Source organism: Panthera tigris, chromosome F3 (genome assembly GCF_018350195.1).
Source record: "Panthera tigris isolate Pti1 chromosome F3, P.tigris_Pti1_mat1.1, whole genome shotgun sequence".
Lineage (NCBI taxonomy): Eukaryota > Metazoa > Chordata > Mammalia > Carnivora > Felidae > Panthera > Panthera tigris.
Genome location: NC_056678.1, coordinates 39,054,600 through 39,196,072, shown reverse-complemented (window position 1 = coordinate 39,196,072; position 141,473 = coordinate 39,054,600). Strand labels below are relative to the sequence as shown.

The following is a 141,473-nucleotide window of genomic DNA, read 5'->3' as shown; positions in this document are numbered from 1 at the left end:
GGGAGGCAGACTTCCACCTGTTCCCCCTCCTTGAAGTTTGCCTTGATTGGTCATAGCTCCTTAAGAATATTTACAAATCAAAGGCTGCTCCCAGGGCAAAGTTCTAATGTTGCATTCTACAGGATTTGGAATTTCTAGAGAATTGCCATCCCATAAACCAGAAAACAGCTTTGTTTTACATTCCATCTCTTAGATTCCCATTTTACTGCTTTTCAGAGGAACTTTAGAAAGTCAGAAGCAGGTTTTCCAATTTTATTAAAATGTAGGTTTTATTTGCTTTCTCCAGAGAACATTCAAGGCTATGCCAGTCTTATGCAAACCACTGTCTTGATTTAAGTATGGTATGTGACCAATAGTGATGTACACATGGTGGCTTTTGATGGCGAGGTAGACATGAGTAAGTTGGAAGTACTAATTCAACACTAAAGTTAGTTCTCTGTATATTGCCAGTGATCATTCTAAGGTGACCTAAGCTTTAAATTTGATGCTACCCTCTAAATTAATAGGCTTCTATCAGAATGAACAAGTCAACCGAATTTTGATGAAACTGAAGTCAATATATATGTGGAATATCATTAATTTAATCTGGGACACTGGTTCAAGCAGTTGCTGCTGTGTCTTTGAAATGGGAACTGAGGTTGTTCTAATATGTGTTTGTTTGATGTTGAAGATGACTTTTCTGGTTCCAGAGATAAGAAGCTCAAGTATGAAAAGATAACAAATAACCTAACAATGGATAAGGATTCTCTAAACTTGTACTGTCCAATACAGTAGACACTAGCTATTTCAATTTAAATTATTTAAACTAGATTTATTTCTTGAGTTCCAATAGTCACATTTCAGGTGCTTAATAACCTATCATGGCTAGTGGCTACAGTAATGGACAATGTAGATATAGTACATTTCCATTATTGCAGAAAGTTCAATTGGACAGTGCTGCTTTCATTCTTGGGTGAGAACCAAGCTAAAACAGTCAGACAATGTAGTACATCTGCTTTCACACTTAACATTATTGCCAAAATATCATATTAAAGGATGACATAAATTCTGATGAATCAGGATACCAGAATAAGAGATTCCAAAATCAAGATACTATACCAGAATGTGAGCAAGGGAGCATTACAAATCGATATATTAGATAGACACATTTGTACTATGCTCAAGTTATATATCTAAAACTGAAATCAAATCTGATGAGAATTGTTCTTCCACTATAAAGAGATCTAACATTATGATGGCTTTTATTGGATTATTGAGTACTGTTGTTCTAGAAATTCATAATTTTGGAGGCTGTTTGAATATATTGTGCCCCCCAAAATATTGTGCTGTACTGTTGCTGCCATTTTCCTTTCATGGATTCTAGAGGTCAATTATCTATCAAGTGATAAAAAAAAGGATCTATCAAGTGAGGTTAGACACTGTATGTCATTTCTTACATTAAATTAAAAGCCAACATTTGCTCACAAAGGGCAGAAGAATAATATGCTAGTTCTTTGCAAATATCTTGTGCTTGGAAGAGTGGACTGGAATGTTCTCCAGCAACTTGCACTTCAAACTAGCATTGCGTTAGCTGTTCATAGAGGTTTTGCTTAAATTTAAGGCATTTTGTGGGAACTTCAAACTCTATTTCAGTTAGTTTTTAAATGCATTGGCTCAAATGAGACAATTATGATTAGGATATATGAGATCATATATATTTGTGTTTCTATGGAAAGTTTAAAAATATTTTTAATGTAGATTTTTTTTTAGTTTTGCAAAATTTGGATAAAGATTATAAATTCAGCTTGAACACATTCCTGCTTTGAGATATTTGTGAAACATTCAAATCTAGATGTTTGCATTTTTTCTGTATTCCCTTTCAATCTTCATTTACATTTTAGATCATTACAATCATAATGATTAAAGATAAACAAGATTAACACTTACTTAGCTTTAAGTGTTATCTTATATATTAACATTTTTCTCTCTTGTTCTATGCTGCTATTTTGTATTTAATAAAGATGTTTTAAAATTTGCTTAATAGTCCGGCATGTTTTTATGCCAACATTTATTTGATAATTTCTACCTTTCTGAGTGATGGTAGTTTTCAGATTATTTGCTATTTTGAATTAATATGCAATAGACATTTTTATGACATCTTTTTTATTCTTTTGAGTTATTTTCTTAGGATGCATTCCTAAGAAACTAGATTATCAATACAAATGCTATGAGCATCATTTTGACTCAATACGTGTTGCCATTTCTTTAAAAGAGTTGTATCAGTTTGTACCCAATCAACGTATAAGCTGAATGGTTTCACCACCATCTGTCCACATTACAAATAATCAGTTGTAAACAGGTATCCTGAATATATGAAGATCTGGAATCAAACTGCTTGAGTTCACATTTCTGTATAACCAAATACTAGTTACATGACCTTGGATAGATTGCTAATATCTCTAAGGCTTCATTATCTGTAAAATGGGAATGAAATGTACACTTTCATGTGTATTGTTAAGATTAAATAAGATGACATCTACAGTTTAGCCCAGTGCCTACCACATAATAAATGTTCATTATTATTATGTTGTTATTAGTATTTACTTTTATTTCCTTAACTGTTAACAAGTTGAGTATTTTTTTGTGTGCTATAATTTTCATTTTCTTTTGTATGACTTAGGTGTTTCCTTCTTTTGTCTTTTTGTTTTTTGAGGTTTTGTTATTTTTTTTTTTAAGTTTATTTAATTATTTGGAGAGAGAGAGAGCACAAGTGAGGGAGGGGCAGAAAGAGAGGGAGAGAGAGAATCTCAAGCATGCTCTGTGCTGTCAGCAAAGAGCCCAATGCAGGCCTCAAACTCACAATCTGTGAAATCATGATCTGAACCGATCCAAAAGTCTGACGTTTAACCAACTGAATCATCCAGGCACCCTGAAGTTTTGTTACTCTTAAACCTTAAGATGAGATATTTATAACACAAATTATTTGACATTTATATTGATTTTCCTCTCTGATCTTTTTATTGTATAGAAATTTAAATATTTTATTTTATTTTATCTAGTTATCTTTTTGTTTATATTTTCTTCTATTGTGTCAAAGCTGAGGAACATATTATCACCACTCTTCCAAAGACATATTTGCTAATTTTGAATGATTTAAAAACTAATGCACTCTATTTTGGTGTTTGATTTTATGAATTAATATAAATCACTGTCTGGCCTCCTTTTTCCTGTATGTAGAGTTATCTAGTTATCCCAATACCAGTTAATAATAATCTTCCTTTTTCCATTGTCTTATGATAACTTATTTCCCACACATTACCTTCTGTTATTTGACTGTTTCAATCAGTTATGAGCTGTGATCTGACAATTTCTTTGAGGTCAGTGGGGCAAGTGGTATCCAGGAATTTTCACTGTCTTGGGAGAGTCCAACATTTACAAAGAAACTTGGTCACCATATTCTGTGTCACGAGGTAATTGTGGGTAGTGCACAAGAGTTTAGTCTTACTTGAAAGCTATAAATCTTATCTTAGTAAATAAAATAAAACTGGCTAATGATCACCAGCCATATTTTCTTCTCTCCTAAGGGATGGGCTTGAAAAAGAAAAGGGTGTGTTGGGGGGTTCTTACAATAGCACTAAAACAGCTTTTAAGCAGAAAATAACCGTATGTCGACCAAGACAGGTTATTCTCATTATACAAACATACCTTTCTCAATTTAGTCTTTTTAAAATTGTTTCCACATCTATAGAACTCCATGAGAGATTACGCTGCAGATATATTTTTTGTTTGTACAAAAATATTTTAAACTATTTTACTTTAGGGGCGCCCGGGTGGCTCAGTCGGTTAAGTATCTGACTTCAGCTCAGGTTATGATCTCGTGGTTCGTGAGTTCAGCCCTGCGTCAGGCTCTGTGCTGACAGCTCAGAGTCTGGAGCCTGCTTCAGATTCTGTGTCTCCCTCTCTCTCTGCCCCTTGCCTGCTCACACTCTGTCTCTCAAAAATAAATAAACATTAAAATAATTTAGAAAGTACTTTATTTTACAGAAGGACCAGCAACTGGCTTTCATTAAGGCACATCAGGGCAGGTTGGTTTCAGAAGAAACATATGCTAGTGCTAATAATTTGTTACATAAAATTCCAATTATCTGTGGAGAAACATGGTGAACCAATTGGGTGTGGAGTTTGAGGGAAGGCTTGCCTGGTTAGCTGTAAGCCATTTAATCATCTAGTGAAGGTGGAATCAGTGTACTTGTTTCTTGATTGGAAAACTTTGCTTGGAGATAAATCTGGATAAGCCATAGTGAATTGAACTGAAACAGGTTTATGGTTTTGTTATAGTTCAACTGAGGCATAAAGAGATGGTCTTTATGGTCTTCTAACCATACCTACTTTTCTAATGATGGAAACTCCATGGATTTGGTTTGATTCCATTTAGTTAAAAGTGCAAAGAATTTAGTGAACTGCATTTCCATTCATGGAACTATGCTTTCTTTTAAGAGGAAAACAGAGCTCTTGTGTTTTAGCTGTTTACAGTTCAGTTTTGGGGACAAGACCTACACATACGAAAATTTAACCAGCAGTAAAAACCAGTTATATAAACCAAAGTCAAATGATGGAACAGTGACCGAGTAAGCATTCAGAGGGGGGAATTCATTGTTGGTAGGAGGAATCAGTAGCAGCTTCCTAGGCAAGGTAGGATACAACTGGGTCTTCAAGGAGTGGATGGGTGATGAGATGAAAAATGGAGAGCATTCAGGTGAGAAGTGTTTAAAAAAAGATATAAGGACTTAAATGAACAAAATGTGCTGAGGAAGCAGTGATTAAATAAGACAAGTTGGTATAGAAGAGAGTAGAGGGAGGAACTTTGAGTCTGATTATGAACATCCTTGGATGACTAAATAACTAAAAGAAAAGTGGGTTTATTTACTTATTAACTCTTACTCTCTCTCTCTCTCTCTCACACACACACACACACACACACACACACACGAGAGGCAAAGCACAGAGGATTTTGGGGGAGGTGAAACTATTCTGTATGATATTATCATGGTGGATACATGAATATATTTGTCCAAACTCATATAATGTACAACTCCAAGAGTGAACTCTAATGTAGACTACAAATTCTGGATTATAATGATATGTTGATGAAGGTTCATCAGTTGTAACAAATAAATCACTCTGGTGGGGAACGTGGATAATAGCGGAGGCTAGCATGTGCGAAGGTAGGGACTATATGGGGAGCTCTGTACCTGCCACTCAATTTTGCTATGAACCTAAAGCTGCTTTTAAAAAGTCTATTAAAAAAAGATTGGGAGAACCTGAGTGGCTCAGTTGGTTAGGCATCTGACTCTTGATTTAAGCTCAGGTCATGATCTCAGGGGTTTTGAGATCAAGGACTAACTCTGGCTCCATGCTTACAGCGAGGAGCCTGCTTGGGACTCTCTCCCTCTCACTCTGCCCTCCCCCCCCTCAAAATAAATAAACATTAAAAAGAGTAAAAACTTAAATCGAGATAACCAAGCTAAAAGTTTAAAAATGCGCACTTCGTAGGAGAAAGGTGTAAAGGATTTGATTTTTCATCCGTGATTTAAAATCTCCTCTCTGCTTTTTTTTCTTGCTTCTTTAATCCTCCACTCTTAGAAATAATATGACAATTTATATCCTAAAAATTATATTTCTATCATTAGGCAACTGGGCTGTCATCTTTCACATGTGCCTTAAAATTTATCACCTCAACCTCCAAGTCCTATTTGTCAACCAGTCATACATGTTGATGTTGTTGAACTCTACAAAACAAGTTATAGTTTCTAGTTCCGCTACCTGGGCAGTTACAGCAGTATGCTTGGCAAGACTGTGCAGAAGGAAGCACCTGGGCACATAGCAGTTGGATGTGCAGGACTAAAGTAGGTCCTACATCATGTCAGGACAAGGTTTTCATTACATTTTTTGTGTATGCTTTTGGATAATCTCAACTCTCCCACTGGTTGAGGAAATTGAAGCACACAGTTCAGGGAGTTAAAAGATTTGTAACGAGGCCTAAGAGGTGGCAAAGGACTAAAATGTGTTTATTTTGTCTATCTGTCCTGTATCACGGAATTCTCTCATCTCATATTTCTTATAAACATTTTGACATTCTGTTGAATTTTCTCAAATTTCTTCCATCTGGAGAAGCAGAGCATTCATCAGACAACTGCAGCCATCTTGTCTATCTTTAAACCCTGAACCTTCAATTGCTGACCATAGTAAAAAATTGAACACATACGTGTTGAGTTGGGTCATGCAGATTTTCCATTTTGAAAGAACATTAAAAAAAAAAAAGGAGTGGGAATTTATACTAATGAACTACAAGAAGGAATGATTATTTCTATCTGTGAAAATGATTTTTGTTGTTCATAAAGCCCTGATCTTCCAGAGAGTGTTCTATGATCTTGCAATGTGCTCAGTGGCAAAGCCAATGGGGCTCACATCTGTGCTGCTAGCCCGCGGTCTCTCTGGGCCTCAGATCTGTGAAGGCTGTTCGGCTAATTTACATCACCTGTGCCTCAACTTGACTCTATTCTCTTGCATGGGCTTGACATGCTGTTTTCAGATGGTAGCCCCTAAGTCATTTGAGCTTAGAGTCTGAAATGCTTTTTGCTCGGTCAAATGTCAGTACTTACAAAATGCTAGAACTTGATAAAGAGAAGAGTCTTCAGCATTTGTGGGCTATGAGTGCTATCTCTCATGGTATTATCATGTTTATTGTACACATCTCCTTAGGATAGTAGCACTTCCAGGGAAACTCAACTAAATGGGTTCGAATAAGATTAATTTTTTCATTTGTGATTCTCTGTCCTTCTTGCTCTTTTTTCCCCCCTATCTTTAATGTACAGATTATATTCTGGCTTCATTGTAACATTACTATATGTACTGTTAAACATGTAGCAAATGTTTTTTTGAAAGTGTAAAAATAATTTCAAGAAAATTATCAAAGAAAATCTGTGTATAATTTGAAAATGTTTTTCTTTCAACTTTATTGGGCCCATAAATATATTTTTGCAAAGCATAAAATCTTTTGGTTTCTTTTTGTTTTTACTTGATATTTTACCAGGAATATCTTCTCGTGTCATGAAACATTCTTTGTAAATATGGTTTTTGACAGTCCCTTAATATTCCATCTTAGCAATTTGACACTACTATTTTAAAAACACATTTCTGTTGCCAGAATATAATGTGATTTTTTTTTTGGCTATTATAAATAAGGCTAAGATGACTTGTATATAAGCTTTTTGAGGTGTTGCTTAAAAGCATTAAGTGATTTTTTTTTAAAGTATTAAATGTTTTTAAATTAAAAACTTTTTCTTGAAAGTATTTTTATGTGAAAAAATTCAAACACAGAGGTTGAGCCTATTACAATGAACCCCCACATTTTTTTTGAAATGTGTTTTTTGTAAAGTATTTTTATGTGAAAGTATTTTTATGTGAAAAAATTCAAACACAGAGGTTGAGTCTATTACAATGAACCCCCACATTCCTGTCACCAAGTTTCAAAAGACATCAAGATTTTCACAATTATCAATATTTTCCCACATTCATAAATGATTACTTTTATTTTTCCAGGTACTCAATGTAAAAAAAAAAAAAAACTTTCAAGAAAGGTTGTGCCAAATTGTTTTACCATGAGCTTGTCTCAGTAAAAATATTAGTGTGAAAAAACAAATTTTTATAGGCAAAAATTATTTTGTTGTTTTGATTTGCACTTATTTGATAGCCGAGTTTGAAGATACTCTTCAAACTTGTTTACAGTCAGTATTTATTCTTATTGGATTGTACATTCATATCCTTTGTCCATTTTTCTTTTCTGGTATTTATCTTTGTCTTATTTAAAGAGCTCTATATAAAAGGGATAATAATAGCTTGTCTGTCATAAATGTTGAGAGTACTGGTATTTTCCCCAGATATTTATTATTTATTTGTCTTTTAAATTTTATGTACGTTGTTTTCTGACAGAACGATTTTCTCTTTCTTTTCTTCCTTCCTTCCTTCCTTTCTTTAAGTCTATGCCCAATGTGGAACTTGAACTCATGACCCGGAGATCAAGAGTCACAAGCTCTACTGAATTAGCCAGCCAGGTGCCCCAAGCCATTTTCATTTTTAAGTAGATTAATCAACATATCAAAACACTTGATAACTTTCTTTTTGGTAAGGGTTGCATTACCTTTCTGCATTCTGGATTTAGAAAAATCCTATACCCAGAGGTAGTATAACTTGGTGATTGTGTGAATTCTGGAGCTCTGCACACAGTTCAAATCTTCACTTGGTATCTACAAGTTGTGTGACTTGAAGCAAGATCATTAACCTCTTTATGCCTCAGTTTCTTCATCTGTACAATGATTATATTATTACCAACTTCATAAAGCTGATGTAGAGATTAAGATACTTTGAAACACATAGTAAATGCTATGCAAATAAATATTTGCTATTGTTCTTGTATATTTAACTCTTTAACCCAGTTGAAGCATTTTGGTGTGTAAATAATAATTAGAAAATCCTTTCAGGTAAGTCATGGCTTACACAAATCTTCAATACTTTGTGGTGAACAAAGTTCAGCAGATGAGTAAAAGTATGTAAGAAAGGATTCAAAGAGAACTCTTCTTTTCCTTGTTCCCCATGAGATAGAATCTTGCTCATAAATCATTTTAGCATTGTAGAAAAATATCTAATTTTTAGAATTACATATTCTAAAGAAGAAACTTTACCTGTTATTAGCTAAACCTTGTCATTCAAAAAGTTGGAAACTGAGGTACAGCAAAGTCAGGATCTGACAGAGAATCAGCTGTATTGAGTCTAGAACCAAAGCTTCTCTGGCCTAATTCTTTATTTTTTTAAAATTTTTTTTAATGTTTATTTTTACAGAGAGAGAGAGAGAGAGACAGAGACAGAGCATGAGTGGGGGAGGGGCAGAGAGAGAGGGAGACACAGAATCCGAAGCAGACTCCAGGCTCTGAGCTGTCAGCACAGAGCCCGACTCCAGGCTGGAACTCACAGACGCTCAACCAACTGAGCCACCCACGTGCCCCTGGCCTAATTCTTTTCTAAGTGAAGAATGAAAAAACAAACAAACAAAACCCCAAACTATCTGCAAATATATCCATAATTCATTAGAGCTTCACTACTTTGAAACTTCCTAATTGTTGAGGAAGGAGAAAAGCCTATTCTCTACTATCAGTGGAAAAGCTGTTTATAGCTAGATTTACACATACAAAGTCAAGTCAAGAACCGAAGGAACTGGAAAGATTCACTTTCTCTTGAAATGGATATCTGAGGTCAAAGTAGGTTTTTGCACCTGAATTCTCTGGATATTTGCCACAATTCTTACTTTTGACTTGCTTATGAGGGATTTAACCCATTGAAATGGAGCGATTGAAAAATGATCTTCAGGCTTCAGGCACTGTAGACCACCACCCAGGTAATCCAGGTCAAGCATTTGCTCATTGGATAATAAATATTTGTTGGGCACTATTCTCAACTCTGGCCCTGCAAAGGAGAATCAGACAGTCTTGGGTGCCTGCCCTCATGAAGCCTATATTCAAGTGAGATTGAAACAATATCAAGAAGTTGCTTATCAAGAAGTTAAATATCAAGATTCTTTCAGAGTGACAAATACAGTTCTATCGGAAGCGCAGTTATATCACTGTGGACACTTGGGAGTCTGGGGGGTGTTGGATCCCCCTTTAAGAAGATGCGATCAGGGAAGTCCTTCTGAGGTGAGGAGCTTCAGAAGTTTTGGTGAGAAGCAGCCAGCTAAGTAAATATCTAGGGGAATGGGGCATCAGGCAGAGGGAACACAAAGTACTTAGGACTTGAGATCCAGAAAGGGTGTCTGTGTAATCCACTGGGTTTCCTCTCATTACTCAATCTTGTGTTTGTTAATCTAGGCAGACGTGATATACAATTGTCTGGGGAGCATACTCTATAGATAATTTTAGCCATGGTCCTTGTAGATGAAAAAGGGGTTTGGCTTCTCTCCATTACCCTGCAGATATGTCAATCTCATCTAAGAGGTGATGGGAGGGGGAAGGCTTTTAAGAGGGCCTGGCAACCAAAAACAGCACATTTTGATTTTCCTTGAATGTGCTAATGTTAGCACAAATACTGGCTGTGCTGCCAGGATATTTCCACACATGTGGCCACAGAGATGATAGAGGTAGTCATTTATTGATTTGAGTAGTTGCAACATTTTTTCCTTTTAACTAGAAAACTCACGTTCTGGCAATTTCTTCCAGGGCGCTGCCCAGAAAAGGCAGTTTTGTGACAATGATGTTCCATCTTGATCTCTCACATGTTGATGCTCTAGAACGCAGTCAAACTGACTACCTGGTTCACATTCTCCATTGAACAGTTAAAAAAAAAAAAAAGACCTAACAGAATATCAGAAAAACCTTTTCAACAGCTCACTTATTTTTAATTCCAGGACTAACCCTTGGGAAGGCTCAGATTTTTAGCTGTTCCTTTGGATGGGTCATTCTGCAGAATCACAGAGTTAAAGATGGAATGTGTCCTATGAGGAAAGAGTTGGGTTTTGTTTTCTTGTTTGCATTTGTATCAGCACCTTCAGGAATTCCCGATACATTCAAGACCTCCAATAAAATAAAAACCAGCTGAATAAATGACAGGTGGAAGAATCTAAAAGACATTTTTTTCCCAACTCCTCCATAAGATTTTCTCCTTCAGAGAAGACAGTCCTGAGAGAGTTCAGATTGACCCACCTAGAGGAAGGCCCAAAAGCCTGTACTCCAAAATGCCTATTCAGCTCTCTACTTGAAAGTCCGACTTCATGTATCCAAAACTGAATTCTGGATCTTCCTTATCCCCAGTTCTGCCCACTCACTGCCCCCTTTTTGGTTGATAACAACCTCATCCTTTCAGTTGCTCAAACCAAAAGCTTCAGAGACTTCATTGACTCTTTTTCTCCAAATACATCAATCTTTCAGGACATCCTGATGACACTGTCTGCAAAATGCATCCAGAAGCTTATCGCTTACTACATCTATGATCGAAGCCACCATCATGTCTCATTTGGTTTATTATACCAGCTGCCTACCTGGTCTCCTTCCTTCATCTGATGTATTCCGAGGAAACAACTAGATTGATTCTTAATTATATATGTGTATATCTATATCTATACGTATGTCTGACAGATCATGTCATTCTGTTCAATGCTGGCTCTGATGTCACACAGTATAAGCTCAGGTTCTCACAATGGTCTACAGAGCCCTATATGGTCTGTGCCCTCTCCCATCCTGCCATTAACTCTCTGACCCCATCTGCTACGCTTCTCCCCTCTACTGACTCTACTCCAGCCCCACCGGTCCCTTTGCTGCTCCTTCGCCAGGCATGCTCTTGCCTCAGGCACTTGGCACTGGCTATGCCCTACCTTGATGATTGCAGTGCCTATTCTTTCAACCCCTTTAAGTCTTTGTTCAAATGGTAACTTTTCAAGGAGGATTATCCTGACTACCTTATTTAAACATTCAACCTATTCCTCTGCACTCCCAGTCTCCCTTCTGTGCTATTTTGTCCTCTAGCACTAGGCACCTTTAAAGATAGCATTTCTACATGCATTATGTTTTTGGCATGTCTTTCTTCCATTATATTATGTGCTTCATAAGAACAGGGATTTTTTACTGTTCTATTGATTGCTGTATCAACACTGCCTGGCACATAGTAGGCGGTCAAATTTTTGTTGAATGAATTAAAGAATTCAACAGTGCATTTAGTATCTGCTCTGTGTACTCTTAATGGGACCAAAATGAACTAAATTGTTTTATTGAGCACTGGTGGGTATCAGGCACAAGGAATAAACTGTATAGCAAAGGAGAAATGACTCCTATCCTAGAAATATTTAACATTTATCAAGCATTTCTGTGTGGCAGGTACTATACTAAGGGCTTTATAGACTTTATTTTTTTAGTATTCACAACAACTCTACAAGGTAGGTATTTTTCAGATGATGAAACTCAGGTGTGAGAGAGGTTGAGTCATTTTCCAAGGTCACACAGCAAGTAAGTGGCACAGTAAGGATTTGAACCCAGGCAGCGTGACTTCATAGTCCCGTATATTAGCCAATATGTTATATTGCCTCAGGGAAGTTACAGTGTAATGCAGAAGCCAGACTTCAAATAAGTAATCATACAAACACATTAAAAAAAAAGTTTATTTATTTTTTTGAGGGTGGGGGGAGGGCAGAGAGAGGGAGAGAGAGAATCCCGAGCAGGCTCTGTGCTGTCAGTGCAGAGCCTGATCCCATGAATTGTGAGATCATGACCTGAGCCAAAATCAAGAGTTGGACCCTTAACTAACTGAGCCACCGAGGCACTCCCATACAAACACATTTAATTGCAGGCTGGACTTTGTGGTGTAGAGAAAAAGGTGAACTCCTTGAGAGCTTATATGATTTTTTTTTTCTTGAAAGGCTGACATCTAGTCGTCTCTCAGTAAGTGCTGACTGAATGCATACCAGTCTCCTGAGGGCACAAACCACTGCTTTAAGAGGAAGTTAACCATTATGTGGAGAACTATTTGAAGTGTGTTATCATAGAGTAAGAGTTTAGGGATCTGAAAGAGGTGATATGACTCCTGAGGCAGCATGACTTCTAAAGGTGTGAACAACCCAGGGAATCTCACATGATAATCGTGGACTGACAGCAACATAGTGATCATTCTTTGATGATGATGATGATGATAAGATCCATTTTTCAACCACAACTTCAAAAGGCAGCTATTTTATATGCTTTGTATTTCAAAGCCAGTACAATACTGTGTCTGCAGTAACAACACTATATTGCACACACAAAAGTCTGTTAACAGGGTAGCTTTCATGGTAAGTGTTCTTCTCATACACATACACAAAATAGACCCATTTTGTTAAAATCTCCTCTTCTTATTTCTGATAGTTCATGCTCACATCACATTCATTCTTCACTGTTATATGCTTCTTCATCAGTAAAGTTTCTTTCTATGTTGTCTTCTTCTCCTTCTTCCTTCTCCCCCCCGCTCCTCCTCTCCCACTTGTTCCTTCTCCTTCTCCTTCTCCTTTTTCTTCTCCTTCTCTAAAATGCAAACTACCAGAGGCAAGATTCTAGTTTGTACATCCTGGTATCCCAAACACCTTGCAGAGTTCTGTATGAAGTCATTGTTCAGTACGTGCCTGTAGGATAGAATCAGTTTGACTATCCCCCCCACCCCAATAATTATTTTTTCTCACCAATAATTTTTGTCTTCCAAATATTATAGGTAACCCATAGAACCCTTCTCTTGTGAGGCAGTATATGAACTCTATTCTTTTCTTTTATACATTGTTCAAATTTTAACTAGGCTCCATTCCCAACATGGGGCTTGAACTCATGACCCTGAGATTAAGAGTTTCATGCTCTATTGACTGAGCCATCCAGGTGCTCCTGGACTCTATTCTTTTAGAAGCAAAGTTTGAGTATGTATACAGGATATAGAAAAGCCAAGAATTTAAGATATCAGAAAAAATGACTGAATAAATTATAAAGATGATTTAGGATGGGGAACACAACATATTTAATATTAGAAAAAGGTTCTGGGGATATTTGAACTATGTTGCTCATATACTATGAAGTCTGGTGAAATTGCATATGTGTGGTCACTGTGTTCCTGCACAAGATATTTAAAGTGGAATTTTCTAATCTAGGCCTCATGAAACAACTTGCCTCACATAGAATATTTTCCTGAAAATTTGTGGTTGTTTCTACTACTTTGGTTTCTGAAAATATAGGAAAACTTGTCTTTAGATTCTATCAAATCTCAATTTAAAATGTATAGTTATCAAGTTGAATATAGAGATGAAGTGCTAAAAGCAAAAATTCTCGCATTTTATTCTCAGTATATTTAGTGGAATTTGTTCATTTTGCTCAGTTTATCAAAGTGTCATTAAGTGATTGACATTTTGCAGACTCTGGGTTGCAGGAGTGCAAATTAGATTATGTGAGCATATTAGAACAATAATTTACTTTTTACTATTCCTTTACAATTTGTTAAAAGACAAATATTGGGTCAAAAATAGCCCGTTTAGAAATTCTAACAATATATGTTAATAAAATGAAACAAGACTTCATCATCCTGTATATGTAAGAGTAATGATTCTAAAGTCATATGATTAAGTATTGTTTTAAGTTTATTTATTTATTTTAAGTGAGAGAAAGAGAGAGTGTGTGTGCAAGTGGGGAGGGGCAGAGAGAGAGAGAGAGAGAGAGAGACAGACAGACAGATAGACAATCCTAAACACAATCCTGTCAGTGCAGAACCTGACTCAGGGCTTGAATTCACAAACCATGAGATCATAACCTGAGCTGAAATAAAGAATCAGGCCTTTAACTGACTTGAGTCACCCAGGTGCTCTCATATGATTAAGATTTTGAAAACCAAATATGCCAGAACTGATGTGTTCAAAGAATGAATACCCTCTCCTCAAAAATAGCAAAAATTGTTACCTTGGGAGAAATATACTTAAAACATGATGTTATTTATAAATATTGTTAACGTATATTGTTGATATTATGTTAATACAGTATTATCTTGATACATACTGTTTTTTTTTTAAGTTTACTTATTTAGAGAGAAAGAGAGGGAGAGAGAGAGAGAGAGAGAGAGAGAGAGAGAGAGAGAGAGAAACAGAACACATGAATGGGGGAGGGAGACAGAGACTCCCAAGCAGGCTCCACACTGTCAGTGCAGAGCCCAATGCAGGGCTCAAACTCATGAACTGTGAGATCATGACCTGAGCTGAAGTCAAGAGCCTGAGGCTTAACCAACAGACCCACCCAGGTGCCCCTTCATACATACTGTCATTGACGTTACTAAAGTTAAACTATTTTTAGAACCCATTTTTTGATATTGTTTTCAAAGCCCAAGGAACACGCTTTTGGACACCTTTGCTGGTATGGTAGCCCCGGAGATGTGCTACTCAGATCCCCCTTCAAGAAAAGACTCGTTTGGGGGTGCCTGGGTGGCTCAGTGGGTTAAGTGCCTGGCCCTTGATTTTAGCTCAGGACATGATCTCATGGTTTGGTTTGTGAGTTTGAGCCCTGTGTGGTGCTCTGGGCTGACAGTACTTGCTTGGGATTCTCTCTCTCTCTCTCTCTCTCTCTGTCTTTGCGTCTCTCTCAAAATAAATAAATAAACATTAAAAAACAAACAAACCTGTTTAAAAAAAAAAAGACTTGTTTGTTACTTGGCTCCCAAAAGTTGTGTTCAGCTGACAACTCCACTTGTTGGCTTGTTCAGAGTTGGCCTCTGCTTTCAGGCCGAGGTCATACTCTTCTCAGAGGGGTCTCCACCAATGTCTAAGCAAGGCTTATGCAGTCCAGCCATGTGCCCAACGTGAAGCCCCTGTCATGGGAAACCTTTGTCGCACACTCTCTGCTGAGCTGGCAGAGACATTGTCAGGTGTGCATTTCAGCCTGACATTTAGCTCTGCCCATCTGGCTCTTCCTTTTTTTCTTCCTAATTAGTATTACTCACCGATACATCTCTTGTACTCTTAACCTCCTACTATTTACTTTCCAGGGGAAACAATCTGTGACTTTTGGTAATAAATTCATGCATTAACTTTTTAAAAAATGTAGTGCTTCACATTTACTAATCACCTTCTAACTACTAGAGACACAAGAGAGAAGACATGGTTCCTACCTTGAGGGTCTCATTACAGTCTGATGGAAGTACCATGAGACGGGCATTGATGACAGAACATAATGAACAGTTTGGTGGAGTAAGTACAACATAATGGGACTTAGGGAAGCCTTTGGCAAGTCTGGGAAGATTTCTTTTTTCTGTTAAAAAAATTTTTTTTAACATTTATCTATTTTTTTTAAATTTTTTTTAACGTTTATTTATTTTTGAGACAGAGAGAGAGCATGAACGGGGGAGGGTCAGAGAGAGAGGGAGACACAGAATCTGAAACAGGCTCCAGGCTCTGAGCAGTCAGCACAGAGCCCGACGCGGGGCTCGAACTCACGGACTGCGAGATCGTGACTGGAGCCAAAGTCGGACGCTCAACCGACTGAGCCACCCAGGCGGCCCTGGGAAGATTTCTTAAGGACATGATTTCTAAAGTGACATCTAAGAAAGCCTAGAGGGAGGACATAATATTCTAGGAAAATGAAACTGCCTGCCTACAGGTTTGGTGGTGGGCGGGAGAGGAGAAGGCATGTTGGGTGAATAAAAAGTAGTTCTGAAAGGCTGGAGCAGAGAGACAGGGAGAAAATGGTAGAATAATTTAGAAGAAGCCCTAAGAGGGGGATTCTGGATTTTCTTCTATTCTGTGTTGAGGATTGGGTAGGGAGAGGAGCGAGAGATGAAATCAGAGAGATAAATAGGGACTAGATTAGGAATGTCACTTGTAGACTATGGTAAGGAATTTGATCTTTATCCTGAAGATGACAGGGAATTAGGAAGGCAATTTAAAAAAACAGACCAGATCTAAGATTTAGAAGAACCTTTTTGGATGCAATGAGGAAACTCCATTACCAGGAGGTGGGGCAGCAAGGAGGCTAGTTAAGGAGCTGTTACAAAATATCAGGTAGCAGACAATGGCAGCTTGGACTAGAATTCAAAACAGTTGGGATGAGGCTAAGTGGATAAATTTTATACATATGGAGGTAGAATTGAATACACAGACAGAGTCAAGAAAGATCACCAAATTTTTGGCTTAGGCAACATGGCTGATTGCCACTTACCAACCATAGGAGATCTGAGAAAGATTTGATGCACTCTTGCTGGTTTGAAAATGGACAGGGCTACACAGTAAGGCATATGGGCAGCCTCTACAGCTGAGTGTGAGTGATGGCCAGCAAGGAAATGGGGTCCTCAGTCCCACTACTGCAAGGCATTGAATTCTGCCAACCAAATGGACAAGCCTAGAAATGGGGGTGGCATTGGAGGTGATAAATTGATAACAAGACAAGAAAGTGTTACATCCAAAGAGTAAACAGGTAAGTGGAACTAGCTACATGAGAGCCAATTTAGTGCAATTGCCAAGCAAAAAGTACTTAGGTTTTGGGATATAGGAATAAAGGAGTCTTGTGAAATAAATTGTGTGTGTGTGTGTGTGTGTGTGTGTGTGTGTGTGTGTGTTAAGGAACTTAGGGGTTGAGGAGAGGAAGTGGGTAGCAGGATAGTGAATGGTTTCTGAGCAAGGGAAGAAGAGGGAAAAAGATCCTGTATGTCAGTATTGAAAAGACAGTTCTGGGCTTTGGGAGGCAAAACAAGATGGTGATTTTGCAGGTGAGTCACAGAGCAGATCTTACTACAATGCTGTAGAGCTGCCTGGTGCCTGGGGTAGACTAAGCATGAGGCACACGGAACTGAGAACTGAGAGGCGGACAGGTGGGCAAGACATCGGAATGGCCTTTCCTACTCTGGTGGGCATCTTACTGACTAACCACCCCCCGTTCACACTGCATCAGCCCCTAGAATTCGGGAATAATTTAGGAGAAGCCCAAAGAGAGATTCTGGAGTTTCTTCTTCTGGAATGTGGGTGAGAACCAGAATTATATTTTATCATAGAGCTATTCATTATAATTTGCGCTTATAAAGCAAAAGCAAGACAAGTCTGGCTGCCACTCCAGCAAAAAAGCCTTTAGGATACCTTTGCTTACTCTGTGTGTCACCCAAACCCAGACTGAAGACACTTGAGAATAATGTGTTTCTCTGATTCTCTTGTCATCCTGAAGTTAAATCCCTTGATTTATGTCAGACTTGAGACTGTGTCATAATTGCCAATGTGGAATGTTCATTTATGTAGTTATTTTTGGTAGGGTGTACCTACCAAAGGTGTACCTTTCTTGTAATCTGGAGCTGGAAAACATCCTGAATGCAGGCCTACATTTATTCCGGTTATATACCAGATATACACCACTCTTTTAAAAGTGGCAATTGTTTTATCATAATGGTAAATAATATTTACTTATGCATTCAACAAATAAACGTTGAGTGCTTCCTATGTACTAGGTACTGTTCTAGATGTTACAAATTTAGCAGTGAGTAAAATAGACAAAATTCTCTGCTTTCATGGAGAAAGAATAAGTCAAGTAAATAAAATATATCTTATGTTAGATGATGATAAGTACTCAAGAAAAAAGTAAAGGGTGAAGAGAAAGCCTCTGGGGGTACGTTTTAGGACAGGGTGGCTGGGGAGGGCCCCTCCTGGAAAAGAAAGCTGAGAATAAATGGGAAGGAGAGGCACAGGTTGTCTTGCAGTAGGCATCTTTATCTGGCACCTTATCAACACAGTTTACTTTTAAGTATTTGAATGACAATAATACAGTAACAGGTTCTTTTTTTAAAGATTAAAAAAAAATTTAAGTAATGTCCATACCGTCATGGGTCTTGAACTTACAACTCCGACATCAAGAGTCGCATGCTCTACCAACTGAGCCAGCTAGGCGCCCCAATACAGAAACAGGATTGGCCAAAAAGCTTTATATGTAACTTTAAAAATTTTTAGGCATTTGATTTCAGTTTATCACAGAGAGTCAGTTTGTCTCTGTCAAATTGAGAGGTGGTGCTTGCTTTATCTTAGTTCACAGAGAGAGACTCTAATCTTTAAAAAAAAATGTTTATTTATTTTGATAGTGAGAGAGAGAGAGAGAGAGAGAGAGCGAGCTCACGAGCAGGGGAGGGGCAGAAAGACAGGGAGAGAGAGAATCCTGGGCAGGTTCCACTCTGTCAGCACAGAACCCCACATGGGGCTAGATCTCACAAACAGTGGGATCATGACCTGAGCTGAAATCAAGAGTTGGACACTTAACTGACTGAGCCACCCAAGCGCCTCAAGACTCTAACCTTGAGAAACAATTTTGACCTGAAATCTAACTTCTGCCACTTTTAAGAATTTCTTCCTTTGTATATTGGATACTTAATGGATAGTCTAGGAAAACCAGCTTGCCTAGAATGGAGAGCAATCTAGTGAGACAATGTTAAAACTCTGGGGAATCTTAGAGAATATTTAGTTACTCCCCACCCTGTTACAGCAGGAGAAACTGAAGGATCCTGGGCAAGGACTAATGTTTACTTTTTGGCAGATTAGATCTCCATCTTTCTGCCTTAAATTCACTGATCTCTCCATTAAACTCCATGGTTTCCTGAAGTAATGATGAGGAAAGGGGTGCCTGGGTGGCTGAGTTGGTTAAGCAGTTAAGTGTCTGTTACAGGCTCAGGTTTGTGAGTTTGTGAGTTTGAGCTCTGCTTCGGGCTCTCTGCTGTCAGCATGTAGACCACTTCAGATCCTCTGCCCCCTCCTCTCTATGCTCCTCCCTTGCTTGTGTGCGTTCTCCCTCAAAAATAAATGAATATTAAAAAGAGAATATTTTTATTACATTCCACTCAGTGCCCACCATTAAGGCTCAGCTGTGGTTTTATTTTCCTCTGAGTCGATCATTCCTGGAAGAGAATTGTGAACAGAGTTAGTGAATTCAAACACATTGCTCATGCATTCACTCCCCATTTTCTGAAATTTCTTGCTCGAGGTCAGCTTCTTGAAACCAGCCAAGGAGTAGCAAAGTCCATTCCAATTAGCTCTCTGTGCATGATATTTTCTGAGTTATCTCACTGGTAGCTTCTGATGGCCACGAAAAGAAAACAAACACAGTGACTGACAGAGGGAAAGGAATTCTGTTATTCGGATTATGAATGTGTACAGAGTGGTTTGGATGGGACCTTGGAAAATTCTGCTGATTCCTGTGGAAGTATTTATGTTTCGATGGCATGTCATTATAGATCATCTTACAAAATGTAAATTGAAAAAATACCGGTGGGTTGAAGTCAGGGATGTCATTATGTGCCCAATCTATTTCCCCCAGATGCCTTGCAGGTTTGTAACTCCTGCTTAATACAATCCAGTGTTTTTTGCTATCCATATTCTTTACTACATAGTGATATAGTTAATCACCTTTAAATCTCCACACATTTCCTTATCTGAGATGATACTTTGAAAAGCTTAAGGAGCTATATGGACATGGTGATCTGTTGAGTCCTAACAGATCTTCCCAGGGGGTATGTGACAGGCTGAGGTGAGAATGGGCCGTGGCCACAAACCAATTCATGAGCAGGTGACACCACCACCAAGCAGGACTGAAACACAAAACCAGAGTCAAAAAGAGCACACGCACAGGGCGATGGGGATTGGAGCTCCTGTGCAGGGGTGGGGATGGAGTTGTGTGGGCAGCGTCCTGCTGCAGCAGTGCCTCTGCTAAGGCCCGCGGCCCAGCCCCTGTGGCTTGTGTGGGGCGGGCAGAGCGGGGGAGGCTTCCTCGGTTTTCAAGCCATAATGTGCTAACATCGGCTCGGAAACCTTTCCAGATTCCTTTAGAGATAGGCTCTCTCCAGTCTTTGAGCTACCAAGGCAGGCATTTGGAGTATAGACTCCAAAACGCCTAGGACAGTGCTTTGCACATACCACGATCACAAGAAGCATATATTGAGTTGAGTAGATAAGCCCTAGTTCTGATAGAGCTTTGCTCAGGGCCTGGCACACAGACGTTCATTTTCTATGAACTATTCTTACCATTACTACAAACATTTATTGAATTGAAACAATACATCAGAATTTAAATACTTGCTCTGCCAACTGGTCTTTTGGCTTGTAACAGTCATAAGAATTCAGGAATAAAGTTTTACAATTAAAATGTAATATTTTTGGGGTGCCTGGGTGGCTCAGTCGGTTATCAATTCTAATCTTGATTTCAGCTCAGGTCATGATCTCAGGGTAGTGAGATCAAGTCCCGTGTTTGGCTCTGCGCTAAGCATGGAGCCTGCCTGAGTTTCTCCCTCTCCCTCTGCCCCTCCCTTCTCTTTTTCTCAAAAAAAAAAAAAAAAAAAAAAAAACCTTAAAAAATGGGGTGCCTGGTGGCTTACTTGGTTAAGCATCCAACTCTTCAGTTCAGGTCATGATCTCACAGTTCATGAGTTCAAGCCCTGCCTCGGGCTTTGTCAAGACAGCGTGGATCCTGCCTGGCATTCTTCCTCTTTCTCTGTCCAGAGAAAACTGTGTTTTAACATATTCTTGTTCTCTGATAACCAATACTGAACTAAGGACCGAAGCTGGACTGATTTGAAACAAACACCTGAGACTTTAAATGTTTTGAGTCCAGGGGTGCCTGGGTGGCTCAGTCGGTTGAGCGTCCGACTTCGGCTCAGGTCATGATCTCGCGGTCTGTGAGTTTGAGCCCCGTGAACTCTGTGCTGACAGCTCAGAGCCTGGAGCCTGCTTTGGATTCTGTGTCTCCCTCTCTCTCTGCCCCTCCCCCTGCTCATGCACTGTCTCTCTCTGTCTCTCAAAAATAAATAAATGTCAAAAACAATTTAAAAAAAATTAAAAAAAAAGAAATTTAAGGGGCTCCTGGGTGGCTCGATCAGTTAAGAATCTGACATCAGCTCAGGCCATGATCTTGCAGTTCGTGAGCTTGGGCCCCATGTTGGGCTCTGTGCTGACAGCTCAGAGCCTGGAGCCTGCTTTGGATTCTGTGTCTCCCTCTCTCTCTGCCCCTCCCCTGCTCATGCTCTGTCTCTCTCTCTCTCTCTGTCTGTGAAAAATAAATAAACATTAAAAAAAAATATTTTGAGTCCACAGAGGTCATATTTGGATCACAAAATGCTTAAGAATAAAAATAATTGAAACCAACATGCATTTATCACTCAAGACCTATATAGAAAGAGCCTTGAAAAACTTAAGAATGTTTACATAAATAAGATAACGAGACTTTTTAAAGGTTAGGAGTTTCCCCATATGCATGATGTGTTAGAAACCATACTACACAAATGAGAGATGGTAAAGATAAGAGACAGAGAACAAGGACTTAGCTGCAGCCCGATCATCCTCTTGGACACTGAATCTATGACAATATTCCTATCCATGGACTAATTCCAATAACAAAAATCTGTTCTTTCATGGTTTGGACACTAGAAACTGTGACTTTTCAAGGATTCCCGTCAACAGGGAAGGAAATGAGTTTTCACCATTTTGTTGTCTTTGTTGGTGTGACTTATGAAATGAGTTTCTTAAATATAGGAATGAATTATAACGAGACGTACAGTGGTGTGTACTACCTAAAATTTATACTTCCTTATAATTTTAAATATTTTTAATGTGCTTATTCTTTCATCATAGCTAGATGTTAAATCTGATAAAGGCAGGAATTGTGTTTATTATTCTGTGCATCCCCGAATGTGTTATTATTGATGATTATTTTATAAATTTACTCTGATTTAACAATTTGATGTAACATTTAAGCCAGTTTGATTTGGTAAAAAGCAATGTCTAATGAAGGCTGGCAGTCAGCCTGTTTGGAATATTTTATTCCAATTATTAGGGCATTGCCTTTCAATGCCTTTTTTGAAAATTCTTATTTTCCTGATTAAAATCTATACTGTGCATATCATAATGAGAGTGAACGCCCCACCTAGAAGTCATCCTTGGCTCCCTCTGGAATCTCTGGTTCAGCCTACTTGCCTCCTCTCCAGCTTCTACCGTGTCCATCAGGGTGACCCAGAGGTCCTATAAGGTGTCTACCTCTGGCCCCTGGGCCTTCAGCAGCAGCTCATGCTCTGGCACACCTGGCTCCCATATCAGCTCCCCAGCCCCCCAGGTGGGCAGCAGCAGCAGCTTCAGAGGTGGCTTGAGCACCAGCATGAATGTGGTCAGGGGCTACGCAGGCGAGAGGGTCCAGGGGGCACCGTAGCTGTCTCAGGGCACCAAAGCCTGTTGAGCCCTCTTAAGCTGGAGGTGGACCCCAACATCCAAGGGTGTGCATCCAGGAGAAGGAGCAGCTCAAGACCCTCAGCAGCAAGTCGCCTCCTTTATCAACAAGCTACGCAACCTGGAGCAGCAGAATGAGATTCTGGAGACCAACTGGAGCCTCCTGCAGCAGTGGAAGACGGCTCGGAGCAACATGGATAACATATTGGAGAGCTACATCAATAGCTTCGGGTGCCAGCTGGACACATTGGCCCAGGAGAAGCTGGAACCTGCAGTGGAGCCCATCAACAGGAGGGGCTGGCGGAGGACTTCAAGAATAAGTAGGAGGAAGAGATACAGAGCACGCAGAGATGGGAAGATGCATCTTCCAAGTCAAGAAGGCTGTGGGTGAAGCTTCCATGGATGAGGCAGAGCTGGAGTCCCTCCTGGAGCTGCTGGCCGGCCTGTGCAGAGGAGAGCCGAGAGCAGCCACAGATCTCGGACACCTCTGCATTCCACTCCGTGGACAGCAGCAGCCTCCTGGACCGATGGCATCATCACCAAGGTCAAGGTCCAGTACAAGGAGATTGCTAACTGTATCCGGCCGAGGCTGAGACCTTGTACTAGAAGTATGAGAGGTGCTGGCACTGGCTGAGAAGCACAGGGATGACCTCAGTTGCATAAAGACAATTTGTGAGATGAACCAGAACAATGGCCGACTCCAGGCTGAGATCGACAGCCTCAAAGGCCAGGGGGCTTCCCTGGAGGCTGCCCTTGCTGATACCGGGCAGTGTGGGGAGCTGGTCACGAAGGACGCTGACGCCAAGTGGAGGCTGCACTGCAGCGAGCCCAGTGGACCATGGCAGGACAGATGTGTGAGGGCCTGGAGCTTGGGAACATTAAGCTGGCCCTGGACATGGAGATCGCCACCACCTGCAAGCTGCTGGAGGGCGGGGAGATACAGCTGGAGTCTGGAATGCACAACATGAGTAACCATACCAAGGTGGCTGCTCCTGTGGGCTGAGCTCCGCCCATTGGGGGGGCCTCAGGAACCTTGGCCACAACTACAGCCTGAGCTCCTTCCAGTCCTGCTTCTGCTGCGGCGGGGCTCCAGTACCTTCAGCCGAGTCAGCTCCTCCAGGGTTGTGGTTGTGAAGAAGGCTGAGACACGTGATGGGAAGCTGGTTTCCGAGTCATCTGATGTCCTGTCCAACTGAGCAGCCACTGTGGTTGCTCCCAGCCTCCTCGCTCCTGTGGCTGCCATAGAGCCTTTGGGGGAAGGGGCTGTGCAGGGTGGCTACAGGAACAGGAGACCCACCTGAGGCTCAGTCCCAATCCTCAGTCTACCCTTCTGGGGAGTCTACTGCCCTGGGTATTCCCTCTCGCCCTTGCCCCCAGCTAAAAGCCAATTCAAGTGTCTTTTCCCAAATAAACCCTCAGCTGGTCTGCCAACCATTCCTCCACATCCTTAAAAGTGAATGAATAAGAATAGCCATACTTGCAACACACAAATAGCAAATGTTTAGCCCAGAATAGAGAATTTCAATGAATGAATAAGAGAAAGATTAACAACCAGAGTAGAAAAAAATGGCAAAAGATGTGAGCAGTCATTTTAGGAAATGGAAACCACAAAGAAGATACCACTTTATTTTCACCAGACTAAATTTATAAACATTATCTAATTCCTGCATAGGAAGGCATTGTTTTACATGCTTTATAAGCAGTAGCTTATTTAATTCCCTCAACAGCCCTATAAAGTATGTTCTATAATTTTCTCTATCTAACAGATGAGGAAACGGAGGCACAGAGCTGTTTAATAACGTTTGCAAGGTCACACAGCATTTACAAATGTGCAATGTGGGTTTGATGCAGGGCTGGAGATTTGCAGCATATCCAGATGGCAGGTTGGGGAAGGAACCATGGAAGACTTGAGTGTGGGTTTCTTTCTTTCTTTCTTTCTTTCTTTCTTTCTTTCTTTCTTTCTTTCTTTCTTTCTTTCTTTCTTTCTTTCTCTTTCTTTCTTTCTTTCTTTCTTTCTTTCTTTCTTTCTTTCTTTCTTTCTTTCTTTCCCCTTCCCTTTCCTCCCTTCCCCTCCCCTCCCCTCCCCTCCCCTCCCCTTTCCTTTCCTTTTCTTTTTTATGAACAGTCCTGGAAATGTGGTTCATCACTTTAATCCACATTCCACCATGAGAGGTCTTCGACATGACCTTACCTAATATCACAGCTTCCTTCTCCGGTTTGAGGGACATTTTATGGGTGACTTGGGCTTTTATGATGGAAGGGGTAAATGTGCCATCAGTGAAAAGGCTTACTTTGGAGGTCAGAAGTAGCTGTTTGCTCTGCTTTTTGGACTTCCTCAAAAGAAGAAGAGAACCTCCAAGACTACGCCAACAAACACTTGCTTACGCTGGCAGCGTGGCTTGAACCTAACTACCAATCTCCAGCCCAGATCTGGAGAAATGTGGAAATTCTCTTTCTCTCTCTACCAAATCCAAACAGGAATATAAATGCCAGGTCTTATTCCCATTGGGAAATAGCCAAAGTTATTGTGACAGTACTGTATTTTGAGCAATGTTGGCTATTTGTTTTTTGGAGCACAAAGCAAGCAATAAATCTGTCACCCTGAAAAATCAGGTTGTGACCTAGAGGAAGGAGCAAATTGTGACTTTAGGTAAAAAAGAGTGACCTACCAGGGAGGATAATTTATCATGAGAACAAAATTGCTGGTGTTCTCCTGACCGACCAGGAAGAAGGGCTGCAGTAAGCAAATTCAGGAGATGCAAGCGTCCGAATATTTTTAACTGATCAATATTTCCAGGGTTCACAAGCAGCCAAAAAACTGTCATTGTTCAGAGTAAGTACATTGCTCACCTGATTTGTAAAAGGAAAAACTGAGAGCTTTAATTATTCTCTTTTTTTAAAAAAAGCCACGACTCAACAACAGGCATTCTTTGTAAAATGAAAATAAATATTCTCCTGGGGATTCAGGTGAGCCTTCTTGATTTTTATGGGGAAGCAGAAGATAATGTTACCTGAAAATGCTTAAGGAAATTGACTATGGGGGATTAATGTCCTTCACCCACTCTTAGGTTAAAACTCTTCCTGCTGGAGAGGAAACCAAGCAAATAATATCATCTAGGGAACTACCGATAAAATAAGGCTTAGGCAAAGCTAGAGTTTACTTAAGACAATAACACTGTCTTTCCACTTACGTTGGGTACCTTCCATTTGCCCCTTCAGGTTACCCTACCTGCTACTCCACCTTGCACCATGCCGGAGAGACTGCTTCAGAGGGCTCTCTGCCCTGGGCTGTTGGTTGGGTTCAGTCAATGGGCGGCACCTGCTGGAGAGTAGAGGGAAGAGAAGGCTGGGGTATTACTTGCCTATCCTCCTCCCTGCAGGATGGCTTCAGACTGGCTGTGTCCCTCTTCTGAAAGTCACAGCTTCTGTAAGGTGACGTTTTCTGCATAGCCCTTTCTGTCTCTAGATTCCAGTAACCTCTTCCTTCTCTTGACACTTCTGTTCCAGGAGTGGTAAATGCTCCCCACTAATACTACCTCAGGGTATGTACTGTACTATTTTTGTGGTTTTCGTGTACCCTGCCTACACCTTTGTATATTAAGCTTTCCTAAATTACAGTGTGCTGTTTCCTGGTTGGTCTTTGACCAATACACCACTTGACTAGCACTTTCCATAGACCTGAATATCATCATGGCTCCAGGGAGCTCTGGACAACTAAGGCACTTCACCAGGCCTTAAACAGGGATGGCAAATGATATCAGTCATTGGACGAAGAATGTTAAGTTTACATTGTGTGGCTCGATACTGGTAGCAACTATGATACACCCAAGCTTTGTATACTATGAAACTGCGATTTCATCTCTGGACTTTGCTGACAAGTACACAGATATGACAAATCCAGCTTTGTGTCATGATCACTTCTCAATAAATTTGAAGGCTAGAGAAAGCATTCAGTTTCTGAGGATTAACACCCATTATCTCTCAGCCCCTGTTGCCACGTGGCACAACTTATATTCACTTCACCAGCTTACAAATTCAGCTGTCCTCCCAACAAACTTGGCAGGCTCATCCCATTTCTCAGAAGAGATTTAATAGCAGTGAGTTCATGTATTACAAAGACTTCATTACTTTTATTAGCTTTCCATGCTCTCTGCTTACTGGTGCACTGAGGGGTATTACTGAATAATCCATAGTTGTCAGAAATATAAATGTGCCCTGGTATAGTACAGCTTTAATTCTACTTATTTTATTTTCTTATTTAGGACATTTTGTAAGAGATTAGACAGAGTTCCTTCTGTAAGGGAACTTGCTGCAGAGTGGTGTTGGTCTATGTCCAACATATGAGTAAAGCAGGAATCCAATTTTTATGTGCCTATGGCACCTGATAAAATGCATTCATAATGCCAGGCGCTGATTCCTATTCCTTTTCAGGCTCAGGCAAAATTTTTGCAAGAAAAAAATTTATTCACTGCTTCATTTAATCAAATATTCTTTTTTTTAAAAGAGTTTTTACTTATTTTGAGATAGATAGAGCATGAGCAGGGGAGGGGCAGAAAGAGGGAGAGAGAGAGAGAGAGAGAGAGAGAGAGGGAGAGAGAGAGAGAGAGAGAGAGAGAGAGAGAGAGAGAGAGAATCTCAAGCAGGAGCCACACTGTCAGTGCAGAGCCTGCCCCTTGTGGGGCTGGAAGTCACCAACCGCGAGATTAAGACCTGAGCTGAAATTCAGAGTCTGACACTCAACCCACTGAGCCACCCCGGCGCCCCTAATCAAATAATTTTGATCTTAAACAAGTTAAACATGTTTGTGTACCCATTTCTTTACTTATAATATGTGTATATGCATAAATTGTGCCCTATCTTTTTTAAAAAACACCACAACCAAAAATACTGGATGGTATTTTTGTGAAATATTTGTTTGCTTATTAAACCTATATCAATTTAATTATAATGGAAGTATATATGTACTAACAGAATAAGAAAGAGATGAAATAAGTAGAATTTGTCCAATGAAGATTAACATTGATAAAGCAGAATGCTCAGTTTCAATTGCACAAAATCTTTCAATTGTCTTAGACTGTAGTATTATTCATATAAAGAGAAAAGGGAAGAAAATGTCTATTTGTGTCAGCCAGGGAAGTAAGAACTTTCCATACATTACTTACTTTTGATTTTTAAATTACATTTACTTTTTACTTCTATTTCTTACAAACCTTAATGATGAGGACTAATATATACCACTTAGTATGTAAATCGCCCATATATTTTAAACTATTATCCATTTTATACTTACTGACAAAATTTTGGAGTACTGAATTTGACGATATTAATAACCTTTAACATTTTGTAGGGGGCGCCGGAGGCTCAGGTGAAAGAGCATGTGACTCCTGATCTCCAGATTGTGAGTTTGAGGCCCACGTTGGGTGTAAATGAAAAATAAATAAACTTAAAATTCTGTTAATAACAAAATATATGGCAAATTCAAAAAGGAAGAAAGCAGGGAAAGATTATTCACATCCCTCGATAATCCTTCTGTTCTGCAACCTATTTTCTGACAAGAGTTGCCTATATAGTAGTTCCCCTCTTATCCGCAGTTTCGCTATCTGTGATTTCATTTTCCCCACGGCAAACCGCGGGGAGGAAGCAGATGATCCTGACGAATCATCAGAAGGTGAATAGTAGACTAGCTACGTCACAGCGCCTGCGTCACTCACCTCTCTTCATCCCATTACGTAGGCAGTTTCACATCTCACAACGTCACAAGAAGGGTGAGTACTGGGTAATATCTTTTTTAAGATACTTTGTAAAGATGACAGTATTTAAATTAAAAAAAATGTTTATTTATTTTTGAGAGAGAGAGGGAGAGAGAGCGAGCGCGCGAGCGAGCGGGGGAGGGGCAGAGAGAGAGGGAGACAGAATCCAAAGCATGTTCCAGGCTCTGAGCCGTCAGCACAGAGACTCAGGGCTGGAACCCATGAACCGTGAGATCACGACCTGAGCGAAGTGGGGCGCTTAACCGACTGAGCCACCCAGGTGCCCCTACAGTGTAATATTTTGAGAGAAAGAGAGGGATCACATTCACAGAACTTTTATTACAGTATATTGGTATAATTGTTCCGTTTTATCATTATCGTTGTTAATCTTTTACTGTGCCGAATTTATAATTAAACTTCATTATAGGTATGTATAGAAAAAGCCATAGGATATATAAATTTTGGTACTCTCCTTGGTTTTAAGCATCCACGAGGAGTCTTGGAAGGTATCCCCCGTGGGTTTGCGGGAAGGACTGTCCTTGATGTCTTCATTTTCCCACCTCTGAATGCATTTGGCAGCTCTTGCTCAGGATACTACCTTGTCAGGTCCTTGTCTGACTTGGCCTTTCCACCGAGTTGGACATTGGTGACCACTGCTTCGTGAAGTTTTCTCTTCTGCTGGCCTTGGTGATTTTACTCCTCCCCGCTCGCCTCATGCTTTCGCAAGTCTTTGTTCTTCTCCAGCTGGCCGTCAATCTTGGGAACTTCTAAAGGCTAAGTCTTAGGGATACTTATCTTCGATCTCTGCTTTGAGAAGCTTTCCCACAGCTTCAAATATCCATGTTTGTAGCTTCAGCTATCCGCTAAATGCTGATGAGATCCAAATTTCTTTCTCTAGCTCCTACCTCTACTCTATACTGAACCTCTTACTTCACTTCTACATGAATGTGTCAGAGACAATTCAGCCTTAATATGTTTAATATTTAAGATAAAGCTCATGATCCGTCTCTTCCCCACCTGGTTTTCTACTGATTTTAACTTGCCTGGTGAATGCCATTATCACATTTTGGCATAATAGAATATTATCTTTCCGTCACTCCCTTAATCCTTCCCATCACCAAGCTTGTGTGTGTGTGTGTGTTTAATCATTAAAGTATCTTTGAATCCATTCACTTGTCAGTATCTTCATTACCATCCCTCTGGGCCAAATTCCTAGAGCTTCTTGCCTGTGTTAATACAGTAACTCACTAACTTCACATGTTTGAATAAATTATCTTGTCTATAGTCAGAAAGTCAAAGCACAAATATGATCATGTCACCCACCCAATTAAAACCATTCACTTTAAGTAACTTTCTTAGGGTAAACATCAAATGTCTTCCTGAGGCCTTATAAGGCTTTGCAACTTCTGGCCCCTGTTTTCCTCTTTAGTTCTTTTTGAGCCAGTCTCTCATTTGTTTGCTGTGTTCTTGCTGCTTTGGCCTTATTTCAGTTTCTGAAATGCACTAAAGTCCCTCCCACCACAGGGCCTTTGCCATGCAGTTTCCTCTTACTGGAATGCTCTCCTGTACTTATTTACTGGCTTCTATTCTGGCTTCTTCACTAAACTTTAAGTGCTGTGTGAATAGGGGTTGTGCTTCTTTCTGCTTTCTTTCCTTCTTTTTTTCCCCCCTGCTTTCTATTTAAGCTCCAAATACACAGTTCTGGCATATAGAAGAAGCTCAATAAGTTTTTGCTATGAAAACACATATATAAGTAATAGCAATTACCAATTTAATTGTTGTTTTCCTTTTAACTATTTGTTGAAATATGAAAATTTTGTGTCAGAGTTAATATTTTTGATTTTTAAACATACAGTGATGTTTAAAAGTTTCACATAGATCTATCAATCATTCTATTATTGTTTCCTTTACTGGTAATCATGCTTAAAAAGGCCTTTATCAATAGAAGATGATGTGAACTGTTACCTTTTTTTTTTTATAATACAGCTTTTTCTTCAAACAAATACTCTTTTTAACAATATGGAGTGTATTTGAAGGCAAGATGTCAAGGAGTTAGGTTTTTGTTCTGCATATAGTAGCCACTTGTCACAATGAATGCTCCATTTCTTTCTTAAAATGTCACTTTTATTTTGTATTTTTTATAGATTTCAGACTTTTTGATATTTAATTTTGGTCCATTACTCTGTCATTTTGGTGACACATTATTTTAAGAATGATGGCTTTATAAAGCATGTATGGTTGTATTAGTTACCTGTTGTTACAATTATGCTATATGACAACCATCCAAAGTGCAATGGCATAAAACATCCCTTCTTAGCAGGGTTCCAGAAGATAATTAAGTCTTAATACCCTAAGACATTTATTATATGTAATGAATTAACTATGTACCATTTGGGAGAATTGAGAAAATAGTCACTCAAATATTTTTTTCTATAGGGCTTAATTTTCTTATAAAAACCCCACTGAGAAAATACAGCTTAAAGCAATAAATGTTTATTTAGCTCTTGCATTTGCAGCTTGTAATTTAGGCTGGGCTAAGCTGGGAAGTTTTTCTGGCTTTAGTTAGGCTCGTTCTTAAGTCTGGTGGTCTGCTGGCTCATGGTCTAAGGAAATGCATGCAATTGGGCTACATATCTTTTAACCACCAGCCAGCTAGCCCAGACATGTTCCATGGTGAGGTGCAGAGGGCAGACAGGAAGCAAATGCAAAAGCACTTTTATAAATCTCTGCTTGCAGCAAGTTTGCTAACATCTCATTGGCCAAAACAATTCACAGGACTGAACTTAGACTTGAGGTGCAGGGAAACACATTCCATTTTTCCTAGAAGGAACTGCTGAGTCACACTGCAAAAAAGGTGGATGCAGAGAGGGATTGAGGAATTGAGTCCATTAATGTAATTCATGTACCACCATGGTAGTCTTCCATTATTCTTCTTTAATACTTTTTATTGGCTCTTCCTGGAGACTTGTTATATTTTGGAACCATTTTGTCACGATAAGAAAAAATACCCAGTGGAGGGCTCCTGGGTGGCTCGGTTGGTTAAGCATTGGACTCTTGGTATCAGCTCAGGTCATGATCTAAAAGTTCCTGAGTTTGAGCCTCAGGTTGGGCTCTGTGCTGGCAGCATGGAGCCTGCTTGGGATTCTCCCTCCTCCTCTCTCTCTGCACTCCCCCCCCCCCCACCCGGCTCGTGTTCTCTCTCTCTAAATAAATAAAAAAGAATACCCATTGGGATTTGCATGGAAAGAAGTTAGAAGTTGGAAACGGAGCTAGATATTTTTATGTATTCATTTCACTTATCTGTTCAGCAAGTGAAAGTAGCTATCACCACACACATTTCACAGGTAATGGCATTGATAAATAACTATCAGACCTCTAGTTAAGTCAAGAACCTGGACTCAAACTCAAGCTTCCTGCTTCAGAGCACACTTCTTTCACTGCTGCATGACTGCTTCCTTTGGAAATTGCTGTGAGGAACATGCATGATAATGTCCGTGAATGGATTTGGAAAACTGTAAAATGAGCTAAGACCCAATGATTTTGGAGTTCCCCAAATGCCCATGTGTCTGTAAATACGACTCTTGAAGTTTTAGCTTATAGAAGACTCTATTATACCTTCTTCCTGTTTCATCTGTTAGTTTAGGTAACATCATTTACACAGTTGGCTAAACGAGATGAAATAATCACAAGAAGTGTAGCTGGCATTTATTATGGAGGCCCTAACTTTTATAGCTCGTTTGTGATATGATCCATTCAATTTTCTGCAATTTAGAAAAATAATTTTGTTTCTTATTTCTTTTTAAGTTTTATTTTTACTTAAGTAATCTGTACACCCAATAGGGGGCCCAAAATCATGACTCCAAGATCAAGAGTCACATGCTCTTTCCACTGAGCCAGCCAGGCACCCCCTTAAGAATAACTATTTTTTTAATTATTATTTTTTTAAATATTCATTTTTATTTTTGAGAGAGCATGAGTGGGGGAGGGGCAGAGAGAGAGAGAGACTGAGAGAGAGAGAGAGAGAGAAGGGGACAGAGGATCTGAAGCAGGCTCCATGCTGACAGTAGTGAGCTCAACGTGGGGCTTGAACCCATGAACCGTGAGATCACGGCCTGAGCTGAAGTTGGATGTTCTACTAACTGAGCCAGCCAGGAGCCCCCCAAAATAACTATTTCAAAGGGGATTAGATATGTTTTCAGGCTTCCAAAACTTTCCCTTGGGAGGCTTTGATTAGAGTTCAGAAATGATGTAAGCAAACTGAGGGCCTGTGGCACAAAATGGTGGTAGTGTTGCCAGGGATATTGTCAGATGCTGTCTTATTTCATTTCACCCTTTTGGCTGACGATGCTTAACAGGTAAATTCTCTACCAGGATGCCAGACAATCATTTGAAAAGTAAAGCATTTATGTGGATTTTTTTTTTATGTGGATTTTGATTAAAGTCAAAGTGTTTGTTGCTAGAAATTCTGGAAGCGAGTAATAGTAGAAACATCAGTAACAAAATTTCTCTTTATTTCTTTTTATTTTTTTAATGTTTATTTATTTTTGAGAGAGAGAGAGAGAGAGAGAGAGAGAGCGAGCGAGCATGTAAGCAGGGGAGGGACAGAATCTGAAGCAGGCTCCAGGCTCTGAGCTGTAAGCACAGACCCCAATGCTGGGCTCAAATTCATGAACCATGAGATCATGACCTGAGCCAAGGTCGGATGCTTAACCAACTGAGCCACCCAGGCACACTGGCAACAAAATTTCTTGAAGTTAGACTTGTTTCATTGTGGGTATTTTTAATAAAAGTGAAGCCATTTTGTGTATGAAAACTTCGTCATGTAGCCAAGCATCTTAATGTTCTGAGTAGGCCCATCAATCTAAATCATATGTTGGCCCAACATGGAAATGGTTGGAAGTGGGAAGAAGAGGTTGAAATCTTGGAGCCCTGGTCCTGGAAGTGCCTGGTGATCAAGCACCATGGCTTTTCACTGGGTAATTTATACTCATGTGAATCATGAACATATTAATTTGCTAAGAGTTCATTAATCTCCCTGATCATTATGGGGTTTGACATGCCACAAGCCTGAGAAAAGTATAATGTATGCCTTAAAGGTCCTAGGAAACATCCTTGAGAACCTGCTGTTGATGAGAAATGCCATTCAATCACTTTATCTTCTTTGCTTAAGATGGCAGGACTTTCTGAAGCACCACATGGACACCTAACAATGCCCATCAAAAGCATATGAAAAGATAAACTGCATGAGAATAGTGCAGAACATCTAGAGAGAGGAGATTGTAGAAAGTTGTTTACTCACAGTATGGATTTAAGAGTAGTTACAAAGATTGGAGGGGAGGTTTGTTAAAGTGGTTCACAGCAGGCGCTTTACACATATTAACTATGATTATTACAACTGAAGAGTTGTCTGCACTTACATTATTCTGAATGGAAAAAGGGGGATGGAGTAGATCAGTAGTGTCCAAAGCTGACTGATCATCACAATTTCCTGAGGTGCTTCCTAAGGTCCTAGATTTCCAGGTTGCCGCACTGGACATTCTTATTTAAAAGATCTTTTCTATAAACCTCTGTGACTGATTCTGGTGGCTAGCTAAATTTAGAAACCACTAGATTAGGAGATTTCTAAATTTCCTCTCCGCTGCACATTCCAGAATTTAAATTTGGAATATTGAGAAGGTTTTGGTTTTGATACTTAATTGCTCAACTCATGCAAATTGGCAGTAACCAAGGTCAAGTGATCTTATCAAGGAATCTGTGATATTGTTAGAGCTAGTTACTCTCAGGGCAAATTGGCTTTAGTGTAGGCCTCAGCTATTGCAATGCTTTAATAGGTCTCATAGCCATTGTAATACTTCAGGGAATCCAAGACCTGTGATGCCTATGGCTATACCTCAACCCTTAGTCTGATGTCCACATTCTCATGTCTTCATTACCAAGTTTATCCCGTGGTATGAACAGAAATAAGGGAATGCCATCCAAAGAACCCGCTGTCAAATTTTTCTGCTGCCACATACAGTTTATGCCCAAATGCAGGTACATATCATTCCCAGATATGTACCCCCTGTAGCCCCATGTATTTTCCTCCTGGACAAAGAACACGTATCAGAATGCATGTGACTAAGAATAATTCATTAAGGCATAAACATATAGTCATTATATATATGAATGCACACATCCATGTATTAATATGTCCATTTGAAACAAATTCAACAACTATTTGTAAATGATTACCTGACAGATGCCTCCTAACTAGAAGAGATACACATTTATGTCCAGATATCATGGTTGAGAGTTGCCAACATAAAGATTCCTAATGCCCAAGAAAGGCACATGTTTTAGTACAGTGATTATCTTCTGCTGTAAGTTGAACTGTTGGGGTCCTCTTTGCTCTCAGACTAGGTGTTGCCTGCCTTCTGCTCTACTTTGGGTTGGATTCTGGGCAGCCTCTTGCTAGGACATTTGTTGTCTTACCAGAGTAGGAGAGTTTGCGGTTTGTGGGAGACTTGTGGTTTTTGAGGAAGTTGGGATATTTAGCACATGGTAATTTAGGAATCATTCAGTTTTCTGAGTATACATTTTCTAGGAACTTGAACTGAATTGAACCGGGAACCCAAACCTGGGGCTGGCTAACCAACTTCAATTTCTGAAGCAATAAATTAATTGGTTAACCACAAACCAATGGAGAAATGTTTTAGTTTTAACCCAGTCAACCTATTCAAACCAGAACCAACCATGAGTATTTTTCTAAAACCACGCAACCATAACACTAGAATGTTTCCAAATCAAATCTAAATTAAATTTGGTTTGAGCTCCTGACTTCAACTTGTATAGTTGCAATGCTTTTTGTAACATTCTACATGCTTAGCATTGGTGGTAATTTGATATATGATGGAATCTTGTATTTGAAGATCACAGACATGTTGTCAGTTTAGGAATATCCCTTTAAATATATTATAATTACAGTATATGGTAGAAAATACTGTCATAGACTAGATTAACTGAAGGTTTGTTGAAGGTGAAGTGATAAGTCAGAGGAAGAGGTGGATAGAATCTAGGCAACGTATTTAGATGTTTGTTGCATTGATCATTGAGCCAAGTTGCCAACAATTATATAAAGTTTCTTCTGTAGTATTCAATAAAGAAGGACATAATAGATCCACCCTCTTGTTCTTATACTACCTGCTGTCTTGTACTACTGAGGCTAAGACAATTTAAATTTATTGATGAATATAATTTTTTGAAGCTTGGTTAAAAGCTTCATTCTTCTCTTATAGGCAGAGACCCTAAGGCTCTGAGAGGGTCATATGGCTGTAAATGGATGAGCTAAGTTAAATATTTTTTAAGCTTATTTATTTTGACAGAGAGAGAGAGATTGAGAATCCCAAGCAGGCTCTGCACTGTCAGCACAGAGCCTGATGCAGGGCTAGAACTCATGACCCATGAGATCATGACCTGAGCTGAAACCAAGAGTCAGACACTTAACCAACTGAGCCACCCAGGTGCTCCCAAAGAGCTAAGCTTTAAACACAGCTCCCTTTTGATTCATAGTCCAAAGTATTAACTGCCATGCTATATGCCCTCTGTCTTGAGACATTGTCCTATTGTTGCCTGTTTATTTTCATGTTTCCTTCTATTTTGATGGAATTAGCTAAAGACCAAGCTGATTGCTTTTATGCTTTGGCAACACCATGCCGAATTAAGTTTTTTAGTTCCATTTGCTTTTCAGGAAGCAAGAGCCATGTGTTTATAACTGAGTGAGAGAGAACCAGTGGCCTGGTGCATCCCTTCCTTCTCAGTGGGTTGCTGCACAGAAAGGGAGCCTGAGCATCACAAGGCCCTGTACAACTTTTTGCTGTGAGTGCTGTCTCAGGCTGCTTTTCTAAACTCAAGTAAAACTGATGCAGCAGAAAGCCAACTAGTGAACAAAACCTACAAAACAGACCCAGCTCCGGTTTGACATCTGCTCTGAAATGAACCTCTTAAGTCCCTTATTCCCATTAGAAGATTGTTTTAAAACATATTCCCAAGGAGATGAATTTGATTCTTTATCTCTTCAGGTTTCTTTGGCCTTCTATTACTTTAACTGCAGCCTTACAATTTCTGAAGTATGTCTGCAGTGAAGCCAGGCAGAGCACATTAACAGACCCAGCATGCCACGGCTAAGTAATCCAGTAAAAGTATTCTTGTTGTGCAGTGCATGCATTCATAGGACCATTTTAGTTATTGCTATAATTAGTTCCGATTCAAGTATTCCACAGAGAATGAGGTTTCTAGATTGAAAGTGGTTGGATGCAGGTTAGCAGTGGGGATGTAGGATGCAGATGGCAGACAGAGCCTGAAGGAGAGATGGGAAATATTTCTATATGCCTCAATTTGTAGCATTTCTGATTTTTATATGGACATTAAACTTGGTCAAGCTGAAGTGCCATTTGCTTTAAGAGAGGATAATGTACACTAATCCCTATGAATTCTAAAAAATAGACTGAAGCTGGAAGTGGCAGCCTTATCATGACCTGTACATTACAGAATGCCTATACTATAAGGCTTACAGACAGGAAAAGAATAAGCATATTTTGCCTGTAGAGTTTTAGGTACAATTATTTTCAACCTTCACTGATCATATATCTGGATGAGACCCAATAGATCATGTAGTCTTCCCTAAATTGCAAGTATGACAATTTTTATTAATGAGTCAGCAGAATATTTACTATGGGCCAGGGACTATGCTAGGAATTAGGAGTGGTAACATAAATAGTACAACAGTATTCCCCTCCCTCAGGGAATTCGTAGTATAGTGGAGGAGACAGAAGTCTAAATAGTTTTTCAAAACAATGTGGTAAATGGCATTTGGCATTTATCTGAACTCCCCTGGGAGCTCAGAGGGGGCACTCGTGATGGCTAGGGCAGGGTTCTGAAAGGTTGGGGAAGGTGTCAGAGAGAACATGTTTCTTGGGCTGACGTGAATGACAAGGATGCCAGAGAATCTCTAGGCCAAGAGGGTGTGTGGTGTGGGTGGTAGTCTAGGCAGCTTGGTTCTCATGTGCAAAGATTTGGTAGTGTCAAAAGGTACATTGCATTTAGGGAAGTCAGATGTTCCCTAAGGCTTGAGCTTCAGAGGGAGCTAGCAGGAGTTGACATTGAATAAGAAGCGAGGTCATGAAAGGATGTGACATGAAATTTCGTGATGTGCGCTTCCTTATGTATATAGTGGCAGAACATATATGCAGTTTTGGATTTTAAAGAGAAGAGTGGCATTTGGGTTTGTCATTTTCTGGAAAAAGTACAAAAGATGGACTGTTAACTGTAGAGAATATTTTTGGGGAGACTATAAAGAGAGGTATGAATTAAGGCAGTGAGAATGGAGAAGAGGGAACTTATCTGGGGGACATAAAGGAGTAGAATTGCAGTATTGACAGGGGATAAAGGAGCAGAAAAGTAGAGGAAAAATGCCAGATGTATGGCATGGAAAACTGATGGGATGGTGATGCCATTAGTTGGGGGAAAAGATATAGTTTTGAGGGAGTTTAGATATGAACATATTATGGAGTTTAAGATTTTTATGGGATGTTCAGGTGGGAATATCTACTTGTGAATTGCAAGTGTATTTCTGGATTTGAAATGAGATGTCTATGCTAGAGATGTGGATTTGGGAGTTAATCAGCCTATTAACTTGAAGCCGTGGGAATACATGCCACCCAGTGACAGTTCATTGAATAAGAGGAAAGGAGGGCACTTCTGGTCCTGAAAATATGGCAGACCAGAAAACATAAGAACCCCCTGCAAACTCATACAAATCTAATATACATGCAGCGACTCTCACTAAAGCAGAGCCACACTCAGAAAGTAGTGGGTATTTCCAGGGGTCAGAAATGAAAAAGGAGCAGAAAGCTTCCTTCACTATCTCTCAATTATGATTCCCTCAAAATTACCATAATGGTAAAAGAGTAAGCTGAGGTGGTGCCCACCTGATGGAATGCGGTGGAGGTTTTGTGCTTTCAATAACCTAGAGGATTGGGTTGTAACACATGTGGTCAAGAGATGAAGCTTTTGTCCCTAGTGGAGTAGGACTTTAAAACTCAAACCCATTTGGGATCCCTGAATGGATGTATGCACTTCAAGTGGTGGATTAGGGAAAAAATGCCCACTGGCACAGAAGGAAGGCCTGTAAACTGTTTTACCTGGGTTTTGAGGTAGAAAGAAAAAGTCTCATGTAGGGATTTTTAAATAAAAATTTGTATCAATATGGGTTTGGGGTTCAAAAAAATTTTAAATCACATTGAGGTATAATTTACAGATTGTAAATTTCAGTCTTTTAAAGTTAAAGGTTTGATGAATTTTTACAAATGTGTATAGTTATGTAATCTCCAAAATAATCAAGATACAGTATATTTGATGTACCTCAAAACTTCATAGGAATTTCAAAAAAAAAGAACCGTCGAAAGGAAAAGTCATTGGACACAAAAAAACTAGGATTATACTCCACAGACCTTTGAATAATGAAACAATCTGGGAGAAACAATAAATAAGACTTTTTGGAAAGACTAAATTCATAAGATTATTGAAAATATAGAGAAAAATATGATACTTTGAGAAAAGAGCAGATAGATTGGAAGAGAAAAAAATAACTTCTAGAGATGAAAAATAGAAAAGAATAGAAAACTCAGTAGATGGGTTAAATAACAGATTATCCATAGCTGAAGACAAAATTAGTGAATTGGAAGATATTTTTTGAGAAAATAATCCAGAAAACAGTTTAGAGAAATTATATACATTATATATGTATATACATATGTAATATATATAACATATAAAATATATACATGTATGATGTTTAATAAATAATACTACAAAATTATGTAACATATATAATAATAAAATATATAATGCATATTATATATTTCATTTCCCTAATCAGAGAAACTCTATGTAATTTATATATGTATACATATATATGTACATATACACATATAACTATGACTGATTTAGGAAATATAAAAATAAGTTAATAAAAAATACTCAATAAACAGTGCTAAAATAGGAGGGATATTACAATTAAAGTGTTCTTAGGTTCTTATATTGTTCAGGAGGAGAATAGAACTGTTGCTTAATTTTACATTTTATTAAGCCAAATATGAATATTAAATAATATGAATATTAAAAAGAAAATGTAATCTGATTTCTGCTTGTGGTAATGATAGACATTCTTGTGCTAGAAAGCAATCTTCTGCTCAGCTCATTAGAAAAACTTGTTTAATAGGGGCACCTGGGTGGCTCAGTCATTTAAGAAAAATGATTAAATATTTAAAAAGCTGTTTGAAGGCCTTTGAGATCTATCAAGGTAGCAAGGAATTGTGATATATATATTATATATATATAATATAATAAAAATTATATGTAATTATATGTAATATATATATATATAATCATATATATTACATACACACATATATAAATAACATCCTTGAAAATTGCACTCACCAGTTAGGAAAAAATAAAAAGCAGAACTGCCAGATGCTGGGAGTGTATCTAGTATAACCACTTTGGAGAGAAATTTGGCAGTGTTATATTAATGCAGAGATCTTCAACCTTGTATATACCTAAGAGTAGCGGCTCTCACAATGTGATCTGGGACCTTTGGTCGCCCCTGAGATCCTTTAGGGGTTTTGGAAGGTCAAAGCTTTTTAATAAAGTATGTATGTATGTATGTATGTATGTATGTATGTATGTATTTATTTATTTATTGTACATGTGTGCAAGTGGGGGAGGAGCAGAGGGAGAGGGAGAGAGAAAATCTTAAGCAGGTTCCACACCTTGCAAGCATGGAGCGTAGGGCTCAAACTCACAACCCAAGAGCTGTAGTCTCTTCAGACTGAGACAGCCAGGTGCCCTGCATTGTTAATATTTAAGTTTCAACTTCTGATATGACAAATATTTATAGATATAATCCACATGAACAAAAGTTCCTTGGGTCCTCAGTGACTTTTAAGAGTGTAAAGCTGTCCTGATTACAAAAAGTTTGAAAATCTTTATGAAAGTCTCATGTGCACCAAGAAAGAGGAATGCTTACTGCAGTGTTATTTACAGTTGTAAAAAGCTGGGAACAGCCTAAATGTCTACTAGTAGGAGAAAAGATAAATTGTTTTAGGTGTCTAAAAATAATGTTGAAAATTTGAATGAAAAGAACAAGTTGTAGAAGGATAAAATTGTAGAAATACGTACAGCTTATACTATAAAGTTTTTTTTTTTTTTAGACTTTAATACCTGCTGCCATCACACGTGCACAGCCTTCCACATTATCAACATAGCCCACAGAATGGTACATTTGGTACAGTTGAACTTACATTGATACATCGTAATCACTCAAAGTCCATAGTTTACATTAAGGCTCACTCTTGGTGTTGTACATTTTATGGATTTGGACAAATGTATAATGACATTTATCCCCCATTATAGTATCATACAGAGTATTTTTTTAAAGTTTATTTTTGAGAGAAGTGGGGGGAGGGGCAGAGAGAGATGGGGAGAGAGAGAATCCCAAGCAGGCTCTGTGCTGCCAGCGCAAAGCCCTACTCAGGGCTCGATGTCACAAACTGTGAGATCACGACCTGAGCCGAAATCAAGAGTCAGATGCTCAACCGATTGAGCCACCCAGATGCCCCCAAATTATTTTAAAATTATAAAAGAGTCCGTGAGAAAACCCTTGGAATCCAACATTGAAAGTTTGGTCAGAAAAACCAAATAGAGATTCTTAGAAAGAGAGGTCAGGAAATAATAAAAACCAGGAAAACCCAGCCCCAAGTACTATAAGGTGAGGGACAGCATCATAATCAGATGCTGCTGAATGGTGAGGTAATGTCAGGGCTAGATATAGGAGAGGAAAGGCATGTGATTAAAATGGATCATGATTAGAAATTTGGGGAGCAGTAAGGCTGGAGAACAGGGCATTAGCTTGTTGAGGGTGCAGGTTAGATGGTTATTAATGGTCTAGAGAGTGTGGGTAAGGGAGATTAGTAGGGGGTGAGTAGAAGGACTGAAATCTCCATGGGGTAGAGGAACATGTGGGAGGGCAGTAAGCAATCAGGTGAGGTGGAGGGAGAAGGCGTAATGCAATTTGGAATATTTCATATAGGAGCAGTTCCCAGTGCCCACAGACTCCTGGTTTGGCACTGGGAGTTTGTTGTTACGAAGGGAGAGGCCACCATGTTTGGGAAATCAAGGAACTGTGGTTTTTCTGTTAATCTAGGGACAGCATGGGCTAGTGGTTTAAAGTGAGCCCAGTGGTCATGCTGCCTGAGTTTCCCTCTCAGTTCTGCTACTTAGTTGCTTGCTGTGTGATCTTGGCCAAGAGTCAGTAAGAGTGTCTAAGCTTCCATTTTCTCACCTGTAAAATGGGGTTAATTGTAGCACATGTCTCATGGGATCAGTGGGAGGATTAAACAAGATAATTCATGAAAGCACTTGCACAGTATTTAGCACATAGAAGGTGCTAAAAAATACCAGGTAGTTCTTTTCCAATTTTTAAGCTTCCACATAATTGTTGAAGTTGCCCATAATAACATAAGAGATGGGAGAAAAAATGTGAATTGGGTGCCACAGTCATCAATGACTTTTGGGTCATGGTTTTGAAACAGATGTTTGAAATTGACAAGGAAATGGAGAAGCTGGTAATAAATAAGGAGGCATGAACTTCAGGGGAAGAGGGTTTTGTAGATAAAAGCACTAGAAGAACAGTCTGAAAATAGCAATAAGGGGCTAAGAAAATACAGACTTCTCATTGTCTCCTACCATAGAGATATAAATTCTGGTGAGGGAGAAAGAGAGTGAGGGATTGACAGTGAGAGAGATTGGGACATGGGTGCAAATATGAGAGTACATACAAAGTTGTAAATACAGAATTGATGAGGATGAGTCCAAAACAGCCTGGGTGAGTGGAAAGGCTAGCGTTTGGAGTCTTGTCTGCAGAGAACATAATGTGTAACCTGGATGGCATTAGGGAAGTACTTGAGAGGTCATGACAGTTGTTTTCGTGCTTACCGATAAATACTAGTGACTTTCAAACTCATGCATTTATTGAGATTACAATGTCAGAAATGGTGCTCAGGGGCAGAGAGAGGTGTATAACTATATAATGCCATGTGAGGAGGACGGGGAACTAATTTATTAATTGAAGTTGGGAAAGCTTCACTGAGGAGGTGGCATGTTTTTTTTTTTTTAGCAGAGTCAGTTCTTTTTTTAACATTAATTTATTTTTGAGAGACAGAGAGAGACAGAACACAAGCAGGGGAGGGGTAGAGAGAGGGAGACAACCGAATCTGAAGCAGGCTCCAGGTTCTGAACTGTCAGCACAGAGCCAGACGCGGGGCTCAAACTCACTAACTGCGAGATCATGACTTGAGCCGAAGTCAGAAGCTTAACTGACTGAGCCACCCTGGCACCCCTGAGGAGATGGCATTTAAAAAAATTTTTTTTTAACGTTTATTTATTTTTGAGACAGAGAGAGACAGAGCATGAATGGGGGAGGGTCAGAGAGAGGGAGACACAGAATCTGAAACAGGCTCCGGGCTCTGAGCTGTCAGCACAGGGGCCCGATGCGGGGCTCGAACGCACGGACCGCGAGATCGTGACCTGAGCCGAAGTCGGCGCTCAACCGACTGAGCCACCCAGGCGCCCTGGAGATGGCATTTTAAACTGGGTTTTGACAGATGATAAAGAGATACGCACAAGAAAATATGTCATGAAGGACAAGGTAAACTAAAGAATCTGACCAAGAGAGAATAGTGAAAGTCAGAACATTTACTCATTTATTTTTTTAAAGTTTTATTTATTTATTTTGAGGGGTGCCTGGGTGGCTCAGTCGGTTAAACGTCCGACTTTGGCTCATGCCATGATCTCGTGGTTTGTCAGTTCAAGCCCTGCGTTGGGCTCTGTGCTGACAGCTCAAGAGCCTGGAGCCTGTTTCAGATTCTGTGTCTCCCTCTCTCTCTGCTCCTCCCCCACTTGTGCTCTGTCTCTCTCTTCTATCAAAAATAAATAAATCTAAAAAAAAGAAATTAAAGTTTTATTTATTTTGAGAGAGAGAATCTGTGAATGGGGGAGGGGCAGAGAGAGAGGGAGAGAGAGAATCTTAAGGAGGCTCTGCACTGTCAGCATAGAGCCTGATGCAGGACTTGAACCCACATGAACCCATGTGAGATCATGACTTGAGCTGAAATCCGACTCTTAACTGACAGCCATGCAGACACCCCAAAATCAGAATATTTAAAATTAGGGGCACCTGGGTGGCTCAGTCAGTTAAGCATCTGACTTCAGCTCAAGCCATGATTTTGCAGTTTGTGAATTTGAGCCCTGTGTGGGCCTTTGTGCTGACAGCTCAGAGCCTGGAGCCTACTTGGGATTCTGTGCCTCCCTCTCTCTCTCTGTCCCTCCCCTGCTTGTGCTCTGTCTCTCTCTCTCTCTCCAAAATAAACATTAGAAAAAAAATTTGAAAAAAAAAAAGAATATTTAAAAGTAGAACATAATCATTGACAAATTTTTAAAAAATTTTATCTAAGCTTTTAAAAACTAGTGATAAAATGATTACTTTGATAAAAAATTGATATGCGACAAGACAAATATGAGCTTGGAATTCTCTATAGATCCTTTTTTGGCCTTTACTGAACGCCAGTTTAACAAAGCTGCCTTTAAAATCGTATACCAGGAACTTCCTTTTCAAGAGACATGTGGGCATCTTGCCCGTCTCCCATGTGACTTAGACTACTCTGTTACTACTACTTAGCAATTACTTTTGTTCCAGATTGTGCATATGTTTAAGATGAGTAACTAAAAATTCTAGACCACTAATGCATTGGCTTTGAAAATAATTTCCCCCTATTTTCAGAACCAAGCCTGCTTTCAGTGTACAATCTGGATTGGAACTTAGATGAGTTTGGGATAAGCAGATAATCAATCACAGCCAGATAATAGACATCAGTGATATTGCTTTGCAAGGTATATGCTCTGATTTATGTCGGTGGATTGTTGTTTATGATACCTTTAAAATATTTGTGATGGAATAAGGCTTTTATAACCAAGCAGCAAAGACAAAGGCATTGCTTTATTTATTTATTTATTTATTTATTTATTTATTTATACAACCCATTTATCCGTATACTGATTAAATTTGAATGTTTGGTGTGGCCATCAGTAACTATACTTTATATAATTTATATAAATGAATGGTTCTTACACGATGAGCATACTAACCACTTGGCAATACAGACTTTAGTTGTTGGTTCCAAAACTCATTTTCAGTTTGTCATTTAAAATTTGCTTTTAGGGGGCACTTGGGTGGCTCAATCGGTTAAGAGTCCAGCTCTTGGTTTCAGCTCAGGTCACGATCTCACAGTTCGTGGATGCTAGCCCTATGCAGTGTGCTGACAGTGCAGAGCCTGCTTGGGATTCTCTCTCTCTCTCTCTCTCTCTCTCTCTCTCTCTGCCCCTCCCCAACTTGGTGTCTCTCTCTCAAAATAAATTAAAAAACATTAAAAACATGAAAAAAACAAAAAAAAACCCCACTTGCTTTAAAAAATAAATAAAACTTGCATTATCCAGTCTAAACCTGGAGGGTTAAAAGTATTATTTTACTTGCAGTCTACTAATTTTCAAGAATGAGAGAGACATTTTCAAGTATCTCCAAACATGTTTCTTCCATTTAGCTGCTTTGATGGGCATGCCAAGTCAATGTGGAAATAAATATTTCTACTAAAAAACTTAACCAGTAGTGGTGCTTGCAGCAACTTATTCCTGTCCTCCAACTTTATTTTCCCTTTTTAGCTCTCGTCCATGTTGGTGCCTGATTTCACATCACTCGTACTTCCATTGTCTGCGAATGCCCTCTTTTCCCGATACCGAACTTGCTGTTGTCTCTTCTTCTGCACCTCTTTGTCATCCCTATCCTGTGGCAGGGCCTACCAGTCTGTACTCTGGATCACATCGCCTCCACCTTCCAGGAACCTCACACTGTTAATCATTTCTGTTTTCTTTTTATTTGTTTACTTTTAAAGTGTTCTGCTGTTTGACTGAATCAGTTGAATTTGAGAACATTTGAAAACCTACCAGATCAGTCAGTGATACTTTTGCCATCTATGATGGATAACATATAGGATCTAAATAAAGTATTGCTTCTTTTTTCTCAGGCATCGCCATCTTTCTCTCAGATTCTCCCCATCAATTTTTAATCATGCTTAAGTACATCCAATTAAAAACAAACAAACAAACCCTCACTCGATCCCTCATTTCCCTCTGTGCCCCTGCCTTATCAGTCATCTTTCTTTTACAACACATTCACCTTAAAGACTTGAAAAAGTTGTCTATTCCGGCAGTGTCCATTTCCTGACCTTCTTCTTGCCAGCCTGCTCCTACTTCTTGTCATCTCTTCTCTGTTCCTTTATGGGTTGCCTTCCTCCATGCAGTTATTAAGTGCTGGGATATATTGAGGCGCTCTTCTAGACTTCTTTTCTTCCTACTCTACACGGTCTTTAGCCCTACTGGAACAGCAACTGACTGTTCTGTAGAGAAAAAAATCCAGGACTGTTGCCAGAATAAGGAAAGTGGATACCAGAAGCAGATATTGGGAAAGCAAAAAATAATCAAGAGAACAAAACAAAAACCAAATTAGAAGTCTATCATAATGGGTACGCTATTATTTATACTCTATTGTCAAACTTATCATTCCTGTTCTTTCTCAGCCATCCTATACCCAACCGTTTTGTGACCATGTCCCACCATTTATTACTTCTGTGCTTTTGAACTAATGCACATTTGGAATTTTTGTTTTTCCCCCCAAATCTGCTAAATGAAATCCTACCCACTACCTTAGACTCAGAAGCTATCTTTCTAGAAACCCTAAATTAAACTTTTCCTTGTATGTTTTCTCATTACTGTTTACTTCTTTGCTAGGGCACTTACATATTCTAATTTGTAGTATAGTTATTATAGTCCAGTTCTCTGCTAGTGTGTAAACTTAAGGTCTGTGAGGACAAGGCTATACCTTGTTTGTCTTTTTATCCCTCATAGGATCTAATATGTGGCCAAGTTCATGATAAGTGCTAAGTAATTTTTTGTTGGTTTGATGATCATTGTCTATTCCTAGTAAGTCATAAGCAGGCATATTGAAACTTCAAAGCATTAAAAAATGACAATTAAAGAAGGAAAAGATGAAGTTTTATTTTTTATGCTCAGGTATTTAAATAATTAAGTCAATCAGAAATAGCCATAGATTTTAGACTCCCAAGAGCTATGATGTTATAACAAGAGCCCCTTATGTTTCCTATTGTTACATAGAGAAGATATCCTAATACTAAATATTGTGAGTTTTTCCCCAGTCTGGTTTTATCTCTAATAAGTGACCTGCCCTTTGGTTGTTTGTGTTGGTCAGACATGATCCTCATGTCCTAAACAGATGCAAACAATTTTGGAATAACCTCTTGAAACAACCAAGTTCTTGGAAAATAGAATCGCCACTGTGATAATTTGGAAAGAATACTGATGACCTTCAGCTTCAAAACAATGCAATTGCAGCATCTTTCATGTATTATTTATGAGAACACGCATTCTATAAGTCACATGGGGAGGGGAATGGCCCATGTTTATACACTAGAGGCAGTTGCACTTTCCCAAGGATGGGTTGGGAGAACATCATTGCTCATATCTTTTTCTAAACACTGTGTAGGTCTGAGGTGAATGTGACCTTAGTTTTTCCTTCTCCAAGACAGTTCTGCTTATAGGATTCTAGAATAATAATTTCAGCGAAAGTGACTTTTAATCTGAATGTAAGACCCTGACAAACATTGGTGCTTCACATTGGGCTTACTCAGCATTGCATCACACAGAAAACTGTTTCTCTGACAATAGCAATGGGGAAGGAATTGATAGAGATAGATGTCAGGGATACTTTGAAGGGTAAGTAAAATGGCCTCTGTTAGTAGTCCCTCAACTCTTTGTGTTGAGTATTTCAATTTCCACACAGCCGTGGATTTTTTCTTTAGACCTCTCCTGTCTAGGTCGTCTGTCTAGAAATACAGGATTGTAATTTTTGAATCACCTAGCTCCTACAATCTTTAAGCTTATTTCCTATAAACATTATACCTTCTGCCAAGAGCAGAGTAAGGCCATAATATATCATATTTAAAGAACAGAATACCATAAGATCAATTATATTCTGGTTAGTTAAAATGATGTCTAGGAAAGGCAGCTTTTCATCCTCAATTTATTGTAATGTTTTTTGTCTTAAGGATAACTGAAGCTTATCACTGTCTTTGCTGCCTACATCTTTTTTTTTTTTTTTTTTTTAATTTATTTATTTTTGAGACAGAGAGAGCATGAACAGGGGAGGGTCAGAGAAAGAGGGAGACACAGAATCTGAAACAGGCTCCAGGCTCTGACCTGTCAGCACAGACCCCGACGCGGGGCTTGAACACACTGACCGTGAGATCATGACCTGAGCCGAAGTCGGATGCTTAACCGACTGAGCCACCCAGGGGCCCCTTTTTTTTCTTTATCAACATGCGTTTCTGTGATGATTGAGCCTGAAACAGACTTAAACAGAAATGATTCTTCCTATTTCAAAATTATGCTTTTAAAGGTGTAGAGTACTTTGAGAAATGTATTGCACAAAAATACAGATGTGCAAAAATAACACTTTAGGACACAATTGTTTTTCAGAGAGAATCTTTGCTTTACTAAATTACCCTGACTTCATTTAAAAAGAGGCCTCCTAGTGTTCTCTGCTCAAATAATTACTTGCTAGAAAGCCTGGCTAGAAGAGGATTTTTAGGTTATTCTTTACCAATAGGGTTACCAGGTAAAATACACAATGCCCAGTTAAATTTACATTTAGGATAAGCAACAAATAATTTTTTAGTATAATATGTCCCAAATATTACATGGACATATTTATACTAAACAAAGTATTATTTGTTTTTCTGAAATTCAAATTTAAGTGGGTGTCTTGTATTTTTACTTGCTAAGTTTTGCAAACTTACCAGGGTAGAAGAAAATCTTGAAGTATTGATTAAACATTTTTTCACAAAATTTCAACTCGTAAACAATTGTTCTTTGGGTAACATTTCTCTTTTTTGCATTTAAGTTGATCTGCGTTAGATAATACCTGCAAAAGTTCTTTGTGAACTGAAAATATAGTCTGTATGTTTTAAGAACACAGCAGCATTCAAGAGTCTAACAGGGCGTGACAACAAACTAACAACAATCCGCACCTCCCAGCAAAAACAGAAATCCCAGGGTGTTGCTTCACCTTCGAATTCTTTCCTCCAAGTCTTGCTGTGATTAATGCAACACGGTTGAAACTGGTTAAACAATTATTCAAATTTGTCTAATACAAGGAAATACTCAAAACGACTACAGGGAGGCTGTCCAGCTCCCACATTTCCAGATGAGAAGTGAAAAATCAGTATTTTGAAATCTCTAGCTAAGTAACATTCCTTCGGCCAGTTTTTGAAATCATTGATAGATTTTTTTTTTCACTTTTTAATTTTTCAACACAGATACAGTCTACTGTCTTTTGGACCACTCGCTTTGTAAACCGTGCAATTGATATTAAAGAAAACAGTAGTACACTGTAATAATGTTGTGTGATGACACATGGCAACTACACTCACCAATCCCTGTTGCACACCTGCAACAGTATGACATTGTATGTCAACTTCAATTAAAAAAAATTGGGGGACGCCTTCATGGCTCAGTCGGTTAAATATCTGACTCTTGATCTCAGCTCAGGGTTGTGAGTTTAAGCCCTGCATTGGGCTCCATGCTGGGTGTGGAGGCTGCTTAAAAAAATTGGAAGAAAAAAAAAGCGTTAGCAGAAAGCAAGCTCCATTCCTGCGAAGTGATTGATTAATAAACATACAACTTGAGACCCTAAGATTTGAGAAAATTATAAGGATCCTGTTTAAAGACTATTAAAAAATATAGTCATTTTTTCTGTAGAGAGCAGAGGTACTTTTTTCTAATAATAGGAAAACTAGACTTGAATCAAGGTGGCCTAGATGCATATATTTTGGAAGAGCCTTATAAATCAGTTGAGAACCAGTCGTGATTAAATGGTATTTCACCCAAATAAATGTCAGTATTTGGCAACATGTAGATTCACAAACTCTGGCATGTAAAGGTTTCTGAGAGCTATGAATATAAGACCCAGCGTAGCTTGTCTACAGTTAGGAATTTGCCCCAAGTTATGAACCATTCCCCAACTTTTCTAACACACTTTAGGATTTAGGAAATCCCGGGGCTCAGGTGGAGAGAATCCTCCCTCAGCCCCTCAGGTCGTCAGCTTATAGCCTGAGGCATCGGTTTCATTAGAGCACATCATTATCATAGCTTGCATAGCTACAGATGCAAATGACAGTAATTAATCCATTGTATTTTCAAAGAAATGGTTTAGGAGGAGCCTTGAGCCTTTCACTAAGGCTCAGGACTGAGTGACCACCTTGCGGGCGGTTATGACCTCTGACAGACTTCTCTGAGGTCTCCTTCACGTGCACGTTGGAAACCAAGAAAGATGAAGCACACGGCTAATGAATTTAACAGCCTCATTAGGTAACTCTGCCTACCCTTAATAGTTCACAGAAATGCTCTCGGCATTTTAAAACAGGCATTAATGGAGAAAGCTTTGGGGATTTCAGGCAACTGCTTCAACGCATTTGCCTTTCTGTTTCCCAGATGCCTTCCTACCAACAGCTTAGCTCTTGGGCCAGCTCGTAGCTGCCTGCTTGTCAGGTCCTATCTGTGTTTGGGGCGCTCTACAGGACTGCTGAAGGAGGCAGTCATTTTAAATGGCTCCAAATGAAGTCAGTTATTGCCTATTATTTATTTACTTGATCTTGGAGTCACAAGAAATTATATAAGCCAAGATCTGAGGCTTCTCTGTTCACTTTGGCCTGGGCTTTCATTCTCTGAGTTTAGGTGGAGATGTTTCATTTATTGTGAGCTGAATTTTAAGGTCCTTTCTTGAAGGAGGTCTGTTTATTCTGGATCCACATGGTCCTTGTTCGTTGTGCAAAGCTGCTTCCAGTACAGTCAAATCTCTGTCTGTGGAACATTTTCCATATTGGACCATTCTGAACCCCTCTTTGGGATATCTCAACCCTTGTGGTTGGTACAATGTATATGTGTCTGCAGTATGGTTTTTCTTTCTCATTCTTCTGGGATGCATATTAGATACTGTGTATTAGATAAGCAGGTGCTACATTAATTTAGGCAATACCTAAAAGACCAAAAAGAATTAGATGAGAATGCGTTGTTTAGGAATTAGAAGAAAGAAGAATTTACTCCGTAAATCTCAGGACTTCTCTTTCATTTCCAAATAGCTTCGAGAGAAGGGTGTGTCTTTCTCTGGAATGTTCTGATGAAGGCATCCATATTCTATCAAATGTGCCTTATTTGTGTATTTTCTGCTATTCTTATATTCAGTTAGTATCTGTAAATCAGTACTTCCTAACCTTTTTCATTGTAATGACACACGCAGAAAAATGATATTGGTATTGTACAGTAGAATGAACTGAAGGGGATTTGAGTTGTCTGTATGAAGCCTGGGGAGAAATTCATTGTTTTTTTTAAAAAAAAAATTTCAAATGTTTATTTATTTTTGAGAGAGAGCGAGTACATAGGGGAGGGGCAGAGAGAGAGGGAGACAGAATCCGAAGCAGGCTCCAGACTCTGAGCTGTCAGCACAGAGCCTGATGCAGGGCTTGAACTCAAAAGCCATGAGATCATGACCTGAGCTGAAGTCGGATACTTAACCCACTGAGCCACCCAGGCACCCCCCCCCCCTTTTTGTTATTAAATGGTTATGAGAAGAGAAGAACTTACAAAGAACTTACTTATAAATAAAATATTAAAAAAATTAATAACCTTAAACTTGCTTTCATGTCCATAAAGTTTTATTATCAGGTGTTACAGTTGAAATATAATTTCTGATTAAGACTTTTTAAATAATAGTCTCTTCATATTTAAGGTCAAGTTTGACAATAGAACTTCCTGCAATTATATGATGAAAATTTTAAACGGTTAAAAATATTTATAACACTTGAATTATATTGGAAATAACATTTTTCCTTCTGCTTCGAAGTGTAATTAATGTTTATTTCTTTTTTTTTTCTTTTTTAATATATGAAATTTACTGTCAAATTGGTTTCCATACAACACCCAGTGCTCATCCCAAAAGGTGCCCTCCTCAATACCCATCACCCACCCTGCCCTCCCTCCCACCCCCCATCAACCCTCAGTTTGTTCTCAGTTTTTAACAGTCTCTTATGCTTTGGCTCTCTCCCACTCTATTAATGTTTATTTCTTAGGATAATGTGATTTCTGTAAAGCCTTTCCTATCAGATATTTTAACATAATAATAAAGTTACATATTGCAGAATGCACTTGCATTGTTAGGGCAGTCAGTAGCAATGAATGTATCTGATACATATAATGACAAGAAATTTAAGCTGTAAAAAACAGTGTCTGCCAAGAGCCACCATTTAACCTTCTGATACGGGGCTCATGGAGCTGCTGGAGAAGTTTATATAAAAGATTCCTAAAGTGCATTCCTGCCCATGGTATGAAGGCGGTAGGTGGTGGTGAGGCTGACAGGGCTCCTGGCAGGCCCTGGGAAGGAAGCAGCTTGAGTCTTTGTCACCATGCATGCTGGACACATCTGTCCATTGGTACTAATGTGTTCTAAGTGACCACTCTAAAAAGTCAAACACATTCTGCAAAATAGCTTTATTATTATTTTGAAATAATCTAGAGAGCTGGCTCCTAAAAATCAATATCCAGGCAGTGGAATACCCTTTTGGCCAGGCTTAGAGAGTGGCGAAGCAGCAAGTGCCAGGTAACAGTCATTTTGCTTGTCCCCTGCAGGCACTTCTGAGATGTGTCAAACTCTGCTCACACTCCTTCAGTCCTCTGAGGGTCCTCAGGGGAGGCTGTTTATGGATGGAGGTGACTGGCTTGGGGACAAGTTAGTCTAGGACAAGTTGCCCTGCATTTTGAGGGGATTTGTGTCACTCAGCGTATCCATAATCCATTCACTATGTACCAGTATATTTTGGCACCTTGATTAGCAAGCTGTACTGTGGATAATGTTTTAAAAGGATATCTCTGTATCCCGTTCCCTATGCCATGTATATGCCTAACTAGGATGTTCCAAAAACTGGTTGAGCCTAACTATGACCAGGAGGCTGTGATTCTGAACTTACAGCAAAGTTCTGCAGAAAGAGACCTTCCCCAGCTGCCTCACACAAAGCCATAGGTGGTTATGGCTGGGAAATGTCCAACACGGTACCTAACCGTCACCAGCTGAATTGTGAAAGATGGCATTTCTTCAGACAGACAGGCTTCTTTAGGGTGTATCAGCCTGTAGACGCTGTTCCTGTTGGTGGAAGGAGAAGGCAGAGATGGAGAAATATGCTTTGAGGACATGTGTATATACTTCCTGACACTTGAGGTACAAAATTAACTGTTGAAAGGTTGAAACATTTCTGTGCTTCCTTAGACAGCACATATACTAAAAAAAGAAGTTGAAACATTTCTTCTCTTATTCAGGGATAAACTTTCCATCCATGCTTTTTACTCCTTTCCTTTTAACGACTTATAAGACCTCATTTATCTCTTCTCCACCCTATGTTTTGAGCTGTATCTCCTTTTCTGATTTCTTCTTTTCAACCTGTTGGTGTTTTGCTTTGTTTTTATTTTGTTTTTCTTTCATAACAACTCTCTTGTCCTTCCTCTGGCTGCAGTTCAGTTTTCCCGTTCTCTTCTATGAATGTCTCTGAAGTACAATACATTTCAGTTCATTTCCCAAACACTTGAATTTGACTTCTGCTTTAACTGTTGCACTGAACTGATCTCAGTATGGTTCCTGTTGACCTTCATATTGTTAAATGCAATATGCATTTCCCAGCTCTTAGGGATCTCTTTGCCACATATGCTGCTGTTAATCATTCCTTTGAGAGATTAAAGAGGTTCAAGAATTCTTTGGCACTCCTCCCATCAAGAGATGTTTAACTGCCATGAAAGCTAGTGGTTCTTATGCAAAACAGACAAAGTAGATGGCAGTTTACGTTTATTTTCTACAGAATTAATCTGTGACTAGAACTTTTCATCTGTAACTCAGAAAAAAAATAATTGATGCCTAGAAATACTAATGATAATGTATTGATAGGAAATATTAGATCTACAGTAATTTTGTATCTAAAATAGCATTCACAAATGTTAGTAGTTTATTATTTGTATTAAGTTCTTTGCAGTCCACCTCTCAGGTGGTTTCAGTACAGTCAGTGATGACACCATGGTTGAGAACAGTTGCTCTAACCTAACGCTGTAATGAACTGTAACCCGTAGAGCTACTGCAAAGAGATTTTAACTCTCTGACAGTGAAGTCAATGATTATGGACCTTGAAATAGTTCTTGAATGTCCAATACATTTTGCTACCTAGCTTCCAATATAAATCACTTTTATTTCTCTTGGGAACCCTCTGGCTGAAGTTCAAGGCCTTTTTCCAATGCCAAAATCCAAAATCTTCATTTTATCAGCTTTGAATGTATTTTTAAAATGTCAGAATGCATTATGACAACTTTGTTATGGGGTAAAGCCAGAAACATCCTTCCACTGTCTTCGAATACTCAGAAGATATGACGTGTGAAAGAATATCAGAGATGCTTCTCTGGAAACCTTAGTGTCATGCTAGGACCTGCCAAAAATTTGCACTGTAGTCTTTATAGCGTAGGATCTTATATTTGCTTCCATAAAGGGAGAGAGTTTCCAGCAGGGCGTTCATTCTTTCCTCCTTGTGCGAGTTTATTCCAAGGCATCAGACCACAGATCAGAGGCAAAGGATCAGAGGCATCATTAAAACTAGTGACCACCTTCTGTGAACAGCGTGTATTATTTTTTTAATTAGAACTCAGGTTATTTATTTATTTATTTATTTTTAATGTTTATTTATTTTTGAGAGAGAGAGAGAGAGAGACAGAGTGCGAGTGGGGAAGGGGCAGAGAAAGGGGAAGACACAGAATCTTTTGCAGGCTCCAGGCTCTGATCTGTCAGCACAGAGCCTGAACCCACAAACTGTAAGATCAAGAGCTGAGCCGAAGTTGGATGCTTGACCACCTGAGCCTCCCAGGTGCCCTGTCAGGTTCTGAACTTAAAAAAATGAATGATATAGTCCCAGTCTTGAAGTCTAGATGGGGAAAAATATGAATAGGTGATAATACAGTGTAAAAAAATTCTATAATTGAAGCACCATGTAACAGGTCACCAACTCTGCTTAAAGAAGTCTTCCTAGAAAGGGGAAACTTTTAGGTGGGCCTTGAAGAACGAGCTGGAGTTTATGAAGTGAAGAAGAAGCCTAATGATCTTTCAGTCAGACAGAACAACATGTGACAAAGCTTTTGGGAGTAAGAAGTTTGGGAGAAATGCGAATTGTTCTGTACAACTAAATTAAAAGGAGTATGTGACTGTTTTGTCTGGAGTCCCACTGACATTTTATTTCTGAGATACTATGGTATCTCCTTCTATTTACTTCTTTCTGAAGAGTTAAATAAACAGGGATCCAAGACAGGCTCTGCACCTAGTAGCTTTTCGTACTATTGTAGAGTGGGTTAGGATGGATGTCTAGGATATTTATAGATGATGCCTTTAAAGCACTCACAGTATATTGATTAAGACAAATGAGAAGCATTCTGTATCTGTTTACTTGTGGTGGGGGTAGGGAGGGACCTGAAGCTTTGATAGCAGTGAATGATTTCTTTAGGAGGGTTTAGATTATAACTCAGGACTCCTGACTTCCAGGGAAGTCCTTGGTTCATACCTGCACACCACCCAAGATCTCCAGACATTGGTTTCCACAGTTTCCAGGTTCATTACCACCTTCTGGGAAAGTACATAAAGAGGGCGACTATCTCTGCCAAACTGAGATCTTTTTAATTCTGGAAAGAGTGACCACTTGGAATCGTTGTTTACCACCCACTGAGAAATGAAATACTTCATAATTCAGCAATGGGTATCTACTGAGCTTTGTCCCATACTCAGTACAATCTAAAGGGAATTAGAGATTAAAGGTTCTGCATCCAATGCCAATGTGTGGGGTCCCCTCCTCCCAACACCATGGAATTCTCTGATACTAGCTGAGTGTCCTACAGTTCATCTCAATTCTTACACTACCCGAAGATAGTGACAGATTCCACAGATTAAGGGTTCAGTTCTATAAGACTGCAACGCCTCCCCAGTCCACACTCCACTTGCCACCTGGGCTTCTGACCTACTTACCAGCTATAGCTTGGAGGTTTCAATGACCCTTTCCTTGGGTTTGATTAATTTGCTAGAGAGGCTCACGAAACTCAGAGAAACATTTTACTTACTTACCAGTTTTTACTGACTTTACTTACCAGTTTGTGATAAAAGGATAGAACTCAGGAACAGCCAAATGGAAGAGACACATGGGGCAATGTAGGAGGAAAGAGGACAGATCTTTCATGCCTTTTCCCAGACCTCCTTGTGTTTACCAACCTGGAAGCTCTCTGAACCCAGCCCTTTTGGGTTTTTACTACATAGAGATGATAGATTAAATCATTGGCCATTGGTGATTGAACTCGGTCTCCAGCCCCTCTCCCTTTCCAGGAGGTCCTGTGGTGGGACCAAAAGTTTCAACTGTCTAATCACATGGTTGGCTCCAAGAGCAATCAGCCTCCATCCTTAGTTTACTTAGTGGCTTTCTAAAGTCACCTCATTAACCTAATAAAAGACACCTTTGTGCTCTTATCACTTAGGGAAATAAGTGTTTTATTTATTTACTTACTTATTTAAATTTTTTAATGTTTATTTATTTTTGAGACAGAGAGAGACAGAGCATGAACAAGGGAGGGTCAGAGAGAGAGGGAGACACAGAATCCGAAACAGGCTCCAGGCTCTGAGCTGTCAGCACAGAGCCCGACGCGGGGCTTGAACTCACGGAGTGCGAGATCATGACCTGAGCCGAAGTCGGCCGCTTAACCGACTGAGCCACCCAGGCGCCCCGGGAAATAAGTGTTTTAGAAGCTCTGTGCCAGAAACCAGGACAAATAACAAATACATACTTTTTATTATAAATTACAGCATCACAGATACCTAGAAGGCATGTTCTTTACTCTTTTGGAGTTCACAATCAAGGTGACAGTACAACCCAATTGGAGCTTGATTACGTAGAGTTGGCTCTAAGAGCACAGGAATTCTACTTTGTTTTCCTGAATGATCTCATCCATTTCCATTAGCATTAGCTTAAATTTGCTGTGCACCTTGAAGACTTCCAAAACTTCTTTCCTTTTCTTTTTATTATTATTTTTTAATGTTTATTTATTTTTGAGAGAGAGAGAAAGAGCACAGTCAAGGGAGGGGTAGAGAGAGGGAGACACAGAATCTGAAGTGGGCTCCAGGCTCCGAGCTGTCAGCACAGAGCCTGACTTGGGGCTCAAACTCACAAACCCGTGAAATCATAACCTGAGCTGAAGTCGGACGCTTAACCGACTGAGCCACCGAGGCACCCCCAAAACTTTTTTCTGGATCAGAATTTCCAACTGGTTCCAGGACATCTTTACTAAGGTGTATCAGAGGCCCTTCAAATTCAACAGATTAAAAATCAGATTAATCTGTTTTCCTATAAGCCCATTTTAGGTGTTCTTCTCATATTTATACATTAGTTAATGATATTGTTTCCACCTGGCAATCAAGGCAGATACCTGGGGGTCATATTTAATTTCTCCCTTTCCCTCACACCTCAATATCCAACCTGTCACTAAGTCATGTTCATTTAATCCTCAAAATAATCCATTTTTTCTTGTAGTTAGTGAAAATGTAACATTCTACAATTCATACTGTGCCAAAAATTTATAGTTGGTATGCTTAGGTAGTAATGGGTGGTGGTGTTGGAGCATCCATTTAACAATATATTTTGCCTCAGTTTCATCCAGGTTCTATTTTAGGTTAACTTAGCCTTTTAAGATTTCTTTCTTCCCCCGATTTCTTCTTAAGAGGGCATCTGGGTGGAGGAAAGCTGACTTATGACAATGTGAGAAGTGTGTGTGTGCGTGTCTGGGGAGCAGTGGGGTATGTGTGTGCAGGAGGTGAGATCCACTTGCTGTCATCTGATTTCCAGCTGAGATATCGTGCCTCTCCCTGGGTATTAACCTCTGTCTTCACTAACAAGTCTTACCTGGTCTTTGATGGTGTTAGCATCCACTGTTGCTAACTGTAAGCTCCACCATTACCTTCCAGTCTTGAGGTACCTGCTCTTTGTGGCTTCTACATTCTGACCCCAGGTTCCTGCCATTTCAGGGGTCCTCTCAGCATGCCCTTGCCACCATGGCAGGTTGGAATTTATGGATCTTTTGTATACTAGCCTATGTGCTAAGTCTATCTTGCAGATCACCTTTCCCTGCCATAGCCATTTCTGTATCTCTACCGTTAGATCTGATGTTCTCAGATCCAGTCATATTTATCTGAATTTTCTAAACATCTCTTTGAGTTTTCACAGCATCGTTCCACCTCTGGAAGATGAAGGGCCTTCTCTTTTTACCAGTGTCTGTATGATCAGGTTGTGTCTTTCTCCATATGAAGGTAGCATTTGACATCCTTTCCCTGGGGCCATAGGATGAGAGGACTATGAGCAAATATGATTTATAGAGGAAATAAAGACTATATTTACTATTTTCTAAATAGTATTCTTACTATGCAAAGAGTCATTCATACATATCCCTATACATTTTATTAAAACAAAATTATACCATACATATTTTTCTGAAATTTCTCTTTTAACCTAATAATATATTTTGGATCATTTTCCATGTTTACATATTCAGATAAACCTTATTCTTTTTAGTAGGCACATAGTATTCTATTTTATGACTATCATAATTTGTTTATTGGTGGACATTTAGTTTGTGTTCTATTTTTGATTTTTATGAACGTTTCTGCAATAGATATCGTTGCACTTTGTGCCACAAAAATTTTAGCTTCTGTATTGCCTTTGTAAGTGTGGTGTTTTTTGTCCTGCCTAAAAAATGTTTTTCTATTCCAAGACCAAAAATGTATTTCTTTTCTGTCTTTAAATATTTAATGCATTTGGATTTTATTTTTTACATGTCCTGTGATGTAGGCAGCCTTGCTATTTTCCATATATTTTAGAACTATGTATTTTTAAAAGAAAACCAATTTTTTTTCACAGAAAAAATTTTGGGTAGAATTGTTTCCATGGGGAAAAATTTAGATTGAGGGATGTTCTAATTGACCTCAATTTCACACTCAACATTTCAGTTCCAATTCTTTTGTCTCAGTCTACAATTGCCAAATGTCCTAAACCTGTCTTTGGAATAAGATGGATATAAATTTTCAGCTCCTCTGCTTGCAGTTAGGTTGTTAATTATTCAAATACTCAATCTCAGTTCACAGATCTTCACCATGAACATAAAGATGCACAAGCAATGTTAGGTCTACTTAAAATCCTTGTAGAGCCCTGAAGTGAACTCCAAGAGTTAGAATTTGTGCATCTCTGTCATCATATTAAAATATTTTCAATGATACGTTTGTAATAAACTATAAAAACAGAATGATCAAAGTCTGCATTTTAATGATATTTGTATGTCCTGCTATTTTGCTAAAAAGAGCATTTGTTTCTTTTTTTATCTAACTACCAATATATATTTTTTGAAGAAACTGGGAAACACGAGACATGTACAAAGAAGAATATAATTCACTGGCACCTAGAGAAAGTCATGCCTAATGTGTTGGCCTTTTTTTTTCTCATGTTGTACCTGTATAATGCACCCATGGTTTCTGTACATCGAGAGTGAAGGAACACTAAATTCATCTTGGCCAAATGCTGAGAGATTGACTATGAAGATCAATATTCAGTGGAACTGAGACCAAAGGCAAATGTAACCATCAAAAATGAATTTACCAAAGTAAATTCAAAATGAGGTCAATAAACTTAATTATTACTACAGTTCCATATTAAGATTTTCATAATATAATTTGAAAGTTTGACATTATGGGACAGGAACATTACCGTCTACCTAGATATCTTAGCTGCTGGTCTGCTCATGGGCCTCAGACTCCACTTTGGGCTACTAAAGAGATGCTCATTTTCAGCTCAGTTCTGTGACAAACATGATGTTTGTTGCTAATGGCCATGTTGCCCTAAGTGATTGAGTGTTTGCTTCTTTGGAATTGTAACCAACTAAGGTAAAAATTTATCTGTTATTTATATTCTGTCTTTGAAGATTTGATTAGTGGTAATTATGTAGCTTTTTTGAAGCAATTCCACAAATTTAAGCTTTTTGTTCAATGGGAGAAAGATACTTAATGAATAGCATATATATATATATGTATATACACGTATATATATATATACACATATATATATACATACATATATATATACATATATATATACACACACATATATATATACATATATATATATATATACACATACATATATATATATTTTAAACTTACTTATTCATTTTGAGAGAGAGCACGAGCAGGGGAGTGACAGAGAGAGACTGAGATAGACAAACCCAAGCAGGCTCAGCACAAAGCCCAATGAAGGGCTTGATCTCACAAACCATGAGATCATGACCTGAGCCGAAGTCAAGAGTTGGATGCTCAACTGACTGAGCCACCCAGGCACCCCTGAATAACATATATTTTTAATTAAAAAAATTCTTTTGTCTACACATGATGTTTTATATAATCACTGGGGCAATTTTGTTCTTCAGTCTTAGATCTAGACATGTAGCAGTGGAATAACGTAATTGGCTTTCAGTTTAGCAAAATTTTCTTTGCCTTTCCATCTGTGTCTCAGCTTTCACTGCATCTTTGGTGGAACAGTGTGACCTGAAGCTCTTCACAGCAGATATCATCATGTAATACTTACTCTTTCGTGGTAAGCTTCACTCAACCAACCACTTTCTCTGTGAGGAACTATGAGTTGCTAGTGTATTCTGTGCTGTAGATATTCATCTCTACAACGTACAATGTTAAGGCTTTCTTTTGGAAAGCAGTTAAAATTATTTTTCTTTGTTTTTTTTTTGAAGACATTTATTATCTTTTATTGTTTGATCATCTTATATGATGATCAGGCAGTTCCGAAACCTCTTGTATATCAAGTTGTCTTTGGCTGCAGAAGAATTATGAATGTGACCACAGTTTTGCTGCCTGTAGCCAGCTTTTTTATGTTATACTCTGCTAGAATTACCTCCTAAGCACACATAACTGAAGGATTGAACAGAACATACAACTGGATTTTTAAACCATTCAGAGGATTGTTTGTTCTGTCGTCAACTATAACAATGTGATTTCCCATTCTATAAAGATTCCTTTAATAACACTGGTATGTAAGATTGGTGTTCAAGATAGAGAAATTTCTTTTTCTTTTTTTAAAAATTCATTTATTTATTTATTTATTTATTTTTAATGTTTATTCATTTTTGAGAGACAGAGAGAGAGTGCGAGTAGGGAGGGGCAGAGAGAGAGAGGGAGACACAGAATCTGAAGCAGGCTCCAGGCTCTGAGCTGTCAGCACAGAGCCTGACATGGGACTTGAAGTCACAGATGGTGAGATCATGATCTGAAATGAAGTTGAATGCTTAACCGACTGAGCCACCCAGGTGCCCCTATTTATTAATTTTGAGAGAGAGAGAGAGAGAGAGAGAGAGGAGCGAGCAGGGCAGGCTGAAAGAGTCAAGTGAATGAAATTGTAAATTAATTAAATTCACTCTCCATTCCTGTCCCACCCATGGACTAAGGTACTGCATATCTGTATAATCTGACCCACTGGGACCTGAAATGCTCTGCATATTTTGGTGATGCAGGACCATCTGAATTTATTTCTCATCCTTCACTCCTCCCTTCCCTTATTCCCTCACCCTCCCTGTCCTGAAGTTGTATCTCCCCCATAAAGCATTCATGCTTAAGTCTCTCTGCAGGCTCTGTTCTCTAGAGAACATTGCTTAATACATTGGCTGTTCACTTTTTTCCTCTCTTTTTTTGAGACTTGCCAATGAGTAGCCTTTGTCCATTTTCCTTTTGGGAAATGTTTATATTTTGTTGAATGATTTGCAAAACTCTTTGTCAGATAAAGAGCTAATAGTTTTGTCACTTATTTTAAATTTTGTTTTATTATATTTTTAAATTAAAAGTATTTTTAATTTTGACTTTTCTGCATTTTGGGGTACATTTTTGTTTTTATTATTTTTATGTTATAATTGTGAACTATGTCACACATGTAGAAAAGTGTCTAAAATGTATCTCTTTTAGATAATATAACAAATAATACTATAATAAAATAAACTGTGTAGTTACTTCTGTTAAGAAATAGGTCATTCATTGCTTGTAATGTAGAAACCCCCAACTGTGACCTACTTCAATCACATAGTTTTTCTTCTCTTAATAATTTTGTAATTTGTTTTTTTGTACTTTGTGTATGCATGTGTGTGCTTATGTGTGTGTGTATGTATATGTCCGTGTGTGTGTATCACTATTTTCAACTCCCTACCTTCCATCTTTTCAGTCGTCACTCTCTCTCCTTTCTCATCCACAAGAGAATTCCATCTAAGTTAAAATGTGGAAACATAAGGCAGACACAGGGAGGTCACATGACAGATGGATACTCAGTTAAACAGAATTCCAGCCAAAGGGGAAAGGAATAAGACTGACTGAAGTCATACAATTTGAAGACAGCAACCACTCTTATTTCTAAAATACTGTAAGACCAGTTGTGGCTATGGATCCTGAGGGAAGTAGGGAAAGAAAAAAAATTGAATGAATCTCCTAAGCACAGCACAGTATTTTGTGGACTTAGAAATACAGAGGTATGACAATTCAGGAAACAACAGATGTTGGTGAGGATGTGGAGAAAGGGGAACCCTTGTGCACTGTTGGTGGGAATGCAATCTGGTGCAGCCACTCTGGAAAACAGTGTGGAGGTTCCTCAAAAAATGGAAACTAGAAGACCCTTGACCCAGCAATTACACTACTAGGACTTTATCCAAAGGGTACAAAAATGCTGATTAGAAGGGGCACATGTACTCCAGTGTCTATAGCAGTGCTACCAATAACCAGTTACTGAAAGAGCCCAAATGCCCATCAACTGATGAATGGATTAAGACGATACGGTGTATATATATATATATGCAATGGAATACCACTTCGTGATGAAAAAAAATGAAATCTTGCCATTTGCAACAATGTGGATGCAACTGGAGAATATTATGCTGAGCGAAATAAGTCAGTCAGAAGACATCATATGATTTCAACCATATGTGGAATTTGAGAAACTTAACAGATGATCATAGGGGAAGGGAAGGAAAATAATATAAAAACAGAGAGGGAGGCAAATCATAAGAGACTCTTAAATACCGAGAACAAACTGAGGGTTGATGGAGGTGGGGAAAATGGGTGATGGGCATTAAGGAGGGCACTTGTTAAGATGAGCACTGGGTGTTATATGTAAGTGATGAATCATTGGATTCTACTCCTGAAGTGAAGACTACACTGTATGTTAACTAGAGAATAAAGGGGAAAAAAAGCAATACAGAGGTAAAATAATGGAAGAAAAATTACCCAAAGACATTCAAATATGCAGTAAAACCTTGAATTGTGAGTAACTTCAAGGGTACTGCAAGATGAGCGAATATTTCTAATAAATTTTAATTTGATAAATGAGCAATATTTTGCAATATGAGTAGAAAGTGATGCTGAATCTCACATGATCACAACTGAGCCAATGGTTCTTCTCTCTCTCTCTCTCTCTCTTGCTGCGGGATTGTGGGTGATCATTTCCCATGCTTGGATGCTCAGTCTCAGGCCATTGTGTTTGGCAGAAATCAGTGATTTTTAAGAACATTGGAAGGTGCCCACAACTGGCACTAGTGTATTTTTTTGTCACTTCAAAGCACCAATGGACAGTCCTTTGCTTCTTCATATAAGAGTAAGCTTAGGACTGCTTTGCTTCATTCTAGGTCAGGCTGCCTACAGATATAGAACCTTGCCTCTGCTGCCTTATTGCCAGTTACATTAAATACTGTATATGATAAAGTTTATTAATACTGTACTGTAGTCAACATCTGTGAGAGCATATACAATGGCCCCGATGCAGAAAAAGGTTGAAAAGAAAGGCAGTAAGAAGAAGGAGATGACTATGGCAGAAGTTAAGGAAATCATCGAGAAGAATGAACAAGGTATGTCCATGGATTGGCAGGTCATTTTGAACTTTAGAATGCTTTATACCAAAGCACTATTTTCAGCAATGCTTTGAGGTGACTGAAGGATCAAACCTTACCTTCCAAGAGTTTGGGAAAAATCATTTCCACATCATGAACTACCTCAAGATCATCAATAAAGCCTAGGATGGGGTCATCAAGAGAACCCTCAATTCTGCGTGGAGAGCTATGGCCTGATTGTGTTCTTGAACATGACTTAGAGGGGCTTGATCATCACCAGTTGTGGATGAAATTGTGTCCTTGGGGAAGATTGTGGGACTGGAGGTGAATGAGGGTGACATTCAAGAGCTGGTGGGGAAACATGGCCAGGAGCTGACCACTGATGAACTGATGGATCTGTGTCAAGAGCAAGAGTAAGAGGTTATATAACGTGGCACAAAAACAGATACTCAGATCAATGGAACAGAATAGAGAACCCAGAAATGGACTCACAAACGTATGGTCAACTAATCTTTGACAAAGCAGGAAAGAATATCCAATGGAATAGACAGTCTCTTCAGCAAGTGGTCCTGGGATAACTGGACAGTGATGTGCAGAAGAATGAACTTGGACCACTTACAGCATGCACAAAAATAAACTCGAAATGGATGAAAGACCTAAATGTAAGACAGGAAGCCATCAAAATCCTCAAGGTGAAAGCAGGCAAAAGCCTCTTTGATCTTGCCTGCAGCAACTTCTTACTCAACATGTCTCTAGAGACAAGAGAAAGAAAAGCAAAAATGAACTACTGGGATGTCATCAAAATAAAAAGCTTCTGCACAGCAAAGGAAAAAATCAGCAAAACTAAAAGGCAACCGACACAATGGGAGAAGATATTTGCAAATGACATATCAGATAAAGGGTTAGTATCCAAAATCTATAAAGAACTTATCAAACTCAACACCCAAAAAGCAAATAACCCAGTGAAGAAATGGGCAAAAGACATGAATAGACACTTCTCCAAAGAAGACATCCAGATGGCCAACTGACACATGAAAAAATGCTCAACATTACTCATCATCAGGTAAATACAGATCAAAACCACAATGAAATACCTCGTCACACCTGTCAGAATGGCTAACACTAACAACTCAGGCAACAGCAGATGTTGGCGAGGATGTGGAGAGAGAGGATCTCTTTTGCACTGGTGGGAATGCAAGCTGGTGCAGCCACTCTGGAAAGCAGTATGGAGGTTCCTCAAAAAATTGAAAATAGAACTGCCCTATGACCCAGCAATTGCTCTACTAGGTATTTATCCAAGGGATACAGGTATGCTGTTTCAGAGGGACACAGGCACCCCCATGTTTTTTTTTTTTTTCTTCAATTTTTTTTTAACGTTTATTTGTGAGACAGAGAGAGACAGAGCATGAACAGGGGAGGGTCAGAGAGAGAGGGAGACACAGAATTGGAAATAGGCTCCAGGCTCCGAGCTGTCAGCACAGAGCCCGACGCGGGGCTCGAACTCATGGACCGTGAGATCATGACCTGAGCTGAAGTCGGAAGCTTAACCGACTGAGCCACCCAGGTGCCCCTGGCACCCCCATGTTTATAGCAGCACTATCAACAATAGCCAAAGTATGGAAAGAGCCCAGATGTCCATTGATGGATGAATAGATGAAGAAAATGTGGGGTGTATATATATATATATATACATGTACATATATGTATATATATGTACATGTATATATATATGTATATATATGTACATGTATATACATATATGTACATGTATATATATATAATGGAGTATTACTTGGCAATCAAAGAGAATGAAATCTTGCCATTTGCAACTATGTGGATGGAACTGGAGGGTATTATGATAAACGAAATTAGTCAGAGAAAGACAAATATCATATGACTTCACTCATATGAGGACTTGAAGACACAGAACAGATGAACATAAGGGAAGGGAAGCAAAAATAATATAAAAACAGGGAGGGGGACAAAACATAAGAGACTCTAAATATGGAGAACAAACAGTGTTACTGGAGGGGTTGTGGAGGGGGGATGGGCTAAAGGGGTAAGGGGGATTAAGGAATCTCCTCCTGAAATCATTGTTGCACTATATGCTAACCAATTTGGATGTAAATTAAAAAATATAAAATTAAAAGAAACCATAAAAGATTAAATTAAATCAGACTAAATTGATAGATATTTAAGAATAGTTAATTCAATTATTATGTAATTGCAGAGGTCAAGGCTCTCTAATATACCAATGTAAATGAAACTTTGAAAGCAGTTCTCTTTGAAAATAATTTTTTTTATTGCAAGAAAAGAATTGTCTTCAAAACAAAAAAGTCATAAGAATACAAGTGTTTGGTAAATCTGTGAAAGTATAAGCACTATCATATTAAGTGATCATCTGTCAACTATCAAAGTAATAAAAAGTGGCCATGAAAATATAAATAAAAAGTAAAACCTACTGAAAAAAAAAAACAGTGAGAGGTTATGGAGGAGATCTTGTCTGCAGAGGAGGAGAAAAAGGCAGAGGAATCTATCACTTCAAATGAGATTAGGGAGGTGTGTAAAATGTGGGAAACGTTGCCAAATTCTGTGGAAAAGCACCACCCGAGTAAGGCTGTAACAGTATGAGCCATGAATCTGTTTAACAACAATGCAATGTCACATTTCCGTGAAATCCTCAAAAGGAGGCCAAAGCAAGTGTCATTGGATAGGCTCCTTGTTAAAGTTTCATGAAAAGAAAAAGATGCCATTGAGCCACTAGACAGCAGTGATTCTGTTAGTGATAGTGAAAGTCGTCCTACACAGTATCCTTTCTCTCTTTTGTCTCTCTCACACCAACCACAAAGGTTTTCAAAGGTAATTGCAGGTTAATTTTTTCATTTTAAAAAATATTTTGTATTTTATTTATTATTTTGTATTACATTACAGTATGGTAATCATTTTTATGTGAATATTTTTGGGTTGTGGAATGAAACTTTTGAGTTTCCATTATTTCTTATAGGTAAATTTGCTTTGATATACAAGTGCTTTGGATTTCAAGCACGTTTCCAGAACAAATCATGCTTGCAAACCAAGGTTTTATTGTACATTTGTATATATGTTATATAATATCTTTAGACATATATTCCTCTGTTGCATGCCAATGCTTCCTTAGTATAGGTGAGTCTAACCCCTTCCTTAGTAGAGGTGAACACAGATGTGTGAGACTGTAAGTTAAACATGGGATCATAAAACCAACCTTATGTGTTGGGAAGTGACTTTATTTCACTGATAGGTTACAAACTTTGGGGCAGTATCAATTCTTTTGTCAAGGACTATCATCAATCTTGGATTTTAGGGTAACTTTTTAGTTCTTAACTTCCCTATAAGTGGTTTTCTTGTCACTTAGAATATAAAGCTCTCAGACAGCTTGTATGTCAGTTTTAGAGTAGGAACTTAAATGAGTTTTGGTTAGTCTAGCTGAAAGTTTGTCAATTTTATTGATACTTTCAAAGAACCAATTTTGTTTTCATTGCCTTTTCTCTATTGTTTTTCTATTTCCTATTTCATTGATTTCTATCCTAATGTCTCTTATTTCCTTCCTTCTATTGCTTTCAGTTTGGTTTGCTCTTCTGTTTCCAGTTTCTTAAGGTGGAGGTTTACATGTTGATTTGAGGTTTTTACAATTTTGGTGTTACAGCTAAAAATTTCCCTCTAAGCACTGCTTTACCTCCATCTAATAAATTTGGTATGTTTAAAAATAGTGCTTGATTGAACATCTCAGTATAGAATGCCATTGTCATCTAGCTTCCAGGATTGTTGAGAAGTTCAAAATCATTCATATGGATCCCCTTTCTCCCCTCTTTTTCTTTTTCTTTTTCTTTCTCTTTCTGGTGAATCTTTTAATTGTTCCAGGGTTCTTAAGTTGCATATTCATGTGCCATAATATGGTCTGTTTTCATCCATTGTTCTGGGCAGTTAATGGCTCATTTTTTTTTTAAGTTTTTATTTTAATTCCAGTTAGTTAACGTACAGTTGTATATTAGTTTCAGGTGTACAATATAATTATTCAGTACTTCCATACACCGCCCTGCACTCATCTCTTTAATCCCCATCACCTATTTAGCCCATCCCTCCACCCACCTCCCTTGTGGTAATGCCAGATTGTTCTCTACAGTTAAGAGTATTTCTTGCTTTGTCTCTCTCTGTCTTATTTTTTCCCCTTTGCTCATTTGTTTTTGTTTCTTAAATTATTTATTTATTTAAACAAAATTTTTTTTAAATGTTTATTCATTTTTGAGAGACAGAGACAGAGCATGGGTTGAGAGGGGCAGTGAGAGAGGGAGATATAGAATTCAAAGCAAGCTGCAGGCTCTGAGCTGTAGCACAGACAGCTCAGCCACTGATTGAGACACCCAGGCACCCCTTAAATTCTACATATGAGTGAAATCATACGGTGTTTGTCTTTCTCTGACATACTTTACTTAGCATTGTAACTCTCTAGGTCAATTCATGTTGTTGCAAATGGCAAGATTTCAGTATTTTTTAATGACTGAATAATAATCCATTATATGTATATATAATGTATATAAATATATATACAACATCTTCTTTATACTTTCATCAACTGATGGACACTTGGGCTGGTTCAGTAATGTTGCAATAAACACAAGCAGTGTGTATCCCTTTGAATTAGTGTTCTTTATTTTTGAAAAAAAATTTTTTTTAAAGTTTATTTCTGAGAGACAGAGTGCGAGTGGGGGGTGGGTGTGGGCAGAGAGAGAGAGGGAGAGACAGAATCTGAAGCAGGATCCAGGCTATGAGCTGCTAGCATAAAGCCTGACAGGGGGCTTGAACCCCCAAACTGTGAAATCATGACCTGAGCTGAAGTTGGATGCTTAACCGACTGAGCCACCCAGGCACCCCAAGCATCTGACTCTTTTTTTAAAAAAAAAAAAAATTTTTTTAATGTTTATTTATTTTTGAGACAGAGAGATACAGAGCATGAACAGGGGAGGGGCAGAGAGAGAGGGAGACACAGAATCCGAAGCAGGCTCCAGGCTCTGAGCTGTCAGCACAGAGCCCGACGTGGGGCTCGAACCCACGGACCGTGAGATCATGACCTGAGCCGAAGTCGGTCGCTTAACTGACCAAGCCACCCAGGCGCCCCTCAAGCATCTGACTCTTGATCTCAGCTTAGGTCTTGATCTCAGGGTCATTAGTTCAAGCCGAACACTGGGCTTTGTGCTGGGTGTACAGCCTACTTAAAAAAAGAAAAAGAAAGAAAATACTGAATCTTAGAGGGGCTAAGTACGTTGTTCAAAGTTACACAAGAAATAAGTAGTAGAGCTGGAATTTGGCTTCTAGGATCTTCTGCCTCCAATACCACATTTTTTTTTTTTTTTAACCACACCATTCTGTTTCTTATCCTGTGTGTCAGGGAACAATACCTTTTCAGGTTAAAAATGACAAGGACTACAATAAATATGCTCTTTAGTTTGGCTATAATGTCCTAATTTAAATATTCATGACTCTTAGAGTGTAGTTGAGGGGCACGAATGCATCCTTCTTGTTGTGAAAGAGCAACCTTAACTACTTAATGAATCATAAAGCAAACTGTTTCCAAGAGAGACTAAATAGCAATATATTGTGCAGATTGAATAAGGTATTATCAGTGTAAATAGAAAGTATTGATATTACGCAAAAAGTAGGCTCCATTTGCATGGCATACGTTTCATCATTCTGACTACAGCTTGAACATGTGTCATTCTATAGAGGACCAGAGCCAGAATTTGCCATTACACCACAGGGAATTTTAAGAGGTCCATAACTCAGCTAACACTGTTTTTGGGTTAATGGATGTTGGGTGCATCATTAGAAAGATCAAGTTCTTCCAAAGCTTAGGAGGGAGAGTCACCAGCAGGAAAGAAAGAGAGGTCGGATGGTTATGGTGTTGGACATGACCTTAAAAGTCTCTAACTCTGCTGTCTTGTTCTTAGGAAAAAGAATACTTTGGAAAAATAAATCATTTTGAGATTTGATTTGGGAAATCAATGAATCCATGATCTGGATGTTTGCCAAGATTATTCCTATATCCGTATTTTTAGAGACTTTCAAAGTAAATGGTTCTATAATTTTTCTCAGAAGCACATTGTTGTGCAGGGGAGTTCTTATATCTTACTCTTATCTCTCTCTCTTAGGTCCTCCATGGAGTAAGAGAAGTATCTCTTCCCAGTGATTCCTCAGTTTTCCTTTTCTTCTGATATCTAGATTCTGACAAGATATTTGAGTTGGGTAAATTCCCTTTTAGTATTATTAAAAATGTATAGCTTAGTGGCTTAATAGTATTTTAGACTGTTATTTTTTTTTTTGTTTTTACATCAGTGTGCTTATGCTAAAATACTAAAATACACTTGTGTCTACTGGAAAATTAATTAAAAGTTAGTGTATGTGCTTAAGAGCTATATTTGTGACATTTTCCTTGCTTATATGCATTTGATTTTCAACAAGCACTAATCTTTATATTTCCAATTCCTATAACCCCCCAAAGTATTAGCTGAGTTATGAGTCATTTATTGATGTCCTAGTATTCACTTGTTTAGCTCCTTCTTTATTAAAGGCATAGGTAGGGGGAAGCTGGGTGGCTTAGTCGGGTAAGTGTCTGACTTTGGTTCAGGTCATGATCTTGTGGTTGGTGTTTGAGCCCGCATCTGACTCTGTGCTGACAGCTCAGAACCTGGAGTCTGCTTCAGATTCTGTGTCTCCCTCTCTCTCTGCCCCTCCCCCAGTCACACTCTGTGTCTCTTCTTAAAAATAAGTGAATGTTAAAAAAAAAAAAAGGCATAAGTAGGGGATATAAAGAAATGCTGAGATTAGGATCATTGTTGGAGTTCACAGGTAAGGTTTAAATTTTTTTAATGTTTATTTATTTATTTTTGAGAAAGAGAGAGAGAGTGAGCAGGGGAAGGGGCAGAGAGAGAGAGAGGAGAGAGAGAATACCAAGCAGGCTCCGCATTGTCAGTGCAGAGCCTGACCTGGGGCTCCATCTCACGAACCATGAAACAATGACCTGATTGGAAATCAAGAGTTGGACACTTAACTGACTGAGCCATCCAGGTGCTCCTAAGGTTTAGATCCTTGTAAATTAAAAAGCAATCAAATGCAGTCTATAATTATGTATCAAGTTAATGGTACACATAGTGAAGTTTGAGATTTCAGAGAAGAGGGCCCTGAGGGTGAGCTTTTGCTGGTTGAGAATGTTTTTATGGAGAAGGTATGACTTAGAGTGGGTCTTGAATCATAGGCAGGATTTAAATGGTTGGAGAGGTGGAGGCCACATCAGGTTTGGGGAGAGGAATGGATTAGAATGAGCTGGTATGTATGGGAGTGTGTAGAGTTCATTCGGAAGAAGAGGGAGTTTGTATTGGCAATAGTAAAGTTAGTAAAAGAGGCTGTGGTTAGGTGATAAGGGCCTTGAAAATTGCTAAAGATTTGATCTTCTGGGAAATGTGTTTTGGAAAAGAGAGTGACAGAATACTTTAAGAAAATGAATCTGGGGGGTGCCTGGGTGGCTTAGTTGGTTAAGTGTCTGACGCAGGTCGTTATCTCATGGTTGGTGAGTTTAAGCCCCTCATTGGACTCTCCACTCTCAGAGCAGAGCCTGATTGGAATCCTTTGTCTCTCTCTCTCTCTGCCCCTCCGTGTTCTCACTCTCTCTCTCTCAAAAATAAAATAAGCACTAGAAAAAAAGAAAGCGAATCTGGTGATAATATACAGTATATAGCACAGAGGTAAAGAGCATGGGTATAGAATCAGAACCATAGCCTTGACTATTTATTTGCTGTATAAACTTTGGCAAATACTTTATCCATTCTGAGCCTTAGTTCCCTCATTAAAGAACTTAATTTATTAATTAAGTTTTATTTTTCATTGTGGTGAAAAATACTGTTGCTCTATTTTTAAAATGGAGGTGTTGAATAATAATACCACCTATCTCTAGGGTTATTGTGAGGAGTAAATGAGAGGAAGTATGTAAAATGCTTGGTCCTTTCATACATGCCTGGCACATAATCCTTCAGGATAGATTAGCTAAAAATATTATCTAAAAGGGAAGAGGCTTATGGGGCCCCAGCCCCTGGTGGTGTCACCCAGAGACCCTGTGGTCATGTGCCCTCATGATGGCAACTGGCTATGGAGCAGCACAGTGGCAAGACAATTTTTGCCAACTTTACTCGCTCTGAGGATGCTGGAGGGAATGGCTGATGTCCAACTGTGCACAGGCTGAACCAGTCTTAGGAGAGGGGCTTAAGTTTGCTAGTGAAGGATGTGTGTTCATCTGCTGCCAAGTAGGAGAAAAACCTTTTTGCAAAGATCCAAATAATGACTTCAGAAAAAGCTTGGAAGTGGGGCACCTGGGCGGTCCAGTGGGTCAAGTGTCCAACTTTGGCTCAGGTCATGATCTGACAGTCTGTGAGTTCGAGCCCCGCTTCGGGTTCTGTGCTGACAGCTCAGAGCCTGGAGCCTGCTTCGGATTCTGTGTCTCCCTCTCTCTCTGCCCCTTCCCTGCTTGTGCTCTGTCTCTCTCTGTCTCAAAAATAAAATAAAAACATTAAAAAAAATTAAAAAAAAAAAAAGAAAAAGCTTAAAATAACTGCAGTGTCTATACTACCTAAATATGGAACATCTCAAAAACTGGTAGAATCTGAGTGTCTTCAGGCCAACTTTGTGGAGATGTTGTTCTCTGGATGTTAGCATTTTAAATTATAGCTTATTTATTTATTTTAAGAGAGAGCGAGAACAGGTGCACAAGTGGGGGAGGGACAGAGAGAGCGGGAGAGAGAGAATCCCAAGCAGGCTCTGCCCTATGAGTGCAGAGGCTGATATTGCAAGGCTGGATCACACAAACCATGAAATCATGACCTGAGCTGAAATCAAGAGTGGGACGCTTAACCATCTGAGCCACCCAGGTGCCCCTCTGGAGATTAACATTCAATGATGGCAATTTTGTCTTCATTTCCTGATTTGCTTTAGTATAAAAGAAACTGCATACTTGCCTTGAATTCATGTTTAGTAATAAATAAATAAGTAAATAATGATGTAAAAGAAATGGTATGTCTAAACAGGAAGTGCTATTAAATGCTCATGAACTCTCAAAAAAAAAAAAAAAAGGGAAGAGGCTAGGGATAGTGAGATTAGGGGAGACTTATAATTAAATTATGAGTTTCTCAGGCATTTTTCTCACACTGTATTATAGCTGACCCTTTAACAAGGTTGGGGGCAGGGAGTGAGGGACACCGAAACTACCCCCTCACATAAAAAATCTGGGCATAAATTTTGACCTCTCCAAAACTTAACTACTAATAGCCTACTGTTGACTGAAAGCCTTGTTGATAATATAAACAGTCTAACATATTTTGTGTGTTATATGTATTATATATTGTATTCTTATCACAAAGTAAGTTAGAGAAAAGAATGTTATTAAGAAAATTATAAGGAAGATAATATACACTTACACTAGTGTACTATAAAAAAATCTATGTGTAGGCAGATCCACAGGATCTGTCTCTTGCTTCAACAGTGTTGGGAGGGAACACATCCAGGGAATAGCTTCTTCCAGCCCCCCACCACCCTTCCAACTTCTTTTCCAGTTGAAACCTCTGAAGGCATCTTCTTACCATCTTCTATCTCCAGGGCAAGCCAACACTGTTTCTTGAGCTTAGCACCTCATTGCTGATCAACCGTGAACGATCACATTCATCAAAATTACTCCACGGAGGTGAAGGCTCCATGGACCACCTGATCAGTGTGCACCCAAGGACCTGGGCACCTACCTTTCTCTACGCTACTGTTTCCACCTGGAGGATGTGGATGTTGAGAGCATGGGCCATTTTTTTCCGCCAGAGGGTGCCACGTGTCCCTTGACCTTAACAAACCAGCTCCGTGGCTGTGCTCTCTTTCAGGACAGTCAGAAACCGTGGACATCATGGAAGCCGCCATGGCCCTGGACGGAGAAGGACCTGAAGCTGCATGTACTGAACTGTGCGTGTCCTGCCTGTCCCCGGGCAGACCCCCATCTCTGTGACTTCCTGGAGAACCACTTCCTGGATGAGGAGAGGAAACTGTTCAAGAAGATGGGCAACAACTTGACTGTGCAGGCTGGCTGGCCTCCAGGCGGGGCTGGGTGAGTGTCTCTTGGAAAGGCTCACCCTCAGTCGCCACTGGGAACCTCTGGAGCCCCACGGTGTCAGGGCTTTTGCCTGAGCCTATCCCTGCAGTCACTAGGAGGCTTTTCAACCACCCTGGAACCTTCTTCAAAGCTGCGGACCAAATGGAGACAATAAAATTTTGTGCAGAAAAAAAGAAAAATTCTGGCTTATTGGTGGATTGTTGCAGTTGAAACCCGCATTATTCAAGGGCCAATTTATATTTGTTTATATGTCTCATTTGAACTCGTTGAAGGCAAGAACGATCTTCGATTACTAGTGTGGGTGCAGGGTAATTTGAGTCCATAATTGAGATATGCGTTGAGTTGGTCAGAGTGGTGGACAGAAAAGGTGGGTAAAGGAGACCTGATGAAGAAACGATTAATTATGCTCCAATGATTGAAGCTGGCACTGGAGAAGCAAAGTGAATAGTAGAGATGATTCTAGGATTTTAAGAGCTTGGGGAGCTGAGAAAACAATGACTATTAAAAAATGTTTTTTTAATTAATTTATTTTGAGAGAGAGAGAGTGTGCACACATGCGTGAGAGCGAGGTGGGAGGGACAAAGAGAGAAGGAGAGAGAATCCCAAGCAGACTTTTTGCTGTCCGGGCAGAGCCTGACACGGGGCTCGATCCTACCAATAGTGAGACCATGACTCCAGTGGAAATCCAGAGCCAGGAGCTTAACCGGCTGAGCCACCCAGGTGCCCCTAAAAGGATGACACTATTAACAGAAGAAAGGACATCAGCAAAGAATGAGTTTTGGAGATGAAATGGTGAGTTTGCTTTTATTGCTGTTGCTTCAGAGTTAGATGCTCATTTATTTATTCCACAGATACCATTTTTACCATATGAAGTCAGATACTTTGCCCAAATTTTGCTTATAAAATATTGCATATCTTGTTCCTCAGTTTTAAGTTTCTGTCCCTTTTCTTTCTTTTAGCTTCTCTTTGCTTTGCCTACTCTCAGAGGAATAGCCTTTTCTATTTATTTATTTGTTTATTTATTCATCTATTAATTAATTAATTATTATCAATCCAGTATAGTTAACTGTATTATATTAGCTTCAGGTGTCCAAGATAGTGATTCAGCAATTCTATACAATACCTCAGTGCTCATAAGTGTACTCATAATCCCCTTAACCTGTTTAACCCATCCCATGATTTTTTTTTCTTGTGTTCCTTCTCTTCTTGGTTTTCACTCTATTCTTGTCTTGCTTCTGCCCAAGAATTACTTCTAACCCATTCATTGCTCTTTTCCCACACTTCTCTGTCTCGTCTGTAGTGCACATTTTTGCTGCCTCTCTCTTTTTTCTTCCCTGGTATCCAACGAAATCAAGGATTTTGTCGTCCATGGTGCACCCCCTTCTGAAGAGTTTTGAGCAGTAAATGGGAAGGTAGTAACTGCAATTTAGTAGGATTGTGTGTGTGGGGAGGTTGTATGTATTGTTTCTCTGGAATCTCAAACCAAAGAATGATTCCTTTGGAACATGTTGATAGTTTTCACTTGTGCTTCTGATTACCTAGGATATTTTGGTTATGGCGAGATGAGAGAGGTATGAGTTTAACTGTAACCTGATCAGGTCAGTTTTAGATAAAGCTAAGAAGAGTTAATGAGTTGTACTTCACAGAGGAATTTCTGTGTAGGAGGGCCTTTTGTTTTTCAGGTGTACATTAACATGGGCCACTGTAAGCCTGGTGTATAGAAAAGAGTGTTAGCTGCATATGTAGAATCAGAACATTCAGTCACTTTAATTCTGAGACTCGAATTTAAAATCTCTTTTTATTGCCATTCACTGCTTTACCATGATGTATCATGAGGAAGATCAAATGAAGTTGGAACTTGAGTGATTTTCAACTGGTGATGGTTGAGTTAGGAGCGTAGTACTGAGGTTTATTTTGCTAAGCAAATACTTAATTTTTTTTCTTTTTTTAAATTTAATTTATTTTTTTAATTTACATCCAAGTTAGCATATGGTGCAACAAGGATTTCAGATTCTTTAATGCCCCTTACCCATTTAGCCCATCTCCCCTCCCACAACCCCTCCAGTAACCCTCTGTTTGTTCTCCATATTTAAGAGTCTCTTATGTTTTGTCCCCCTCCCTGTTTTTATATTATTTTTGCTTTCCCTTTTGTTCATCTGTTTTGTATTTTAAAGTCCTCATATGAGTGAAGTCATGTGATATTTGTTTGTCTCTAATTTCACTTAGCATAATACCCTCCAGTTCCATCCACGGAGTTGCAAATGGCAAGATGTCATTCTTTTTGATTGCTGAGTAATACTCCATTATATATGTGTGTATATGTGTGTGTGTGTGTGTGTATATATACACCACATCTTCTTTATCCATTCATCCATCGATGGACGTTGTGGCTCTTTCCATACTTTGGCTGTTGATAATGCTGCTATAAACATTAGGGTGCATGAGCAAACACTTAATTTGTAGATAACACACATTAAATATGTAAACAAGACCTGAGGGTAGGAGGAAATTTTTAAGTTGTTCAACAGAATACATGGTTTGAGGCACTTAAAAAATTCCACTAAGCACTGTAGAAACACAATTTATATATGGATAATTGATGTGCTAATTGCAATTTGAAATCTCATTAAACTAATTTTCTAAAGATTTCTACCAGGTGTTTTTTTTTCTCCAGATTAGTTTATGTTGTTTGTATTTGAAAGGAATGAAACTGTACTTCAAGAATGTTTATAATTCAGATGCTTCACAAATTCCAATTGTTTCTCATCCCTCATTACTGATGTTTGATGGTTTGTTTCCACCTTGTTTCAAGAAGCTCCTGAAAGCAGGATTTCTACAGGAGATCTATCTATATATGTATCTAAAAATATATATATATATTTATATATAATTTATTTTTAGGCAAATATATATTATTAATGTTGGGCATTTCCAAGTTTATCTCTGCTGAGAATTCCTCTCTGCTTTTTAAGCTTTGAAAATATGCTTAAAATTTATGAAAATACAGAACATTATTTTTAGTATGCTGGATTAATTTTCCACTTCTTCACTTCTTTTAATTATGGACCATACATTGAAGCCTTTACTGTGTGGCTTCACAGTCCCTCCTTCTAGAATAGGCAGAACATACATATTTTCTTATCTCATTGATTTACTTCTTATCTCATTGATTTACTTTACTCATTGAAACTCTAATCTTATTTTTTATTGAAACGTAATTCATATACCATAAACTTCACCATTTTAAAGTGTACAGTTCAGTGGCTTTTAGCATATTCATGAAAATGTGCAACCCTTACTGTCATCTAATTAGGGACATTTTCATTACCCCAGAAAGGAACCATATACTAGTCAGCAGTCTCTGCCTATTCCACCCTCCCCCAACTCCAAGCCGCCACTAATCTACTTTCTGTCTTTATAAGAAAGATATGTCCATCTATTTTGGACATGTCATATAGAATCATATGTTACGTGGTCTTTTGTGTCTGGCTTCTTTTACTCACTACAGTGTTGTAAAGACTTATGTAGGCTGCAGCATGAACTAAGACTTCATTTCTTTTTATGGTCAAATAATATTCCATTGTATGGGTATGCCACATTTTGTTTATTTGTTAATGGACATTTTGCTTGTTTCCACCATTTGGCTGTTGTGAATAAAGCTGTTAGGAGCATTCATGTACAAGTTTTTATATGAGCAAATGTTTTCAGTTCTCTTGAGTATATACATAGGGATAGCATCGAACCATAAGATACCTCTATTTTGGAGAATTGCCAATCTTTTTTCTCCAGTAGATGTACCATTTTATATTTCTTCAGTAATGTTTGAGGATTCCAGTTCCTCCATATCTTCAACAATATTATTATAATCTGTCATTTTGATTATAGTCATCCTAGTGGGTGTGAAGTTGTATCTTATCGCTTTGGTTTTCATTTCCCTAATGGCTTAATGATGTTGAACATCTTTTCGTGTCCTGGTCAGTAGAATGAATATCAGTGGCTGTGATGCAAACAGAGGTTTTAAATTTTCCTGTGTGATTTGACTTGGCTTCTTGTGCTTCTACCAGTTAACACAAGAACATCCTCAGGTAGCTGCTGATCCAAAGAGAGGGAGGAGACATGTGAAGCAGACCTAAACCCATTTCAGAGTCTGCAGCCAAGATCAGCCAACCTCTATACCCTTGAGCAAGACTACCTGTAGTCTATTTCAAATTTGAAGGGAATATCCATTTTTAAAGCAAATTATGTCTCTTACCTATATTAGCAGAAAAATAATTACCTTTATGCACTGTAATGAAATATAATAAGTTATGTAGCATGTCAGCAACTTCTGTGTTGAATCTATTCTAAAAATTAAAAACCAGGGGACTTTGGTCCACTGTAAGGTCCTAGAGTGATAGAGCCAGAAGGAGATTTTGAGACTATATAATCCAATCTCATCCTTTTGCAGATGAGGCAATTGAGACATTTTATGCTACATGCTCAGGTAACTTAGATAACCAGTGGCTAAGCCATGAGAGAAATCCAGTTGTCTGGCCCCCAGGACAGTGTGCGTGTTTTAAATGAACCCTCTCCCCTCTCTTTGTTCTCTTTGTGCAATCAACAGTCAGTCTTGGCCCTAATGTTTCCCATGATGGTACTTAATAAGCATGTGAGAATGATGACTAAGCTAATTTATAAATTAGCTGGAAAACAAGAGAAAGGGAATAGACTATGCCTTCATTTATGTAGCACATATTTATCGAGTGCTTACCATGTTGCCGTGCATTGTGTAAGACACTCCGTGAGACACAGTAGGGTACGACAGGGATGTGAGCCTTACCAGTAACTGTGGGGATTGCAGTCTAGGTGATTGAATCAGGGTGGTACTTTGAAGGTAATTTTTGTTCCATAAGGAAAGGTAGATTATTGGGTTGTCAATAAATGTTCTACCCAGTTATTTCTCTTTTCATCACCTAGAATACAATTTTATTTGTCAACTAGAATTCTAGGAAGGTGTTTATCCACTAAGATCTGGAAACAGAACATACTTCAGGTCTCTTGTCAAGGGCCAAATGGATTTCTCAGCTGACTGTGATGAACACCTGTAATCTCAGGAGTGTTAGACTGCGGGGCACAGGCAAGTGGAAGATTGAACAGGCGATGCAGCCCTGATCACAGAGGTTGCACAGCAGCCAGAAGGCAAAGGATCCTACAGCAAGTGTGAGTCAGACAAAAGTTTGACAGCCAGATGTGGAGTTGTAGACCCTGAACCTCATTTTCAGGGCTGGGAGAGCAGTCACCTAGAGTAATTAGGAAATGAAGATATCAAGATATTGAGATGGGACGGAAGGCAGAGGTTAAGCAAAAGATAATATGGCAGATTTACTGAAACTGGGTGATGGGGCAAGGCTTGCTCAGGAGAATACAAAAGAGCCTGGTTGCTCAAAGCAGAATTCAAAGCTGAGAGGATAACCCTGGTAAAGCTTGTTTTATGCTGAGCTATCAAACTTTGTCCTCATATTTTTCTTGCCTAAGGATTAGGTGATGAAAATCAGCTTATAAGTGATGTTCAGGCAGTTCCAAGTGTGGGGAATAAGGTCTAGAGACTCTGTTGAGGTCAAGAGCCTTGCCACTGGGGATGACTTTTGATTGACGTTATCTTATCAAACAGGCTTTCACACTGTAGTGTGCATTAGAATTACCTGGTGGGATTATTGAAACATGGATTTCTGGGCCCTAGCCCTAGAGTTCTGATTTGTTAGGTTGAAACTGGGGCCAAATAGTGGGCACTTGTTTTTCTTTCTTCCTTTTTTTCTTAATTTTTTAATGTTTATTTATTTTTGACGGGGGGGAGGGGCACAGAGAGAGAGGGAGACACAATCTGAAGCAGACTCCAGGCTCTGAGCTGTCAGTGCAGAGCCTGAGGCGGGGCTTGAACTCACGAGCCATGAGATCATGACCTGAACCAAGGTCTGATGCTGAACCTACTGAGCCACAGACACCCCTGGAATAGTGTGCATTTCTAAGGAGTTCCCAAGTAATGCAGGTGAAGCAGGTTCGGGACCACGCTTGGAATACTCCTGTCTGATAGTATCAAAGATACTTGAGGTAAGATAATGGAGGTTGTTAGGGCCTTATAATGGCACCTGGTGGATTTCTTCCAGGAAGAAGCAGGAACCTCAGAGAATCTGTTTCCTTTGAGTACATAGTAAAAGCTTATACTCTTTTGTCAATAACTTTCAAACACTACATTTTTTTTCCTGCTAATATACTTAAGATACATGATTTGCTTATAAAATTAGACCTTCCTTAAAAATTAAAGCAGTGTTAAGTATTTGCCTTCCTAGTACAAACATCACATCTCCAAGAGGGCAGGACTGCCTCTGCCTTTTCATTTGCTGTATCCCTGGCACATTCTGTTGATACATCATAGGGGCTCAGGAAGTATTTCTTAAGTGAGCAAATAAATTTAATTTGCACATACTTTAAATTTATATTTTATTAATTTTCCTCTATGGCAGCATTAAAAGTAAGAATGCAAAATAGTTGACATGAAGGGAAAAAGATGGGGACCCATAGGAACCACAGGAAGGACCATTAGGTAGAACTTCAGGAAACAGGTGTAGAGACTGCCCCACTTTGTGAGACGAGTGGCTGGGTAGGTACACATCAACATTCTCATGCCTCTGCTCTGCCCCTCACTAGGAGAAGGTGCACAGTGAGTGTGGTGGTTTTTTTTCTCCAGCTTTTCACTGCACTCACTTGTCAAACCTCTGAGACCACAGTCCTACATGAGTCATGGGAGCTTGCCTCCTGCCTGATGCTCCCACCTGCTCCAGGCCACCTCTGCCACTCCCTGGTGGTCTCTGTCTTTCCTCCCTGCTTTCTCAGACATTCTTCTCTTCAGGGCAGGAGCCAACTGCTGTACAACGTGCCCCCCCCCCCCCCCCGGGTTGATTGCCAGTAACTGGCCCTTAGTTTCCACTAATAAGGAAATGGAACTTCTGTGTTATCTAAAAGACATTGTAAGCACTAACCTAATAGCTACAAGGTTTAACGAGCTACTCTGTAAAGTAGATAGTTTAGAAATGCAAAATTTTATTCTTGTGATCATCCAGTGGCTCATTCTGTTTTACCTCTGCCTGTGTCTCTTGCTTCCATTTCAAGTTTCTCTTTAGTCAAACCTATAATCATCTAGAACAAAAGTTTTCACTCCCTCACCACTTAAAAAAAAAACTTTTTAAATGTTTGTTTATTTTTGAGAGAGACAGAGCATGAGCAGGGTAAGGGCAGAGAGAGAGAGGGAGACACAGAACTGAAGCAGGCTCCAGGCTCTGAGCTGTCAACAAAGAGCCCGACGCAGGGCTCGAACCTATGAACCGTGAGGTCATGACCTGAGCTGAAGTCGGACCCTTAACCAACTGAGCCACCCCAGTGCCCCTCCCGCACCATTTTAAAAACCACGAGATCTTTAATTCAAACAACCCTCAGTAAAAACTCTGTGCATAAACACTGGGAGTGGGAGTGCCCTGTTCTCCACCTGAACCCAGCAATGTCACTGCGGCAATTCAGGCCAGCATGGTATGTGGCAATAAATTAGCTAAGACAGATGGAGCACAGTTATTTCCTCAACAATTACATACTGGGTGCCCCAGAAAATGACTACTTTGCTGGATGCTTATTTCAGACGGTAGTAGGGAAAGGAAATAAAATGGAATCAAATGCTGAGAACAAGGGAAGCTATTTGTGCTTCTTCTTCTGAAATACTGTTTCCTCTCCCACCCCGGGGGATTTCAATCTGACCACTGGCAGGAAGGTGGTCATTAGAGTGAAATGGTATCTTCTTTTTCAAATACCCCACTATGCTGTACATGGTAATAATTGGTACTCGAATGCTCACCATCCACAGAAATAAAGGGGGTAGAATTGGGTCCTAGATGGTGCCAGCTTCTGTAAAGCTCATATTCTAGGGGAAGCCTGGGATGAGCAGGAAGGAGCCAGAGTTCCTGGGCAGAAGACCAGCCCACTTGCTGGCTGCAAGAGTTAAGGCAAATCTCTGGGCCTTTGGGACCTTCAGTGTTCTAGGTGTAAGATGGGGACGGTAATCCTTGTTCTGCCTCCTTCAAGGGGTTGTGGGGGGTGTTAGGACTCAGTCTCCTAGGTTAAGGGCTCAAATAACATAATGTACATGAAAGTGTTTCATGAAGTTAGAAACAAACATGAGCTTTTATTATATAAGCATTTGAGAAATACTTGTGGGTGAGGCACAAAAATTTTTTGTGAAGGTGCACTGTGCACAGGAGACTGTCATAGGCTCTTCAAGGAAGAATGGGACCAGTAGACAGCGCATTTAGGAGTTAAATAATCAAATGAACCCATGGATAGAAAAGGACATTGTCAGCTGTCATTTGCTGAGCATCTTCATTGGGTCACACACTGAGACAAGGGATCTCAATGACAACCTTACAAACAGAAATAATTGTTCTCAATACAAAGCTGGGAGCTGGGAGTTCATAGGAACTTGCACTGGGTCATGCAGCTTGTGAGGGTCAGTGTGAGAGCCAAGACTAAACCGCTCCCTGCTCCTCCGTTTTCTCTCCACCCCTCTTCATCTTCTTTTTCCTTTCAATTGCCTTCCATTTCTCCTTCTACACACACACACACACACACACACACACACACAAACACACACACACAGATATGCCTATGCCATATTTAAAACTAAGCACAGATTTTGTCATTATTAGCCAGTTGGATTAGTTTTCCTGTTAATTTATATGAATCATATTTTAATGTTTTAATTTTCATGTTTTAATATTTTAAAACAGTGCTATAGATTATCAGCTTCCAAAGAAGACATCTTAGAGCCCAGATTGTTGGATCTGACATCAAATCTATACTTTTAGAAATATGAATGGTGGAGTAAATTAAGCCTATTTCTTTCAACATTACAATTAAGTCTCTGAAATATTGGGTTATTCATGTAGTAAAAAGTCCTGTCACAGAAAAAAACATTTCAGTTGTAACTAAAACTTGATGTGATAGCAGTTAGATTTGATATGCTTCTTACTGAGCATATTACTCAGAGCAATAGGGGGTATAGCTTTCTTTTTTTTTTTTAATTTTATTTATTTTGAGAGAGAGAGGGTACACATGTGTGTGAGAAGGGGTGAGGGTGTGGCAGAGAGAGAATCCCAAGCACGCTCCGAGCTGTCAGCACAGAGCCCTGTGCAGGGCTGGAACCCATGAACTGTGAGATCATGACCAGAGCCAATCAAGAGTCGGACACTTAACTGACTAAGCCACCCAGGCACCCCTGGGGTATAGTTATCTTTTAACCAAGCATAATGAACATGTTTTATACCAGTATCCTCTGTTAACTAGTGAATTCCATCACAGCTTTACTTTGCTGATATGATGTGATCGATTCAGCTTTTCTAGATTACTTTATAAGTTGCTGTGGAGAATAAGTTACATGGTAAAGGTGAGTTTTAGCAAGTGCCAAGAACAAATCTCCTAGATTTTCCTATGGGGAACACATTTATGTTGACATAAATTGGGTTGCTAATTATGTAACTAGACGTATCACATATTTAGCAAACAGCTTGTCATGAGCAAGTCTCAACCATGCATGAAAGAGTTTAACTTTTCAAATAATCCTTTGGAACCTCTGAACAAGAAGAACAAACAAATATATTTAGACTAGTACAGGTTCGAACAGTGCATGGAAACTAATTACATCCCACTGTCACACCTGAGGGACACACACCTTTCTTCAAGTCAAGGTTCTTGGTTCTTATTAAGGACTAAGGAGAGAGTGATTACTTGTAAGCTAGGAACTTGGGAGTTCACTTTCAGAAGCTTCCCTACCTCTCAGGATGCTGGGAAAATTGTCACCAGATGAGACCCATCTTTGAGACTGTGCAGTGCTTATAACTATGTCTTGAGGACTTAGACACATGGAGTGGCCTCTTCCCTATACACTATAGAGAGTCGTGTGGGGTTTAACAAGACTAATTCTCCTACTCTGCAGGGGAGAGGCAGTCACCAAGACAGTTTACTCATTCATTACTTCATTTCTTTCATTTGAGGATGAGATATAGTACCTACCATCTGAGGATTTGATAGAGCAATTTGACATAAGAAATTTTTTTTATGAACTGGAGGATGGAAGGAAATGATCATTTGTTTCATGCTTGCTTTGTGCCAGGTATTTTCCTATCCTAAAACATTTAATTTGTATTAAAAATCCCATACTATCAAGTTGTACTCCTTTTTTTTTTTAAGGACACAGTAAATTATTTTTTGATTGTTTTATTTTCGAAAAACAAATACATGATGACATTGTGTGCTGTAGCTAACATCATCAAAACACATACAACTTCTAATATAGCTACTCAGAATGTTAGAATATTATTCTAAGTTCTTTATGCCCTAGCAATATTTTTTTTTAAGTTTATTTAGTTTTTTAGTAATCTCTATACCCAATGTAGGGTTCAGACTCACGACCCCGAGATCAAGAGTTGCTTCCTCTTCCAACTGAGCCAGCCTGGTGCCCCTACCTGAGGAATATTAATTTGGAATTACTGTATTCATTGTTTTTTTTTTTTTTTTTGTATGTATATACCACTTTTTATTTATTTATTTATTTTTTTTAATATATGAAATTTATTGTCAAATTGGTTTCCATACAACACCCAGTGCTCATCCCAAAAGGTGCCCTCCTCAATACCCATCCCCCACCCTCCCCTCCCTCCCACCCCCCATCAACCCTCAGTTTGTTCTCAGTTTTTAAGTCTCTTATGCTTTGGCTCTCTCCCACTCTAACCTCTTTTTTTTTTTTTTTTTTCCTTCCCCTCCCCCATGAGTTTCTGTTAAGTTTCTCAGGATCCACATAAGAGTGAAACCATATGGTATCTGTCTTTCTCTGTATGGCTTATTTCACTTAGCATCACACTCTCCAGTTCCATCCACGTTGCTACAAAAGGCCATATTTCATTTTTCCTGATTGCCACGTAGTATTCCATTGTGTATATAAACCACAATTTCTTTATCCATTCATCAGTTGATGGACATTTAGGCTCTTTCCATAATTTGGCTATTGTTGAGAGTGCTGCTATAAACATTGGGGTACAAGTGCCCCTATGCATCAGTACTCCTGTATCCCTTGGATAAATTCCTAGCAGTGCTATTGCTGGGTCATAGGGTAGGTCTATTTTTAATTTTCTGAGGAACCTCCACACTGCTTTCCAGAGCGGCTGCACCAATTTGCATTCCCACCAACAGTGCAAGAGGGTTGCCGTTTCTCCACATCCTCGCCAGCATCTGTAGTCTCCTGATTTGTTCATTTTGGCCACTCTGACTGGCGTGAGGTGATATCCGAGTGTGGTTTTGATTTGTATTTCCCTGATGAGGAGCGACGTTGAACATCTTTTCATGTGCCTGTTGGCCATCCGGATGTCTTCTTTAGAGAAGTGTCTATTCATGTTTTCTGCCCATTTCTTCACTGGGTTATTTGTTTTTCGGGTGTGGAGTTTGGTGAGCTCTTTATAGATTTTGGATACTAGCCCTTTGTCCGATATGTCATTTGCAAATATCTTTTCCCATTCTGTTGGTTGCCTTTTAGTTTTGTTGGTTGTTTCCTTTGCTGTGCAGAAGCTTTTTATCTTCATGAGGTCCCAGTAATTCACTTTTGCTTTTAATTCCCTTGCCTTTGGGGATGTGTCGAGTAAGAGATTGCTACGGCTGAGGTCAGAGAGGTCTTTTCCTGCTTTCTCCTCTAGGGTTTTGATGGTTTCCTGTCTCACATTCAGGTCCTTTATCCATTTTGAGTTTATTTTTGTGAACGGTGTGAGAAAGTGGTCTAGTTTCAACCTTCTGCATGTTGCTGTCCAGTTGTCCCAGCACCATTTGTTAAAGAGACTGTCTTTTTTCCATTGGATGTTCTTTCCTGCTTTGTCAAAGATGAGTTGGCCATACGTTTGTGGGTCTAGTTCTGCGGTTTCTATTCTATTCCATTGGTCTATGTGTCTGTTTTTGTGCCAACTATATTCATTGTTGAAGTGTATTCTGGAGCATTAAAAAGGTTCACTTACAATGTTTATCTAACAATATGTTGAAGTCTTTGCCAAGGATTCAGTTTTTTGCACGTCACTGATAAGAATACTTTAAGAAAGCACTTCAAAATTAATTGTAAATGCAGACTGTGATTGATTTAAATTTTTTTTTTATTGCATCCTAGAAGTAGATGATCTTATTTTGTTTCTTTTTTTTTTTTTTAAAGATTTTATTTTTAAATAATCTCTATACCCAATGTGGGGCTTGAACTTACAACCCTGAGATCAAGATTCACATGCTCCCCCTATTGAGCCAGCCAGGCACCCCTTTATTTTTGTTTCTAACACATAAGTGGCCAAGAAAAGTATATATTAAGGTATCCATCTGAATAACAGAGACACAAACTTAATCCTTTTCTGAAAAATCTTTGGAAAAATAAGCTGAAGTCAAGTTTTTTATTAGCATGAGCTTCCAGGTTTCTTTTTTCTCCCCAGTTTTATTGAGATATAATTGACATACAACATTGTGTAACTTAAAGGTGTACAATGTATTGGTTTGACATACTTATGTATTGTAGGATGATTATCACCATAGCATTAGTTAACACCTTCATCACATCAAACAAATACCATTTCTTTTTTATGGTAAGAACACTGAAGGTCCTTCTTAGCAGTTTCCAAGTATATAATACAATATTATTAACTATAATCACCATATTGCACATTAGATCCCAAGAATGTATTCATCCTATAGCTGGAAATTTGTACTCTTTGACCCACACATTTCCTCCACCCCCAAGTTTCTGGCAGCCAGCATTCCAGTCTCTGTTTCTACAAATTTGGCTTAATTTAATTTAATTTAATTTAATTTTTAAATGTTTATTTATTTTGAGAGAGAGAGAGAGTGTGAGTGAGCATGATCAGAGGAGGGACATAGAGAGAATCCCAAGCAGGCTCTGTGCTGTCAGTGCAGAGCCCAACAGCAGCTTAATCTCATGAACTGTGAGATCATGACCTGTGCCGAAATCAAGAGTTGGTCTCTTAACCAGCTGAGCCACCCAGGTACCCCGAATTGGGCTTTTTTAGATTCTACATATACATGAGATCGTACAGTATTTATCTTTCTCCATCTGACTTATTTCACTTAGCATAATGCCTTCAGGGCCCACCCATGTTGTCACAAAAGACAGGTTTCCTTCTTTGTCGTGGCTGAATAGTACTTAATATTATATATATATATATATATATATATCATAATATATATGATACATATATGTATATCATTTTATGTTCTTCTATTGTTCTATTGACTGGCACTTAAGTTGTTTCTGCATCTTGGCTATTGTGAATAATGCCACAGTAAGCATGAGAGTGTGGATATATCTTCAAGATTCTATTTTCATTTCCGTTGGTCATATACTTAGAAGTGGGATTGCTGGATAATATGCTAGTTCTTGTTTTAATTTTTGAGGAGACTCCAAACTGTTTTCTGTAGTGGCTGCACCATTTTACATTCTTACAGTGCCCACGTGCACCTGTTGGCCTTTTGTAGGTCTTCTTTGGAAAAATGTCTATTCAGTTCCTCTACCCATTTTTTAATCAGGTTTTTTTTTTTTTTTTTTTGCTATTAAGTCACATGTATTCCTTATATATTTTGTATATTAACTCATTATCAGATAGATGATTTGTAGACATTTTCTCCCATTCAGTAGGTTGCTTTTTCAGTTTTTTGATGGTTTCCTTTGCTGTGCAAAAGTTTTTTAGTTTGATGTAGTCCCACTTATTTCTTTTTGCTTTATGTTGCCTTTGCTTTTGTTGTCAAATTAAAAAATCACTTCCAAGATTGATGTCAAGTAGTTTACTGCCTACATTTTCTTATATTTCTACATTTTCTGTAATGCCTACTAGTTTTGTGGGTTCAGGTCTTATGTTCAAGTGTTTAATCCATTTTGAGGTAATTTTTGTGTATGATATAGGAGTCTAGTTTCATTTTTTTGCATATGGCTAACCAATTTTCCCAGTATCATTTATTGTAGAGATTATCCTTTCCCCATTGTATATTGTTGGTTCCTTTATCATAAATTACCTGACCATATATGTTTGGTTTATTTCTGGGCTCTGTATTGTATTCTGTTGGTGTGTGTATCTGTTTTTAAACCAATACCATACTGTTTTGATGACTGTAGCTTTGCAATACAGTTTGAAATTAGGAACCTTGATGTGCTCAGCTTTGTTCTTCTTAAGATTGCTTTGGCTATTCAGGACTTTTTGTGGTTACATACACATTTTAGGATTGTTTGTTCTATTTCTGAGAAAAAAAATGGCATTAAAATTCTGATAGATATTGCATTGATTCTGTAGATTGCTTTGGATAGTACGGGCATTTTAACAATATTCTTTTAATCCACGAACATGGAATATATTTCCATTTATTTGTGTCTTCTTCAGTTTCTTTCATCAGCATCATATAGTTTCAGTGTATAGATTTTTCACCTCTTTGGTTGAATTTATCCTTAAGCATTTTATTCTTTTTAATGCTGTTATAAAGTGGATTGTTTCTTAATTTCTCTTATGATAGATTATTAGTATATAGACATGCAACTGATTTTTTTATATTGGTTTTGTTTCCCAAAACTTTACTGAATTTGTTTATTATTTCTAACAGTTTTTTGATGGAATCTTGAGGATTTTTTTTTTTAAAGTAAACTCTACACGCAACATGAGGCTTGAAATCAGGACCCCAAAGGGTCACATGCTCTATCTTTATTGAATTTCTTTGCACTCTGGTCTTTGTTTTTTCTTTCCTTCTGTTAATTTTGGGCTTAGTTCTCATTTTTCTAGTTTCCTTTAGGTGTAAAGTTAGGTTGTTTGAGATCTTTCTTTTTTCTTAATGTAGGTATATATCACTATAAACTGCCCTCTTTAAATTGCTTTTGCTGTATCCCATAAGTTTTGTGTATTGTGTTTCCATTTTTATTTGTCTCAAGATATTTTTTGATTTCTTTTTTTTTAATTTCTTCTTTGACCCCATTGGTTGTTCAAGAGCATGTTGTTTAATTTTCACATGCTCGTGAATTTTCCAGTTTTATCCTTTTAATTAATTTCTAGTTTTATAACATTGTGAATGGAAAAGATGCTTGATATGATGGAAAATGATACTCCGTGCAAATGGAAACCAAAAGAAACCAGAGGTAACTGTACTTAATATCAGACAAATTAGACTTTTAGACTTTAAGCCAAAAACTATACAAGAGACAAAATAGGTCATCTGATAATGATAAAGGGATCAATCCAACAAGAGGATATAACATTTGTAAATGTTTATGCACCCAACATAGAAACATCTAACTATATAAAGCAAATATTAATAGGTCTGAAGGGAGTTATTGATAGCAATACAATAATAGTAGGGTAATTCAATACCCCACTTTCAACAATGGGGATAGATCATCCAGGTAGAAAATCAATAAGGAAACATTGGCTTAAATGACATATTAGACCAGGTAGATATTTACAGTATTATTCATCTAACAGTAGCAGAATACACAGTCTTCTCAAACACACAAGGAACATTCTCTAGGATAGATCATTTGTTAGACTGCAAAACAAGTCTTAATAATATGAATTTATTTTTATTATTATATATAATATATAATATATATATTAATATTAATTAATTAATATTAATATATATATTATATATAATAATATATATAAAATATATATATTATAAAAATATATATATATTATTATAAAAAAATACCGTTTTAAAAATCGGGAAACTGGGGCTCTGAGAGGTTGAGCAGAAGGCTCAGTATTTCTCAGGTACAAGGTGTGCAGCTGGTATTTGAACTTAATTTTTGCACTTCCAGTACTAGCCACTCTTCAGTGATTACTCTGGGAGTAAATGTATTGTCAGTTGTCTTTTGCATTCATGAGAATTTTGTAATATACAAGTGTAAACTATATAGGGCAAAACTAAGAGCCTACACACATGAGTTTGAGAAATTGTGACATATTTAAATTTAGGAATCCTAGGACTAAAACTTGAAAATCATTTCATTGCTTAAAAATTTAATACACTCTAAGAAATCTTGATTCGGGTTCTTCTGGGTAAGCATTCACATCGAGAGAAAGGTCTGTGTTATAATAAACTTTTTATTAGGAACAAACACACCAAAAATTGAACTTTAATTTCCAATAAATAGTACAGTCACTAATCAGTATAAACATATGTACTTTAAGAATATCACAGGTCATGTAGTTTTGATTTCCTGATATTTCAGCAAGGGAAACTATTTTCCACATTTTTTTGCAGAGATCTACATATATGATGGATTGTGTTAGATTTATTATATGGATTAAAACTTTTTCAGGTTCATAACTTTACCTGCCAAAATTGGTTTCCCCAAATGGTCATTGCTAATATTTAGTGAGTGCTTACCATGTATGTATATGTTTATTATGTACATGCTTCATGTGAGTTGTCTTCCCAAATCCTCACCACCTCATGAGATATTTGGTGTAGTTATTTCCATTTTACAGATGAGAAAACCCGAAGGCCATCAGGCCAGTAGAGAGGGGAATCTGGAATTGAACCTAGTACTCTGATACCAGAGTCCATGCTCCTAACTGTATTATTTACCTATAATGTAAGGTGAAAGTGGCGAATAGACTAATACTTCTGCTTCTCATCCTGTTCTAGGTCAGTGTTAGCTCATGTTCTTTTTAATTTTTTGGTATTCTCCTTGATGTTTTCTATCTTGTGGGATATCATGTAAATACCTCTTCCAAAATGGAATATTGCTGGGGGTAGAGTTCTCTTTTTGGTACCACCAAAGTGAAGGTTTCTATGATGGGATGATGGTTTCCCCTAATATAATGCCTGTGGTGCCACTGCTGGGTGAACATAGATCCTTTGTCCCCTTAGTTGTGCCCCTGCATAAAAGAGAAGCAAGGATATGGCTGCCAACCAGTGTATGAAGACAGCAACAGAGGCACAGTCTCTGGACAAGTGTGGCTCGATAATTCTGTGGGGTGGAGAAAGGGGCAAATTTGGGGCATATCAGTGGTAGAGGGAAGGAAGCAGGCTAGTACATTTCTATAGAAGTAGAATCAGCCAAGGGCTGATAGTCTTTGGCAGCAGGAAATTGGATATTATTTCTGGAGAGCACTTCCTGTCCCAAAAGGAAGAATTTATCCACTTTGCACATTTTCCTACTTACACTAGGGGCTTCCTAGGAAAATACTGTTGTGGCTCCATGTCTCTCTTTTCAGCCAGGGGTCTGTGATAGGAGTTACTCCCCAGGAAGTCCTCTGGAGGAACTTATGGGACAGGAGAGAGGACATTTATCTTCAATGGAGCTAACATTCTCACTCCCCTCCTCATTTATCACCCCCACTCCACTAATTCGTCTTTAAGCTAATTGGCCACTATTTTTTTTTTTTTTTTTGAACTGTGATTTACTGAAATTCTCTCAGTTTTAACCACACAGAGTTCAGAAGGTCCCAATGTGGGCTGGGGTGCTGCACCAGGATGTTGGCCAGTTCTAGCCAGTTCACCAGCCCAGTTTATGCCTTTCACCTGAGGGACCTTTGAGGGACATTGGTGATCGGATTACCAGTGACTGAGATCCCTGCATGGTTAAGGCTGGGTGACCTTGGAGGCAGTTACTGCGTTTGCTTGTTCCTTGGAAACCTAATCGTTCATTTTTCTGCCTCCTTGATATACCTTGGTACCTTCTTACCAGATAACTCCTTTACCCATCTGAAATACAGCACAGTCCCACTCCTAATCATTTCTAGATACAGTCTTGCTGGTATAACTATCTGGGAGATTCCACTGACCATTAATTTTTATTGGACATTGACTTTTGGGTTGAATCGTGTTGTCCAAAGTTATAAACAGTACACACTGCACCAACCTAACCCCCTCCAAGCCTTTCTAGAAAGTTGTGCAGCAAGTGCTTGATCCAAAGCAAGGAGTGTGGTACAGAGTCAGGGTGGTAGTATAAGGCATCATATTTCATGGATTAAAATCAACTCTTTGAAATAACATTTAAATCTTAATAAGAGTCGTCTTATATTATTACAAAACATGCTTTTAAAAAGGAATATGGAGCCTCATAAATTCTTTGCAGACTTATTTTATTCACCTCATTTTTTTTCCTTTCTTGTAAACAACCGTTTCTCCTCAGTCTTTCATGCAAACAGATGGTCTCCGTTATGTACAGTGGCTGCCATCCTCTGTGTTGCTATGCAACAAAATGCATCCTATCTGCGTCCTTTCTCTGTTGTATCCCGTTTCCGTTCAACAACTCAAAATAACTAGCCTCGTGCTTCAACATGCTACTTCCTCCTTTCTACAGAGTTGAATATCTATCAAGTATCTTCCTGGGCTTCCTATCTCTTCCTGTTACAGCCTTGAAAAAATGTGTTTGCCCCAAATTGATTTTCCTCATCACTTCCTATTTACATCAGCCCACTCAGTGTGAAGACAGGCAAAACATACATCAGTGAGTCATGCAGCTGTTGGCCCATAGGGAAAAAAAATACGGGTCAGCCAATTGTGTGATGTTTGAAACCATGATTTTTTTATTGTGGTCAGGTGTGGGGTTCCTGTTTGTCCTTTTTATCATGGTGTTGTTTCCCAATAGACACTAGAATGTAAAAAAAAAATACATAAAACCAACTAACCAAACAAATGTCAACGTAACTCTTTTCTCATATCTGGGCTTAAGAAAGAGGCTGATAAACTTAACAGTTCTTACAAAATAAGAGGCAAGCAGAAGACCTGAAAATGTTGTACATTTTGAAGATAGGAAGTTTGGAATTTAAAGAGAACCCCACGGGGCACCTGGATGGCTGTCAGTTGAGCTACTGACTCTTCATTTCGGCTCAGGTCATGATCTCACCATCATGGGATTGAGCCCCAAGGCTCAGCATGGAGTGCAGAACTTGCTTGGGATTCTTTCTCTTTCCTTCTCTCTCTTTCCCTCATTCTCTCTCATTCTCTCTTTCAAAATAAATAAACTTAAAAAAAAAAAAACAGAAATGAAAAGAAGTCTTTTTAAAGATGGTAGGTATGTTAGGGTTCTCTCTCTCACTCTTGTTTAAGCACTAGGAAATTAGATTCATTTATGGATTCTTTCAAAACTCATTTCATGCCCTCTTAATTCCTGGCTTTTTTCTTATTCCTATAGCAGTCACAAATCTCAAATAATTAGACCAAAGTTGACCCAACTAAGAAATAAATGGATATGGAATGAGGAGGGTGGTAACACAAAGTTGGAGCAGTTGGGGAAACTATATTCATTATTCCTTGCTCTTTAGTGATTTCAGATTCCTATATCTGAAGGAAAATCTAATGTCAAGTGGAAAAGCATGCATGTATTTGAAAATTCAAAGAACACATGTGATTCACATTAGTGTTATCTTTCTTAATTTTAAAAATGAAGGTGCTACAACATTGCATGTTTTAAAATGAAGTGTAAAACAAAATAGAATTATGATGCAGTACAATTACTGTGAATCCAACAAAAAGTTCCAGTTACCTTAAATTTATGTGAAATTTTGCAAAACGTTCTCTTTAGAGGTGGGTACATTGATCTTTTTTTCTGGGACTTTTTTTGTTTCTCAGTGAAGTATTCTCTGTGGAGTCATTGTAAATTTCCTTCTGCACTGGCTGGGGTGGGTGCATTTTCTTCCGTCCTCATTGTTTTTCATGCCTGTCTTTGCACATTTATGTTGGCCTCTTGCCTGAAGAAGATTCTAATGGCATATACCGATAATTATCAGAACAGATGATAATTGCGGCCAGGCCACCACACTGTTTATGTGGATGCTCAGAACACTGACAGTTTTTGTTTAGGTCTTGACCACAATAGAAGCTAAGTGACACTGAGGATATAAGTTTCATAGCACTACTCATTTGAGGTTACTGTGGTTTCTTGTTACAAGACTTTATCAATATTGCCACAACACCATATGTCCGTTTTGAGTACTCTGCCTATGTTACCCGTGTGAGGTAGAACAAAGTGAAACACTGGCTTAGGTGGCGACTGTGTCTCCAATGGAGAACAATGGGATGGAGCTGTTTCTGTGCCATCAATATAGATTGTTCATGACTATGTTCAAGATGGGTGGGGTGGATTCTGAAGTTATTTGCTAGACAGATGCTGGTGTTTTTTGGTCATATTTAAAAATAAGGACATAGAAGATTGGTAATGTGGATATATTAAGTTCACATGTGTATATATGTATGCATGTAAATATATGTGTATGTATATCCATGTGTGTATGTGTGTGTGTGTATATATATGTGTGTATGTGTGTATATATTTATGTATGTATATATGTATTTATGGGGATAAGTAGGTAATAAAAATCATTAAAACAATTCAAAATAATTTTAACTCATTCTTTCAACATGTACATCAAATACTACCTCACATTCATCTTTACATTATCTGTGCTTTTTTTTTAAGTTTATATATTTATTTTGAGAGAGAGAGAGAGAGAGCGAGCACATATGAGTGGAGTAGGGGCAGAGGGAGGAGAGTGAGAGAGAGAATCTCAAGCAGGTTCCGCACTATCAGCACAGACCGCCTTGCAGAGCTCGACTCACAAACCGTGAGATCATGACCTGAGCCAAAACCAAGAGTCAGACGCTTAACTGACTGAGCAACCCAGGTGCCCCTTATCTGTGGTTTTAAAAGAAGTTAGGTAAAATAACATTTTTCTACTAGATATGTAAAATACTCAAAAATACATTTAAAGGGTTGTAATATTATAAATTTTATCAGCTCTCCAGATTTTTTTTTTTTTTTTTTATCCTCTGCTTGAGAGAGTCTCCTGTCCTCCAGTTCATATCGTACTCAGGAAGAGTAAATAATAGATTCAAGTAAAAAAGAAACTCATTTGTCATACTTCATTTTGTTTTGAGGGTTCAGGAACATTCAGTCCGCCTTTCATCATTCCCCTTAGAATATTTCATCATACCATTTTAAACCATGAATCTTAAAAATCCCTTTCCATCTTGACCATGATGTACATTCCAGGCAAGATAGCAAGGCCACAGGGAGTGCAAGTCCTCATCCCTCCCAGGCAGGACTGGCATCCTGGCATGTGAGGGGAGCAGCCAGCAGTCATTGACTTGGAGTAAAGCAGCCCAAAAGTTATGTTAACCTTCCAGCACAGCCATGGTGACTGGGTGTGCTGTCTCATCTCCAGAATTCATGGAAGCAGGCATAGGGATTAATATCAGAGAGAATCTTTTTTTATCCCATTTAAATAATAAGTTTTGTTGTTTTTCTTAATACTGGAGTAAAACGTTTGTTGTAGGAATTTTTGAAAAACAACAGGGTGAGAAGCACATTTTGTAGATTACTACCTTGGGGTGTATTTTCTTTGCCCTCTCATTTTACGTACTTGTGTTAGGATTACTCTATATGTGTTTTTTCTAGTTGTTTTTTCCCTAGTTATGAATGATTTTCCATGTCATTAAATATTTTAAATTCTGATAGATAATAGCTGCATATATATTCCATATGCAGATAACTTTGGTTATTTAATAACTCTATTACTCCAAAGAGTGAATTCATTCTCCTTTTAAAAACAGCTGGATATTTTATTATGAAATAATGCAAAATTAGGAGAAAGGCACCTTTTGTATCTGGTACCTACCCACCCCTTCTGATACCTTATCTCATCCTGGCATATGACACATACAGCATCCTCATGATGGCAATCTGTTCAGGACCACCTCTGCTAGAACAATCTGACACTTAAAAATTAAACCTTTCTTCTAAACTCAGTTGAGACTTATTTCAGAAATATCTTTAGAAATTCTATTCTTTCCTAGATATTTGCATTTCAAAGTGGATACTGAAAATGTAGACAGCAAATCTACAAATCTTACAGAATTTTATTTAGTGCATCATGAGCGTATGTGTGACATCTTTTGCAGAAGATACACTAGTCTTTCAACATTTGTGGCCAGTTCTGCTTTGGGACCATAATTGTTTCCCAATTATTTTATAATTTTGCCACCTGTCTTCTCAGAATCATTGTCAGTTTTTTAAATAATGGTCCAGAAAGGGAAACTTTTCTTGTTTTTGCTCAAAGCTTAGCACGATTCCTGGCATGTTGCAAATAATAATTATAATAATTATTATTTTAAAAGAAGTTTACTTAGTTGGAGTGGTCAGATAGGACACTCACACCTTAAGATCCTGGAATGTGGTCAGTCTCCGCAATGAAGGGATGTTTCTTATACGACTACTCCCAGGGCAGAAGTCACAGAGAGATGGCTAAAAGAAAAAATATGTGGCAAATTTGCACAATGAAAAAGAGATTGGGTGATATTAAGCAGAATAGTTAGGCTTAATGGCTAACATTAGAACATTTTGAGTACATTAAGTAAATTTTGAGATAATGTACCTCAGAGTCATAATGTTGTCAGAATTTTTAATTAGCATGGCATTCTTTTCTGTTGAACCATATCCAGCGATATAGATAATCCTGGTCATCAGAGACTTGTTTCCCTGAGTGAAGATGAATAATACTGTCTTTTAAGTAATGGAGATAGGAACAAGCCCTGAGGCTACATGCCTTTGCCATTACCCTTCCTCTCTTTAAAGTGTTTTTTGTCTTCTTCTCCTAACAAACTCTTACTCATCCAATTCAAATATTCTTTCAAACACTTGCTGATGCCCCTAGCCAGCTCTACACACCCTAAGACTTGTTCTTCAGTGCTTTTACAACATTCTTGCTCTATGTTTGCGAATATTTAGTTATCACAGATAGGCACTATACTGTCTTTGCATGTCCCCTCACCTCCACTCTCCTGTGAACTTATCAAGCATAAGGACTATTCTATTTTCTTTTGCATTCCGGGAACTTATCACAATCCATTGCTCATATGGTACACAATACATTTTATCAAGTAAATGGATGATGACCCACAAATCATGTTGCAAGTTATTGACAAAGCTCATAAAACCAAGTACAACAATGGGTTTTATTATGCTATCTTTCTTTGGCTATCTTGATCAAATGCACAAACAAATTGGGGTATTAAGCCTCAGCCTGTGACATCTACAAGGCCCTGTTTTTCTTGTGGTCTCTTCTTTGCCTTAGATTACCCACCTCAAACCATAAGGGCCGGTTTCCTATTCCTGACTGTACTTGAGTACATCCGTATCACAGAGGCCTTCTCTCTTTTGGTTCCCCTTGTCTGGAATAATTTCCCCCCAGCTATTTGCATGGCCCAATTTATCACTTCATTACATCTTATATCCTCAAAGGCACCCTGTTTAAAAGACCAAATTTCTCAACTTCATTACTCTTTCCTGATTTATATTTCTTTGTAACACTGCACAGTGTTTGACATTATAATACACATTTAAAAACTTACAAGTTTCTTGTTATCCTCTCCTAGAGTATAAATTCCTCAAGGTCATGGACTTTATTTTATTCATTGCTCTATCCCCAGCCCTCAGTACAATGTGTGGTTTATGGTAGCTTGTAAGTAAATATTTGTCAAAGGTTCAGAGAACTCCGCTCTAAGTCTGAGAACTGGGATGTTAGTTTAGATGTGCTGAGAGTTTGCATTGGTATGCAAAAGAAACAATTCTTTTTAAGAGGAAAAATGAGAATTACGGACCAACCATTGTATCTGATTTGATATATGTGAACCCACCAATATACTAAGCTGTCTGTTGTTGACAATTTGCTTTGTAGCCAAGTGGTCTGCTTTTGGCTTCACTTACTGTTTGTAGCTGTAACTATTATTCTGAACCTATCAATGTATTATAGGATCCGATAGCACTCTCAAGGATAGAAAAAGTTCCAGGTCTCTAACAGTACATTTACAATAAAAATGAAGAAATCTTTTATTGTAGAATAAAAGTCATAGAAATGGAAATTTCAATATTTCTCATTAAAAATCCTATTGAAAAACTTTTATCCCACATACATGTTCAGTGATTTTTAACAGCAGCACAGAAGCAAGTCAACAGTGTTGGACATCCATAAGCAAATAAATGAACCTCAACCTGAGCCCCTCCAAATGAACTTGAAATATATCATGTAAAATAGAAAATGCAAACCTATCAAACTTTCAGAAAAAATGTAGGAGAAAATCTTCGGAACCAAGAGGTAGACTTTATAGGCAAAGAGTTTATAGACTTGACACCAAAAGAATGATCAATAAAGGAAATATTGAGAAATTAGATCTCATCAGAATGAAAAAACTTTGGATTTGTAAAACTCCATAACGAGGATAAAAAGATAAACTATAGATTGGGAGAAAAATTGCAAATCATAAGTGCCTTGTATCTAGACTATGTAAAGAATTCTCAGAACTGAGTGGTAAAAAACTTTACAATCCAATTAGAAAATAGACAAAGATATGAACAGACATTTCACTGAAGAGGGTATATGGATGGCACATGAAAATGTGTTTAACATCATTAGTTACTAGGGGAATTCAAATTAAAATCACTAATACATCTTTACACAACTATCAAAATGGCTAAAATAAAATGTAGTGAGTATACGAAATGCTCAGAGAAACTGGATCATTCATACATTGCTGGTTGGAATGTCAAATGGTACATACACTCTGCAAAAGAGTTTGGTAGCTTTTTCTTTTTTTTTTTTTTAATGTTTATTTAATTTATTTTTTAAAGTTAGCATACCGTGCAATAATGATTTTGGGAGTAGATTCCTTAATTCCCCTTACCCATTTAACCCACCCCTCATCCCACTACCCCTCCAATAACCCTCTCTTTGTTCTCCATATTTAAAAGTCTCTTATGTTTTTGTCCCCCTCCCTGTTTTTATGCTATTTTTTGCTTCCCTTCCCTTATGTTCATCTGTTTTGTATCTTAAAGTCCTTATATGAGCAAAGTCATGTGATATTTGTCTTTCTCTGACTAATTTTGCTTTAGCATAATACCTTCTAGTTCCATCCACATAGTTGTGAATGGCAAGATTTCATTCTTTTTGATTGCTGAGTAATACTCCATAGTGTGCGCACGCCTGCGTACCACGTGTTGTTTATCCATTCATCCATCGATGGACATTTGGACTTTTTCCCTACTTTGGCTATTGTTGATAGTGCTGCTATAAACTTTGGGGTGCATGTGCCCCTTCGAAACAGCATACCTCTATCCCTTGGATAAATGCCTAGTAGTGCAATTGCTGGGTCATAGGGCAAAGATAGCTTTTTCTTTTTTAAGTAAACTTTACCTCAATGTGGGGCTTGAACTTGAGATCCCAAGATCAAGAGTCTCATGCTCTACCTACTGAGCCAGGTGGGTGCCCCATAGTTCGACAGCTTTTAAAAAAACTAAACATGCATTTATCAGACAACCCAGCAATTTCACTCTTGAACATTCATCCCAGAGGAATAAAAACTCATGTTTATGCAAAAATCTGCACTTGAATATTCATAGCAGGTTTTCTTATAATAGCTCCAAACTGAAAATAACTAGAATGTCCTTCAGCAGGTGAATGGTTAAACCAACTGTGGTAGCACAACCATACCCTGCAATACTACTCAGCAATAAAAAAGAATAAACCACTTATACATGCAATAACTTGTATGGATCTCAAGGGGATTTTTCTGAATAAAAAAGAATTATACACTGTATGACTCTGTTTATTTAACAGTATTGAAACAACAAAATTATAGAGATGGAGAACAGATTAGTGGTTGTCAGAGGTTAGGGAAGGAGAGGAGACAAGGGGGTTGTTGTAGCTATAAAGGGGTATGAAACGGAGCCTTAATCTGATAGAGCAGTTCTATATCTTGATTGTAGTAGTGATTGTATGAATTTACACATATGATAAAACTGCATATAACCCCCCCCCACACACAAATGCATATAAAATTGGTGAAATCAGAACAAACTAGTGAAATCAGAGGAGTATAAGAATGTCAAAGAGCATTATTTCTAATATAGATATGATGGACTGAAGACAGAGGAATTAGTTTATCAATTAGTGAAGTAAGGTGTTACAGAGACCCAGAAAGATAATGCATATCTTTGCAAAATGGTATCTGATTATACATAAAAAAAAGAAAATCTTTTAATAGCTTGTATCAGTTTCCTAGGTCTGCTGCAGCAAATCACCACAAACTGGGTGGTTTAAAACGAAATTTTATCCCCTCAATGTTTTCGAGGCTAGAAGTTTGAAACGAAGGTGTGGGCATGGCTATAACCCACTAAAGTCTCTGAGGGAGAAAGTATCCCACGTGTCTGTAATAGCTTCTGGTAGTTGTTGGTAGTCTTTGGCGTTCTTCTCTCTGTCTTTCCTTTATAAAAACACTGGTCATTGGATTCGGGCTCATCCTAATCTAGTGTGGCCTTAACTTGATTATATCTGCAAAGACCCTGTATCCAAATAAGGTCACATTCAGAGGTACTGGGGTTTAGGGCTTGAATATATTTTTTTAGGGCCACAATTCAACGCACAGTGGCTGTTACTGTTTTCTTTAGGAAAATAGTAAAATATACAATCTTGTACCAACCTTGAAACAATATAGATTTATTAGCTGTGGCCAGTTACGATCTTAGAAAACATGCATGTCTGTCCACATGGAAAGTATTGGTGACCCCTTGCTGGTTTGGGGGAGCAGTAAGAGAAACAACTGTTAACATCCCATCCCCATATCCATAGAATTCTCCCCAGTTGTCTCTGCTGCAATACCTTTGACCCACTTCATGCAGCCTGTGACTCAGAGTCAAAAGACACAGCATATCTGTGATTCAAATTCAGCAATTTAGCTGGTACCAAAAGAGAATTCTTCCTTTGTAGATGTAATATTCTAGCTAATCTCACTGGTTACTTTGCTTTTGAGCCAATATAGGCATTCATTATAGGTAAACTTCATTTATAAGGTGAAAAATGGGGATAAAACATGTCTTCCACCGCGGTGCTTTTGACTGGGGCAGGAAATCAAATCAAGAGCCCGAAGCACATTCCTTCTGGAAAATCTGTTAAAGGAAGGAAGTTCCCTGAGGGATTTTTAATCCTTTTGCACAGGACTTTGTTTTTTGAGGGTCATTCAAAAAACAAATCTGTACAGAGTGCCCTATAGGGCACTCATGACACATTTGGGGAAAATTTATAATGCTGCAGCATTATGATGCAAAATGCTCTTGTCATGCTAAAAGATATAGGATCCACTGTCCTAGTTGAGTAAGAAGAGTAGCATTAAAAAATAGCAGGTGTGCTCAGAGTTTCCAGCTTACTAGAAAGAGTTAGCAGTTGGCAGGGAATAACTTATTTCAAAAGCTCTGCAAACAGGAGCAACCCAAAGAAAACAAATTAGGATGGAGTGGGGCAATAGTTTTTTTTCTTTTTTTTTCTTTTTGTAAGGGAAATTTTTTTTTCTTGTTATAGTTCAGGAACCCAGGAACCCAAGAGGTTGGGTCCCTGCTGACTTTCCTGTTGATGTTAGTGGCCTGCATGGTGAATGCATTACTTACATCAAAAGAAAGAGATTGGAGCTGCAATGGAAATATTAGCAGAGCTTACATTTTTGTGAGATTTTAAGATAGAAAAACTCAAGATGCCACTACAGCTCACATTCTTAACCCAAAGAAATAAGTTCTACAAGTTGGCTCAGGTGGTTAATACATGGCACTAATGAAGTAAAGGTCTTGGGTTTATTCTCACCAAAGGTCTCATTCTCCCTCTTGGACTTGGTCACTCACTGGCTTCTCTCCATATTCGGCCCAATCATTCTGCAAATGTTTTCAAATGATCACAGAGACTTTGTTTTCAGAGCATAGCTGGATGGTGCAGCTATATGACAGAACTGTAGTGGAGTCTGTTTATTTTGCAAACTTTAATTGGCTCTGAGTGTAACTATTCACGGAAGAACAGATAATGTCTAACAATTCTCAATATTAAAAAGTCTATCCGAAAAGTATGGAGAATGTTTTGTATGGGTCTCTTTATAATTGATGAAAACTTTCTGCTATTTCATTTTGGCTCAAGATTTAAGCATCTCATTTTGAAATCTTCATTCAATGAGTACCAGATATAGGTCTGTTGTTCTATATGCATGAAAATAAAAAAAATTATGAATTTTTGCTTGCTCTGAGCACACTTGCTCTTGAATATAAGCAGTGCTTCTCTATTAGGTGGGAGAGAGGAGAAATGGAGAAAGGGAGTCCTTATAAAGAGCAGGGAAGGCTGGGGAAACTCTGCTCAACAAGGGAGTTTCAGACCTAGCTTCTCCTGGGTGGTTACTCTGATAATCACATGTTGTTATACGCAGTCACCATTATTCACAGAAATCTGCTAAACGCCTTTACTTTATTGGGAAGGAAAAAAGGTTGAGATCATATACCCATTTTAGTACACATTCCTTCTAAGAGAACAGAATCTTGACCTTTTCCCCATCTGGAGTTAGTTTCAAATGCTAGTAAGGCAAAGCATTACATTTACTCAAAAAGGATATATTTTCATTACAATTGCATAACAGCAACACTAATTAATTAATGTCAACAAAACACTTTTACCAGCTAGGGTTCTTCCAAACAGTGTCCTTTCTATGTAGTGAACATGCACTTTACCAATGATTGGTCAAAGTTGCCTTTAGGCAGAATTGCAAATGGAGCCACAGACTCCTGCCTGCTCATTGTCCTTCAGCTGCATTCTGGGAAACAGTGCTCTCTTTGCTCTCCTCTCTGCCAAGAATTTCTGAGAGCTTCTCTTATAGCTTAAATTCAACAGTCCAATATATTACCTCTTTTATCCTGTTTTTTCTTTCATTCAAGTTGTAAAATTCAAATACTTAAGTGAAATTTTTGGGTAACCTTTTTTTTTTTTGAGCCAGATTTTGAGCCAGTATTTTCCCTGATAGCAGCAGCATCCTTCCTATCTCTCATAGACCTATAATAATACCCTGAAATAACTGGCACTCGTGGGCTTAAGTTGAATGAATGACTAAGTACTTGGGAGGCTGGTAGAGTTGAGAATGGGCTTCCCAAATTTGTGAGCAATTTCAAGTGAATGAACTCTGTAATAATGTTAGTGAGCATTCATTTCATTTAATCAAACTTGTTTATAGAGCGTGTGCCAGACATTTTGCTAGGAAACCACAGTCACATACTCATATATGCCATCTAAGTCATTAGGGACTATACAACACTCCTAGGGCAAGAGACAGGAGGAGGGCAGGGCAATGAACACCCCAGAGAAAGGTGAGTAAGCTTTAAAGTGGATAGTGATGAAGGTAACGATATTTGAATTTAGTGGGAAATTCATTCCATCAGTTGTAGTATCAGGATAAGATGGAATAAATTGTCCGTTTTTATAGGCAGATGGAGGCCTGAGAGCTTAGTTGAGTTCAGTTATTGAAGAGAAAGAAATTTCCTCTTCTGCACACCTAAATTATGGTGAGCATATTTTGGCCCCTTCACTATAGACATAGTACTTTCAAAAGTTAACTTGACTGCTGTGAACAGAGTAGGGCAGCAAGAGTAAAAACAGGAAGACAATTAGGAGGATCCATGGTGGTGGTTTGAACCAAAAAGAGTAAAGAGGAAGAAAAGTGGGAGGATTCAGGATCTATTTTGGAGATGGAGCAGGCAGAATTCACTGTTGGATTAAGTAGATGTAGAGAGCAAGAGAAGGCGTAGACTTAAAGAGGCCTCCTGGGTCTTTGGTTTGAACAACTGGGTTATATTGCCTTTTACTAAGAAATAGAAGACTGGGGAAGGTGCAAATCTTGATGGGAGGGGGCATGGCATCTTGAGGAACTACAGGAAGAAATCTGACTGGAAGATGGAAATGAGGGGGAGAGGTGGTTCAAAAGTGTAGTTACAGTTGGATCATGAGGGTTTGTCTTTATTCCTATGGGAATTGATATCTTTCTTTTCCTTTCATTCTCTCTGCCAACCCCCACTCCTTCTGATGATTAGGTGTAATTAAGGTCTTGCTTCTATGGGGCTTCTCCTGAAGCTTAAAAGTCTTCAGTTTAAGTATATTAAATAATTGTATTGCCCCTGTAATTAAAAAAAGTTAATCCTGTGTCATCCTATTCAGTCCTTTTAACACAACTGAAAAAAAACAGAAAGGGATTATTATTATTATTAATTAATAAATGAGACAACAGAGTCCAAAATAATTACATGACATACCCATCCAGAAAATGGCAGTACCATATTGGATGCCATGCCTCCGTGTTGCTTGCTATAGTATAGTAGATAGCTATTACAAAGGAATGAATGAAGAAAGGGCATACTTTGCCTCAGATGGAGAGACTAAAAGGACATCTGGTAGAAACCTTCAACAATTTGGAGGGCTCTTATCCATAAAATTGCCTTTGTCATCTATTGCTCTTAAGAGCACAACTAGAATGCAGGTTAACACAGTGAGATCTGTGACGAGAGAGAGAGAGAGAGAGAGAGAGAGAGAGATTGGTCAGTGAATTGAAGCAGATGCCAAAGTAATCCCACACTAGCTTAGGTAAGGGATCATGGGGTCTTATATGGGGACAGGTAGTCAGAAATGAACAGAGGACATAGAGAGAAGGGACATGGAAGTGGAAGGGGCAGCCCCTAAGGCTTTGTAAATGATCCGATATGTACATCTGTGAGGCGGTGAGAAGGTGAGTTTCTATTTTGTTCCCTGAATAAATGCTGGTGGCATTCATCAATGTAGGAAGGGCACCAAATATATGCTTATCTAACCTTAATTGCAAAAATAGATGTATTCTACCACATTAGTCATTTTTTCAAGATTTGCGTACTTATAAATTCTCATTAAATTTGCTTATTTTTAAAAGACAAGATTCAGAAATAATGGTGTGTGTCTTGGAAACAAAGATTTCTTTTTATTACCTAAGATACTAGAATGATAACATATATATATATATATATATATATATATATATATATATATATATATATATATATATATATATAAATTCTCTTTCCTTGACCATCCAGTTTAGCTCTTTACCCCCTTTGGCCATACGTTTGTGGGTCTAGTTCTGGGGTTTCTATTCTATTCCATTGGTCTATGTGTCTGTTTTTATGCCAATACCATGCTGACTTGATGATGACAGCTTTGTAGTAGAGGCTAAAGTCTGGGATTGTGATGCCTCCTGCTTTGGTCTTCTTCTTCAAAATTACTTTGGCTATTCGGGGCCTTTTGTGGTTCCATATGAATTTTAGGATTGCTTGTTCTAGTTTCGAGAAGAATGCTGGTGCAATTTTGATTGGGATTGCATTGAATGTGTAGATAGCTTTGGGTAGTATTGACATTTTGACAATATTTATTCTTCCAATCCATGAGCAGGGAATGTCTTTCCATTTCTTTATATCTTCTTCAATTACCTGCATAAGCTTTCTATAGTTTTCAGCATACAGATCTTTTACATCTTTGGTTAGATTTATTCCTAGGTATTTTATGCTTCTTGGTGCAATTGTGAATGGGATCAGTTTCTTCATTTGTCTTTCTGTTGCTTCATTGTTAGTGTATAAGAATGCAACTGATTTCTGCACATTGATTTTGTATCCTGCAACTTTGCTGAATTCATGTATCAGTTCTAGCAGACTTTTGGTGGAGTCTGTCGGATTTTCCATGTATAATATCATGTCATCTGCAAAAAGCGAAAGCTTGACTTCGTCTTTGCCAATTTTGATGCCTTTGATTTCCTTTTGTTGTCTGATTGCTGATGCTAGAACTTCCAGCACTATATTAAACAACAGCGGTGACAGTGGGCATCCCTGTCGTGTTCCTGATCTCAGGGAAAAAGCTCTCAGTTTTTCCCCGTTGAGGATGATGTTAGCTGTGGGCTTTTCATAAATGGCCTTTATGATCTTTAAGTATGTTCCTTCTATCCCGACTTTCTCAAGGGTTTTTATTAAGAAAGGGTGCTGGATTTTGTCAAAGGCCTTTTCTGCATCGATTGACAGGATCATATGGTTCTTCTCTTTTTTTTTGTTAATGTGATGTATCACGTTGATCGATTTGCGAATGTTGAACCAGCCCTGCATCCCAGGAATGAATCCCACTTGATCATGGTGAATAATTCTTTTTATATGCTGTTGAGCTCTTTACCCCCTTTAAATGATGGATTTGGGAATGTTATTTATGATTATAGTTCACATTTAAATTTTTACAAGCACATGGCACTTCAAACAGGTACAGATTAGTACTGATGTTATGTGCCTTATGAATGGAATTTGAATTCTCTTCATTTGACTACACATCTACATAACACGAAGATCGATTGCTAATTACAGTTGTTGGCTGTCTCCATTACAGTGTCAATAACAAAGTTAGTGCCCCTTATGGAACACTTCAGTATAATTGACATCTGTTTTAAAATCTGGTAGAATAAACTTCCCTTACTCTTCTATTTATGTTTGTGTTGAAAATAATCAGGGAGATATTGAAAACAGGCCATACGTTCAATGACAATAAATGCTTCAAATAGTCTCTTTGGACACATACTTCATTTGGAGTACAGCAAATGATTAATGCAGATTATTTTACAATTTCCATGTGGATAAAAGGATTTGAGACACACTTCCTTCTCACCTCAAGCGCGTTGTTGACTGACATGCACTTCTGTTGTTTATTACTACATAAAATAAAAGAGCAGAACATATGTTTGCTGAGATAGCATTCACAGAGGAGCTAGGCAGCAGGTCAAGAGCTGATTAAGATTTATTTCCTTTGCATACTTACTGCACAATGATTCCTGTACTTATTTGATTATTTAGAAGGAAGAGAACATAAGACTTTTCCTGGAATGTTCTCTTTGCCCTAAACATTCAGAATTCAAGAAAATATAACGTATAAAATGTCTGAGAAAGGAATAATGTTTAAAAACAGCAATTGTAGTCAGTAAATGATTACTATGACTAATGATGGTAATAATGCCAAGAATTTAAAGATAGAAGATCAAGAAAGCTGGTTACATACAACATGTCTTCTTGTTCAGTCATTTATTCTCCATTTACATGTTAGGATCTCAAGGTATAACCTATTTCATGATGTGCTTTCATTTCTTTTGGGTTTGTTAAAATAGTTGCCTTTTAATATTTAATTTAAAAATATTTTGGGGTGCCTGGGTGGCACAGTTGGTTAAGTGTCTGACTCTTGATCTTAGCTTAGGTCATGATCTCATAGTTCATGAGTTTGAACCCCACATCTGGCTCTGTGCTGACAGCCCAGAGCCTGCTTGTGATTCTGTCTCTCCTTCTCTCTGCCCCTCTTTCTCTACTTGTGCGTACACGTGCTCTCTCTCTCTCAAAATAAATAAATAAATAAATAAATAAATAAATAAATAAATAAATGTAACAATATTTTTACAGTATTTGGAAATATCAGTACAGTAGAATTTTTCTGTATCTTCTTTTGTTTCGTATTTAGTATCTTGAATTTCTTCTCAGAGGGAGTTGACTCACTCTCTGTGGGCAGCAATTTCCTAATCTGTATGACAGATATCATAATATCTCCCTCAGAGGGACATTATGAGCACAGAATGAGAGAATGATGTAAAGGTGCTTGGCATAGAGCAGTTTCTAAGTAAAAATTTTTTTCCTCCTTCCTTTCTTCTCTTTTTGCTTGTTTATTTTCTTATTGCCTTTCTTCATTCTTCCCTAATTGTAAGTCTTAAATCCATTATTCTTGAATGATATTGCCTTTTTCAATTTTAAATTGTGACCATTTAAATTTAATTTAAAATTGTGATTTATCTCAGTCAAAATGAAGAGTAGTGACTGTTTTTATGGAATGATTGGTAGAAGGAAGGAACAGGGGGAGGAACAGAGGGAGAGAGGAAACCGTAAAAGGGAAGAACTTTTTTTTTTAATATTTAAAAATGTTTTATTTATTTATTTATTTATTTATTTATTTATTTATTTATTTTCAGAGAGAGAGAGAGAGAGAGAGAGAGAGAGAAAGAGGGAGAGGGAGAGGGAGAGACAGAGCACGAGCAGGGGAGGGGCAGAGAAAGAGGGAGACAGAGAATCTGAAGCAGGCTGCAGGTCAGCACAGATCCCGATGCCGGGCTCGAATTCAAGAACTGTGAGGTCATGACCTGAGCCAAAATTGGATGCTTACCTGACTGGGCCACCCAGGCGCCCCATGGAAGAACTTTGCTTTATTAACACTAATGATATTTTAATTTTTTGTTTTGTTTCATGTTTTTCTATTACTTAATAAAAAATAGATTTGGGAAAATCTAGTTAACTTTCTAGAAAGTAAAATTCTGCAAATAAAATGCTGTTTCATATTGAATTCATGTTCTGTTTAAAAATCTGTGCAGTGTGATCTAGGCATTGCCTTATGTGTATCTAAAATGTATTTTAAAAAACTCATTTTTATTTTGAGATAATTATAGATTCATATGCCATTGTAAGAGATGATGTAAAGAGTACCTGTGTACCTTTTACCTAGTTTCCCCAAATTGGAACATCTTGCGCAACTCTAGTACAATATCACAACCAAGATACTGACATTGATGGAATCAAGATACACAACATTTTCATCACCACAGGGTTCTCTCATGTTGTCCTTTTATGGCCATACTCATTTCCCTTTCATTCCTCGTACCTTAACCCCTGGCAACCACTAATCTGTTCTCCATTTTTATAATTCTATAATTCTAAGATTATATAAATGGAATCATTCAGTATGTAACCTTTTGGGATTGGCTTTTTTTTACTTAGCATAATTCCCTGGAGATTCAGCCAGGTTATTGAATGTGTCAACAGTTCATTCCCTTTTATTGCTACATAGTGTTCCATAGACTGTACCACAGTTGTTAAACCATTCACCCATTGTAGTACATCTGGTTTTTATTTTTTCCTACTCTTGCTATCATGAATCAAATGACCATAACCAGTATAGATCCTCCTCAACTTATGATGGGGTTATTTCCTGATAAACCCATCCTAAGTTGAAAATATTGTAAGTTAAAAATACGATTAATACACCTAACCTACCAAACATCCTTGCTTAGCATAGCCTACTTTAAATGAGCTCAGAACACTTACATTAACCTATAGTTGGGCAAAATAATTTAACACAAAGCCTACCTTATAATGAAATGTTGAATATCTCTTATAATTCATTGACTACTGTATTAAGAGTGAAAAACAGAATGGTTGTATGGGGGTACAGAATAGTTGTAAGCATGTTGGTTGTTTACCCATGTGATTGCATAGATGACTGGGAGCTATGGCTCACTGCCCTTGCCCACCATCAACGGTGAGTATTAGAGTGCATATCAGTAATTAGCCCAGGAAAAGATTAAAATTCAAAATTTGAAGTATGGTTTCTACTGAATGCATATAACTTTGACACCATCATCAAGTTGAAAAATTGTAGTTGGTCACTGTTAGTAGTGTTTTGTGTGAACATGAGTTTTCATTTCTCTGTGATAAATGCCCAAGAGTGCAATTCCCACGTCACGTTGCAGTTTCATGCTTACTTTTTAAGGAACTGCCATTTCCTGGAGTCTATACCATTTTATATTCCCATCAGCATCTAGCATTTGATGATGTCACTATTTTTTACTTTAGCCATTCTGATAGAAGTGTAGTAATACCTCATTATGGTTTTAATTTGTATTTCCCCTAAGTCTAATTATGTGATGTGCTCATATACCATCTGTATATACCCTTCTGTTCTATTAGTCTATGTGTTCATCTCTCTACCATTATTACACAGCCTTAATTACTGTAGCTATATAATCAATTTTGAAATCACATAGACTAATTCTTCCCACTTAATTTTTCTTTTGCAAAATTGTTTTGGCTATTCTAGTTTCTTTACTTTTCCATATACATTTTTAGAATTAATTGTCTATATCATATCAACAATTTTTTTTGGTGGATTTTGATAAGAATTGTGTTAAACCTTTATCTAAGTTTTGAGAGATTTGATATCTTTACTATATTTAGCTTTCTAGTCTATAGCATTATGTCTATTTAGATCTTTAAAAATCTCTTTCATCAGTGTTTGATAGCATTTAGAATACAAGACTTTGATCTTAGTAATCATTCTACTATGTATATGTATAACAAATGAACTTCATGCTGTATACTTTAAATATATATAATTATATTTATCAATTATTCTACAATAAAGTTAAAAAATATAACCTCTGTACATGTTTTGTGAGGTTCTACTAACAGTGACCAACTACAATTGCATCTATTTAATTTTTTTTTTTTGAGTGATGGAAATGGTATTGTATTTTCAAGCTTGATATCCATGTATTCACTGTTAGCGTATAGAAATACCATTGATGGTATGTTTGTCTTGTATCCTGAAACCTTGCCAAACTCATTTACTTCTAGGGGTTTTATTGTAGGTTCAGTGAGATTTTCTGCGTAGGTTATCATATTGTCTTCAGATAGGGATGGTTTCATTTCTTCCTTTCTGATATGTTTGCCTTTTATTTCTCTTTATTGCCATCTTGCTAGTGGTCAGGGCTCTTAGCACTGTGTTAAGTAAGAGTAATGAGTGTGGGCATTCTTGTTTTGTTCCTAATTTTAGTGGGGAGTTTTTCCCATTAAGTGTAATGTTGAATGTAGCTTTTTTTGTAGATATTCTTTATTAAGTTAAGGAAGTTCCATTATCTTTCTTTTCTGAGAATTTTTATCATGAGTGAATTTGGAATTGTGTGAGATGTTTTTTCTTCATTGATTGGTAGGATCATATGATTTTTCTTAACCTGTTAATATGGTGGATTATATTAATTAACATTTGGATATTGAACCAGCCTTGCATCCCTGGAATAAATCCCACTTGGTCACAATAAATAAATTCTTTTTACATATCACTGAATTTTGTTTGCTAATATTTTCTTAAGGAATTTAACATCTATATTGCATTGTCTTTGTCTAGTTTCAGTATCAGGACAATACTAGCTTTATAAAGTTATTTGAGAAGATTGTATAAGATTGGTGTTAATTCTTTACACATTTTGTAGAATACTTCATTGAAACCCTTTGTGTTTAGAGATAACTTCTTTGGGAGTTTTTAAATTATAAATTAAATTTCCCTAATAGTTACAGAATTATTCAAGTGATTTATTTCATATTGGATGATTTATCATTGTTTATGTTTTTTGAAGAATGAGTCTGTTCTTCCTGAGTTGTTAAATTCATGTGTGTAGGGTTGTTTGTGGTATTCTCTTATCCTTTTGGTGTCCTCTCACCTGTTTCATTCCTAATATAGTTCTCTCTTTTTTTTTGTCAGTTTGCTAAAGGTTTGTCAATTATATTGATCTTTTTGAAGAACCAGCTCTTTGTTTCATTGATTTTCTCTACTGTTTTTCTGTTTTCAATTTCATTGATTTCTGCTCTTATCTTTATTATTTTCTTCCATCAGTTTGCTTTGAGTTTATTTTGCTCTTCTTTTTCTAGGTTCTTGAGATGGAAGCTTACATTATTGATTTGATACTTTTTCTCTTTTCTAATGTATGCATATTTTTTTTTCTTCATTCAGTTTTAGGCTTCCTGGTTCTTGCTGCTTCTTCTTCTTTTTTAATTTAAACTTAAACATTTTGGATATTAAGTACCAAGATTATGGATCTTCTTTAAACTTTCTGTTATAATTGATTATCTTTGATAACAGTCAGGCAGGGGAAAGAGGCATTGCCTCAGTACTGTTAGGTTAAGGTGGAAATCCAGCTTTCCATTTGACCTCTATTGACAATAGATGTTGAGGAAGTCCTCATTATTGCTGGTTGGGAGTGGAAATTGTTTTTCTTTTTTAGATTAAAAAATGTTTTAATTTTTTTAATTTTTAAGTAGTCTCTATATCCAATATGGGGCTTAAACTTAGAACCCCAAGATAAAGAGCTGCACATTCCATTGACTGAGCCAGCCAGGGAGCCCTGGAAGTGGAAGTTCTGATAGGCCTTCACTGATACCTCCCTGGCTGGGAGGAGTAGGGGTTCCTTATTATTGTTCTGCTCTCCACTTTGCCACCACTGATAGCAGGGGATGGGTTGACCTCCTTACCTCTGGGCAATGACAAAAGTCCTGACTCTCCACTAGACTTCCTCTAACACTGCCCCAGTGGAGAGGAGGAGGTGTTTCGTTACTGCCAAGCAGAGGTGGAAGTCTGTGTGACCATGTGGTTTCTATAGACTCCATGGGTGGAGGACTCATTTTTGGCAGGTAGGGTAGAATGTTTCAGCTCTCTATTTGGTCTTCTCTGACACCAGTCTTGAGGTCATGTTGGCACACCTTAGTACACTCTATGAGGTTGGGCTTTAGGCCCCCCACTTGGCCTTTGTTGTCGTCAGTATGGGTGGGGCCACAGTTTGCCACTGATGTTTGATGGGAATAGAAACCTTTTTTTTTTTTTTTTTTTTTGGTCTTGCTAGACTGACCCTCTTCTGGTCCTTTGGCTGCAGGAAGCAGGATTTTCCTTCTTTTTGCGGGGGGAGGGAGCTTTGCTTTGGCATGTCCAAGTTGCTGGCTTCTTTGGCAAGTCTGGAATATATAAGAGGAAAAGATAATTTAGGAAAGTCACCACTGTGTTCTTTGGGTCCTGTGTTCACTCACTGGTTTGCCTGACTCTTCTCTCCATCTTTCAGCTTTATGTTTATTTTATACATAATGTCCAAGACTTACAGTTGAACTTAAAGGAATAGGGAAAAAATATATCAACTCCATCTTCCTAGTAGCAGAAGTCTCCTAAAATAAAAATTATAGTACAGTATTCACTTAATTTTGTTTAGAGCTTCCCCTAGATATCTAGGCAGAAATTTCAATTCATCTTTTGACCTTTTATTTCTCTCCTGGCACAATTTTTTTTTTTTTTAAAGAACAAGTACATTTGAGGTTAACTAAAAGCAGAGTTACAGTACAGCTTATAGATATTTTTATTGTATTTTAGACTGGCTCTGAATTCTTCAGTATAATACTTGTTAATTATTAGTAAATTCTGTTAGGGAGGATGGCATTATAAGTAAAAACATGGATTTTTGCCTGCTAGGTAATGTTTAAGATTATTTTGCATCTAAACATTATTGAAGTTGCTCACAAGGGACAGATAATTTAATATTGACACAACCTTAAATAAATTGAAGAGGCATAAATCAGAGTAATGAGATTCATAAAGCTGTTAATATTAATGGAGAAACCTTTTGGGAAGCATAGTATAAAATCAAAGAAACTAGGAACCCTAGATGTAAATGATGAAAGTAGTTAATGATTAAAAATTTGGTTATTTTTCAAGTCAGGCTATTCTGCGTCTTTAGAAAAAGTGCAAGTCTTTAGTACAACTATAATCAGAAAGTGAAATGCAGAATTCTCAGAAATTAAAAAAAATCATTGAAATCCATAGAGAACACAGTATATATGTCTTTTGGTTTTGTATATAAGACAGCATTAAACTTGATTTCTGAAATAAATATGTGAGCTTTTTCCCAAATAACAAGGTCATAAATATTTATTAATAGGTAGTGTATGTGTGCTATGCACGCACATGTGTATATGTGTAGATGTATGTGTAAAGACACACAAATGCACAGAAATACTGCTCTAATTAAGGATTTTTGGCAAGTTATTTGTTAACGCCCAATTTTAAGTACAGATTGAAAGGACATAAGTTAAATACGTTTGGGACTTGAATATTCGAAAAATAAATATGAAAGCTGGAGAAACATTAAGGTGGGCATGCAAAAAATGACTTAATAGTAAACATGGACAAGATACACTCAGGCAGTTTGTGGAAGATCCTTCTTTGGAGACCTGAACTTCTGTTGGGATGGACTGGATGTAGAACTGAGCTTTTTGGCTCTGTGAAAATGGAATAGAAAACCCAGTCATCATTTTTGTTGAGTTCTTACTCTCTATAAGTTTTTTTAAAAAGTATTTAATTTGATGAAACCATTGGCTATTTTGGAAAGTAACTGTTTTGAAGAAAAGTGTTAAGTTTAGGCAAATATGTTGAAATTGTCTACTTTAGAAAACTTTTGTGGAAGGACACAGCATGAGCAAGCAGAAATCTGGGGTCTTGTCTCCAGCACCAGGCTGGGGAATGATGTGCACAAATTCCCCAATTGACAGGCTTCTTTTTCCTCGTGGAGGATGGATAGATCTTCTATAATAGTTTTTAGCTTTGCCTTGTTTGGTGGGAAAATTTGTCTTCTGTGATAGCTTTTTGTTTTACAAATGCTATTGCTTTTAATGCAATCAGATCTGATTAAAGTGTTACTCAGGAATATGCTAGATTTTATGTGTTGTATTGGTCGGCTCTGATGGAGGTCTCAAGCATGATGTGGGAGATGTGGGTTCTAATCAGTTCATGAAACTGAAGGATACACACTACCTCAAACAAATGTAAACTTCTGAAGTAACACTGAAAAGTTCTGCAACTATGATTTGTAGCTGTTGAAGATCAAACACTAGGGACATTTTGGTCTTTAGTTGGGGGAAATATTGTACTCTCTTCAGGGCTTACCCAAATTTTGAATGTGAGGAGAGGGAGGAAGAGAAAGAGAAGGAGCAAAGATGATGCCAAGGGTTTTGGCCTGAGTAGTTGGGAAGCAGGAGTAGTTGGGAAGGCTGCAGGGGGAGTAGGTTTGGGGGATAGAGATTGGGAGTTCACTTGTGCATATGCTGAGTTTGGGATGGTTGTGAGTTAACTAGGTGGAGGTGTGAGTACTGTAGAGAGTGAAATGTGAATGTGCGGTTGGGGAAGAAGAGCTAGACTGGACATATACATTTTTGAGTCTTTGGCATTAAGATGATATTTTATAGCCATTGGATTGGGCAAGTGTAAACCCAAGAGAGTGTGAGCAGATAAAGGGAAGAGGACCACAGTTAACAGCAAAGCTTGCCTTTGCTAGATGTGGAGAATGGTGGTGCCTCAACAAAAATAGAAAACCCAGAAGGTAGGTGGTGAATTGATTTGGGACATTTGAATTTGGACTTAGAGTTGGAGATATCTGTGTACAAAGGTGAGAATATAAACCTGGAACTTGAGCGAGGAGGAAGATGACAGCTGAGAGATGAAGGCATGTCAGTGATAAGCTTATCAAGGGAAAGAACCAAGAAGGGGGCCAAGAGTGCTAGCAGGGATTCCATAAAAACAGCTGAGTGAGCCCAGGCTGGTTTGTGAGCAAAAGAGGCCATCCAGGGGCTGATGTAGTATGTAAATAAGTAAGGAGATGGGAACATTTGACTGATGGGAAAACTAAGTCCCATTGGCAAATAAATTGTTCAGGGACTCACCATATGGAATGGTGTTAAAATTCAAACTCAGTTTTATTTACTTCCCAAATCTGCTTTCTTTCACTGCAACACAAAGGCTTCACTAATGCATTCCCCTTATTTTATGGAGGAGTTAACTAACAAGGCCATACAGCTAGTTAGCATTTGAGACTGATCTACAACCAGGTTATCTGATTCACTTGTGTTGTCTTCACCATAACAAAATTTTAATAAAACCTCAGCTGAAATATGATCAAGTAATACTTGTACTTCCATTGTCTCCTGAATATAATATTTGTAATAAAAAGTAAGGATATTTCAGATTTTAATGAATTCAGCTTTAACTCTTGGAATTCTAGATTAAGGCCAAGTATTCTGTAGATACTTAGAATTCCCTAAGAAGACAGTTTACTTGAAACTGACATGTCAGTAAACTTATAAAAGTTACCAAGTCATTGTCTTAGCCTGAGCGCATTGGCAAATTTAGTTATGATTGAATTATTACTGGCCATTAGTATATTGAACACTGAAGACAGACTTTCACAGTACTCCTCTTTTCAGTAATAAAATTGGCAAGGTTGTTGAGATTTAAGTTCACCTTTCCTGGGTTGCCTGGGTGGCTCAGTTAAGCGTCCAACTCTTGATTTTAGCTCAGGTCATGATCCCAGGGTCATGAGATTGAGCTCTGCCTCATGCATCTAGCCTGCTTAAGATTCTTCCTCTCCCTCTCTCTGTCCCTCCCCTGTGTGCTTACATACTCTCTCCCTCTCAAAAAAAAAAATAAGTTCACCTTTCCCAGTTTCACAAGTTATATCCTCAAAAGTCACATGAAACTAGAATTTTTTAAATGAAATTTATTGTCAAATTGGTTTCCATACAACACCCAGTGCTCATCCTAAAAGGTGCCCTCCTCAATACCCATCACCCACCCTCCCCTCCCTCCCACCCCCCCAACCCTCAGTTTGTTCTCAGTTTTTAAAAGTCTCTTATGCATAAGAAACTAGAATTTAAATAAAAACTTAAAACAAAAGTCACATGCATCAGCTTTACCATTGGCTGTGCTATAACCAGAGGAACTGACTTCTGCTACTTCTGTGTACACCCACACAAAAGCTGCTTTAACGGATTTACAATGCATTGCTTAGGTCTCCAGTCAGTGAATTAGGAAGTGGGACTCTTATTGTTAACAATCTAGTAGAGCACTCAAAAGCCATTAAAGTGGAGAGTTGAAATGGCATCCATATAATTCAGGAAAAACATACTTGGGTTTGAAATACTCAGTTGGGAGTTTCCCCTTAAAACTTGCTGAAAGTGGTCTCAGTTTTGCTTGGCCAAGTAATCAATTCTATGACAATATATTTCCATATTCCTTTTTTCAGGGGCTTAAAATATATCTCATACTCTATTTTTCTAATCTCCACAACACTGTTTGGAGCCCTGGGGTCATGCACTATTACCCGGCTTATGGATTGCTTCATGAGAAAAACTCAGAGGAGTCATCTCTTAGCTTGGATGGAAACCATGCCTGTTGCTGCTTGCTCATTGTTTATCTGAATGTGTTTGCTCTCTAGCTTTGTGGATTTATTGATACACTAGAAAATACTTGGTTTTTCTAGAGATCTTCATATCTGTGAAAGATATGTGCATGTAGAGTATATATTTAATTACTCTGTATCTCTATAACTTATGTACAAGTCTCCCATCACTCCCGCCATGTTTAATATAGTGACAATTATATGCCTTTCTACCAACTTCTCTCCCCACTTAAAGTATGTCAGTGAAGAGGAGCACTGACTGCTCAATAGAGAAAATCAACACTTTTGCTTATGTTTGAGCATAAAGGAGTTACAAAAGTTTCTCTCTCTTGTTTTTTGTCCATCGACCTTACAGGAAGGTAGAGCTTAAAGTGATTAGAATGTGATTTTCCTTGGACGGTGTGTTTCATTTTCTGAAAACTAGCATAATAGAGAACGGATTGTAGTGATGAGGAAGAAGAAAGAACATTATTTCTTTCTTATTTAAAATGATCAGCTTTAAAACTTGAACCATAAATGAAACTTGTTTTTTTTAAGCTTCTTTGCATCATTTATTTTTTAATATTAAAAACGTGAGAATAACCATTAATATATCATACGTAATTTTGTGCAATACGATTTACTTGAAAAGCATCTTAAAAAGAAAGTACCCTTTAAAAAATTTTATTTAGGCTGAAATAGACTTCATTGATAAGTTCACTGTTGTCTCAAATCAAGCATTAATTAAAGTGATAAGATTACTTTCTTTTCATCAACAAATATATTACTAATAGCAAGAGCAGTAATTACCAAGTTCTATAATTAGCAGCTTATCTATACAGTAATTGAGTTAAACAGAATAATTCTTATAGGTTGACTGATTGGGAGTTGAACATGGATAATTTTAAGACAGATTAACTCTTGTATGAACACATTTATTCAAAGAAATAATTTTTTTAAAGACAGCATTTTTAATGCTGGCCACTTCCATCAGTCAAGCCCTTTATATAGGGAGGAAGGAATACATTATGGTCCTCAGGGACACTCAACAGTCCTGCTTCATTTAATTTCCTGTTGTTCTTTTTGTGTATATTGCCTTATTCTGCTCACCTTCCCTGCAATGCCCCTCTTATATTCCTATTCTATCCATCATTCAAATCTCCTTCATGAGGTTTTCTTGGACCCCCTCAACTGGTTGTTTTCAGTCCCTAAAATATTTCCCTCACAGTCCTGAATGGAAGAAGATAGGGAAAAACTAGATAGCTATTGTCACAATTGAGGTAGACAATATGGTAGTTTGGATTAGGGAATTGGTAGGAGAGATAAACAGAATGGATAGTTTTCTGAAGGATTTTAGAGATAGAATTTACATGGATTGCATGTGAAGAATGAAGAGAAAAAAAATCAAGAATAACTCCCAGATTTCTGATCTTTGAGATTAAGTGAAAGGCAGTACCATTTTCTAAATTAAGGAAGGTTGATGAGGACAAGTTTGGGTGGAAATCATATTAAGCTTGCGATTACTATAAGAAAATTATGTTAGTTTGGAAGGCTAACTGCCTTTCTAACTAGCAGTTAGATAAAAAAAATGTATATTAGCCCAAAGACTAACTTTTTACATGAATAACACATGGGTAAATAGATTAGAAAGGCAGCTCTCTTCTGTGCAGTGGTTGAGATCTAGGCTGACAGAAACTCTGCCACCTTCAACATGTGACTTTAGCTGTCACCCTGAGATTATTTCCATTCCACCAGAAGGAAGAGAAAAAAAAAACACGAAGCAGTGGATATGGGAGGTTTTTTTGGGTCAGGACTGGAAATTTCACACCCATTACTTCTACTTTATTCCATTAAATAAAACATAGCCATGTGGCTACACCTGTGTAGGAAATATAGTCTAGTTTATGCCCATATATGATTTGATGAGCCTAGAAGTCACCATGTCCAGTTAGCGACTTCAAGTATGCTGGTGGAGTTTAAGTCTAGAGCTCAGGGAAGTCTATATTGGAGATGTAAGTTTTGGAACTACATAGCATAAGATAATATTTAAAAGTATGAGACAGGGAGAGAGTCTTAGGTGGACAAGGTCTAGGATCAAGTGATACCTGACATTTATGGCCAAATATTATAAAAGAGACAATGTAAAATTGGTTGTGGGCTAACACACCACCATCAGGTAAAGGAGAGTATTAGCCTCACAGTCTGAGCCCTAACAACCCATCGGGGCAGTCAGTACCTTTGACAGGAAGAAGGAAGGCATTTTGAAGGGTGAGAACTTGTAGGCATGTAAAATGTAGCTTTAGTCCTCAGGAACAGAGACCAGTTTGGAATTGTGGAAGACAAAAAGGAAATGGGACTGGACTGTTGAATTGGGCATCTCTACTCTTTAGGGTCTAGAGAGGGAAAGGGACACATAGGCCTATTTCAGAGTCTTCCATTTTAGCTGTAGGTGCTTGGGCAAGTAACTTCAAGTCCTTAGTTGCTCATTTGTAAAATAGAGATAATTATAATATCTTTTACGTAGGGTTTTGGGAATTAAAGATAAGCCACATGAAACATAAGCACAGTGACTATCACATGGGCAGGGCTCAATATGTTCTTAGTTCTTTTTATGTCAATTTCGTTGAGAAGCATCTACATATTTGCAAATGGCCACGTACATCATTGGTATTTAGTAAATGTTGAAAGCATAAGTATGGATGTAGTAAAGGCCGAGCAAATCTTAATGTCATTAAGAGATTATAATGATAAACCTTCAAATAAATGTTATGTGAAGAACATTATAGTCCCAGGGATAAACAAAATATTTCAATATAAGAAGACACTCAGGTACAATTTTAAGCCACTTGGCAAAATTATTGCATAATGTATTTGATTTAGGAAGCCTACATTTTGTAAGCGGATTTACGACAAATGATTTTTTTAAATTGAAATCTTGTAGCAGTAAAAATTGTAGACATTTCATATTTTTCTTATGTTAAAAAATTCTGTAGTTAATTCTTATTCAGGTATAACTGACAGCTATACGTCAATACTATTTTCAATTCTCAAATCAGTAACCTGGATGTTTTTTGGGAAAAAAAATCTAATTAGTTTCACTGAGGGGTTACCTTGTAACACAGGGGAAGAGCCCACTGCTCCTGAGGTATTGACTGGGATAGAAGCCCTTTTTAACGGCCCCCTATGAGGTCAATTTAAGTGCTCTGGGCAATATGTGGGAACTAAAGTAGCTCTAAAGACACCTTCTGTTCTTTTGCCCAGCTCGGTTAGTACCACTTTGTTTACCTTTGGTACAAAATATGCTTTGCACTTTGGGTGCTAGTTTCCTACGAGTGGGATGTTGTTGCCCAAATAGACATGAATCATCCATGAGCAAAACAAAAACTGTCTCAACGTAAATTCTGGGCTGTTATTAGCTCTTTGGATATATTCTGTTGCATACATTCCTCATACCATGTCTTTCCCCATCATTTTGACTTATTGAATGTATACTTACCTTGCAGGAGGAAACTCAAATGTCACTTTCTCTTTGACTTTTTTTTTCTCCTGTCAGTATAACATTCTCTATTTTGCTGCTAGAGTATCTTATGCTTGTTGAGACCAGCACTTTCCCCAATGCGTTGCAAGTATTTCTTTATGCGTCTCTGTGCCTCACTGGATTATGCACTCCTTGAGGACCTGGGCGAATATCATATTTAACTTTGAATCTCCAGAACCTAAGGCAGTACCTGACACATATTTAGCCAATAAAATACCTTTATGTAAAAGCATCTTTATCTGAATATGTAGGTTCCTATTGAGTGACATCATGTCTCATTGCTGTAATACACTAGAACAGTAGTTCTCAACTGGAAGTGATTTGGCACTCCCCTTCTCTGCCCACCCCCCTGCCCCCTGCCGCTCTGCCCCCTGGGATATTTGGTTATGGCTATAGCCAGTGGTCACAACAGATTTGGAGGGGTGGTGCTACTGAATCTAGTGGGTAGAGGCCAGGGATGTTGTTAAACATCCTACGATGCACAGGACAACTACCCACCCCACTCCCAAACAAAGAATTATCCTGCCCCAAGTATCAGTTGTGCTACCATTCCGGAAGAAAAGAAGCCTATGTGATCATACGTTCTCTTGGAACCATATCGATCTACACAGTGTCAATGGCTATTTATATACTGTATCTCCAGCCTAAATAGATGTTCGAAGCTTGTGACCCATATCTGTCTTTTCACTTTTCTCCTCTTCCTCCTTTCCTCCTTCCCTCACCCCTCCATCCTTTCCCTCCCTGCCTTCTGATCTTGTGTCTTTCTTTTTTACTGTGTTTGCTCGGCATCTCTACTTTTATGCCTCCAAACACCAGAAACACATGTCAAAATAAAATTTATCATTTTCCTAGGACATTCCTTGTGAACTGCGTATATTCTCCTAATTAATGCTCTTTCTATGTACACAGCTGCCCAAGCCAGAAAACTTACATTCAACTTCTACATAAAATAAGACCTTTTAATAAATCCTAAATCCTTCTTTTCTGCCCAGGCCTTTATCGCCCTCTTGTCTCGACAAGTGTGGAGTCTCCTAATTGATCCCCTTGACCCTCCACATCCTTCTCCACATTACTACAAAAATAAGTTTTTTTAAGGTATTGCTTCATGATTATAGTGTTAATGAGCAATTACTCTAATAATTTGGAGATACCAAAAACAATAAAGAGGAAAATCTAACTCATTTGTTGTGTTACTACAACCTAGTGCACTTCTTTTAGTTGTCCTTTCTATGCAAATAGTCTATATTTCTCATACTAAATTGGAAATATATATAATACATAATAATATATAATTGTATATAATGTCTTTTTTCACTTTTGTCAAAAATTCTCATAACATTAGATATTATTGAAAATTCAGAGACATTTGTGTATCTGAACCTTGTTCTAATTATCCAGGAAAACACTTGGATCAGACTCTTCTGGCTGAGAAAGACTGGGTATAAAAATGAGGTCTATGTCCATGCCTAATAGTATTGTAGTACATATAACACACTACAATAATGCACATTGGATTAACACTGATTGGATGGGCTCCTCTGACTCATTTATCTAAACTTACCTACGTGCAGATCTACATTTGCCTTATATACCGTTTCACGATAGTGTAGGTAAAAAATGGTCAAATGTCAGTTCATATACTCTAACCCCACGTATGAGGCTGAGCTTGGAGGTGGACAGCCATGCCTCCAAAATGGGATGGGATCCTCACTCCTTTAGACTTACCATTTGTAACTGTGACCTTCTGATAAGGTCTTTTGGGGGACTTAGCACTTACCACTCTATCTAAAATGTTCGGTGACTTCCTTCTAAATCTTCGTGATCAGAAAACCTTCCTTGATTTGCCTAAGTGGTGTCTGTGTCTGGTTTTCATCCCTAATGACTATTGGCATTTGTGATCTTTCATATTTTCCTTCTTTTTGCTCACCTCCCTCTGTCAAGGGATGTTGCAGTGGCCTCCCTCAGCCCTCTAGTACCAGTGCAAACCCTGTTTTGTTATGGTAATTTGGGGTCCTGCCCCTGAGTAAAATGGGGATGATCCAGATCTAGTCACTATGCCATTTCTTTTTTTGTTTTGTTTTGTTTTGTTTTGTTTTTAACACGGGTTCTTATTACAAGGTTGTGATGAGGAGCCCCACCTCAGTCTGGTGCTTCAAGCATTGAGCAAACTCAGGTCCCTCACATTGCATGGGTCTCTTATGTCCCTTATATGAGGCCAAATGTGGTTGAGTTTTGCTTTTTAAAAAAACCGAATCTGGAAATTATACTGTTTTAATGGGAGAATTATACCTTTGGAGATCACTAATATGTTTTGTCTTTTACCATTTTATGTGTTTTTAAAGGTTTCCTTTTTTGTTGTTGTTTTTTGCTTTTTGTTTTTTGTTTTTGTCTTTTACCGTGTGGATTTGTTTTGTCTGTCTGGTTCTCCCACATTTTGAACCTTTGCGTGCAAGAAACTTTCCAGCCCAAGCCATGCATTGCTCACCAGAGGTATTTTTGCCTTCCTTATATGGTATTTTTATCTACAGTAAGTTCACTCCCTAGGATCTGACATTGCCACTTCCTTCACCTTGCCTCCTTGCCCTGTAGTTTTCTGGGAGTTATAGTTCTAAAAAAGTATAAAAAGAAAGGCAATAAAGGCTGGGTAACAATTTTCAGATTGGTTCAGACTTTGGGTTTTTGAGATAGGGAACAGAATTTGCGAGAGGGATTAAATACTTCTTGATAACATTTTGAGAGGGTGAGTTTGATTTTATCCTGAAGACTAAGGTATCTGTTAGGGGATTCTAAGCAGGGTAAATAGCTCCTTCAAATCAGCACATTCGCTGATGCCTCCACTGTCCTGCCTGAATGACGGAGACTCATTATCCTTCTCCAAAATGTGTGTGGAATGTGCAGTAGTAGTGGAATCTAAATAATTCTAAAGATTGTTGTGCTTTTAAGGTTTTGTCGATATAGCTGTCTAATGACAATTGTCTATTCTCCGACCTCCCCACTTTTTAAAGTTTACAAAATCTTTTTTTATATTTTCCATCTGTCTCATGTCAGAAATTTCTGAATTTCATGTTCAGTTCTGTTAAAGGTATCTGAAGTCATTAAACATATTAAAAAATGAGAAAACGTTAGACTTCTATGTCCTACAGCTTGGATATGTGTCATAGACATGACACATGAAATGGATGGAAATTTATTAGTTAAAATAGTCTATTAAACAACACATTATACATCTATAGTTTATTGACGTTTGATGATTATAAGGAAGTTTCCAAGCCTCTATAAAACTCTTAAGTTGTTTCTGAATCATTAGAGAAAAAATATTATTATTTTCAGTTTATTATCATGTATATTTTAGTGTGGTTTAATTTTTAAAAATAATTCTGTTTTGGGGTGCCTGGGTGGCTCAGTTGGTTAAGCATCTGACTCTTGACTTCAGCTCAGGTCATAATCTCACCGTTTGTGAGATCGAGCCCTGCATCAGGCTCTGTGCTGACACCATGGAGACTGCTTGGGATTCTGGCTTCCTCTGTCTCTGCCCCTTCCCCCACTTGCTCTCTCTCTCTCTTTCAAAATAAATAAAAATAAACTTAAAAAAATAGAAAATCTAAAAAAATTATACATTTGTGATTTTTGCCTGTAAACATAATTCTCTGTTTAGCAATTTTTTTTGATGAACTGGAATATCTTCATGGGAATTAGTCTCCCTTCCCAAGTTCTGCAGTTTTATCCTCTTTATAATACTCTCTATACTGATTTGGATCAGAGCTATCTCAACATGTGCCTTTTTTTCTTGATAAATTGTTTTTTAGTTTATTATTTACTTTATTAATTAATTTAATATTTACCCTACTGTTTTTTACTTTACTATTTATTTTCCTTTATTTACTAGAACAAGGAAGTGGATCACCTGTTCTATTAATGGAATTTCAAAATCCTCTCCTGCCCCATCTTCCTCCATCCCCGGTGCCCCTGCTTCCTAGTGTCTGCCTGTATGCAATACTCAGAAAAACTGTGGGAAGGTTCTAAAGTTCCATTCAAGTATTCTCACAACCGTTTGGCTGATTTCTGAAATATTGCAAGCAGAACTTTATTGCTTTAGCATAGATTCAAATGAAAATGCAGATGTTTTTGGGAAGGGTTATGCTTTAAGGTACTAGGATCTTTTGTAATCTGGTATGAATAAAGTAGCAAAGCATATGCTTGACAGCATGCAGCAGAAAAAGCCCAATTATAGGGCAGAGATTTGGATGCGAGGGGTACCCAGGAAAAGCTTCCCCACCATGGCATTGTGGCCCACGTCTTGGTGTGCTTTCTGGTAATGAACTATCGTCAGGGAATGAAAAGCTTAGGCAAAGATTCACTAACTCCAAAATTCTCTCATCTGGCTGAAATCACTCTAGTTTGTAATTTAAATCCATTATTTTTGTTAGTAGAAACAGAAGACATCTTGATCAAGTGTTCAACAATGTCATGGCTTCCCTCTTGACATCTCTTCTTTAGGGGAATTTTATATCAATTCTTTTAGCCTTTAATCTGCCACCCAGACTTTGAATTATTGCTCTGTTCTCACAAGGCTTCTCTTAAAGATTTCCACAACTTCTAGGGCGAAGTGAGTGAGTGTCAGGTAAATTCTGTTTTCAGTGGGATGTGATTTCACACTCTTTTTGTACTCTTGTTTATATGGGTCACATTCGAAGCCTTGGAATTCCTTATATAACACTATCTTTGTGACTGTACTTTTCCCTAGTTTCTTGCTTCACATACAGAACTGAATTTGTCACTTCATGTTTTATACAGCAATCTTTAAAGGCCGCCTTGTCTGAGGCCTGCAGTGACAGCATCCGGACCCTTACAGAAGCAGGGCAATAGGGATAACTAATGACTTTTTAGAGATTCATAAAATGTCCAGTATCTACTGGATAAGGACAGTGGGCCCAACTCTGCAGAAACTTGCAGTAAATTTCTATCTTCATATTCATAGTGATCTGGTGAAATCAACCTGTTTGTATGTCAACATGCTTTTCTGTAAAATTAGGTTCATGATATTTAATTTCTCTTGGCCTCACATTGGGATTTATGAAAAATAAGGAAAAAGGGAACATGACTGTAAAATATTTTGAGCTGAAAAATACCATCAGCAATTGTTAATTTATCTGAAGTTAATGTTCATATCAGTAAATCAAAATCAAAATAAATTCTGTCACTGAAATTTATTCGTCTGTTTTCTTTCTTCATCCCTGTATTCCTTCTTGTTCCATAAATATGCACTTAGTACAACATGTACCAGGTATCAGTCTGGGTAATACACTGATAAATAGACTTTGCCATCATGAGATGCCATGAGATCCTTGCCATCATGGGGTTTCTGTACTCCATGTGTGAATGAGGGTTTGTATTTGTTGCATGAGAGACAAAAATAGGCAAGTAAATGAATATACAAGTGAGTTACACATTGTGAACATTACTGAGAAGGAAATAGAGTGACGTAATAGGGAATACTTGGGTGTGCAGAAGAGGCTAGTGTGGTTGGAGCGGAAGATCAGGTGGTGGGTGGAATAAAATGATGAAGAGGCTGTATCCTATAGAGTAAGAGTTTGGTTTTATTTTAAGAGCAAAGGGAAAACACTCAAGTGTGAAGAGCATCTTGAGGTGATTTAAATTAAAAAACAACAACACTGTAATTGTTCTTTGGAAGATACATACGGGGAGGTGAAGGTAGAAGCAGGGTCCCCACCTAGGAGGCTATTGTAATTGTTCAGATGGGAGGCAATGATGGCTTGAACTGGATGAGAGTCCAGAAGAGTATAGAGGAGTAGGCACATTGCAGGTATATGGTGAAAATAGAACCAACAAATCTTAGTGAGGGATTAGGCTTGGGGGATGAGGAAAGGAGACATCAGGAATAAGTGCTATTTTTTTAGCTCGAGGCTAATGGTGTATTTTATTGAGCTTGGAACATGTTTGAAGTGGAGGGGGATCAGCAGTCTTCTTTCAGGTTTTTCTTTGTTGTTGTTTACTTGTTTGTTTTTTTGTTTTTTGTTTGAGAAGCCTAATACTTGTAGGTACCCAAGGGGATAGGCCAAGTAGGCTGTTACATATTTAGGTCTATTTCACAAGGGAAAGGCCAGCTTTGGAGATACCTAGGAGACATTAGTATATAGGTATGTTTAAAGCATAGGATTTGATATGATTCTCTAGGGAGAGTATACCAAGCAAAGATACTAGAGGTTAAAGCTGAGCTGGAAAGGGTGGCACTTTATATTTGTCAGTCAACTAGGATGGAGGTCAGCAAACCACAACCTGTGGACCACATCCAGCCTGGGGCCTATTAGTGCATGGCTACCAGTTAAGAAAGCTTTTTATACTTTCAAAGACTTGTAAGGAAAACAAAGAAGAATATATGAGATTGCATGTGGCTCACAAAGCCTAAAATATTTATGATCTAGCCTTTTTAGAGAAGAGGTTTGAAAAAGTTAGAGAATATGAAGCAAGCAAAGGAAACTGAGAAGAAATGTGCAGAAATTTAGGGGGAAATCAGAAGAGTATGATGTCATGGAGGCTAAGACAAGAAAGTGAAAAAAAGTCTCTGAGAGGATACTAAGATGAGGACAAAGAATGACCTGAATACCATAGATGATCTCATTAGTTAAGGAAAGTGACATTAGTGTCTGTAGCAAACAGCAGTAACATTTCAATGACTTGACACAATACAAGTTTATTTCTCACGAGTGCAATTTTCGGTTGGCCAGAGGTGCAGAGGTGGTGTGCTCAGCTCCATATATTCGTATGGGGACACAACTCCTTTTATTTTGTGGCTCTGTTATACTTTTGGGCTTTGAAATATGAAGCTGGATCCAGATCCACCAGCATTGGGTCTGTGGATGGAGGAAGAGAGGAAGGATCACCCGTGCGAACTCTGTCATGGGCTATGTCACTTTTTTTCACATTTGATTGGCTAGAGCTTAATCACATGAATATAGGCAACAACAAGGGAGGCTGGGAACTGTAGTCTGAATATGTTTCTAGAAGATAAAGTAGATGGGGTTTGGTGAACACATAGTAGTCTCTGCTACCGAGATCTCAATAAGAGCAGTTTTTACAGTGTGGACCCAGAGGAAACCATAGCTCAGTGGCTGTGGGTGTGAGGTTAAGAAATGGAGACAGCAAGTGCAGATGACTCTTTCAATACGTGTAACTGTGAAGGGGATCATGAAACGGGATGGTAGATGGAGAGGAATGGAGGGTCAAGAGAAGTTTTCCATGGAGGAAGCCTTGTGTAGTAATAATAACAACAATGGTACTGATGATGATGATACTAACAACCATCAATTTTTAAGAACTTATTTTATACTAGACATAGTTCCAAATACTTTTCCTGTGTTAACTCATTTAATCCCTGCAATACATTTGTTGGTGTTGTAGGTGTTCTTGTTATTCCTATTTTAATAGACGAGAAAACTGAAGAACAGAGAGGTTAAGTAACTAGCCCAACATCACACAGTTGTTGGTAGAGCCAGGATTAAAGTTCAGCTAATATAGTTCCTGTGTTAATGTTAGCTATAATGCTTGGTAGGAAGAGCACAGCTTTTAGAATCAAATGGACTTGGATTTGAAATCTGTACTTGTTTCTTAATAGTTACTTGACCTTGGAGAAGTCATATAGCTTCTCAGTTTTCTTATAGATATAAAGAAGATAATGACTAGTGTAGAATTATTTTTAGTGTTAAATAATATATTTAAAGCACTGAGTATTATGCCCAATACTTACTAGACATACAATAAATGGTAACTTTAATATACTAATTATGAAAGATATAAGTCTAAATAGATTTTTTTCATTTTACACATTTATTCTTTACTTACAAACAGATTTAGAAAATTTGCTCATGCTTTATAGTCCAGTAGATATGAGTGAAAATATCATTATGCATAAGTATTTTAAGAGGTTCAAGCATGGAAAATCAAGTTGTATATGATTTTAAATGTGTATACTACTTTATAAGTTCTGTAATGCCTTAGGGGAATCTTTCACAAAACAGTGTCTGATAGCAAATTGATGTTCTGTGCTTTTATTGTCATTTATCCCCTTATGTTGGATAAATGTGCCTTTGTTTATAAAATTCTAGAGTGGAGGGATAATCTAATGAAAGACTTACCGCTTTTCACATTCAAAAGGTCACTGGAATTTTATAAATACAAATAAATGGATATATCATCCAGTGAGAAAGATATGTCGCTTATCAAACCAGGGCCTCTGTCTAATGAAATGTGGCACCTCCTAAACTCTCTGGGCTCTTAGAACAAGAGAAAGAAAGCAGAAAATGTTGTAACTGGTTGAGTGTAGTCAGCTAGTCATACTTGCCAGATGGCAAACATATCTTTCCCACTGTAAAATTTATTTTATGAAGTTTATTTATTTATTTTGAGAGAGAGCACACATGCTTGGGAGGGGCAGAGAGAGAGGGAGAGAGAGAGAATCCCAAGCAGGCTCCATGCTGTCAGCACAGAGCATAATGTGGGGCTCCATCTCACGAACTGTGGGAACATGACCTGAGCCAAATTCAGGAGTCGGGTGCTTAACCAACTGAGCCACCCAGGTGCCCTTGTGAGGTGAAATTTCTTAAAAAAAAAAAAAAAAAAGTCTACCATGTTTGGAAGATGCTTTAAGTAGTTTTTAATTGGTGGGGTTTGTGTGAAAAGAGTCTCTTTTAAATCTAAGATAAATTCATTCCTGAAAGTGAAAGACCTCATTATAAGGAAATTATATGATATGGGTCCCACGAGAAAAGCTATAGAGAGGATTCCAGGTACTATATAATTTTACATCAAAGACTCTAAGCCATTAATGGTGTTCCTCTAGAAAAAGCTGTGTCTTTTAGGTTCTAGCCCTTTTATGAATTAACATGTCTTAGGAAGAGATACATGGAAACATTAACCTGGCTATGTTCCCCTGCTCTTTCTGGGAATTCCAGACCAACTTCAGCCTTTTCCCAGCTGTACCAGTGATCTCTCAGATAGGTAAGGGCCGCTTGGAATCCTCGGGGGCACCTAGAGCATGTGCTGGTTGGGATCACATGGCCTCAGAGGCAAAGGCTTTGGAGCATAGCTCTTGGTAAAGAGCTGTGTATTCAAAAAATTTTCTAGTGATCTTGTCACTTAGCAGTGGCAAATTTATTTAATCTCTTTATGCCTTACTGTCCCCTTTGTAAAGTGTAGCTGTTGATGCCTCTCACATAGAGTTGCTGTGAGAATAAAAGAAACAATGAATGTAAGGTGCATTGCACCATTTCTGGCAGTGAAGTCCACCAAAGATGGAAACCATTATTATTACTTGGGCATTATTAAGCAGTCTACCCCGATAGACCTGGGGCTTAGGCAATGCTGAGATGATTCTTAATCTCAGAGACCAAATGAGAAAAGAGTAAGATAAAAACTGGGTACTTCCTGCTCCAGAATTATCTAGTTCAAGTACAGTCTTGTAGGGGGTTGGGTCTGGGCGGGAAGTCTAGAGAGAGAAGTCAGCGCAGGGGATATAATGTGATCCTGGGTAGAAAACAATGCTCAAAAGGTAAAAATTCACATCTGAATTCCAACAGATGTGGAATTGGAGAGGATTAAAGGCCATATCAGGACATGGGACTGGGACTGGGACTGGTATCCACCAATCCAAATTTCAGTCTGTGGCCATTTGAGTGGAGAGTTTCTCCTCAGGCATATAGAGTGGGGCAGTAGTGACAGGTGAGAGACAGAGTCAGAGAAAGGCAGGGGTTATGAGGTCAGATTAGAGGAAAAGGGGTCTGAAAAGGAGGGAGAATTTAGGACTTGGGGAAAATCAAATCATGTGGATCCTCAGTTAACACTCTTCAGTCATAGGGATGGGGAACTATGGGCAAGGTCTGATCCATTGATCAGAGAGATAGGGTCCCAAAAGCTGAAATTTAGGCTAATGAGGTCAAGCCCCTGAAGGCAGAAATGCTGTGGGATGAGGACAAGGATGGTTTCCCTAGACAATGGAGAGGAGGGATTACAAAAGGCAGAAGGGCTCCTTGTGAAGAATGGAGGCTTCCAGGAGAAAAGTAGGACCAATAGCGAGTCAGGCTGATGCTAGTTCCGGGAGGGTTACCTTATATTGGCTGTTGCTCATGGTTAAGATGTGTCCTAGAGAATGGGCCTGGACTGAGCCTGTGCTTGGGGTAGGAGTCAGATTTGTGAATGGGTATGAACTGATTAGGGCAAGCCCCTCGCAACTACTAGGCGATCTTTCTAAAAAGACAAATCTGATCCTATCTCTTCTCACAAAACCATTTAGTGGCTCCTGTTGTCTATGGGATATAGTCGAACTTGTTTAGATTGGCATTAAAGGACTGCCATGATGTGGCTCCAGCCACCTTCCCAGGTTTGATTTTTTCCCTCAGATATTTTCCCCTGCTCCACAACCATGCAAAACTACTTATCATTTCTCAAACATGCCTCTGCCAGACTCTTATGCCATATGACCTCCTGTTTTCTATGCATCTTCCTTGAATTAAAGTATATTCTTTTTTTTAAAATTCAAGTTCAAGTTAGTTAACATACAGTGTAGTATTGGTTTCAAGAGTAGAGTTTAGTGATTCATCACTTACATATAATACCCAGTGCTCATCTCAACAAGTGCCCTCCTTTTTTTTTTTTTTTAAATTTTTTAACGTTTATTTATTTTTGAGACAGAGAGAGACAGAGCATGAACAGGGGAGGGGCAGAGAGAGAGGGAGACACAGAATCTGAAACGGGCTCCAGGCTCTGAGCTGTCAGCACAGAGCCCGACGCGGGGCTCGAACTCACGGACCACGAGATCACGACCTGAGCCGAAGTCAGACGCTTAACCGACTGAGCCACCCAGGCGCCCCCAACAAGTGCCCTCCTTAATGCCCATCACCCCTTTAGCCCATCCCCCCACCCATTTCCACTCCAGCAACCCTCAGTTTGTTCTCTGTATTTAAGAGTCTCTTAAGGTTTGCCTTCCTCTCTGTTTTTATCTTATTTTTTCTTCCCTTCCCCTATGTTTATCTGTTGTGTTTCTTAAATTCCACATGAGTGAAATCATATATTTGTTTTTCTCTGACTGACTTATTTTGCTTAGCATAATACATTCTAGTTCATCCATGTAGTTACAAATGGCAAGATTTCATTCTTTTTGATTGTCAAGTAATATTCCATTGTGTGTATATATACCACATCTTCTTTATCCATTCATCAGTCGGTGGACATTTGGGCTCTTTCCATAATTTGGCTATTGTTGATAACGCTGCTATAAACATTGGGGTGCATGTGCCCCTTCAAATCAGCATTTTTGTATCCTTTAGATAAATACCAGTTAGTGCAATTGCTGGGTTGTAGGGTAGTTCTATTTTTAATTTTTGAGGAACCTCCGTACTGTTTTCCAGTATGGCTGCACCAGTTTACATTCCCACCAACACCATAAAAGTGTTCCCCTTTCTCCACATCCTCGCCAATATGTGTTGTTTCCTGAGTTGTTAATGTTAGCCATTCTGACAGGTGTGAGGTGGTATCTCACTGTGGTTTTGATTTGTATTTCCCTGATGATGAGTGATGTTGAGCATCTTTTCATGTGTTTGTTAGGCATCTGGGAATTAAAGAATATTCTTGTGAAGAAGGCAAATTATAGGAAAAATAAAACAGTGGAAATTCAACTAGTGTTTTAAATTTGTTCCTTGAATATTAAATCTGTAAATGCAAGTAGGTAGAACATATTTGGACTTCTTGGTGAGGTCTTAAAGAGATTTTACCTCTCCCTCTTTGAGCCAAGTATCCTTCTTGGTGTTTCTATGGAATCCTCTGCACATCTCTTGGCAGTTACACTCTGGTATGCTTTCGTTTTCTTCTTCATCTTTGTAATCCTGATGCTAAGCACAGCATCTGACACCTAGATGCTCATTTCTGAAGTATTGAATGACTATCAATCAGAGCAGCTGTGGACATCCCTTCCTCCACACTTCTATTGTACATTAAACATGCCTATACTGGAACCCTCATCTGATATGCACAGATCATTGGTTCCTAAGGTATTTCATCTCTTAACTATAAACTCAGTGAGGCCAGGGGCTATACTGTTTCTTTCTGTACATCTCGCACCTGGTACACAGAAGATGCTGAAGTAATATTTGCTGATTGAAAGAACTCAAGTAAACTTTCAGAAGACAAATGACCTTTGTACAGAACCAATAAAGATTGTGTTCTAAAACTGTTACTGTCCATTAAAAAGCAAGTAGTCCCAGAAGATTTTTAGCTGCATAAAAGTTTTCCCATTATTCTTTAATTGGTGCCCAGTAGCTAAAACTCCTGTTGTTTTGTCTATTTCCGTGTACAATAGATATGGATTCTCTTCTGGGTCTCCCTGAAGTGAATAGCAGTGTGTAAACATCCTATAGCTTCAATATATTGATTGAAAAACTGGATACTTCATATGACTTTTATCTTTTTTACTACTCATATTATCTTAAAGGTTATATTTATATTCAGGCTATGTTTGTAAAAGTTTTGAATGGAACTATTCTTCAGTGGGGATGGGAAAGAAATTTCTTAGCTCTCTAGGAATTAATTCTAAAGAAACTGTATTTTAGTGCCATAGATAATTAAATAGTATGTTTTAGTTAACATCTTGACTCTGGGAAAAAAATTTTTACACTGCAAGTTAAAAATATTCTAAACATTAAAATATTTTGAGAATATTTTATTGAGAAAATTTGAGAAAAAAATCTCAAATTTCCATTCAGAAATCTACATAGAAGATTTTAGTGGCCTTCTCTTCTTCTGTTAAAATGTAAAAGTTTTTTAATGAATAAAAACAAGGCAACTATTAAATATCCATAAGGAACTTCTTTCTATTAAACTCAAGGAAAACAATCCAGCTTTGAGTTAGAAAGTATGTCTTTATGTTGAAATACTTTTAGCCATTTTTAAAGTTAAAATTCCTTGAAATGTATCAAAAAGTGCATTCTTACAAAGAAGGAGAATTATAAAATAATTAAAACAGTGGAAATGCAATAACTTTTAAATTTGTTCTCTAAAATTCAAAAATACATGTACTTTAAACACATTTGAATTTTTAGCAGGTTTACAGTAAAACAGAATGGTTGCCTTCAAGAAATGAAAAAAATTGGGAGATAAATAAAAACAAATAGCTGTTATATCCTGTCTAAAGCAAAAAAAAAAAAAAAAAAAAAAAACCTCCCTCTATATTACAGTGTTATGGTACTATTACTAAACTCTTTTAAAATGTGGATCAAAGACAGTGAGGTTGTGAAATTAGTTAATATATTTTATGCTATTCATATTTTTATGTATAAGAAACTTGTCTACCAGAGTGCAAGCACCAGTGGAGGAAAGATATCTTGAGCAGGGTGGATAACAGATGTTGATGGTGATCAGTGATAGATGAGTTTCAGGTCACTGAGGCATAGCCCGGAAACTTCAGGGTGGCCTCTTTGATGAAATCCCAAGGGAGAAGGGGGAAAGGGAAAGGTGAGGTCCCTCACTCAACCCGTGCAGTGTTGATTGGCCAATAAGGGAACCATGTAATCCAATATATCTTTAAGAAAACCTCTTAGTAACTTTAGATGTGATTAAAAGAGAGATCTTCATATTAAGGGAGATAAATGAAGCAAATCCTATTTACTTGGATGATCATTTCTTATTACACATTTATTTAGCTCCTCCACACATCTGCTTGAAACATTCTACAACTCTATTCTAGTGCCTACAGGGAAAAGAGAATGGGAAATTAAAATACTTGCTGTGTGTCTAAAAAATTCCATACAGTTTTAAAAGTGACAAAATCAGCGGCTCAGTGGATTGTTTTGTCTGTGTCAAGGACCTCAAAGTGTTGTCTGTCCACAGGTGGTCATAGGCTGGTGAAGCCCATGGGAAAGAAGTATGGCTAGGCAGTCCTAGTGGTTGCAAAGATAAGGCATTGAATGCATGAATACTCATGTAGTCAGAATCCATTTCCTGGCCAGAGAAGAGAAGTTCTGGAATTGTACATTCTGCAGGTACTAGGGTGGGTCTGTGTCTCTTGACCCTTTATATCCTTCCTTTGTTCCTTTAAAATTCCTCCCATTGATATATCAAGGTGAAGGGGGAGACTGTAAGGAATTAAGAAAATATTATTTAGGGGCACCTGGGTGACTCAGTTGGTTATGTGTCCAACTCTTGACTTTGGCTCAGGTCATGGTCTGATCATTCATGAGATCGAGCCCCATGTCTGACTCTGTGCTGTTAGTGCAGAGCCTGCTTGGGATTCTCTCTCTGCCTCTCTGCCTCTCCCCTGCTTATGCATGCTCTATGTCTCTCTGTCAAAATAAATTTAAAAACTTAAAAAAATACTAAAAAAGACAATATTATTTATAGGCCATTTTATTTCAATACATAATTTCTAGGCTCAAAAGAAATAGAGAAAGAAGAGGGAAAACCACTGGCTTATGTGACTCCAGAAAAGTTATGTTATTGCCATTTTTAAAAATAGAAAATGAGGACTGTCCAGAGGTAACTTCAGAGTCACATAGAAAAATAAGATCGTCAGTCCTCATTTTGTATTTTTAAAAATTTTCAACAGTAATTGTTAAGAGCTTCTACTAAGTCCCATTTTATGTCTGAAAGTAAATCCTGTTTGTGGAGGCTGGTTTCTAGAATTCTTAATCAGTTTTTATCACTAATGAGATACGTGTTTTTTGGAAAGTCTTTTTTTTACTCCAACATTTACGTTCTTCATTTCCAAAATTAGGTGGTGTACTAAATAATTTCTAAGGTCTCTTCGACCTCTTGACAGTCTCTTGATATAATAACTTTTGGCTAAATTGAATTTTCTTCCTTTTCCTTGTTGGTCTCATCAATGTGCAAAGAAAGAGATTTTAGTATCTAGTGGATAGTGAAACAAGACGTTTGAAGACAAAACAAGTCACAAAACTGGAAACTCCTGAATAACTGAGATTGTCTACATTCGGTTGCTTCGGTTGTTTTGAATAACTTGATCTGTCAATGAGTTAATAGCTTTCTAATTCATTAGGGGAGGAGATTGGGAAATAAAGCCCCTGCTCTTTAACTAAGTTGATCAGTCATGGTGCTGGTTGGATGTCTGATGAGACCTTAAGGAACATGATTTCAATTAATGCCACATTCCGTTTTTATTTATAAATCTCTGTCTGGAAATGGCTCCCAGGCTAGAGGCTATCAAACACATTCTCTGTTGGGAGCAAGGAGGAGTTTCCCTACATTTTCCCTCTTGACGGTACCTCTCTAAGGCTTAACCTCAGCCAGTCAAAACACCGATCGATGTCACTGTGACGGATATTTTTTCTACCGTTATAGTGTCTGTAAATCAAACGCCATCAGGGTATAACGGAAGATATCATGACACTACATCATCCTTTGCAATTCCACCAGTGTCAAAGAACAATAAGCATTACTTTAAAGGAAAATATTTTTTGAAAATAAATTGAGGCAATATTTCAAAAAGTTGAATTTTGTAGTGCAAAATATGTTTGGAAATAATAGTTCCTGGTTCGTTGCTGGAATGCATGTCCTTTTCTTTTTTGGGTTGTTATTGAGTGTGGGAAAGAAGGGATAGTACCCAAGTAACAAAATGAAGGTGCTGTGGGGAAGACAAAGAAGAAAAAAAGATGTTTCTTCCCTGTTTACCACTTAGTAGGAGAAATAGGGTGTGAGGCTGAATAATTCTAATATAAGACAAAAAGTGATATGATAGGAGACTCAAAGCTGTCTGAGCTGGCCTACAGAAGAGAGAACATGGAGGAAGCTGGATTGGCAGAGAAGAGCAGGAAGGAAGGACTCCTTCCTCCCTGGGATGAAGAGGACATTGGATGGTAATTGTTGCTTGTAAACAGAGTTTTAATAGAAAAGAGTCTTGAAAAGAGCGTGAATGACCAGGAAGGCCTCAAGAGGAAGCAGGGAGTCCCATTCATCTGCCCCAGATAGGAACGTGAAGTGAGCTGTTCTGAGTCCACTGCGATGACTTGCATTTAGGGCAGAAGGAGTCTGCAGGGACAGGTGCGGTCAGCTGCAAGCTGGTGTTCTGCACTGCTGTTCTGTCTGTCACAAGCGAAAGATAAAGGGTTGTGGTAATGAGATGGCAGTGGGTTCTCCTGAGGGGTAAGGGAGATGAGAAGCTCCCTTTTTGTTCTGGTTTCACCTCAGGGCCAACATGGCACAGTGTATTGCTTGAGCTCTGGTTCTGGAGCCTGTTGGTCTGGGTTCAAGCTTCAGCGCCTCCGTTTACTAATCATGTGACCTTTCAGCACATTTTATAATGACTCTGTGCCTCAGTTTTACCATCTCTAAAATGGGCATAATAACTTGTACCTACCTCATAAGGTTGCTGTGGAGACTAAGCAAGTTAATGCTTGCAAAGCATTCAGAACGGTGCCTGGCACAAAGTACAAGCCATGGCACTAACTGTGAGGTCTTACCGTGTGCATCCTGCATTTGGCTGAATTTTGCCAAGACTTCCCTGACCCACCTTGCTTCAATTATCAGCAGCTGAAGAGAGGTGTGGATAACAAAACTTGAACTCCACATTCATGAGGTATTTGAGTAACTGCTCAAAATACTTTGATGTTCACAGAAAAACATTTTGCCTGGGGTCATTACTAATGTTGGGACAATGAAATCTCTAGGGCACATCCAGGAAAGCCCCCTCTGTGGACTACAGAAGGATCTAGGATCATTTAAATATGCCCGATTGTAAGGAAGTACAGAGCCTTATATTAAAAAAGAAGAAGAACCTATTAGAATTTGAGAGAAAGCTGATTACAGATGAATGCAGAGAAGAGAATGTTAAGGAGATGAAGGATGCCATGCCCAAGCCCCCTTTTCCACAGGGATATTCTAATGCGGACACCATCCCAATCAGTAGTACCCAAAGGCGATCCTTACCTCTCTGTGCCTCTCCTACTAAAGAGTGAACTCGGGCTTTGGCCAAAGGTAACAATAAATATTAAAACCTTTATTATCAATGTTTGATAGCAGCATGAAACATTTATATTTATGTATTATTTCATTTGCTGTAAAGATGCAGGTGGTTTTAAAGATGCTATTGCTAGGCCATTTTTAAAAGAAGATCTAATTATCTTCCTACCCATTTCCCTTTGTTAGAGCTGAGCAGAGTGCATTAAACAAAGAAAATCTGTGCTGGAAGTAGGGCTGGGATAATGCTGGCTTACAGCTAAATCATTTGTTCTGAATCAAGGTCGACAGTATAAAGGCTGTTGTGTTTTGCCTCTTTCTTAATTTTCTATTTAACTTCCTTCACAATCTTTCTGTGATTTAGAAGCAAATGCGTGCAGACATTTTGGCAATTACAAAAGCCATTTTCAAATGATAGAAAGTGTTAACACCAGCTAAGACATTAAGAATTCCTTCGGCGTGGATGTGGTGAGACCTTGTTCCTCATGTAGATGTCTTTGTGTAATATAAAAATGAAGAGAAACTGGAGCCTTCCATCTGCCACACTTGTCTGTATGGACATAATTATGCCACTCATTTAACGTATTTTGTTATGATAAATGTTGGACATACATGAATATTTTTAAAATTTGTGCTGCAGTGGGATTAGGAAAAAGAATCCCACTTGTATTTGTAATCCTAAATCCGTAACTGGTCCAAAGAGGTAGTCAGACCTTAGAAACAACTTTGGTTTTGGATTATAGCACAGCTGGACTTGAATTCCCACTCTACCGCTCACCACCTGGATGATCTAGGGCATGATATTTTTTCTGAGACCTAGTTCCCCTGTCCTTAGATTAGAGATAATGACATCTACCTTATTGGGCATTTGTGACAGTGAACGTAAGATAACATTTATAGAGGTTCTTAGCAGGATGTTTGGCACAGAGCAATCTGCTTATTAAATGGTAGTTGTTTTGCCAGTACTGGTGATATTCCTTTTCCTTCTTAGGTTTAGAGGTGAAAATAGTAAATCATGGTTTTTTCTCCATATGCAGTTATTTTCTCAGGTTACTTAAAAATTGCATTTTTGGTATGTTAAAGGATGTCTAGCTTCTTAAAAGTGTTCAGCTGTTTCTAAAAAGTTAAGAATTTAGTCTCCCCAAAATCCTACTTTCTTTTTTGAAGATGTGGCTTTGCAGATCTACATGCAAATGACAGTTTCAGGATATAGGGTGTGTGTGTGTGTGTGTGTGTGTGTGTGTGTGTGTGTGTGTGGTAGGTAGTGTATGATTTCTAGCCAACTCTTCCTATATATGGTTAAATATATTTATTCCTACCTGGCTATGCTTTAGTTAAAGTGTGCGCAAATTTTAGATATTGGTTCTAATCTGCTTAATAATCTCTCCCACTGGGTGTCTGGGGGTCTGACACAATGTAAACCATACACTTAATAAATAATTAAGTACGTATCTTTAAAGGAGCTGAAAATAACACCCCTGATAATGACTTCTCAAAGTACAAAGGACCATTCAACCATCCAGTTGAAACACATGTTAATTAAAAATTGAAAGTCATAAGTAATTGAATATTGATTTAATGTTTCTACCCTGAAGGGCAAGTTGAGGACTCTGGCAAATTTATATAGGAAGGAAGCCTTCTGCAGACATCCCAGGGGAGGGACATGTTTCTAGGAAGTCCTTGTTGCACTGAATTTTGTTGGTGGTTCTGAAGGCTCCAAGCAGTGATCCTGACCAATGGTGTTTCTTAGATTTTCCACCTTTATGCAGCCTTGGTCTTATCATTGTGTGGAGTGCTCAGTGAGATGGACCAAATGCTTATTTAAGGACCCTAGAAGCCAGCCTGAGGATCCTGGAAGGTTGGGAATGGAATGTCAACAGGATGAGATGGTGAAAAGTTAAACTAGCAGTATTTCTATTACATGGGACAGTTTGTTACTGTGCTCACTGAAGCAGAAAGAAAACAATATAAACAATTTAAAACAGCTTCTTTTGATTGTAAAGGAAGACACATTCATCATTTCAAATTTGGGAAAATCAAGAAAAACAAAATTACTCATAATCTAATTATCTGGTAGCACTGTCTGTTAATATCTTGGTGAATTTCCTTCTAGTCTTTTTTTGTTTTCCTTTGCTAATCATTGTTGTACATAATTTTTAGAGAATGAAACATGGAAAGAAATGAGAAGAAAAATAATTGAGACAGATATTTAGTGATTCTTATATTCAACAAAATAATCCCAAGGATATGGAAATTAGTGTTCTATTTGCATAATGCCTTTCATCTCAAACCAAAAAAATGTATCTATCAGTTATTTGTTTTTTCACATGTCTGAACAAGGGACAGTATGTTATTATCTGCTTTTTATTTTTATTTTTATTTTTTTGCAACAGGTTTCCCATGAATAGAAATTTCATGTCATGATTTACACCGCAGCATTCAGTATTGCTTTCTAAATCTTTCTTCCGCCGGGAAATAATACCAGATTAAAAGTAATTACAACTTTGAAACAGTTGAACATTAGGGATGAAATATAGAACAAGTATTATCTAGCATCATGAAAATTCAGCTGCTTTTGGCGACTGGATAATTGAGTGTTAAAATTTTTCATAGTTTAATACTTACGGAATCTTGAATGTATTTATTAATTACTTGCTTATACAGGCAACTCCATAGAAGAGGGGGATGATATTGAAATAGTATTGTATATTTTATCTTTTATTTATTTTGCTAGATTTTGGATTCTGTGAAAAGGACAAAGAATATGTTCTTTTTGATAGATAATAGTGTTGACCTATTGGAGGAAAATCCTCTCTTTTAAATAAAACTGGTGTGGATAAAAATTAAAACTCAGTAAAAGATGGGAAATTAAGTCTTCTGAGTCTTAAGTGAATTTCTTACATGCTTTAGGCTAGTGGGGGATTTTCTAGTCGCTCATAACCTTTCCCGTTAAATTTTTAACACCCACATCAGTATATTTTACAGGCTTATGTAGAATTTAGAACATATCCTTCTGTGTTCTATTTTGAAGGAGGTGTGCTTTCTCAGCTTAGGTAAACCATGCCTGAGCTTCTGGTTAAACAGATCTTCAGAACTCATAAATTCAGTCCAAACCACAAAAGAGAGCTCATCTTCAGAAGTGAAAATTTTCTAAACCCTTGACATACTAGGAACCGAATGTAGTGTGATTTTCCTGCAAATAAACAAACAAAAAACACCAAAACCAACCAACCAAACAAAAACCACTTCTCACAAATTGAACAGGTTAAATTATGGAATTGCTAAACGTACTATGATAAAAATACATGGGAAAAAGAAAATCTCTTGAGCTCATGCTTTGATCTCACCTACTTCAGTGCCAGAAGATATGATGAAATAATTGTTCTGATTGAGAATTTTGATGGGCTATACTATAAATAATTTGTTGTTTTATAATAAAAGTAAAATTCAAAGTGATAAATGGTTTTACTTGTAGGATTATTTAGGATCTTGTTTGGGTGTGCTTAACAAAAGCCCCAAATTTCTGAAATTACTTAATTTTTATTTTGTTTTAGCTACAGATGTAAATAGTTGACTCTATAAAAGATTTTTCCTTAATCATGTCTATTTCATTTTAAATTAACAACTAAATAACAGATATTTGTTACTTGTATGTGCAAGGTATTGTGGTATTGTGTAAGTACTACAGAGAACAAAAAGTAAATAGAAGTTATCTATTTGGGGAGCTTAAGGGAATTGCCCAGGGCCATGATACATTTGAATTGGAAATTATTAGCCACAAAGCAGTTTATGGTAGAATATTTATCAAATAAATTTGAGAAGAACAGTAATTACAAGTAGTTAATAAAATATGGAAATTGTGTATCTCACTACTAAAGTTTTATTATTTGTTTAAAAAAATAAATAATTAGAGCCAGTATAATATACACCTGTAGGTAGCAAAAACTTTGTGTGTATATGTGTGTGCGTGTGTGTGTGTGTGTGTGTGTGCGCGCGCACATTTATATATGTATAGATTTCCCTGCTATCTGAAAGCACAGTGTTCTATGAAATCTATCTAACCTGAAATGGCATAAATCTAAGAAGCAATTACCATTAATTTACATGGGAAAATTTTGAGGGAAAAAGACACTGACTTCAAAATGTTATACCCAGACACATAATTCATGTTCAAGTGTTCCAAATTATATTCTTTTTACTATTTTGAAAAAAAAATGCTTACATCTGTCACCAGGTAGATGGAGCAGAACGAAGAGTTCAAGGATGGAGACTTTGTGCTGTAAAAGACAT

The 141,473-nt window shown here is 38.1% G+C and overlaps 1 protein-coding gene and 1 long non-coding RNA gene across 6 annotated transcripts; one reads left to right on the top strand and one right to left on the bottom strand.

The window, feature by feature from the left end:
* Nucleotides 1-20,920: 20,920 nt before the first annotated feature.
* On the bottom strand, nt 20,921-28,185 carry LOC122235723. Its single transcript, XR_006213743.1, has 3 exons — nt 28,032-28,185; nt 25,971-26,063; nt 20,921-21,017 (listed from the first exon to the last, which is right to left on the bottom strand). It is a non-coding gene; the product is annotated as an uncharacterized LOC122235723 (long non-coding RNA).
* Nucleotides 28,180-74,474, top strand: LOC122235711 (ferritin light chain-like). Of its 5 annotated transcripts, none has more exons than XR_006213720.1 (4): nt 28,197-28,506; nt 60,375-60,455; nt 69,915-70,003; nt 73,674-74,474. XR_006213720.1 is itself a non-coding variant. In XM_042975462.1 (2 exons), the coding sequence occupies exons 1-2, from the start codon at nt 63,742-63,744 to the stop codon at nt 73,896-73,898; spliced, it is 234 nt and encodes a 77-aa protein (XP_042831396.1). In that variant the 5' UTR covers nt 63,720-63,741; the 3' UTR covers nt 73,899-74,474. The 5 variants fall into 5 exon arrangements, 1 of the variants encoding a protein (XP_042831396.1); XR_006213719.1 differs by having other exon boundaries at nt 69,915-70,008; XR_006213722.1 differs by lacking the exon at nt 69,915-70,003 and having other exon boundaries at nt 28,195-28,506.
* Nucleotides 74,475-141,473: the final 66,999 nt, after the last annotated feature.